Source organism: Cannabis sativa, chromosome 2 (genome assembly GCF_029168945.1).
Source record: "Cannabis sativa cultivar Pink pepper isolate KNU-18-1 chromosome 2, ASM2916894v1, whole genome shotgun sequence".
NCBI lineage: Eukaryota > Viridiplantae > Streptophyta > Magnoliopsida > Rosales > Cannabaceae > Cannabis > Cannabis sativa.
The window spans coordinates 25,768,039-25,912,217 of NC_083602.1; the positions used below are offsets into that span (position 1 = coordinate 25,768,039).

Genomic DNA, 144,179 nt, shown 5'->3' on the forward strand with positions numbered 1-144,179 from the left:
TACCACTTAATAAACACATCAAAGGCTTGAGGTTTTAGAGTTAGTGGAAAGATCCATGTATACCTGCTATAATCATCAAGAAAATAAACATAGTATTTGTACCCTTGTTTGGCATCAACATGTGATGGTCCCCATAAATCAGTATGGATTAAGGCCAAAGGTTGGTTTGCCCTGGTGTCAGAAACAGAGAATGAAAGAGTATGGCTTTTTCCCAATTGACAAGCATGGCAAAAGGTAAGGTCTTTTATGGAGCCAATGTGGGGAAGATGGGGTAAGAGTTTGATGAGAGTGTTTATTGCAGGACGACCGAGTTCGCAATGCCAAGCATTAACATCTTTAGTAGTAAATGAATGATACAATTCAAGGGACAAAAGAGAGTAATCATGAGAAGTAGATGTTTTATTGATTGAAGAATGAGTACAATTGGTTATTTCAGGTACAGCCTGATCATTTTGCATGTAATTACAAACACATTCAGGTGTAGAAAAAGGACTAGACACAAGATTAGATTGTAGTGTAGCTGAAGTAGAGAATGAAGAGTCATCTCCCAATTGATATAAACCATCCTTAACCTTCCCTTTGATCAGCACCTGTCCAGTTTCCTTGTACTTGACAAAGCAACAGTGTTTATGAAATTCAAGAAACACATTGTTATCTTCTGTTAGTTTAGAAACACTAACCAGATTCTTTTTAATTGAAGGAATTTGTAGGACAAAATTTAATTTTTGGGGGACAGTTATTTAAGGAAGGTAAAATAGCAAAACTAATGTGAGAGATACAGATTTTCTTACCATCAGCTACAACAAGAGTTTCTGGACCATTGTAGGCTATGGATGTGTCGAGAGTTTCAAGATTGTTGGTGATGTGATTGGTTGCCCCAGTATCTGCAAACCATGAGAGATCATCACCAAAATCAGGTAACACAACAGGTTGATGAGGTGAGGAGTCAGGACATCACACTCAGTCAGATATGCACGAGGTGCAGATACATTTGGTTTGGGAGTAACCCAGTTTTTATCAAATTTGTAGTGACACACAGCAGCTGTGTACCCATATTTCATGCAAACTTGACAAATCAATCGAGAACTTGAATAAAATCCACGACCAAAGCCTCTTGCTTGAGTTCTTGATTGACTTTCATTGGGGAGATCTTTCCCATGAGTTTGGAAAGGTCTGAAATTGTCATTTCTTGAATTTTTCAGGGCAAGATTGGCTTGCATTTTCAGAGTAAGATCTGAGACTGAGTTGTGGTGATCAAGACGACTCTCGTGTGCCATTAGCAAGGCTTGGACTTCTCTAAGGGTGAGTTCATCACTTCTAGATGTGATCCCTGAACCACATGATCGTACTCAGGGCCTAACCCATTTAACAATTGCAGAATGAGATCTTGAATTCCAACAGCGGAGCCAGCAATGGTGATGGAATTAGAAAGCATCTGAATCTTTTCTACATAGTCTGAAATTGATAGTGATCCTTTCTTGATGTGAGAAAATTGACCTTTAAGTTGAAGAAGTCATGCACGAGACTGACTGGTGAACCTCTGTTCCAGAGCTCTCCAAACATAATAGGAACTTGTATAATTTGCCACAGAGGCCAGAACACCTTCGGTCATGGATGAGCGTAGCCATGAAAGAAGCAACTGATCACGTTTCTTCCATTGCTGATACTGAACATTTGGTTCACCAGTGACAAGATGTTGAGGAGAGGGAACTCCAATGAAAAGAATGTCGTCAAGATCATGTCTGATGACGGTGGGAACAACATGAGATTTCCAGGCAAGGAAATTTGTTCGATCAAGCTTGACAGTAAGGGAGGCAGAGAGAGAGAGAGAGAGTTTGAGAAAAGATTCTAATTTGTTGGAGCAAGACGTGGAGGGGGAGCAGCGGTAGCCATGGTCTGTGTAGGATCGAACTGAACGCCGGAGGTGTTTCTAGTGCAAGCCATTAGTGATAGTCGTCAATGGCGATTGATGTTGGGTTTTATGCCCTAAATAAAACTCATTACAATCTGATTAGTTATCAATTTAGAAGTGAATTATGATTACATGTATGTTACATGTTTATGGTTTAATATATATACTTGATATATGCACAAAATCAGTTAAATCCAGAACATATAGTTATTCACAATTACAGTATCGTCAATACAGTGGAATGTGATTGTGATTATATGATTCAAAAGATTTGGTCCCTGTTCATCAGTGTTTTGGATTTACACTGATGTGATAATCAGCGATGAAGTATACTTACACTTGGAGTAAGTGTTATGTTCTTTCCAGAACATTGGCAAAGTATACTGGTTTCGAATGTATGGAGTATGCATTGGACTGGACCGATATTGAACTTGGTTAAAGATATTGTAAACTTACCGTTGTATCTTTCCAAGTCAATGTCAGAAGTTGATCTTAGATTAAGAGAATCTAAATCCTGATATGCTTAGGCTCAATCTCAGGAGTGCTATTATTGTTCTTTGATTTATTAGTTAAAGCCTACCTTTGGGTCAGGATAATACATATATTTTGGGAACATGATAGCATAACTGAATGGGAGTGCTAAACATAAATATGGAAATCTATAGCTTCTACTGGTGTATAGAAGTAAAGTGATGATTCCTTTTGAGCTTAGTTAAATAGAAGTAAATGGATGAGCTCTTGTTTCAGTGACTATATATTAGATCACTAAAACATCATTTACAGGTAACTAAGTGTTCAAATGGGCAAAATACATTGAGGGGTGTAAACGGTAAATTGGTCCCATCTCGATGTAAATCATCTATATAGAGGATCTCTAAATCACATTAAGATTATAACAATGGTTAAATGAGATAGCATATTGATATCGTGAAACATATGATATGCTCTATATAAGTCTGAGAGTGCAGTTCCGAGTTCTAAGAGTGGATTCAACGAGGAATTAATAAGTTAGGGATTTACTTGGTAAATCGGTTCAACTTATTGGAAGCTCAGTATATAGATCCATGGTCCCCATTCTAGTTGAGACTATACTGTTTGTAAGACTCTATAATTGATTTATGATTAATCAATTATAATTCTAAAAGTTAGACTATGTCTAATTTGTGAATTCTCACAGTTTAGGGATGAAATTGTAAATAAAAGGGTTTCTAGGTTTAATTATTAATTATGAGACTTTCCATGTCTAAATTAATAATTATTTTAAATGGCAATATTATTTAATAATCTATTTTAGTTATTAAATAATTAGTTTTGGCATTTAAATGATTAGAATTGGAAAAATGACATCTTTGGAGAAATAGAAATAAAATTGAGGAAAGTGCAAAATCCATGTGAGGCCCATACACACCATGGCCGGCCACATGATTGCATGTTTCCCAATTATTATTTTCAATTTAATTTGCCATATAATTGCTAATCAAAGCCTAGCCTAAATAGGAAAGTGGTGAATCACACTAAATAAGGCAGTTATTCAATTAGACAGTAAAAGAGGAAACTGTTTATTTGGAAAGTTGTGCTCTTCCCTTTTCCTATTTATAGCCGCCCCTCTCTACTCTTCTTGTGCATGAGAAAACTTTGCTTTGCATTGTGTGTCACACGAAATCAAGAGAGAAAACAAGAGAGAAATTTCGAAATTCCTAGTGAGAGAGAAGTGCCCACACACATCACTCAGTACCTCATTATAGTTAAGAAGACTGTGAAGGATCACATCCAACTGAAGAACTTTCGGGCTCAGATCTTGATTATACTCTGCTACAGACAGGAATCAAGGGTTAGAGATCTGAGTGGAAGGAGACATTAATTCTGCTGCAATCACTGTAAGTTATTCTTAACTTTTATGTGTTTAGTTCATCGTTTTAGAAGTTCAATATTAGGTTGTTAAATCAACATACTTGTAAGTAGATCTAAGATCCTGGATAAATATAATACCAACAATTGATACCATGTAGAAACTCATCTAGGCAAAAACCACAACAGAAAGAAACAGAAAGAATTGCAGAGCAAAGAAAACGATTGCCAAGAAAAGCTTAATGATAACTCTATGGTATAGAGTTATTTTTTATGCTTTTAAACTAAAAGTATTATGAGAAGAGTAGTGAAAATGTGTTTCTTTGCTTAATTTTAGTTAGTTTTAGTTTCATTTTCTAGTTAGTAAGCTAACTTTTAAGTCTTTTAAAGATTGATATTGTTAGGTGTGATTTTCCAATTAATTATGCTTGTTTGTTGTTGAAAAAGGAAGCAAGGAAGAGTGGAACATAAGCTGAAATTGGGGCAGATTGCTGAAGCAATGCTGAAGCAATTTCAGCATCTTGGCAGTGACGTGGAAACACGAGCTTCACTTATCCACCTCAGATTCGATCCAGTCACTCAAAATACACTAGCTGGCTGTTGTGGAAGGAGAGGGACTAAACCTAGTGGGCCAAAGTGGAAAAAGATTGGGCTTCTACTTTGGGGTATGAATTTTGTACCCTATAAACCCAACACCTAAAAGAAGAGAAAAGAGGAAGTACACCACCATCATCTTCCATTACGTAATGAAGGAGGGTAGCTGCCATTTTTGAGAGAATTAATTGCAAGTACAGAGGAGGAGGAAGAAAAAAGGGGGACCAAAGTGCAAGGGAGAAAGACACAAGTTTTTGTGTTTGAATTTCTCTTACCTTCTCTTTATTTCTTTGCTTATTTCTTGTCTTTAGATATCTCAAACTTGTTGAACTGTAAAAAACGAGCAGCAGCCATGGATGAATGTTTCTTACTTTGGATTTTATTTTTTAACTTGAATATGAGCTAGACTTTTGAGGCTTGAATGGCTATGATCTTCTAAGTTGGGTATGATTAATTTTTAAGCTTACTTTAGCATTTTTTTTGCCTTTGTTCATTCAAGTGAGTTTCATTGTATTTGATTGTTGTTCCTTGGCCATGAATAACAATTTGCTAAGCTAGATCTTGTACCGGAAGGGCTAGATCTAGTAGTAACTTGAATGGAGCAAGTAAAAACCTTGATTTAGGCTTTTCTTTGTAAGTGGAATAGGAATATTTCATTTACCTTGCATAACTTATAAAATTAATGCTTAAATACGGTTCTGTTTGCTGGTTTGATATAGGAATATATTGAGCTAAATAGTAGAAGTAAATTTGTGAGTGTTGGAAAATTCTCACAACCCTAGAGGAATTTTTGTTATCTCTGTGCAGAATGCTGGAGTAATGCTGAACTGATGCTATAACACCTGGGAAAAAACCTCATTAGAAGGAATTAGCTATTCAAGCCATTTTTACCATATTACAATTTTTATCTTGCAGCCAATTTTTCTAGCAGCAGTAATTTTAATTCTAGCAAGTTTAATTCATGTCATTTTTTAGTTTTGAATCGTTACTCAACCATTTGCATGTTAATTCCTCTTACTTTAAGATGTAATTAGTTGGTTTTACATCAAACTTTGTTTGCAATCCCTGTGGAGACGATCTTACTTATCATTTTATTACTTGTTTGACTGCGTATACTTGCGTATATAATTTTCACAACATTTAACCAGAATGGTTAGCTTAAGTCTTTATTTATAATACTGAGAAAACAAGTACAAGCTGAGGAAATAGAAAAATAACTAACTAACTGTTGGAAATTATTTTACCAGGATCATAGATCTACTCACAAGTATGTTTATTAACACCCTAAATATGAACTTTCTAAAACGATGAAATAAACACATATAAAGTTTAGGAAACCTTACATTGGGTGCAGCAGAATATAATGACTCCTTCCGTTCAGATATCTAGCCCTTGATTCCTTTCTGTAGCAGAGCATTATCAATATCTGAACCTGGATCTCTTTCTCTGAATCTTTGATGCTGAAACCTCCTTCTTGCTGAAAGTCTTTCTTCACGATCTTCCTCACTATGATTGAGGTATCACTTGCTGTGTGTGGGCACTACTCATACACTAAGGATTTCGAAATTCAAGAGGGAAGAGAAAGAAGAAGTGGTAGCTAAAGATAGGGAGAGAGAAAGGCTCAGGTTTTTCTCTGAAGGAAAAAATAGAAAATTTAAGTGTAAATTTCCTGAAGCCTTCACTATTTATTTATAGCATTCCACTAGGGTTAGGTTTGAATTATTTGGCATTAAAATAATGAAAATATCAGAGGGAAAACCCTACAAAAGTGGCCGGCCCTACATAGTGGATTTGGGCCTCACTTTTTGCAATTTTGCAGTTTTATCTTTTCTGCATCTGATTTTCTCAAAAACGCCAATTTCCAAATTCAACCATTTAAATGTCAATTCTAACTATTTAATAACTATAAATAATTATTAAATAATATTGTCATTTATCATATTTATTAATTGAACCATACAAAGTATCATAATTAACAAATATGCCCCAATAAACTCTTTCTTTACAATTTTGCCCTTACTTAGTGAAAATTTCACAAATAGGCATAGTCTAATTTGAGAATTATAATTGATTAATCAAAACCAATTACATGAGTCTTACAAGCAATATTATCTCAACTAGTGCGGGGACCATGGGTCTATATAACCGAGCTTCCAATAAGTAGATCAAGAATTTATCACTAAAATTCACTAACTTATTAATTCTTCGTTGAATCCACGCATAGAACTTAGAATTGCACTCTCAGTATATAGAATGCTCTATATGTTCCACCATATAGACACATCATTAGTTATCCATTGTTATAATCCTAATTTGATCACTGATCCTCTATATGAATGATCTACACTGTAAAGGGATTAAATTACCGTTACACCCTACAATGTATTTATTCCTTAAAACACTTGACCCCGTATAAATGATATTTCAGCTTATGTGAAATGAGTACTCCACCATTTATGTTCGTTTGGTCAAGCTCGAAGGAGATCATCCTTTGCTTACTATTCGCCAGATAGAAGCTATAGATTCCATGTTTATGATAGCGCTCCCACTCAATTGCACTACCGTGTTCCCAAAATGTACGTATCACCCTGACCTAAAAGTAGGCTTAACTAACAAATCAAAGAACACGAATAGCCTCTCGAGATTGAGCCTAATCATATCAGGATTAAGATCACTTGATCTAGGATCAACTAGGCGATATTGACTTGAATAGATATTACGGTAAGTTTAATAAATCTAAGTCAAAGTTCAATATCGGTCCCTTCCGATGCATACTCCATGCATCCAACCTGAGCTTTACTTTAACCAATGCTCTGGAAAGAACATAGCACTTCTCCAAATGCAAGTAAACTCTGTTGTAGATTATCATATCAGTAAAACCCTATGTCTGATAAATCTAGGAAACTTTATTCACATAGTCATGTTTACTTTCCAATGTGTTGACGACACAATAAACAGGATCAAGTATGTGAAAAGGGTTTCAGATGAATTTATACATTATGTACATATAATCATGAAATAAATCATGTGAACCATGGAACATTAAATGTTATTTCTGATCTATATTAATAAGTAAATCTGATTATATTGAAATGAGTTTTATTTAGGGCATAAAACCCAACAAACTCCCACTTGCACTAATATAAAACAAAAAGTGCGTTTCAAATAATCTCAACACCTTGATATACAAATCAAGTGTAGTAGTAGTAAACTCCTCGTAATAGAATCTGAAAGGTTGAATTTGTTGGGAATTATTTTACCAGGATCTTAGATCTACTCACAAGTATGTTTATTAACATCCTAAATATGAACTTTCTAAAACGATAAAATAAACACATATAAAGTTAAGAAAACCTTACATTGATGCAGCGGAATAAATGTCTCCTTCCACTCAGATCTCTAACCCTTGATTCCTTTCTGTAGCAGAGTATAATCAAGATCTGAGCCCGAATCTCCTTCTTCTTCAAGCTTTGATCCTTCACAGTCTTCCAATCTATGATTGAGTTACTGCTTACTGTGTGTGGGCACTTACTCTTTCACTAGGGTCACGAAAAAGATGAAGGAAAAGAGGGAGAGAGGTTTCGGCCAAGGTAGAGAGTGAGGGAAGGCTCAGTTTTTCTGAAGAGAGAAATTTCTGTCAGAAAGCTAATGAAAGCATGTATTGTGAATGAGCCATCACTTTCTATTTATAGGCAACTTACTAGGTTTAGGTTTAGAATTATTTGGCATTAAAATAATGAAAATATTAATTTGAAAAAGCCTTATAAGTGGCCGGCCATAGGTGTTGTAATGGGCCCCACTTAATTTTGCAATTTTATCAAATTTTATCTCTATTTTCTCAAAAATGCCAATTTTCCAATTCTAACCTTTTAAATGCCAAAACTAATTATTTAATAATTAAAATACATTATTAAATAATATTGTCATTTAATTTAATTATTAATTAGACATATAAAGTCTATTAATAAATAAATAAACCTAGAAAACTCTTTTCCTTACAATTTCACCCCTGAATAGTGAAAATTCATAAAATCAGACATAGTCTAACTTTAGAATTATAATTGATCAATCACGAATCAATTAATGAGTCTTATAAGCAGAATGTTCTCAACTAGAATGGGGACCATGGATCTATATGCTGAGCTTCCAATAAGTGAACCAAATTTACCAAGTAAACTCCTACTTATTAATTCTTCGTTGAATCCACTCTTAGAACTTAGAATTGCACTCTCAGACTTATATAGAGCATATTGTATGTTTCACGATACCAATATACTATCTCATTTAACCATTGTTATAATCTTATTGTGATTTAAAGATCCTCTATATAGATGATTTACATCGAGATGGGATTTCTTTACCGTTCTCACCCCTCAATGTATTTTGCCCCTTAAAACACTTAGCTACCTGTAAATGGTGTTTAATGATCTAATAATTAGTCAGTTAAACAAGAGCTCATCCATTTACTTCTATTTGCTAAGCTCGAAGGGAATCATCACTTAACTTCTATACACCAGTAGAAGCTATAGATTCCATATTTATGTTCAGCACTCCCACTCAATCATACTATCATGTTCCCAAAATATACGTATCACCCTGACCCAAAAGTAGGCTTAACTAATAAATCAAAGAACATGAATAGCACTCCTGAGTTGAGCCCAAGCATATCAGGATTTAGATTCTTTTCAATCTTAAGATCAACTACTGATATTGACTTGGAAAGATATGTATAACGGTAAGTTTGTAATATCTTAACTTAGTTGCAATATCGGTCCAGTCCAATGTATACTCCATACATTCGAAACTAGTATACTTTACTAATGTCCTGGAAAGAACATAACACTTACTCCAAGTGTAAGTACACATCATCGCTGATTATCACATTAGTGTAAATCCAATAACACTGATGAAACAGGGACCAAAACTTTTGATTCATATGATCACAATCACATTCTGTTGGAAATTATTTTACCAGGATCTTAGATCTACTCACAAGTATGTTTATTAACATCCTAAATATGAACTTTCTAAAACGATGAAATAAACACATATAAAGTTTAAGAAACCTTACATCGGGTGCAGCGGAATATAATGACTCCTTCCGTTCAGATATCTAGCCCTTGATTCCTTTCTGTAGCAGAGCATTATCAATATCTGAACCTGGATCTCTTTCTCTGAATCTTTGATGCTGAAACTCCTTTGCTGATGATCTTTCTTCACGATCTTCCTCACTATGATTGAGGTATTGCTTGATGTGTGTGGGCACTACTCTAATCACTAAGGATTTCGAAATTCAAGAGGGAAGAGAAAGAAGAAGTGGCAGCTAAAGATAGGGAGAGAGAAGGCTCAGGTTTTTCTCTGAAGGAAAAATAGAAAATTTAAGTGTAAATTTCCTGAAGCCTTCACTATCTATTTATAGCATTCCACTAGGGTTAGGTTTGAATTATTTGACATTAAAATAATGAAAAAATCAGTTTAAATTTCCTACAAAAGTGGCTGGCCCTACACTTAGTGGATTGGGCCTTGCTTTTTGCAATTTTGCAATTTTAACACCTTTTGTATCTGATTTTCTCAAAAATACCAATTTCCTAATTCAACCATTTAAATGCCAATTCTAACTATTTAATAACTATAAATAATTATTAAATAATATTGTCATTTATCATATTTATTAATTGACCCATACAAAGTATCATAATTAACAAATATGCCCCTATAAACTCTTTCTTTACAATTTCGCCCTTACTTAGTGAAAATTCACAAATAGACATAGTCTAATTTGAGAATTATAATTGATTAATCAAAACCAATTACATGAGTCTTACAAGCAATATTATCTCAACTAGTGGGGGGACCATGGGTCTATATAACCGAGCTTCCAATAAGTAGATCAAGAATTTAGCACTAAAATTCACTAACTTATTAATTCTTCGTTGAATCCACGCATAGAACTTAGAATTGCACTCTCAGTATATAGAATGCTCTATATGTTCCACCATATAGACACATCATTAGTTATCCATTGTTATAATCCTAATGTGATCAATGATCCTCTATATGAATGATCTACACTGTAAAGGGATTAAATTACCGTTACACCCTACAATGTATTTATTCCTTAAAACACTTGACCCCGTATAAATGATATTTCAGCTAATGTGAAATGAGTACTCCACCATTTATGTTCGTTTGGTCAAGCTCGAAGGAGATCATCCTTTGCTTACTATTCGCCAGATAGAAGCTATAGATTCCATGTTTATGCTAGCGCTCCCACTCAATTGCACTACCGTGTTCCCAAAATGTACGTATCACCCTGACCTAAAAGTAGGCTTAACTAACAAATCAAAGAACACGAATAGCCTTTCAAGATTGAGCCTAATCATATCAGGATTAAGATCATTTGATCTAGGATCAACTAGGCGATATTGACTTGAATAGATATTACGGTAAGTTTAATAAATCTAAGTCAAAGTTCAATATCGGTCCCTTCCGATGCATACTCCATGCATCCAACCTGAGCTTTACTTTAACCAATGCTCGGAAAGAACATAGTATTTCTCCAAATACAAGTAAACTCTTGTTGTAGATTATCATATCAGTAAAACCCTATGTCTGATAAATCTAGGAAACTTTATTCACATAGTCATGTTTACTTTCCAATGTGTTGACGACACAATAAACAGGATCAAGTATGTGAAAAGGGTTTCAGATGAATTTATACATTATGTACATATAATCATGAAATAAATCATGTGAACCATGCAACATTAAATGTTATTTATGATCTATATTAATAAGTAAATCTGATTATATTGAAATGAGTTTTATTTAGGGCATAAAACCCAACAAACTCCCACTTGCACTAATATAAAACAAAAAGTGCGTTTCAAATAATCTCAACACCTTGATATGCAAATCAAGTGTAGTAGTAGTAAACTCCTCGTAATAGGATCTGAAAGGTTGAATTAACCACAACCTTTTCTCCACCATTACTCTTCCTTTAATCACAAAATCATTGATAATGTGAAATTCCTCTCTATATGTCTACTCTCTTGGGATACTGGATTCTATACCTTTGGCAACTACTTTTGGTTAATCAGGAAATTAACACTAGTAGTTTAAGGCAATTTGGAATGGTGCCAAAGATGTATAGAACTTTCCTTAGACTGAATAAGTAACTTTCCCGCAGCTTTAACATTCGGTCTCTCTGGTAGACTTAGAGAATTCGGATAGGTTTTTACACTTCTCCAAAATCACTATTCCACCCCCGAGTAACCACCATCTTATCGTAAAGATTTACTAGCACATAGGCAAATTTCGAAATACGATATGGTGTAGTCTAAGAGTTTTAAACACACCCTTATAGACTAACATATAGTTCCTCTTCTTAATCTTAAAATTTACTTGATTGTCTTCCAATGTTCTTCTCCCGGATTAATCCGATACCTACTCATTACTCCCACTCAACAGCAGATGTCTGGTCTAAGGCATACAAAAGCATATCTAAGACCTCTCACTGTTGATATAAGAAATTCTTTCATGGCTTTATCTTTTCTGGAATAGTTAAGACTTTTCCTTAGATAAATAAAATCTATACCTAAGAAGTTGTGAAGCTTCTATAGATTGCCATTAGAAAGAAAATGCTTCAGCATTTTACTAAAGTAAGTTGCTTGCATTAGAGTAAGTAATTACCGGGTATACCACAAGCCATAGGTTTAGATAAACTCAAACCCGTAATACTAGGAACAGGAAGTTTTGTTAAGTCCATAGAATAGACTTATTAACTAAAATTTCCTTTTATGTCCTTGTAATAGAAAACTTTAGGTTATTCCATGTGAATGGATTAAACCATAGTTCTATTGGCTTTCTTCTTAGTTTCTTATCTTGACAATCCATTACTTGTTTAAACTCACAATGGATTTTAATCACTTGTGTCTCCCAAGTCATAAGAAGGTGAGTTCCTAGAAACTCTCCCACTACGACAAGGTACCGTGAATTATGTCGAAGAAAACTAAATGATATTGATCTCTTCGGTTGTGACAAGACAACGAGGGCAAGGTGGGATCATCATATGTTATATAAGATGATAGAACACTTTTGGAATCAAGAATAAATATCTCCTTTATTTGCTACTTGTTTTTCAGACTTAGTCATTTTCTTAGAAAAGTAGTATTTGTTTGAACAAACACTTTCTTATCTATTGACAATGGGATGGTCCACCCCTAATCACTTAGAAAAGCTAACAAACCATGGTTAACAGTTCTAGCCTTTCTTAAGATTTTGATTAGGTCATCCATGAATCTAGTAATGATTTACATTAAGTATACAACCATTACATCATTCGAAATTGTATTACCATAGAAGGACTTAGGCAACGACTAGTAACTAATCATCAATATGCAAATCGAAATTTATGGGGAGGTAAGTTTGGATATAATTCAAAAATCAATGTAATGATCTTTGAACTGCATATCTACTAACTATTTCTCCACCCCTATCGATTCGCAAGATCTTTAACCACATACCTTAATGGTGTTTAACCATTGCTAGAAATTGATGAAATTTTTCAAACATTTCAAATTTCTTTGCATAAGGTATAATCTAGAGTTATCGTTTTAAGAATACAACGAAAAACTCATATCCACCCCTGAATGTACATCCATCTGCGAATGAGATGAACTACTTTCAGTGATATAGGCATATTAACTCTTTGCAGAGATTGATCTTGTCAAAACCACTATGAACAAGATACAAATGCCATAGATTAAAAAAAATGGTAGTGTCTTTGGATGATATAGGTTTAGTTACATCAAAGAGTTCTTAGAATACTTCAAGTGGATCCTGGTCACAGAATACCTAACTCACATTCCATACAGTTTTAATCCATTAATAAAAGATGGATATTAAACACTTGAGAAAGTGTAACTGTATTGTATTCTGGAATTAGAAATTTAAGAAAATTTCTATTTGGAATCTAAAATTAAAGTCAAAGACTTAAATTTATACCAAATATAATGAGTAATTCTATCTTGGACCAGCACTACTAATACAAACTCTAAGTCAGATTTGCCCATACAAGTAGGAGATTTCTAAGATTGAGGATTTATATCAATTGGGAATAGAATTTCGGGATTATAATCATATGCGTCATATAAAATGACATGAAATGATTTATAGACCATTCATCCAATGATATGTTTTGAAAGCTAATTCGAAATGAATAAGCTAAGAGGAATTAGGATAATTTCGTTTAAAATAAGAATCCAACGATGCTTCGATTAGCGAAAGTCAAAGTAATCTTATTTATATAATCTTCTTGTTTCATATCGTAAAAAACTAGTCTAAGGTGTCATCAATTGATGAACAGCTAGATGTCGCATGTAAAATATTTATCTTTCGAAATCTAACACTATTATGTATGTCTAATGGTGAAAATCCACTAGGGATTTATCTCATTAGATAAACAAGCCAAGTTAGACCAACAATGAAGATTCGAAATTAAACTACAACTTAATAACAGAAAATAACATGGTTCAATATAAATTCATACACAATTCGTAAATTATAAGCATATAGCAAGTAGGAATGACAAGTGAAAATACTAAAACTTACAATCCTAAATAATTTCCAAGGTTTTCAACAAACCGATACAAAGGTCCCTAAGAGGGCGAGAGTCAAAGCATCATTTATTGAATAGAGTTGTCGGCTCATCTAAAATAGAAACCATTCTAGCAACCTTTTATTCGATCAAAATAAGAATCCAACGTTGTCCCGTAGGCGAGAGTCAAGGTTATTCTCATTTTATGAGCTTCTACCATTGTTTCATGTTTCATAAGTTTATCTCTAAGTAGTCACCGTAGGGGAGAGTCTAATAGAGACGAAAACTTACAAAACACTTATCAAATGAAATCTTACGGTGTTAAATGCGTTCAACGAATAACCATCCATAGGGGGACGAAGTCTAGCGTCTCGAGGTTATATTGAAAACATTTAACTTTTGTAAGACCAACAATGGAGATCGAATATCTTAATAATAATCAAGCTCATTATTTAAAGTGAGTTGTATTTTCTTTGATTCTCTTTATTTATTCTATTTATTTTAAATATATATTTATTTAATTAAAATTTCCAATTTAGAATGAAAAATTCTAAATATAAATTTTAATTTAATATTTATAAATTTTACTTAGATGGATATGAAATAATATGAATTATTTCCATCTTAGTAATAATTTCCAATAAATATTTAGAAAAATATTCAATTTAAGTTGTTACAAAATTAATTTAAATTAATTTACAACTCAAATTTAATTTTCTATAAATATATATTGCATTTCGAAAAATTAAAGTATATAAGAATACAATTTTCGAAAAATGCATATTAAAATAAAAAAAATAAATCCCGGAAAAATTATTCTAATTTAATGTTGGCCCAAAATTAATTAATAAAATTAATTTACAACAAAAAATATAATTTTCCTATTTAATTAAATATATAAGAAAAATTACAAATATTTAAGTATGATGATGAAAATCAACTTAAATATTAATTTTCTATTTAATTAAATACACTAGAAAAATACTTCAAGCAAAAATATCACCTATCTAGATTTTCCTTTGACTAATTAATTCTATTTCTAATAATATACTTTAATTCAATTTATTTTAAATTAATCAATAAATGAAAAAATCATTGATTTAAGTTGATCCAAGAATTAATTAAAATAATTAATTTACAACTTAATCTATTTTTCAAGATAAAATTCGAAATTCTAGCATTTAAGAAATGCAATTTCGAAAATTGATTAATAAAATAAAGAAAAAATATATTTTGAAAATTATTTAAATTTAGTTGAAAAAATAAATTTCAACTAAAAATAATTTTCTATTTAATTAAATGTCATGAAAAAGAAATATTTAAGTATGATGATAAAAATTAACTTAGATATTTAATTTTCAAATTAATTAAATGTATTAAATTCAAGAAATAAATAATTAAGTGTAGAGAAGGCTTAATTATTAATCTCTAGTTTAATACTAGGAAAAAATATACTTAAAATAAATTGTACCAAAATTAATTATTTAAATAATTAATTTCACAATGTATAATATTTTCCTATTTAATATTAGAAATAATAAGTAGTCTAGAAATAACTATCTAGAAAATATCTTATTTGACTAAGTATCTTTTCCACAAAATTTGAAAAAATATCTAATTTAAGTTGTATTAGAAAAAATCTAGAACTTAAATATTTTTCAAATTTAAATTTAATTAAATATCAAAAATTAAGTTGTAACACCACTTAATTTGAAAATATTCCATTTTAAGTTAATATTCGAAAAGATATTAACTTAAAAATATCTAAAGAATCTTAATAACCAATGCCTAAAATTCCTCAACTTAATTTTGAAATTTTGAATTCAAAAGATATTCGCATTTAAGTTGGTTAGTTGAAGATAACTAAATATCAACTTAAATAGGAATATTTAATGAAAAATTTAAATTAAGTTCCAGAAAGAATCTAGATGGTTATAATTCTATATTTAATTAAATACAAGAAAATACACATAGTTTAGCTTAGAATAAAAAAAATTCTTTAAACTATGTTTTTCTTAAATTAATTTCAAAATAAATGAAATTAATTATGTTGCTAATCAATTTTATTAGGTTAAACTAGTGTAATTAACCTAGTACAGTCATTCAAATCAGGCAAATGGGCCTTCACAATTGGGGTGGTTTGTGTGAGGGGGTGCTGGGTTCAGTATGTCGTACCCACTTCTATGGCTCCCAACTCTCACACAAGGCCCAAAAGAGAGGAATTTAACCTTAATAAGAACAACTGTTATTAATTGAATAAGCCCAATAACTAAATGGGCCTAAATAAATTCTATCAAGAACTATGATAATTTATTTTAGCAACAACAACCTATATGTATCTATAATCAAATTAAACACATAGGCTCACACAGGCACACTTTGGATAGGTCCTATCATGTTGCTAGGTCATACACAGATGAAAGAAGATTGTAAATATACCTGTTACAAATTATTATCTTGACCAAGGGAGCCATCAGATCATTAGATCTGGCAAAAAGTAACCATGGCTATTTGCAATCAAGTAATAATAGGTTTTAAAAAACTTACAAACAAGCTAAAACACATACTCCTGCAACAGGGTTAGCTGGATAGTTGGATGTAGGATTTATTTAATTTTAAATAAATATTTAATTTCGAAATTAATTAATTAAATAAATAAAAAAAAATTAAAAATAATTTCGAAAATTTTTAAAAAATTTAAAAAAAATTCGAAATTTTTAAAAAAAATTAAAATTAAACCTACAATTTTTGAAAAATTAGGTTTCAACCAACCTAAATATCATTTCAAAAATTTGCTAACTACTTTTAAATTTTAAATGTTATTTTATAAATAAAAATTAAATAAAAATTAGAAAAGATAAATAAATATCTTTTTCAAATTTTTAAATATAATTTAAATAAATAAAATAACAAAATTTAAAAAAAATTAGCAAAATATCTTATATCTATTTAAAATTACATGATTATAAATATCTTATTTTAAATTTAAATATGGTCAAAATATCTAAAAAGATTTAATTAAAAAAATCTTAAAAGATATTATAAATATCTTTAAAAGATAAGATATTTTTAAATATCTTAAAAGATATTATAAATATCTTAAAAGATATTATAAATATCTTAAAATATCTGACCTTAAATTTAAAAAAAATATAATCAAATTTAAAAATAAGATAGATTTTTAAGCAAAAAGATAAATACTAATTCTATTCAAATTCAAATTACACTAATATCTTGAATTAAATTAAAAAAAATTTAAATTAATTCAAAATGATAATTAGAATTGAATTAGGAATAGTAATAGTATATATACAAAACCATACAAAAAATTGGAAGTTAATTCCATGAAAAAGTATGAAAAATTGAAGAAAATTGAAAAAATTCGAAACTGTACGGACAGTTCTGCGATCGCAGGAAATTATCAGCACAGCCCCGATTTTGTCAAATCTTCAAAAAATCATAACTAATTCAAATAAAATCCAAATTGAGTTCTGTAAAAGGCTAACTTGCTTAATTTTTTCCATACTATCCAATAAAAATAATTCCAGAAACGAAATCACAATTATTTTTCACGAAAATTTCACAAACATCAATCAATCATCAAATAACACTCAATACAACATGATACCATCCAAAGAACATACAAACAATCGTTTTAAAGTCCAAATTTCTTGCAAGTAAATCAATTACCATGGCTCTGAGAGGAATTTCACATTATGTACATATAATCATGAAATAAATCATGTGAACCATGCAACATTAAATGTTATTTCTGATCTATATTAATAAGTAAATCTGATTATATTGAAATGAGTTTTATTTAGGGCATAAAACCCAACACATTCCACTGTGTTGACGATACTGTAATTGTGAATAAACATATGATCTGGATTTAACTGATTTTGTGTGTATGAATGTAATAAACATATTAAACATATTAAACCATTAGCATGTAAAATTCATGCAAACATCAATCACTTCAAATTTCTTATATTGATAACTAATCAGATTGTAAAGAGTTTTATTTAGGGCATAAAACCTAACAAACTCCCACTTGCACTAATATAAAACAAACTGTGCAAATAGGTCAATCTGATGTCTTGATCTTTAGATCAAGTGTAGTATATTTGAATCCACCCAAACTTCTGGAAACTAGTTCATAAATACTCTTATGAAACATCCTTTACTATATGCTTTACTCATCAAGGGATACTGAAATCTTTACTGTTTTAAAAGTACATCTGAATTAACAGAGGACATATCTCTCATATTTTAAAATATGTAATTGAGATAATACAGTGTAGACTTTTCTTCAGTGATATAACTTTCTGGTATTTTCGAATAGACCAAGTTATAGTTCTTCTCTGGTAGAGCTTGAATTATTATACAATAATTCCTCCACCCCCAAAGTAAACACCATCTTAAGAATTTCGAAATTAGATGGTGTGATACAAAGACAACTGATACACAGTTCCTTAATATCTGACATATAGATCACTTTCATAAATCTTTCTTGAATATCTTCTAATGTTCCCTATTTGATTACATCTCAGATAGCTCCCACTCAATAGCAGATGTCTGGTTAAATAATACTTTTAACCTCTGATTGTTTAGAGAGTTACATAGTTGTGACTTTTGTATTAGTCTGAAACTTTAAGTTAAGACTAAGTCATCAACATAGCAGACTAGTATTTGAAGTGAAAAATACATGCCAGAGATAAAGTAATCAAAATTAAGATACCATCAAATTTTATGAGGATTAAGAATTCTATGTTCAAGTCATTTGAATGGACTGAACTAGAGTTCTTTATCTTATTCTCATAATTCTGATAAGCTATACCTATCCATGTGAATGGTTAGATTTGCTTTTCAGTAGTGTTCTTAAGTACCTATCACAATTATCAACCTAATGAAGATGGGTATAGAACTTTAAAATTCTCCCACTCAATTAAGGTAGTGTGAAACTTTAACAAAGAACTTTCAAAGGTATCATGCTTTTACTTACAACAGTAAAAACGAAATGGAACACACAATCAAGATCAAGAATTTATATTGACAATAGCTGACTCATTATATTACTTCTATGTTTAAACAAGATATGTGTTTCATAGGGAATTTTGGAATAGACTCCACCCCTAAGAATATACATATAGGGTACTATGGATAACCTCCACCCCTAAGTATATAGAGATTATGATCCACCCCTAAAGGTTGTAAAGATCATGATTCTCTAAGTGTGATAGAGTTTATGTGGAGTTGAATACTATCCAGAGTTCATTAGATATAAAAGATCGTTGAACTGCATAGTTTTCTTAACTTTTCTCCACCCCTATCAGATCATAAGATCCTTTTATTAAACAAATTCTTAATAATTGTATGAGAATGAACAATTATTGATAAACATAGAAATAATTTCTAGTGTTTATATAATATAACTCTATGAAGAGTTGTAAATATTATAGAATTTGTATCAATAATAAAAACACTTACACATACAAACATATAAATATAATGTGGTAGTAATTGATGAAGATAGAATTAAATGAAGCTCAATCTCATAAATTGCAATAGGGAATTTCGAAAAAAAAATAAAACTTTATTAAAAATAAAAAAATATTGCAACAATATGAGAGAAACAGGGATAAATATCCCTAACTAAAATTTGAAATCCAAATTGTCTTTAAACTAAAACAATTAATTCAAAAAATAAATTGAAGAGCTTCATCTTCATCTGGACGATTTCACCCTTGGTCCAAATTTTGCCGATCCAACTCAATTGAGTTCAAGTAGCTTGGCCTATAAGAAGAAGAAAACAAATAAACAAAGTTAGTCCAGAATTATAAATCCAATTGGATAATAATTCACTAAAACTCTTAAAGTTTATGAAAGGAAATACCTTGTTTCTTTGCAAGAAGTTTAGGACATTGGGGTTTCCAATGGCCTTTTTCATTGCAGTGGAAACACTTTCCTTTAAGTGTAGCATCACCAGAAGGAGCAGTCTTTTTCATGACTTTTGTTCGCTTCTTGGTGTTCTTCCACTTCTTCTTCGATTTGGGCTTTGAAGCAGAGGCGACATTTGCTTCAGGTTTCATCGTCCCATTACCATTACCAGGATGAGGTTTACTCCCTTTCTTCTTGGGTCCTCCAATCAAATTTTCATAAGTTTGAAGGTCATTGACTAATTCATGAAAGTCAATTTCCTTCTTATTCATGACATAATTTGATGTGTATGGTAGAAATGCTGGAGTCAGGCTGTTCAAGATAAGACTTACTTGAGTAGCACTGTCCATTTCAGCACCATGATCCTGGGCTTCTTGGAAATAACTGGACATGAGGAGAACATGATCACGCACGTTTTGATGAGGTTCCATCCGTGCGTTAATGTACTTCTTAGTCGCGTCAAAGCGTGACTGAAGTGATGCCTTACCGAATAGCTCATTTAACTTCGTCATAACTTCAGCAGCCTTCTCAGTTTTAGAAAACCGAGTTTTGAGGGTGTCAACCATGCTAGAAAGCATAAAGTATAGAGCTTTGTCATTTGCCTTCTGCCAACGCTCATACTTTTCTTTCACAGCTTTGGATGCATTATCCCTGTGCACTTCGAGTGACGGCTCAGTTAAAACAAACAAGGCACTTTCTCCTATGAGAGCAATATTAATGTTCTCATTCCATTTATTAAAGTTAGATCCATTCAGTTTATTTTCAGTCAACAGTGATAACATGGGATTCATTTTGACAAACAGGATACTACAAAATAATAGAAATCAACAAATAGAAATTAATAATGGTTTAACACACAAAATCAATTCAGAAATTATAAGCACATAGCAAGTAGGAATGATATGAGAAAATACTTAAAAATTCAATCCTAAATAATTTCCAAGGTTTTCAACAAACTGATATCAGTGTCCCGTTTAGGCGAGAGTCAAAGCTACCATCCATTGAATAGAGTTGTCAGCTCATCTAAAATGTTAAACATTCTAGCAACCTTTTATTCGATCAAGATCAGAATCCAGCGTTGTCCCGTTTAGGCGAGAGTCAAGGCTATTCTATCTCATGAGCTTCTACCATTGTTTCGCAATTTGCAAGTCAAATATGGTCGCCACCATTAGGGTGATCTATACCATATAAAACACTTGCAAACCACTTATCATGCGAGATTAAACGGTGCGAAATTGCTAATGAACGTTCCTCCATTAGGGAGGATTACTCACTAAAACAAACGCGGTGTAAAACCCACAATGGAGATCGAATATCTTAATAATAATAAAGCTCATTGTTTAAAATGTATTTTCTTATTATTCTAATAAATAAATCTCATTAAATTCTATTTAAGAATTAAAATTCAAAAATAAGAATTTAATATAATATTTATAAAATTATACTAGATGGTGATTGAAATAAAATTAATTATTTCCATCTTAGTAATAATCTTAAATATAAATATTAAGGAAATTAATTTAAGATGAATTAAATAAATAATTAACAACTTAAAAATTTCCTTTGAGAATATATTTATTGGGTTCGAAAATTAAGTATAAAAAAAAATACAATTTTCGAAAATAATAAAAATAGAAAAGAAATACTTCAAGCAAAAATATCATCTATCTAGATATTCTTTTGACTAGTTAATTCAATTTCTAATAATATATATATTTTAAATTCACTTATTTTAAATTAATCAATTAAATGAAAAAATCATTGACTTGAGTTGGTCCAAGAATTAATTAAAATAAATAATTAATTTACAACTCAATCTATTTTTCAAAATAAAATTCGAAAATATTGCATAATTAAAATGCAATTTTCGAAATTGATTAATAAAATAAAGAAAAATATATATTTTGAAAATTATTTAAATTTAAGTTGAAAAATTAAATTTCAACCTAAAATTAATTTTCTATTTAATTAAGTGTCATGAAAAATCAATAAATATTTAAGTATCATGATGAAAATCAACTTAGATATTTAGATTTTTCAACTTAATTAATTGTATTAAATTCAAGAAATAAATAATTAAGTGTAGAGAAGCCTTAATTATTAATTTCTATTTAATACTAGGAAAAATATACTTAATAAAATTGTACCAAAATTAATTATTTAAATAATTAATTTCACAAAAGTATAATATTTTCCTATTTAAATATTAGAAATAATAAGTAGTCTAGAAATTACTATCTAGAAAATATCTTATTTGACTAAGTATTTTTTTTTAAAAATTTGAAAAATATCTAATTTAAGTTATATAGAAAAAATCTAAAACTTAAATAATTTCAAATCTAGATTTAATTAAATATCACAAATTAAGTTGTAACCACTTAATTTGAAGATATCTTTTGAAGTTAATATTTAAAAAAATATCAACCAAAAAATATCTAAAATATTCCATTTTAAGTTAATATTTGAAAAGATATTAACTTAAAAAAATATCTTAAGAATCTTTAATAACTAATGCCTAAGATTCCTCAACTTGATTTAAAATTTAAATCAAATATTCAAATTTAAGTTAGTTAAGAAAAATCAGTTGATACAACTAATTTATAACTTAAATAGGAATATTTAATTAAATAAGCTCCAGAAAGAATCTTAGTTAGTTAAAATTCTATATTTAATTAAATACAAGAAAAATACAAATAGTTTATCTAGAAATAATATCTAAACTAAAAGTGTTTTTCTTAAAATTAACTTTAAAATATTAAAATGAAAATAAATTTTCATATATTTTAAAAGTTAATTATGTTGCTAATTCAATTTTATTAGGTCAAACTATTATAATTAACCTAGTACAGTTATTCAAATCAGGCAAATGGGCCTTCACAATTGGGGTAGTTCATGTGAGGGGGTGCTGGGTTCAGTATGTCGTACCCACTTCTATGGCACCCAACTCTCACACAAGGCCCAAAAGAGAGGAATTTAACCTTAAAATGAATAACTGTTATTAATTGAATAGGTCCAATAACTAAATGGACCTAAATAAAATCTATCATGGTGTGACATTTTATTTAGCAACAACCTATATGCATCTATATAATAAAATAAACATATAGGCTCACACAGGCACACTTTGGATGGATCCTATCATGTTGCTAGGTCATACACAGATGAAAGAAGATTGTAAAATTTACCTGTTACAAATTATTTACTTGACCAAGGGAGCCATCAGATCATTAGATGCAGCAAAAAGTAACCATGGCTATTTGCAATCAAGTAATAATAGGTTTTTAAAACTTACATACAAGCTAAAAACACATACTCCTGCAACAAGGTTAGCTGGATAGTTGGAAGTAGGATTTATTTAATTTTAAATAAATAATTTCGAAAAATAAATAATTAAATAAAATATTTTAATTAATTTCGAAAAAATAAAAAAATTTAATTAATTTCGAAAAAATAAAAAAAAATATTTAAAATTTCGAAATTATTTTTTAAAAAAAATTTAAAATTAAACCTACTATTTGAAAAATTAGGTTTCAACCAACCTAAATATCATTTCAAAATTTGCTAACTACTTTTAAAAAATTAAATGTTATTTTAAAAATAAAAAATTAAATAAAAATTAGAAAAGATAAATAAAATATCTTTTCAGATTTTTAAATTTAATTTAAATAAATAAAATAACAAAATTTAAAAGTTAGCAAAATATCTTATATCTATTTAAAATTACATGATTATAAATATCTTATTTTAAATTTAAATAAGGTCAAAATATCTAAAAAGATTTAAAAAATCTTAATAGATAAGATATTTTTAAAATATCTTAAAAGATAGGATATTTTTAAATATCTTAAAAGATATTATAAATATCTTTAAAAGATATTATAAATATCTTAAAAGATAAGATATTTTTAAATATCTTAAAAGATATTATAAATATCTTAAAAGATATTTTAAATATCAAAAAAAATATCTGACCTTAAATTTAAAAAAAATATAATCAAATTTAAAATAAGATAGATTTTTAAGCAAAAAGATAAATACTAGTTCTATTCAAATTCAAATTACACTAATATTTTGAATTAAATAAAAAAAATTAAATTAATTCAAAATGATAATTAGAATTGAATTAGGAATAGAAATAGTATATATATAAAACCATACAAAAAATTGGAAGTTAATTCCATGAAAAGGTATGAAAAATTGAAGAAAATTGAAAAAAATCGAAACTGTACGGACAGCTGCGATCGCGTGAAACTATCAAGACAAATTTCGATTTTGTCAAATCTTCAAAAAATCATAACTAATTCAAATAAAATCCAAATTGAGTTCTGTAAAAGGCTAACTTGCTTAATTTTTTCCATACTATCCAATAAAAATAATTCCAGAACCGAAATAACAATTATTTTTCACGAAAATTTCATAATCATCAATCAATCATCAAATAACACTCAATACAACATAATACCATCCAAAGAACATACAAACAATCGTTTTAAAGTCCAAATTACATGTAAGTAAATCAATTACCATGGCTCTGAGGCCAGTTGTTGGGAATTATTTTACCAGGATCTTAGATCTACTCACAAGTATGTTTATTAACATCCTAAATATGAACTTTCTAAAACGATAAAATAAACACATATAAAGTTAAGAAAACCTTACATTGATGCAGCGGAATAAATGTCTCCTTCCACTCAGATCTCTAACCCTTGATTCCTTTCTGTAGCAGAGTATAATCAAGATCTGAGCCCGAATCTCCTTCTTCTTCAAGCTTTGATCCTTCACAGTCTTCCAATCTATGATTGAGTTATCGCTAACGTGTGTGGGCACTTACTCTTTCACTAGGGTCACGAAAAAGATGAAGGAAAAGAGGGAGAGAGGTTTCGGCCAAGGTAGAGAGTGAGGGAAGGCTCAGTTTTTCTGAAGAGAGAAATTTCTGTCAGAAAGCTAATGAAAGCATGTATTGTGAATGAGCCATCACTTTCTATTTATAGGCAACTTACTAGGTTTAGGTTTAGAATTATTTGGCATTAAAATAATGAAAATATTAATTTGAAAAAGCCTTATAAGTGGCCGGCCATAGGTGTTGTAATGGGCCCCACTTAATTTTGCAATTTTATCAAATTTTATCTCTATTTTCTCAAAAATGCCAATTTTCCAATTCTAACCTTTTAAATGCCAAAACTAATTATTTAATAATTAAAATACATTATTAAATAATATTGTCATTTAATTTAATTATTAATTAGACATATAAAGTCTATTAATAAATAAATAAACCTAGAAAACTCTTTTCCTTACAATTTCACCCCTGAATAGTGAAAATTCATAAAATCATACATAGTCTAACTTTAGAATTATAATTGATCAATCACGAATCAATTAATGAGTCTTATAAGCAGAATGTTCTCAACTAGAATGGGGACCATGGATCTATATGCTGAGCTTCCAATAAGTGAACCAAATTTACCAAGTAAACTCCTACTTATTAATTCTTCGTTGAATCCACTCTTAGAACTTAGAATTGCACTCTCAGACTTATATAGAGCATATTGTATGTTTCACGATACCAATATACTATCTCATTTAACCATTGTTATAATCTTATTGTGATTTAAAGATCCTCTATATAGATGATTTACATCGAGATGGGATTTCTTTACCGTTCTCACCCCTCAATGTATTTTGCCCCTTAAAACACTTAGCTACCTGTAAATGGTGTTTAATGATCTAATAATTAGTCAGTTAAACAAGAGCTCATCCATTTACTTCTATTTGCTAAGCTCGAAGGGACTCATCACTTAACTTCTATACACCAGTAGAAGCTATAGATTCCATATTTATGTTCAGCACTCCCACTCAATCATACTATCATGTTCCCAAAATATACGTATCACCCTGACCCAAAAGTAGGCTTAACTAATAAATCAAAGAACATGAATAGCACTCCTGAGTTGAGCCCAAGCATATCAGGATTTAGATTCTTTTCAATCTTAAGATCAACTACTGATATTGACTTGGAAAGATATGTATAACGGTAAGTTTGTAATATCTTAACTTAGTTGCAATATCGGTCCAGTCCAATGTATACTCCATACATTCGAAACTAGTATACTTTACTAATGTCCTGGAAAGAACATAACACTTACTCCAAGTGTAAGTACACATCATCGCTGATTATCACATTAGTGTAAATCCAATAACACTGATGAAACAGGGACCAAAACTTTTGATTCATATGATCACAATCACATTCCACTGTGTTGACGATACTGTAATTGTGAATAAACATATGATCTGGATTTAGCGATTTTTGTGTGTATGAATGTAATAAACATATTAAACATATTAAACCATTAGCATGTAAAATTCATGCAAACATCAATCACTTCAAATTTCTTATATTGATAACTAATCAGATTGTAAAGAGTTTTATTTAGGGCATAAAACCTAACAGAATTAACCACAACCTTTCCTCCACTATTACTCTTCCTTAATCACAAAATCATTGATAATGTGAAATTCCTCTCTATATGTCTACTCTCTTGGGATACTGGATTCTATATCTTTGGCAACTACTTTTGGTTAATCAGGAAATTAACACTATTAGTTTAAGGCAATTTGGAATAATGCCAAAAATGTATAGAACTTTCCTTAGACTGAATAAGTACCTTTCCTGCAACTTTAACATTCAGTCTCTCTCTGGTAGACCTAGAGACTTCTCATAGGTTTTTACACTTCTCCAAAATCACTATTCCACCCCCAGAGTAACCACCATCTTATCAGAAAGATTTACTAGCACAGGCAAATTTCAAAATCTGATATGGTGTAGTCTAAGAGTTTTAAACACACCCTTATAGACTAACATATAGTTCCTCTTCTTTATCTTAAGATTTACTTGATTGTCTTCCAATGTTCTTCTCCTGGATTAATCTGATACCTACTCATTACTCCCACTCAACAGCAGGTGTCTGGTCTAAGGCATACAAAAGCATAGCTAAGACCTCTCACTGTTGATATAAGAAATTATTTCATGGCTTTATCTTTTCTGGAATAGTTGAGACTTTTCCTTAGATAAATAAAATCTATGTCTAAGAAGTTGTGAAGCTTCTATAGATTGCCATTAGAAAGAAAATGCTTCAGCATCTTACTAAAGTAAGTTGCTTGCATTGGAGTAAGTAATTACCAGGTATAACACAAGCCATAGGTTTAGATAAACTCAAACCTATAATACTAGGAACAGGAAGTTTGTTAAGTCCATTGAATGGACTTATAAACGAAAATTTCCTTTTATGTCCTTGTAATAGAAAACTTTAGGTTACTCCATGTGAATGGATTAAACCATAGTTCTTATTGGCTTTCTTCTTATTTTCTTATCTTGACAATCCATTACTTGTTTAAACTCACAATGGATTTTAATCACTAGTGTCTCCCAAGTCATAAGAAGGTGAGTTCCTAGGAACTCTCCCACTACGACAAGGTACCGTGAATTATGTCGAAGAAAACTAAATGGTATTGATCTCTTCGGTTGTGACAAGACAACAGAGGCAGTGGGATCATCATATGTTATATAAGATGATAGAACACTTTTGGAATCAAGAAAAATATCTCCTTTATTTGCTACTTGTTTTCAGACTTAGTCATTATCTTAGAAAAGTAGTATTTGTTTGAACAAACACTTTCTTATCTATTGACTATGGGATGGCCCACCCCTAATCACTTAGAATAGCTAACAAACCATGGTTAACAGTTCTAGCTTTTCTTAAGATTTTGATTAGGTCATCCATGAATCTAGTAATGATTTACATTAAGTGTAAAACCATTACATCATTCTGAAATTGTATTACCATAGAAGGATTTAGGCAACGACTAGTAACTAATCATCAACATGCAGCTCGAAATTTTTGGGGAGGTAAGTTTGGATATAATTCAAAAATCAAATTAATGATCTTTGAACTGCATATCTACTAACTATTTCTCCACCCCTATCAGTTCGCAAGATCTTTAACCACTTACCTTAATGGTTTTAACCATTGCTAGAAATTAATGAAATTTTTCAAACATTTCAAATTTCTTGCTAAAAGGTATAATCTAGAGTTATCGTTTTAAGAATACAACGAAAAACTCATATCCACCCCTGAATGTACATCCATCTGCGAATGAGATGAACTACTTTCAGTGGATATAGGCATATTAACTCTTTGCAGAGATTGATCTTGTCAAATCCACTATGAACAAGATAAAATGCCATAGATTAAAAAAAATGTGGTAGTGTCTTTTGATGATTTAGGTATAGTTACATCAATGAGTTCATAGAATACTGCAAGTGGATCCTGGTCACAGAATACCTAACTCATATTCCATACAGTTTCAATCCATTAATAGAAGATGGATATTAAACACTTGAGAAAGTGTAACTGTATTGTATTCTGGAATTAGAAATATAAGAAAATTTCTATTTGGAATCTAAAATTAAAGTCAAAGACTTAAATTTATACCAAATATAATGAGTAATTCTATCTTGGACCAGCACTACTAATACAAACTCTAAGTCAGATTTGCCCATACAAGTAGGAGATTTCTAATCAATGCTCTGGAAAGAACATAGCACTTCTCCAAATGCAAGTAAACTCTGTTGTAGATTATCATATCAGTAAAACCCTATGTCTGATAAATCTAGGAAACTTTATTCACATAGTCATGTTTACTTTCCAATGTGTTGAAGGCACAATAAACAGGAAATAAAACCCAACACTAACAACTTGCAGAACAAAATTAACTAACAGAATCTGGGTTAATATTCTCTAACAAACCCAATTACTAAAATGTGTGAATATTTAGTTATATTTTTAATTTTTAGTTTTGTTATGTATATTTTTAAAATTTTATTAATTAAAGAAACTACTTATTAATTTTTTATTTTTTAAAAAAATAATATTTAAAGTTTTAAAAATTTGACAAAAATAAATATAAAAGTTAAGAATATTAAAATTAAACATACTCTCGATATTAAAAATAACAATAAAAAAAATAATAATGTTACAAAGAATATATCAATATTAATATATATTTAAATTAATCTAAAAATTGATATAAGTTGAATTAACCTAAAACAAATAATATTAATAATTATATATATTTAAATTAATTTTAAAAAAAATAATATTAATATTTTTATATATTTATAAAATAAATCATATTAATATCGTTAAATGTAATAGAATATTTGTTGGAAATATTTTACCAGGATCTAGATTTACTACCATGTATGTTTTATTAACATTCTAATATGAGTTCTAAAACAATGAAATAAACACATAAGAGTTTAGAAAACCTTACATTAGGTGCAGTGGAATATAATGACTCCTTCCGTTTAGATCTCTAGCCCTCATTCCTTTCTGTAGCAGAGCATCACCAAGATCTGAACCTGGATCTCTTTCTCTCCTTCCTTTGATGTTGATTCTCCTTCTTGCTTATTGGATTCTTCACAATCTTCCACACTATGATTGAGATACCACTTGATGTGTGTGGGCACTCACTCATTCACTCAAGGTTTGAAAATTTAGAGAAGAAAAGAGAAAAAGAGGGTGGCGGCTATAGTATAGAATAGGAGGCTCAACTTTCATCTGACAAAGTTTAGTGTGAATGTGAGCCATCACTATCTATTTATAGGTAACCACCTAGGTTTAAGTTAGAATTATTTGGCATTAAAATAATGAAAAAATAAATAATAAAAGCCATTAAGTGTGGCCGGCCATGGGCTTTGGATATTGGGCCTCACTTATGCAATTTTGTTGTTTTATCATTTCTGCATCTCATTTTCTCAAAAATGCCAATTTTCCAATTCAACCATTTAAATGCCAATTCTAATTATTTAACAGCTAAAAAATAATTATTAAATAATATTGTCATTTAATATATTTATTAATTAGACAAATAAAGTCTCTTAATTAACAAATAAAACCTAGAATCTCTTTTCTTCACAATTTTGCCCTTGCTTAGTGAAAATTCATAAACTACGCATAGTCTAACTTTAGAATTATAATTGATTAATCAAAATCAATTAACTGAGTCTTACAGGCAGTATGGTCTCAACTAGTATGGGCACCATGGGCCTATATAACTGAGCTTCCAATAAGCCGAACCGAATTTACCAAGTAAATTTCCTAACATTTCACTCTCAGTCATATAGAACGCTCTATATGTTCTACGATATAGATACGCTATTAATTATCTATTGTTATAATCCTAATTTGATCAATGACCCTCTAATAGATGATCTACATTGAATAGTGAGTACATTACCGTTACACCTTCAATGCATTTTATCCTTAAAACACTTAGCTCCGTATAAATGATATTTCAGCGAAATGAAATGAGATCTCAACCATTTATCTCTGTTTAGCCAAGCTCGAAGGATATCATCGTCTCACTTCTAAATTCCTATAGAAGTTATAGATTCCATATTTATGTTAGCGCTCCCACTCAATTATACTATCATGTTCCCAAAATGTACTTATCACCCTGACCAGAAAGTAGGCTTAACTAACAAATCAAAGAACATGTATAATACTCTTGAGATCGAACCTAACCATATCAGGATTAAGATCAATTGATCTAGGATCAACAGGAAACATTGAATTGAATAGATATTACGGTAAATTTTAACATATCTAATCAAAGTTCAATATCGGTCCCTTCCGATGTATACTCCATACATCCGATACTGGTAAACTTTGCCAATGTCCTGGAAAGGACATAACACTTATCCAAGGTGTAAGAATACCTATCGCTGATTATCATGCCAGTCTAAATCCAGTAATTGACAAATCAAGGAATAAACTTTCGAACATATAATCAAGATTATATTCCACTGTGCTGACAACACTATAATCATTAACAAATTCATATGTTCTGGACTTAAATAGAATTTATACATTATATATATAATCATGAAATAAATCATGTGAACCATGCAACATAAAATGTTATTTGTGATCTTTATTAGCAAATCTGATTATATTGAAATGGGTTTTATTTAGGGCACAAAACCCAACAAACTCCCACTTGCACTAATATAACACAAAAAGATCATTTTAGATAAGCTCAACACCTCGATGTACAAATCAAGTGTAGTAGTAGTATACTCCTCGTAATAGGATCTGACAGGTTTAATCACAAAATCCTTGATATTGTGAAATTCCTCTCTATATGTCTACTCTCTTGGGATACTGGATTCTATACTTTCGGTAACTACTTTTTGGTTAATCAGAAAGTAACACTAGTAGTTAAGAAATGTTGGAACGGTGCCAAAAATGTATAGAACTTTCCTTAGACTGAATAAGTATCTTTCTTGAAACTTTAACATTCAGTCTCTCTCTAGTTGACTTAGAGACTTCAGATAGGTCTTTACACTTCTCCAAAATCACTACTCCACCCCCAGAGTAATCACCATCTCATCAGGAGACTTTCTATCACAAAGGCAAGTCTAGAAATCTGATTTGGTGTAGTCTAAGAGTATTAAATACACCTTTATCGACTAACATATAGTTCCTCTTTTTATTCTTAAGATTTACTTGATTGTCTTCCAATGTTACTTTCTTGGATTAATCTGATACCTACTCATTACTCCCACTCAACAGCAGGTGTCTGGTCTAAGGCATACTAAAGCATATATGAGACCTCTCACTGTTGATTGAAGGAATTCTTTCATGGCTTTATCTTTTCTGGAATAGTTGAGACTTTTCCTTATATAAATAAAATCTATGCCTAGAAGTCGAGAAGCTTCTATAGATTGCCATTAAAAAGAAAATGCTTCAGCATCTTACTAAAGTAAGCTGCTTGCACTAGAGTAAGTAATTAACTAGGTATACTGTTAAATGCTAAAATACTACATATTTTATAGTGTAAAAATACAAAATAAAATTAATTCTCTATAATATTTTCATGAAATTAATACAATATATTTTTATATTGAAAATAATTTATTAAAGATTAATTTTATCTTTGTTTATAAATAATAATTAGTATTTATGGCATAATAGAGAAAAAGAAATAAAAAGTTAAGAAAATGCATCGTTTTTATTTAAAGAAATACAAATTAATTAGATTTTAAATAAATATTTTCATTAAAATTATTATGATATATTTCATGTTGAAAATATTTTGTTTGGATTTAATGTTGTTTGTGTTTGATTGAAAAAAAAAATAGCATTATTAAAAGAAAAGAAAAGAAATAAAAAAATGACAAAAATAAAGGCCAAAGCTATAAAATTGGTATTTTTGAAGCCCAAAAGAGAGCACAAAAGGACAAAAGCCCTATTGGCCCTCTTCTTCTTCCCCTGCCGACATCAGCGCCACGTGGCGATTGCCCATTGGCTCGGCAAAAGCAACAGGAGCAGCAGCTCCATTTGGCCCTCTCTCCCTCTTCACGCGCGCGTGAGGCACACGGCCTCACCCTAGCCGTGCGTGCGCCTCACGCCATGCCCCGCGAATGGGCATCATTCAGTCCGTTTCCTTCAGCCACAAAATGCAATTTTTCTCCTTTATTCTGCAGCCGACACGTGGCACCGACTCATCAAAGGCAGCCAATCCGACAGTGCCACGTGTCACTCTGAATTAACTTTTTTGTATTTATATTTTTATCCACATGCAATTTGTAATAAGTTTAATTGCGCATTAGTCCTTTTACCCTTCTATAAATAGAAGCTTAGGTTTTTAGAATTCAGTTACAGTTTCAGAGTTTCACACATAAAAATCCAGAGAAAACGCTCAGTTAGTTTACCGCTTTTCTTAATTAATTTTCTTATGGGTTTCTAAGTTCCCTTATTATTAAGGTGGACGATGAAACCTAGTGTATTTAATTAAGTATTTATTTTTATTTTGATTCTGAGTACAATATATGCTTATGATTTTCGCTTCTTAAAATAATTTTCTTTCATCTTTAATATCACGTATTTTTGATAGTTAGAAATTATTAATGCTTGGTTCTACATTTTATTAAAAATAATATTCTTTGATTTTTTGTATTTACATTAAATTGTTTCACATTTAATGCTTAGAAGTTATAATTTTAAAGCGAATGAAAATCTATTTTTTTATTAGAAAATAATTGGTTTGATTACTGGTTAAATTATGAGAATCAATATAAACATAAATATTTTTATATACACTTAAGTGGATTCTGAACCCTTAATAATATCCCAATATTACTGAAAATATCTGTTACTGTCATTTTACTGTCATTTTTACTGTTTAAATACTTTATTTTATTTTGTTACCAAAAATCTCACCATTTTCGGGACTAGGTTAGAGTTTTATTAGCTTAGATTAAATTAGTATTTTCTTCGATTTCTCGCAATTCCCATGGGTTCGACCTCGTTCTTCACAATCTCCATACTACAATAAAGATTCGTGCGCTTGCGAGTTGATAAATGTAAAACGTACTATTTCGGTACACAACAAGTTTTTGGCGTCGTTGCCGGGGAACTGCAAGATGAAAAACTACTTTAATTCAAGTTGGTATAATTCTTCTACTAATTATTATATTATACATATTATATTACGTTTCTTAATAACAAAATAAACTTATATATATAAAATTATTATTATTATAATAAACTTACGTTTACGTAAGTTTTTTTAAAAAAATTATATGTGTATTATTATTATATATAATATTAATATATTATATTATTATATACAGTTAAGAAAAGCATATTATTATTATAGGGATATATAATAACGTATATATTATTAATTATAATTAATATTAATATTTATACTTCAGTCAAATATATGCATATTATTTATTTTCCGTTATATTTTAAATTCAGTTTTTATTTCCTGTTATATACATATTATTTATTTCCCGCTATATTTTAAATTCAGTCTTTATTTTACACACTTATATGGTAGGCACCGCCTCCTAATTTTTTCTATTATTTTAATTTTTGTGATACTTGGTATATGATTTGTTAAGAACGAAATTCTAAAAATTATTTAGTCAAAAATAAATTATTGTGGGTTGAAATTAAAAGTGAAAATTTTACATCATGGAACCAAATCAAGTAAATGTGGAAAAAAAAACTCTCATTGATCATTTTTCTCCTATTTATGCTAATTCTTCATCATGCATTATTTTTCCTGAAATAAATACTACACATTTTGTGTTAAAACCTTCTGTAATTCAATTTTTGCCATCTTTTTATGGGTTAGATAGAGAGGATCCATACATGCATGTAAAATATTTTTTAGAAATTTGTTCTACTTTTAGATTTCAAAATTTTTCTGATGAATCTGTTAGGCTTAGACTTTTTTCATTCTCATTAAAAGATAAGTCTAAAGCCTGGTTTAATTCACTCCCAGCCCGATCTATTTCTACTTGAAATGAATTAGTTAATAAATTTTTGTCCAAATTTTTTCCAATGTCTAAAACAGATAATATTAGGAGAGAAATCTCCAAATTTTATCAAAAAGATCGCGAAAAATTTTATGAATGTTGGGAAAGATTTAAAGATTTATTGCTAAAATGTCCACACCATGGTTTTGAGAAATGGAGATTGGTAAAATACTTTTATGATGGATTATCTCCTTCAAACCGACAAATGGTACAATCAATGCACACTGGAAAATTTGTGCAATTTAGAGGGGATGAGGCTTGGGAGTCTCTTGAGAATCTTTCTGTAAATTCTCAACAGTGGAATTGCCAAGATCGTAGATCGAAAGCTTCCAACACACCTAAGAGAGGTGGAATTTACGATGTCAAAGATGACGTAGATTTAAAAACATCATTAGCAAATCTAACTAAGAGAGTTGAAGCTATTTCAATAAGTCAATCCACGAATACTCCTATCCATAGGAATGAATTTTGTTCTCTATGCTATAGTACAAGTCATACTATTCAGTCGTGTCCATCATTGCCTATATACCAAGAGGCATTTTCTGAAGATGCGAATGCTCTTCAAACTTATGGGAATTCATTTGATAGCCCATTTGCTCAATCCTACAATCCAAATTGGAGAAATCATCCAAATTTTTCTTGGAGACAGAATCAACCTCCAATGAACCAGGGGCACCAATACAACTCACCCAATCAGAGTCATGCCCAACCTAATATGCCATATCCTCAACAACAAAGAAAACCATCTTTAGAGGATACCATACAACAGTTCATACAAACCACCCAACAAGATTTACACACAAGTTCTCAATCTATGCTAAGGCTTGAGACACAAATTGGTCAGCTTGCTACTGTTGTAGTCGAAAGGGAAAAGGAAAAACTTCCCAGTCAACCCATTCCCAATCCAAAGAGCCAGTATGAGATAAGTACATCTAGACCTATTGAAGAAGCTAATTCAATTTCTATCCTTAAGTCTGGAAAAATTATTGAAAAACTTGATTACATATCTCAACCTGATGCTAAAATGAACACTGACTCGTTAAGAAAAATGAAAAGAGTCAGCCTGAAAGCTCACATTCCAAAGACTCGGTTGAAAAAATGAGTCAAACTTTGTCGTTCATTTCAAAAGCTCCATTCCCACAGAGATTGATCCCAATCAAAAGAGGTAGTCAGTATGACATCTTAGAGGTATTCAAGCAAGTAAATATAAATATCCCTTTCTTAGATGTCATTAAGCAAATACCTGCCTACTCAAATTTTTTAAAAGATCTGTGTACTGCAAAAAGAAACACCAATGTTCCGAAAAAGTTAGCAGATCGATCTATGAAAATTCCTAGAGAATCACAATCACTCCCTAGACCACAAAAGTTATTTCGACCTCCTGATTGGGACATTCCTTTTGATCCCGGTAAGTTACGTTCTAAATGGACTGGTCCATTTTCTGTTCGTACTGTTTTACGGAGCTGTTGAAATTGAAAATTATAAATTTGGTAATGTATTCAAAGTCAATGGTCAAAGGTTGAAACCATTTTTAGAATTAACACCACCTGAAGTGGAGGAAACGCTCTTTCATGACCCGATTTACCAACGTTAGTGAATTCTTTCACTACTGGTCCTATCTTTAATTGCTCTCTTTATTTTCCGTATTTTAGTTTATTTTCCGTCATTTGTTTTTGTTAGAACATCAACATCTATCACTGTGCATATTCTCTGTTTTTTCGGTTCTCATCTCATGTTCTTATCATATACATATTTAGACATTCAGGACACTGTCTCATTTTAGTTGGGGGTACTGAATATATTCTTGCGTTAAGTTCGATAAATTTCTTACCTTATTGAAAATTTTGATGCTAATTATGTGAATAAATAAATATTGTGTTAGACTAGTTTATACTATATTTAGTTACTTAGATAGTAATTCCAGTAAAAATTGCACAAACCAAACATATGATTTGATTGTTTTTAACACATTTAATTGAGAAAAATCTTAAGTTAAAAGCTTTCATTTTTTGTGAGAAGTGAGAATTGAGAAAACGACTTTTTGAACATATATTGATCTTCTGAATTGGTAAAATTGAAATTTTTTGAAATTTGAAAATATGACAATTACTAGAGGGATATTTTTTTTAGAATTGAGCCTAATTGTAAATTTATTATCTTTATATTTTCTTATCACATGTTGCCTCTTGTAAAAAAAAAAAAAAAGAGTAAAGATGTATATTGTGGATATTGCCCTTAAAAAAATACATATATATCATATAAAGAGCAATATCTTACATACTATATATATATAAAAAAAAATCAAACAAGAGCAACATTTCTCTATCAGCGTAGCTTGGTCAAAATTTAAAATATACCAAAGAAAATTTTTCTACGGTAAATAATTATTGTGGATATTGCTCTTAAAAAAAATACATTTATATCATATAAAGAGCAATATCTTAGTTTTAATCATTTAGCAAAGTAAAAAATATATATATATATATGGAGGAGGTTCCAATGGTTACATTTTTATTGTAACCATCATGGTTACATTTTTTGTAGCCATTGGATTACTATTAAATGGTTGTGATTAATTTGGAAATTAAATAAAAATAAATAATAAATAACTTGTAACCTGAAAGTAACCTAATCATTTATTTCCTTATAAAACTTTAATTAAGATTAATTATATTTTAAAATTAAATTAATTATAATTATTAATTAATTTTTTTCAATTTATTACTATATGAGGACTTTTAGCAATTTATTTTTTTATACTTAAATTATTTAAACTTTTATAGCAAAACTTTTTATAATTTAAAATTATACACATATAATTTCATAATTTAAATTTTATTATACATGTAATCTTAATTTTAAATTATTACACTTAATTATTTAATTTTTCTTATTTAAATATTTAAAAATTAAAAAATGAAATAAGTTGAAGGATTTTTTAGAAAAAAAATGACTGCACTTGTTATCGATTGATTAGCTTGAGACCTCATACTTAGTTCATATAATTGTAACAAAATAATTAAATATCATTTAAAAATAATTAATTATTTGAAAATTTATTATAAAAAGAGAATTTTAATTTGTGTCAAAAGAAGTTTAATTTTTGTAAAAAAAAATAATTTTATTGTAAATACTATAATTAAATGGCTTAATTATTAAAATAATTCAAGTAAGGATTTATATATAAATATTAATTGCTAAAAGAGGTCTTGTTAAATATTTAATTAATTATTTCAAGAAAATAATTAATTATAATTAAATAATTCTAAAAAAGGAATGTCTATTTAATTAATTATTTTAAGAAAATAGTTAATTATAATTAATTAAATTTAAAAAGGGAAAGTCTACCTATTAGTAACCTACTATTACAGGTTAAAAAAAAATGTAACCATATGGTTACAATAAAAATGTAACCATTGAATAGTCACCCATCTATATATATATATATCGGTAAAAATATATATGCATATATAATATATATATATAAAAAAAAATAATATATCATCATCAATCAAAAGAGACTTTGCTACAGTTTATTTTTCGTAAATTTTAGTCACCAAATATATAAAAAAAAAAAAAAAATCGTTGTTTATTTCTTTATTTTGGCTCTAGGTATTGTAATGAAATCCCGAAAGTTAACTTGTTATTTGAATTTCAAAATATTTTTGGTTAGCCTATCTATTGGTCAATAATTGTTTACATTGTTCGTCCTAAAAATCTTTATCCATTTGAGCGTAAATTAATATACCTTTCCAACTCCAAGAGTGACAACCCTTCCTCTTTCAAATATTTCAATACCTGTGAGGATTTGGAGTTGAGACTTTTTACTTTAAAGATTTTTTTTGATATTATCTGTGTTATGAATTAAAGCAAATAATATGATTTGAAGCACACACACAAAATCTGGAATTATATCTATTGTAATTTTTTATATAGTATTTTCTAGAGTTACACCAATATTTTATTTTGTTTCGATTAGTCAGAGTTTGTTTTGATTTGTTCATCTTGGTAATATTTTGTTATCCGCTTGAATTGCTAGGGACTAGCAATAAGCTAGTTGGGGGTTGTGTTAAATGCTAAAATACTACATATTTTATAGTGTAAAAATACAAAATAAAATTAATTCTTTATAATATTTTCATGAAATTAATACAATATATTTTTATTTTGAAAATAATTTATTAAAGATTAATTTTATCTTTGTTTATAAATAATAATTAGTATTTATGGCATAATAGAGAAAAAGAAATAAAAAGTTAAGAAAATGTATTGTTTTTATTTAAAGAAATACAAATTAATTAGATTTTAAATAAATATTTTCATTAAAATTATTATGATATATTTCATGTTGAAAATATTTTGTTTGGATTTAATGTTGTTTGTGTTTGATTGAAAAAAAAATAGCATTATTAAAAGAAAAGAAAAGAAATAAAAAAATGACAAAAATAAAGGCCAAAGCTATAAAATTGGTATTTTTGAAGCCCAAAAGAGAGCACAAAAGGACAAAAGCCCTATTGGCCCTCTTCTTCTTCCCCTGCCGACATCAGCGCCACGTGGCGATTGCCCATTGGCTCGGCAAAAGCAACAGGAGCAGCAGCTCCATTTGGCCTTCTCTCCCTCTTCACGCGCGCGAGAGGCACACGGCCTCACCCTAGCCGTGCGTGCGCCTCACGCCATGCCCCGCGAATGGGCATCGTTCGGTCCGTTTCCTTCAGCCACAAAATGCAATTTTTCTCCTTTATTCTGCAGCCGACACGTGGCACCGACTCATCAAAGGCAGCCAATCCGACAGTGCCACGTGTCACTCTGAATTAACTTTTTTGTATTTATATTTTTATCCACATGCAATTTGTAATAAGTTTAATTGCGCATTAGTCCTTTTACCCTTCTATAAATAGAAGCTTAGGTTTTTAGAATTCAGTTACAGTTTCAGAGTTTCACACATAAAAATCCAGAGAAAACGCTCAGTTAGTTTACCGCTTTTCTTAATTAATTTTCTTATGGGTTTCTAAGTTCCCTTATTATTAAGGTGGACGATGAAACCTAGTGTATTTAATTAAGTATTTATTTTTATTTTGATTCTGAGTACAATATATGCTTATGATTTTCGCTTCTTAAAATAATTTTCTTTCATCTTTAATATCACGTATTTTTGATAGTTAGAAATTATTAATGCTTGGTTCTACATTTTATTAAAAATAATATTCTTTGATTTTTTGTATTTACATTAAATTGTTTCACATTTAATGCTTAGAAGTTATAATTTTAAAGCGAAGGAAAATCTATTTTTTTATTAGAAAATAATTGGTTTGATTACTGGTTAAATTATGAGAATCAATATAAACATAAATATTTTTATATACACTTAAGTGGATTCTGAACCCTTAATAATATCCCAAATATTACTGAAAATATCTGTTACTGTCATTTTACTGTCATTTTTACTGTTTAAATACTTTATTTTATTTTGTTACCAAAAATCTCACCATTTTCGGGACTAGGTTAGAGTTTTATTAGCTTAGATTAAATTATTATTTTCTTCGATTTCTCGCAATTCCCATGGGTTCGACCTCGTTCTTCACAATCTTCATACTACAATAAAGATTCGTGCGCTTGCGAATTGATAAATATAAAACGTACCATTTCGGTACACAACATATACCATAAGCCATAGGTTTAGATAAACTCAAACCTATAATACTAGGAACAAGAAGTTTTGTTAAGTCCATTGAATAGACTTATTAACGAAAATTTCCTTTCATGTCCTTGTAATAGAAACTTTAGGTTACTCCATGTGAATGGATTAAACCATAGTTTTCTTGGCTTTTCTTATTAGTTTCTTATTTTGACAATCCATTACTTGTTTAAACTCACAATGGATTTTAATCACTAGTGTCTTCCAAGTCATAAGAAGGTGAGTTCCTAGAAACCCTCCCACTACGACAAGGTACCGTGAATTATGTCAAAGAAAACTAAATGGTATTGACCTCTTCGGTTGTGTCAAGACAACAGAGGCAGTGGGATCATCATATGTAGAATAAGATGATAAAACACTTTTGGAATCAAGAAATAAATATCTCCTTTATTTGCTACTTTATTTTCAGACTTAGTCATTTTCTTAGAAAAGTAGTATTTGTTTAAGCAAACACATTCTTATCTAATGACTATGGGATGGTCCACCCCTAATCACTTAGAATAGCTAACAAACATGCAAACCATGGTTAACAGTTCTAGCTTTTCTTAAGATTTCGATTAGGTCATCCATGAGTATAGTAATGGTTTACACTAAGTACACAACCATTCCATCATTCTGAAAGGGTATTACCTTAGAAGGACTTAGGCAACGACTAGTAACTAATCATCAATATGCAAATCGAATTTCTGGGGAGGTAAGTTTGGATATAATTCAAAAAATCAATTTAATGATCTTTGAACTGCATATCTACTAACTATTTGTAACACCCTAACTATCTTAGGCGTATTACGTGATTTTTAAACGTACTGTGCAGCTCGTTGCTAATCAACGAGGTTTATGGAAAAACGTGATTAATTAAAATTTTGCTTTTTCATTAAACTTATAAACCATTTTATAAAAGTCTCGGGATCCCGATTTATAAAAATGTTTACAAAAGTTTCACTGTTGAACTATTACATCAAAATATAAGTCGTCTAACGACAGTTACAAAAAATCCCAGCCTTGCTGTCCCGAGGATCGTACGCTCCAGGCCTAACCGCCCCGACATGTACAATCTCATAAGCTCGCTCACGGTCCATCAGCTACAGCCTTGCCTTTACCTACACATGAACATAAACTGTGAGTCGACAGACTCAGTAAGAAAAGCATAATAATATCATACATAAAACTGACTGCCGTGTCCAACACGATACTGAGTCCCGCTACTGCCATGTCCAACATGGTATTGAGCACTACTGCCATGTCCAACATGGTACTGAGTTTTGAACGTTCAGGGGACGGTACTATTGACAAGTATCCTCCTGATCGGTCGAACCGGTCATACTCCGGCTGCTGGTCATACTCCAGCCTGTACCGACGGGATAGGTCAATAGCACTGAACCACCAACCAAGTGTCAGCCTGATCGGTCGAACCGGTCATACTCCGCCGCCGGTCATACTCCGGCTGTCTGCAGAGCGTGACAGGGTCGGATGGTTCGAAGCCTAAATACATATCTAATGTAATCTAGCAGGCTTCCTACATGCACGCTAAACATGTAATCTACATATGCATACTGTTATACTAATCTTACCTGGATTCCGATTTCAGGTGTGCCGGTCAACCTGAACCGAAGCCGACGGCGGATTGCGGCTCCTAAACCATAAAAATCACAACGCTATAAGTGACACGCTAAATCACTTCCCGGGGACTAAAACTTGAAACTAAAAGTTTCCCTATCGATAAAAAGCATGGCAATACCCCTAAAAACCTAAAAACGAGGAAAACTAGGGTTCGGAAAAATTCCCCAACCGGCAGACCGGTTGCCCAACCGGAATTCCGGTTCTGGGAATTACTGAACCCCCATCCGGAATTCCGGATGCACAACCGGAATTCCGGTTCCTCGCAGGCAGCAACCATAAAATTTCATAACTCGACCAATTTAACCCCAATTGGTCCCAAACTTTCCAGACCTGCTCTATATATCCCAAATAACATTTCTAAAGCATCAAACCTACCCAGAATGCACAGAAATGAAAAACACCATTGGAGCTCAAGCTTTGAGTTCCAAACTCAAGCTTGAGCAAATCCACCTAACATGCATCCAAACCTATTTAAACCTACTCAAATAAGCATAATATCACCTCTGAAAACATACAAGAACACCCAGCAATTCACAGAAACAAAATGAACCATTTCTTTCCAAAATTCCTAACTTTTTCACATAAAAACTAAAAGCTTGAACAACCTAACTAATCATGCTTCAAACAACCCAAATTAACTTCAATTAGCATGCTTTGAACCTTAGAAAAATAACAAAATCACAGCAGCAACAAATACTAAAATCATCATGCATTTCACTCAATAATCATCATTTTTTTCATAGTTTCAAGGAGAAATCAAGAGAGCTAACCTAGCTTGGGAAAATGCTTAACCTTGGATGAGAATCCACTTGAAAAATTGAGCAAAACCCAGCTCCAAACACACACATGCACAGCCGAAATTGAGAGGAAAAAGAGAGAGAGTTTTCTTGAAAATTTCTATTTTTTTCTCTAAGTGAAGAAAAATGAAAGAACTTAAAGAATAATGCCATTTAACTAAACTCATTTCAGCCAACTAAAAAATAACCAAATAATATTTAATTTCCATTTAAAAGTCACTAAAGGACAAAAAGTCATTGGGGCAAAAAGACCATTTTGCCCCTCCACCATAAAATCACATAAAACACACTAAAGGGGTATTTTGGGAAATTCTAAATTCCCGGCCATTCCCGACATTCCCAATGTCTAAAACCCGTCCCCAAAATACTAACATACTAAGTTGTGATTTCTACTGAGCCAACCGCCGAGTTCCAAAATACCGGACACCGGAAATACGAAATATAAAGACTACTGATGACATAATCATGCATTTCTGAATTCCGTAAATAACAGTAATAAATTATTTAAATGGCTATAAATAATTTCATAATTAAACATAAACAGCTGCTAATTTCCAAATTAACTAAGCGGGCTTTACAACTATTCCCCCCTTAAAAGGATTTCGTCCCCGAAATCTAACCTGAATAACTCTGGATAATGAGCTCGCATATCTGATTCTAGCTCCCAGGTGGCTTCCTCCACCTTGCTGTTTCTCCAGAGAACCTTGACCAATGCTATGGTCTTATTCCGAAGGACTTTATCCTTTCTATCCAGGATCTGCACTGGCTGTTCCTCATATGACATGTCTGGCTGAAGCTGAAGACTCTCATAACTGAGTATATGAGAGGGGTCTGAAACGTATTTTCTCAACATTGAGACATGGAATACGTTGTGCACTGCTGATAAGGCTGGAGGCAATGCTAACCGATATGCCACTTGACCTATCTTCTCGAGAATCTCGAAAGGTCCAGTAAATCTAGGGCATAACTTGCCTCTTTTCCCGAAACGTTTAATCCCCTTCATCGGAGATACTCGCAAAAACACATGGTCCCCTACTCGGAACTCAACATCTCTACGTTTCGGATCTGCGTAACTCTTCTGTCTGCTCTGTGAGGCAAGCATTCTAGCTTTTATTTTCTCTATTGCCTCATTGGTCCGCTGAACTGACTCTGGACCTAAATACTTCCTCTCCCCTGTCTCATCCCAGTGGATAGGGGATCTGCACTTCCTACCGTACAACAGTTCATAGGGAGCCATCCCTATCGTACTCTGATAACTGTTGTTGTAAGAGAATTCTATCAACGGCAGATATTTACTCCATGAACCCTCAAAGTCCATAACACAGGCTCTCAGCATATCCTCCAATATCTGAATTGTCCTTTCGGACTGACCATCTGTCTGAGGATGAAATGCTGTACTGAATTTCAGCTTCGTACCCATTGCCCGTTGCAAACTTTGCCAAAATTTGGAGGTGAATTTCGGATCCCTGTCCGAAACTATAGACTTCGGTACCCTGTGAAGTCTCACTATTTCCCTGACGTACAGTTCTGCCAACTGATCCACTGAAAATGTTGTTCTGACCGGCAGAAAATGAGCAGATTTCGTAAATCGGTCCACCACTACCCAGATGGAATCATACATACCCGTGGTCCTAGGTAACCCGACCACAAAATCCATAGTAATATCCTCCCATTTCCATTCTGGTAGGGTTAGAGGCTGCAACAACCCTGCTGGTCTCTGATGTTCAGCCTTGATCTGCTGACAAGTGAGGCATCTCGATACGAATTCTACCAAATTCTTCTTCATACCGTTCCACCAGAAGTATGGTTTCAAATCTTGGTACATCTTGGTGGTGCCGGGATGCAGAGAATATGGAGTAGAATGAGCCTCCTCAAAGATCTCGTTTCTCAATTCCACACTGTTCGGAACACAAACCCTGGCTTTATACAAAAGCATCCCACTATCTGACACTGAAAAGTCTTTGGCTTGACCAGCCAATACCTCATCTCGGATTTTCACTAACTCCGGATCTGTCATCTGAGCGACTTTTATTCTTTCTAATAGATCAGATTGCAGCGTCAAGTTGTGAAGCTGACCTACCACAAACTCAATGCTGGATCTAACCATATCCTCTGCTAGCTGAGATGAGATCTGAACCATGCTAGCTACTTGCCCGGGACCCTTTCTGCTCAGGGCATCGGCCACTACATTGGCTTTTCCGGGATGATAGAGGATCTCGCAATCATAGTCCTTCACTAATTCTAACCAACGCCTTTGTCTCATGTTCAAATCTTTCTGAGTAAAGAAATACTTGAGACTCTTATGGTCGGTATAGATCTCACACTTCTCTCCATACAGGTAATGCCGCCAAATCTTCAGTGCAAAAACCACTGCGGCTAATTCTAAATCATGAGTCGGGTATCGCTGTTCATAATCCTTTAACTGACGGGAGGCATAAGCGATGACCCGATCGGCTTGCATCAATACGCACCCCAAACCCTGTTTGGATGCGTCACAGTAGACTACGAACTTCTCCTTGTCCGAAGGTAAAGCTAGTACTGGAGCAGTAATCAATCTCTGCTTCAGCTCCTGGAAGCTAGCTTCACATTTATCTGACCAGATAAATCGCTGATTCTTCTTTGTAAGCTCGGTTAGGGGCATTGAAATTTTGGAGAACCCCTCCACGAACCTACGGTAGTACCCAGCTAATCCCAAGAAGCTTCTGATCTCTGTCACTGTCTTCGGTCTCGGCCAATCCCTGACGGATTCGATCTTCCCGGGATCCACCTTGATCCCGTCTTTACTCACAATGTGCCCTAGGAAGGACACCTGAGACAACCAGAACTCACATTTCTTGAACTTGGCGTAAAGTCTATGTTCTCGAAGTCGTTGCAGTACCATCTGAAGATGTAACTCATGCTCCTCTTCTGATTGAGAGTACACGAGGATGTCGTCGATAAACACAATCACACAGATATCGAGGAAATCCTTGAATACTCTATTCATCAGGTCCATGAATGCTGCAGGAGCATTGGTTAGTCCGAATGACATAACCAGAAACTCGTAGTGTCCATACCTAGTGCGGAAAGCCGTCTTTGGAATGTCCTCCTCTCGGATTCTCAACTGATGATAACCCGAACGGAGATCAATCTTAGAAAAGACCGTCTTCCCCTGAAGCTGATCGAACAAGTCATCGATCCTAGGTAATGGATATTTATTCTTCACCGTCAGCTTGTTCAACTCTCTGTAGTCGATGCACATCCTCATAGATCCATCCTTCTTCTTCACGAACAAAACCGGGGCTCCCCAAGGTGACACACTGGGCCGAATGAACCCTATGTCAAGCAACCCTTGGAGCTGAATCTTTAATTCCTTAAGTTCAGCTGGAGCCATCCTATACGGGGCTTTAGAAACCGGATCCACCCCTGGTGCCAAGTCAATCACGAAGTCAATCTCCCGCTGAGGTGGTAACCCTGGAAGTTCTTCGGGAAAAACGTCCAAAAATTCCCGAACCACTCTGATGTCCTCTGGCCGAATGGTGTCTGGCCGAGTGGTGTCCACCACCACGGCCAGAAACCCTAAGCACCCACCGTGCAATAATTCTCTCGCTGACATAGCCGAGATCACCGGGATCCGAGATCCCTGAACCGAACCCACAAACACGAACGGTTCTTCACTTTCCGGTTGGAAGACCACCATCTTCCTCTTACAGTCAATGCTCGCCGAATATTTAGATAGGAAATCCATTCCTAAAATAATATCGAATTCGACTAAGCTCATCTCTATCAGATCAGCGCTTAACTCTCTACCATCTATCCTGATCGGCATAGACCTAATCCACCTATTGGAGATAACCAATTCTCCGCCAGGTAACAGGGTTCCAAACCCTGATTCATATCTATCATAGGGTCTACCCAACTTACTAAAGACTCTGGCCGCCACATAAGAGTGTGTAGCCCCCGAATCAAACAGCACTGAATAAAACGAGTTGTTAATAAAAAGCTGACCTGTAACAACTGATGGGCTGGCATCTGCATCAGCCTGCGTGATAGCGAACACCCTGGCTGGAGTGGGTATCGCTGGAGCTCGCGGTACCTCTGGCCGGAGCTGGGGACATTCCCTCTTGAAGTGTCCGGGCATGCCACAATGAAAGCATCCCTGCCCCTTGCACTCACCCCGATGATGCCTCTTGCAGCTAGGGCACTCGGGATAGGAGAATCGGGTCTCATTACCACCAGGACGACTCCCTCTGTTCTGGTTCCCCCGGAACCTCTTGTTCTGACTCGAGCCGCCGGAAACAGTGGGTGCCCTCTTCCTCTGATCAATGGCCGAACCACTACTCCCCCTGCTAAAGCCTGATGCAGGAGGGGTAGGAGCCCCGCCACCAACCGGAGTACTGACTGAATCTGACATGCACCCCACTGCGCCCTCAGCTCGCAGTGCCTTCTCCACCATCTGAGCATAGGTGGTGCTGTCGTCGGTGGTAATCATCAGGTCATGCCTGATCTTGGGATTCAACCCGTCCAGATACTTCTCCTTTCTGCTGAAGTCGGTCGGCACAATTCCCGAGGCTAACCTCGCCAACCGATCAAACTGAGTAGTATACTCAGTGACACTCATGTTCTCCCGCTGGGTCAGGTGAACGAACTCTTTCCTCTTGGCGCTTCTGACCGCCTCATTATAGTATTTCGCGTTGAAGAGTTCCTGAAACCTTTCCCAGGTCATGGTGGTGACATCGTGAATCTGAGACACCATGTCCCACCATACCAGGGCGTCCTCCTGGAACTGAAATGTGGCGCACACCACTCTGTCATTACCGGTGACACCCATGAAATTCAGAATTCTGGTAATCACCGTCAGCCACTGCTCGGCTTTCGATACATCTGGACCTCCCAGGAATACCGGAGGTGCTTGCTTCCGGAACCGCTCATATAAAGGTTCCAATCTGTGGGCCGCCACCACTAACTCGGCACAGGCGGCGGGGCGGTGCCACTGGAACTATAGGCACTGGAACTGCAGGAGCACCCTGCTGTCTCAACCTCTGAATCTCGAGGTCTTGTTCTTCGATCCGGGCTTGCATCTCCGCAAACCGTAACTCCCAATTCGGGGCTCCCTGATCGGCTGGGGAGCACAGGCGGCTGTGGCGGGTTCTCATCACCCCGGCCACGAGCCCTGCCTCGGGGACCTCTGCCTCGGCCCCTAGCAGGTGGGGGAAACTGAGCTCCCTGTCCCTGATTCGACCCTACGGAGTTGCCCTGACTCCTGGTAGTCCGCCTGGCGTCCATCTAGTTAGAACCGCCTGCGAAACCAAAAGTTGGCATATCAGGGCGTATTCAAGGCGAGCTTACTAATGCCGCTTAATTTGGAACTTAGAAATGAAACATGCGCCTATTCTACTATCAGGCTACTAACATGCTTCCTAACAGGCTTTTCTTTTTCATAACTGAATAAAATAAACTACTAAAGCAATAAAGGCTTACTGAACCGTGAACCGAGCTAACTGCTGATGATGATTGTACATGTCGTGACGATCTTCGGAAGACAACACAGCGGCTACGATACCAAATTGTAACACCCTAACTATCTTAGGCGTATTACGTGATTTTTAAACGTACTGTGCAGCTCGTTGCTAATCAACGAGGTTTATGGAAAAACGTGATTAATTAAAATTTTGCTTTTTCATTAAACTTATAAACCATTTTATAAAAGTCTCGGGATCCCGATTTATAAAAATGTTTACAAAAGTTTCACTGTTGAACTATTACATCAAAATATAAGTCGTCTAACGACAGTTACAAAAAATCCCAGCCTTGCTGTCCCGAGGATCGTACGCTCCAGGCCTAACCGCCCCGACATGTACAATCTCATAAGCTCGCTCACGGTCCATCAGCTACAGCCTTGCCTTTACCTACACATGAACATAAACTGTGAGTCGACGGACTCAGTAAGAAAAGCATAATAATATCATACATAAAACCGACCGCCGTGTCCAACACGATGCGAGTCCCGCCATTGCCATGTCCAACATGGTGCGAGCACTACCGCCATGTCCAACATGGTGCGAGTTTTGAACGTTCGGGGGACGGTACTATTGACAAGTATCCTCCCGATCGGTCGAACCGGTCATACTCCGCCGCCGGGTCATACTCGGCTGTACCGACGGGATAGGTCAATAGCACCGAACCACCAACCAAGTGTCGGCTGATCGGTCGAGCCGGTCATACTCCGCCGTCGGGTCATACTCCGGCCTGTACCGAGCGTGACGGGGTCGGATGGTTCGAAGCCTAAATACATATCTAATGTAATCTAGCAGGCTTCCTACATGCACGCTAAACATGTAATCTCCATATGCATACTGTTATACTAATCTTACACGGATTCCGATTTCGGGTGTGCCGTCAACCCGACCGGAATCGAAGCCGAGCGGCGGACATCGGCTCCTAAACCATAAAAATCACAACGCTATAAGTGACACGCTAAATCACTTCCCGGGGACTAAAACTTGAAACTAAAAGTTTCCCTATCGATAAAAAGCATGGCAATACCCCTAAAAACCTAAAAACGAGGAAAACTAGGGTTCGGAAAAATTCCCCAGCCGTACAGGCGGGTTGCCCAACCGGAATTCGGTTACGGGAATTACTGAACCCCCATCCGGAATTCCGGATGCACAACCGGAATTCCGGTTCCTCGCAGGCAGCAACCATAAAATTTCATAACTCGACCAATTTAACCCCAATTGGTCCCAAACTTTCCAGACCTGCTCTATATATCCCAAATAACATTTCTAAAGCATCAAACCTACCCAGAATGCACAGAAATGAAAAACACCATTGGAGCTCAAGCTTTGAGTTCCAAACTCAAGCTTGAGCAAATCCACCTAACATGCATCCAAACCTATTTAAACCTACTCAAATAAGCATAATATCACCTCTGAAAACATACAAGAACACCCAGCAATTCACAGAAACAAAATGAACCATTTCTTTCCAAAATTCCTAACTTTTTCACATAAAAACTAAAAGCTTGAACAACCTAACTAATCATGCTTCAAACAACCCAAATTAACTTCAATTAGCATGCTTTGAACCTTAGAAAAATAACAAAATCACAGCAGCAACAAATACTAAAATCATCATGCATTTCACTCAATAATCATCATTTTTTTCATAGTTTCAAGGAGAAATCAAGAGAGCTAACCTAGCTTGGGAAAATGCTTAACCTTGGATGAGAATCCACTTGAAAAATTGAGCAAAACCCAGCTCCAAACACACACATGCACAGCCGAAATTGAGAGGAAAAAGAGAGAGAGTTTTCTTGAAAATTTCTATTTTTTTCTCTAAGTGAAGAAAAATGAAAGAACTTAAAGAATAATGCCATTTAACTAAACTCATTTCAGCCAACTAAAAAATAACCAAATAATATTTAATTTCCATTTAAAAGTCACTAAAGGACAAAAAGTCATTGGGGCAAAAAGACCATTTTGCCCCTCCACCATAAAATCACATAAAACACACTAAAGGGGTATTTTGGGAAATTCTAAATTCCCGGCCATTCCCGACATTCCCAATGTCTAAAACCCGTCCCCAAAATACTAACATACTAAGTTGTGATTTCTACTGAGCCAACCGCCGAGTTCCAAAATACCGGACACCGGAAATACGAAATATAAAGACTACTGATGACATAATCATGCATTTCTGAATTCCGTAAATAACAGTAATAAATTATTTAAATGGCTATAAATAATTTCATAATTAAACATAAACAGCTGCTAATTTCCAAATTAACTAAGCGGGCTTTACACTATTTCTCCACCCCTTTCAGTTCGCAAGATCTTTAACCACTTACCTTAATGGTTTTTCACCATTGCTAGAAATTCATGAAATTTTTCAAACATTTCAAATTTCTTTTGCATAAGGTAAAATCTAAAGTGATCGTTTTTAAGAATATAACAAAAAACACATATCCACCCCTGAATGTACATCCATCTACGAATGAGATGATTATACTTTCAGTGGATATAGGCATATTGACTCTTTGCAGAGATTGATCTTGTCAAAACCACTATGAACAAGATACAAATGCCATAGATTTATATGATTGTGGTTGTAGTCTTTTTATGACTTAGGTTTAGTTACATCAAAGAGTTCTTAGAATAGTGCAAATAGATCCTGGTCACAGAATACTAAACTCATATTCCATACTAACATACAGTTTGAATCCATTGATAGAAGATGGATATTAATCACTTGTGAAAGTGTAACTGTTTTGTATTTGGAAATAGAAATATAAAATCTTTATTTGGAATCTAAACTTTAAAGTCAAAGACTTAAATTTATACCAAATATAATGAGTAATTCTTTCTTGGACCACCACTACTAATTTAACTCTAAGTCTGATTTGCCCATACAAGTAGGAGATTTCTAAGAATGAGGATTTATATCAATTCGGGATAGATTTTGGAAATATAATCAAATGCGTCATTCAATTTCTTAAGAGAAAAAAATAGAATGACATTATATGATTTATAAACCATTCATGCAATGATATGTTATGTAAGCTAATTCGAAAAAGAATAAGCTAAGAGGAATTAGGATAATTTCGTATTTAAATAAGAATCCAACGATGCTCCGATTAGCGAGAGTCAAAGTTATTTTTATTTATATAATCTTCTTGTTTCATATTGTAAATACTAGTCTAAGGTGTCATCAATTGATGAACAGCTAGATGTTGCATTTACAATATTTTTCTTTCGAGATCTAACACTATTATGTTTGTCTAATGGTTGACAATCCATTAGGGATTTGTCCCATTAGAACAACAAACCAAGTTAGACTAACAATGAAGATTCGAAATTAAACTACAATTTAATAACAGAAAATAACATGGTTCAATATAAATTCATACACAATTCAAAAATTATTAAACCTATAGCAAGTAGGAATGACAAGTGAAAATACTAAAACATACAATCCTAAATAATTTCCAAGGTCTTCAACAAACTGATATCAGTGTCCCGTTTAGGCGAGAGTCAAAGATACCATCCATTGAATAGAGTTATCACCTCATCTAAAATGATAAACATTTTAGCAACCTTTTATTCGATCAAGATTGAAATCCAGCATTGTTTTAATCGTGCTTGGAGCATTTTTACGCTTGTTATCTTTTATTTGTGCAGATTTAAAATAGAAGAAGATTAGAAAAATATCAGAGAAAAAGATGGGAAAAAGATAAAAATATCATGATATTTAAAATAGAAAAAATTGTGCAAGAAAATAAAGCTGAAACTTCAAGCCTGAATTAGACTATCTTCTGATTAGATTTTAGAAAAAGTCAAAACATAAAAGTTTTATATCTCTCTTTTATCTTTCCGAAACATCTTGAATTGTCCAATTCCGAGCAATATTAAGAGAGTTATGGCCAAAATACTATTAGTCGATGCAGGAGAAAAATATCTCGTTTGAGGTTTCCCAAAAATTTAAATCCGAATGGGAATTTAAACATGTGCGTTTTTTCCATCTTTTTAGGCCTTCAATGCCTATATAAAGGGAAGAAGGGAGTTGATTTCAGCAAGCAATTTCAGAGAAAAAAAAAGAGAGAATTCAGATACAGAGTGGAGAGATCAACTGCAATATTGGAGGCATACTTCTTAGGGTTTTCAGCATTCTTCTCTTCTTCTCTTCTCTATCTTCTTCTTTTTCTTAAAGTTAATATGTGTGATTGTGCTTCCATAAACATGAGTAGCTAAACACTTTAATTAGGGTTAGATGGATATTGTTTAACAATTGTTTTATGGTTTTAATATGATTAATTTTCCTCCTAATTTCTGTGTATTCTATTTTATTTGTGCTTAATTACTTTTAATTGTCTGGCCACCAATTAACTGTCTATGATTTTGATGCGAGATCTGAGAAGTGAGTGTCAATTATGCTATAGTAGAATAAAACTGAATTTCGATATACGACGAGAGTACCTATATGGTTTAGATAGCTTATAGGGTTTCTGTGTTTAATGCCTGTTGCATGTTAAATTTATCACGAGAGTAGAAAGTTTGCATGTAATTGAGATTTATATATCTGAGAAGACTATAAATTACCTTAGTAAACCTGCTATTGCATAGAAATTAATATTAGGAAAATAATCATAGTAGGCCATAATCAATAGAAACGATTGAAATCGAAGCCCTAGTTTTTATTAACTGTCAATTTTCTTAAATAATTGCTTCTTACTAGTTCCTTATTTTTAATTCTTTCTTAATTTTCATTCAACAAAATAGAAGTAAAGGTTTAATTTTAACGTACTTAACTGCACTCCCTGTGGGATCGACCTCACTCCTGGTGAGTTTACTACTTTAAACGATATGTACACTTACGTGTGCAAAATATCACAACAGCTGTGTGTGGGCACTACTCTCTCACTAGGATTTCGAAATTGTATCTCTCTTGTGTTGTGTTGTGTAGTCTAGAAGAAGAAGAAGAGATGGGCGGCTATATATAGAGAAAAGGGAAGCTCAACTTTCTGAAAGAGGCAGTTTCCTGAATTACTGAGTAATTGCTTAATTGCCTTATTTGGTGTGAGCCACCAATTTCCATTTATAGATAACTGCTAGGTTTAGGTTAGTAATTATTTGGCATTAAAAAATTAAAAATAATAATTGGAAATTGCACATACAAGTGGCCGGCCATGGTGTGATTAGGTCTCACTTGGATTTTGCAGTTTCCACAATTTTATTTTTATTTTCTCAAAAATGCCAATTTTCCAATTCTAACCATTTAAATGCCAAAACTAATTATTTAATAACTAAAATAGATTATTAAATAATATTGTCATTTAATATAATTATTAATTAGACATATAGAGTCTCTTAATTAATAAATAAACCTAGAATCTTTCTTCTTTACAATTTCAACCCTGCTTGGTGAAAATTCACAAATTAGACATAGTCTAACTTTTAGAACTATAATTGATTAAACATAAATCAATTATTGAGTCTTACAAACAGTATGGTCTCAACTAGAATGGGGACCATGGATCTATATACTGAGCTTCCAATAAGTCGAACCGAATTTACCAAATAAATTCCCTAACTTATTAATTCCTTGTTGAATCCACTCTTAGAACTTGGAATTGAACTCTCAGACTTATATATAGTATTCTATATGTTCCACGATATAGATATGCTATCTCATTTAACCATTGTTATAATCTTAATGTGATCAAAGATCCTCTATATAGATATATAAAAACAAGAGAGAAGGGATTGGTATGTACGTCGACCAAATAAATTCACAAACATTTGCTAATAAAACCATTATTGTTATAGAAGTTACTCATAGTAATAAGTAAATCCTCTAAGAAAAGCTTTCCTACTACCGCAGCAGTCACCTGCGGCGGAGGCTCGAGCATTTTGCCGACGGTCCGTTCTTTGATAGTCACAGGCGGAGCCAAAGTTTTGATTTATTTTGGGTTTGTTCTTAAGATTTTTTTGGATCAAATGAGAATTTGTGAATTTGAGTTTGTATTTTCTGATTAGTTTTAGGATTTCAATTTTCCTTTTATTTTATTTTAATGTTGGAATCTGCCAAAAATTTCTTCATTTTTATATTTATTTTTTTTTACTGCTTTGAAACTAATCTTGCTGTTGAAATATAATATTGATATTTGTATTTTTCTTGCTATTGAAATATAATGGGCGGAGTGGCGGTGGAAGACATTTGGGCGGAGTTTCCGCTGCCGGCTTCGGGATCGATGTTGTTTGTGGGAGCTTTGAGATCGATGCAGTTGGTGAAGTTTTGTCATTAAGTGGTCCATTTTTGGAAACTATTTTTCCATTTGGAGAATATGAGATTGGGCTTAGCGTTTTTAAATATGGATGAATGAGATTATGAAGAAGAAGAGATCCAGTTTGAGGTTGTAGGTGGTCTCCATTGAGGTTTTTTTTGGTAATTAAAGTGTACTACGATAGCATCAAAGCTCCAGGTTTTTTCATTCCTACCTTTATATTCTTAAATTCTTATATTCATAAATCCATTAAAAAATTTATTCTCTTTATGATTATAGTATGTATTTACAAAGTTCTTGTTTCAATAAGTTGAGGTTTTTTTATGTGATTTGGTCTCAAAGATCTTTCAGTGCACTGCATATCTCTATCAAAAATTATATTCATATTTAAAAATTTTATTTTTATATTGTTGTTTTTTATTGATGCGTGACCAAATATGGGATTGTCAATTTTTTGGTGGTTCTTGTTAGTCACTAATGGGCAGGACGCATGCAGCAGTTACTAGTGGCTGGTTTGGTGGTTTGTTGAAAGTGGTGGAGATTTTCTTGGTTCCATCTTTACGTGCCTTACTAATTTTTAAAATTTTATTTTTTACATATAATTAATATATATTAAAATATATATATAACTTTTAATTATTTTGCTTACCGTTTAAAAGAATATTTTTGTTTGATTATTCTCTTTCTCTCAATTATTTGTAGTCAATTATTACTATTTAAAAAAAAAAATCTATTAGTTAATTTTTTTCTAGATTTTCATAGTAAAACCTTTTAATTTAATTTATTATTTAGTAGTTTTTTTAAACTTTTTATAATTTCTTAAAAATAAATAAGAAATTAAATTGTAATTACAATAACTATTATTTTTATTGATTTTATTTTTCTTTTTCCTTCTTACTTTTTTTGATTTTTGAGAATCTTTTTTCAAATCTTATAGTTGGTTATTTTTATAGGGTGTTATTACGAATTTTAAATTTTGTAAAGGCTATTATTACTGTTAAATTAATTAATTATAGTATATGTTGGTTAATTTTTAAATTTATTAATTAATTGTAATTTAAGTTTATTTGGTTTTTATGTTTTTGTATGTTATGTTATAGTATGGTACTTTTTGTTTTGTTTTATTTGGTGACTATTTATGGAGCATTTCATCGTCACTTTTGGAGTTACTTACATAAGATAAGTTTTTTATTTTTTATTTTTCTTTGCTTATTTTATGATTGTTTCCTATAATTAGTATATTTGATGTTACAAGATATCTCCTAAGAACTCATTCTTCGTTTTGTTATTATTGTAGGGGGATTTTCTATCATTCAAGCAGAGAACAATTAACTTGATGGGAGTGCTAGACTGGTCTCTCTTGTTTGTTGGAGCTTTCGATTCATTTATAGTGTTTGATTGTTTAGCTTTGATCTCAGCTTATTCTAAGCGTGTTGTAATGATTTGGACGCTTTTTTAGCTGTTTTTGCTAGTTTACTATCCAGTTTTCCTGAGGCATCCCTAGTTCATGTCTCTGTTCATGAATTAGTTGTGCATGCACTTAGGGTGGATTGTGAACGAGCTTGGATTGATAGTTTTCTATCATTTTTTTATTGATGTATTAAACTCTAATTATTGTTAATAAGAGTTTAATTTCAAAAAAAAAAGATCCTCTATATAGATGATTTACATCGAGATGGGATAAAATTTACCGTTTTCACCCCTCAATGTATTTGGCCCCTTAAAACACTTAGCTACCTGTAAATGATGTTTTAGTGATCTAAGATATAGTCATTGAAACAAGAGCTCATCCATTTACTTCTATTTAGCTAAGCTCGAAGGGAATCATCACTTGACTTCTATACACCAGTAGAAGCTATAGATTCCATATTTATGTTCAGCGCTCCCACTCAGTCATACTATCATGTTCCCAAAATATACGTATCACCCTGACCCAAAAAGTAGGCTTAACTAATAAATCAAAGAACATGAATAACACTCCTGAGATTGAGCCTAAGCATATCAGAATTTAGATTCTTTTAATCTAAGATCAACTAGTGATATTGTCTTGGAAAGATACAACGGTAAGTTTATAATATCTTGACCAAGTTCAATATCGGTCCAGTCCAATGTATACTCCATACATTCGAAACTAGTATACTTTACCAATGTCCTGGAAAGAACATAACACTTACTCCAAGTGTAAGTATACTTCATCGCTAATTATCACATCAGTGTAAATCCAAAACACTGATGAAACAGGGACTTAGTCTTTTGAATCATATAATCACAATCACATTCCAATGTGTTGACAATATTGTAATTGTGAATAAATATATGTTCTGGACTTAACTGATTTTGTGCATATATATTAAACCATAAACATGAAAAGTACATGTTAACATAAACCACTTCAAATCTCTTAAATTGATAACTAATCAGATTGTAATGGGTTTTATTTAGGGCACAAAACCCAATAGAGTGATCTAAGACCAATTGCTTTGTGTAATGTGGCTTATGAGATTGTTTATAAGGTGCTGGTCAATCGGTTAAAAGTTGTTCATACTAGTGTTATTTCTAAAACTCAAAGCGCCTTCTTACCCGGAAGACTGATAACTGATAATATCTTAATCTCTTTCGAGGTGATGCATTATTTGAAAAGGAAGCAAATGGGGAGGGAGGGGTTTATGGCACTTAAGTTGGACATGAGCAAGGCTTATGATCGGGTGGAGTGGGGCTTTTTACAGGCTATGTTGAGGAGATTGGGATTTGATGAGCATGTGGTGAAGTTGTTAATGCAGTGTGTTAGTTTTGTCTCCTACACAATCACATCGGGGGGTCATGAAATTGGGCCTATAATTCCTACAAGAGTGTTGGGTTTTGTGCCCTAAATAAAACCCATTTCAATATAATCAGATTTACTTATTAATAAAGATCAGAAATAACATTTTATGTTGCATGGTTCACATGATTTATTTCATGATTATATGCATATAATGTATGAATTCTATTTAAGTCCAGAACATATGAATTAGTTAATGATTATAGTGTTGTCAGCACAGTGGAATATAATCTTAATTATATGTTCGAAAGTTTATTCCCTGATTTGTCAGTTCACTGGATTTAGACTGGCATGATATAATCAGCGATATGTATTCTTACACCTTGGATAAGTGTTATGTCCTTTCCAGGGCATTGGCAAAGTTTACCATTATCGGATGTATGGAGTATACATCGGAAGGGACCGATATTGAACTTTGATTAGATTTGTTAAAATTTACCGTAATATCTATTCAATTCAATATCACCTGTTGATCCTAGATCAAATGATCTTAATTTTGATAAGATTAGGTTCGATCTCAAGAGTATTATACATGTTCTTTGATTTGTTAGTTAAGCCTACTTTTGGGTCAGCGTGATACGTACATTTTGGGAACATGATAGTATAATTGAGTGGGAGCACTAACATAAATATGGAGTCTATAACTTCTATAGGAATTTAGAAGTAAAACGATGATATCCTTCGAGCTTGGCTAAACAGAGATAAATGGTGGAGATCTCATTTCACTTCGCTGAAATATCATTTATACGGAGCTAAGTGTTTTAAGGATAAAATACATTGAAGGTGTAACGGTAATTTAGTTCCTATTCAATGTAGATCATCTATTAGAGGGTCAATGATCAAATTATGATTATAACAATGGATAACTAATAGCGTATCTATATCGCGGAACATATAGAGCGTTCTATATAACTGAGAGTGCAATTCCAAGTTCTAAGTGTGGATTCAATAAGGAATTAATAAGTTAGGGAATTTACTTGGTAAATTCGGTTCGACTTATTGGAAGCTCGGTTATATAGGCCCATGGTCCCCATACTAGTTGAGACCATACTGCTTGTAAGACTCAGTTAATTGATTTTGATTAATCAATTATAATTCTAAAGTTAGACTATGTCTAGTTTATGAATTTTCACTAAGCAATGGCGAAATTGTAAAGAAAAGAGATTCTTGGTTTATTTATTAATTAAGAGACTTTATATGTCTAAATTAATAAATATATTAAATGACAATATTATTTAATAATTAATTATTAAATAATTAGAATTGGCATTTAAATGGTTAAATTGGAAAATTGGCATTTTTGAGAAAATGGGATTGAAAAATGACAAAATGGGAAAGTTGCAAAGTGAGGCCCGTTATCCTTTTGATGGCCGACCACTATGCAAAGGGTTTACCATTTATATTTTTCATTATTTTAATGCCATACAATTCTAACCTAAACCTAGATGGCATTCTATAAATAAAAAGTGTTGGCTTCAGGAAACTATGACTTGCATATTGTTCCTTTCAGAGAAAAGCCGTAGCCGCCCCTCTCTTCTTCTTCTTCTCTTGAATTTCGAAATACCTTGAGTGATAGAGTAGTGCCCACACACATCAAGTGGTATCTCAATCATAGTGTGTAAGACTGTGAAGAATCCAAATAACAAGAAGGAAAATCAACATCAAAGGAAGGAGAGAAAAAGATCCAGGTTCAGATTTTGATTATGTTCTGCTACAGAAAGGAATCAAGGGCTAGATATCTGAACGGAATGAGTCATTATATTCCGCTGCACCCAATGTAAGGTTTTCCTAAACTTTATATGTGTTTATTTCATTGTTTTAGAATTCATATTAGGATGTTAATGAAACATACATGGTAGTAAATCTAGATCCTGGTAAAATATTTCCAACAAAGAGGTCTTCGACAGGGTGATCCCCTTTCACCCTATCTTTTCCTTCTGTGTACAGAAGGATTCTCGGCTTTGATAAGAGACTATGAACGGTTGGGGAAGATTCGGGGGTGCAAGGTTGCTCGAGGGGCTCCTATGTTATCTCACATGTTCTTTGCTGATGACTGTTATGTGTTCTGTAAAGCCTCTGAGGATAGTGCTATTAACATGATAGAAATGTTAAATATCTTTCGAAAGGCCTAAGGACAACAAATCAATCTACAGAATTCCTCTATATTCTTCAGCGCTAATATTGTCAACGAGGTGAGGCAACATCTGTGTTCTATGTTGGGAGTGAATGAGGCAGGTGATGATAGCACATATTTAGGTTTGCCAAATATTGTGGGTCGTAATAAAACGGCCTTACTTGGGTTCTTGAAGGATAAAATGCGTAAAAGGATTCAAGGTTGGGAAGGAAGATTGCTTTCTAGAGCAAGGAAGGAGTTGCTAATAAAAACTGTGGCTCAATCTCTTCCTAGTTATGCAATGAATGTGTTTTTGCTACTTGTGGAAACTTGCAATGAGATGGAGCAATTGATGTGTAAGTTTTGGTGGCGATCGTCGAAGAACAACAAAGGAATCCATTGGAAAAAGTGGGATAGATTGACGGTACATAAGTCTAAAGGTGGTATGGGATTACGCAACTTGCATGACTTTAACTTGAGTTTGCTTTGTAAACAAGGATGGAGATTGTTTACTCATCTGGACTCACTTGTCAGCAAGATTTTTAAAGCTAGGTACTACTGTAATGGTACCTTCTTAAATGCTGAGTTGGGGAGTAATCCAAGTTTCGTGTGGTGAAGTATTCATGAAACTCAAGAGATCGTTTGAAAAGGGGCGAGATGCAGTGTTGGTGATGGTTCTTGAATTAATATAGTGTTGGATTCGTGGCTGCCGAATGAAGATAATCCAAGGGTAACTTCGAATAATCCTGCTCTTATTGATCAAAATGTTAAAGCACTTATGGAAACTGATATGTTGGCTTGGGATGTTGACTTGGTGCATGATATGTTTAATGAAAGGGATGCTAACTTAATTCTTAGTATTTCCTTGTCTTCAAGTCGTTTATGTGATGTTTTGGTATTGGAGTTGGGAGAGCTCGGGCCATTTCTTAGTAAAATCGATTTATAAGTTCTTACAATTGAGGAAAAAGTTGGGTGCACATGATGATAATTCCGTCTTTTGGAATACTCTTTGGGAGCTAAGTGTTCCTCTGAAAGTGAAAGACTTGTCATGGCGTGCTGCTACTAACTGTCTGCCTACGAAGTCCAAACTTCGTTCTAAACATGTGCCTATTGATACATCTGCCCTGTGTGCAAAGTAACTGATGAAACCATCTACCATTGCTTGGTGGATTGCTCTTTTGCCAAAGCGTGTTGGCAACAGTTGGCTGCTGGTGTTAATTTGACGGCAGTTGGTTCTTTTTCCAACTGGTTTGCTACGGTTTTACAGCAGGCAAATGGGGAGAAAAGGAGGTTGATCGCAATGACATGTTGGGCAATTTGGAAACATCGAAATGAGGTAATATGGTCTGATAAGTCCCCTACTGTTGCGAGTGTTGGTCACTTAGCTCAAGCTTTACTCCCAGATTGGACTCGAACTCAAGATTCAACATTTAATCCTACGGCTGCATTCCTTACTGATGTCGATGGTGCTGAAACTTGGGCCAAACTAGCAGAAAACACCTTGAAGATTAATGTAGATGCTGCCATTTTTCGGGAACTGCAACTTATAGCTTTGTAGGGGTGATTAGGGATGAAACTGGTGCATTGGTGGAAGCTTTTACCTGCTGTCGGTCAGGGGTGTTGCAACCCGAAATGGTGGAAGCTTTGGGTGTTAAGGAGGCATTGAGTTGGGTTAAAAAGAAAGATTGGAGGAAGGTTGTCATTGAAACTGATAGTCTTACTGTGGTGCAATCGTTACGTAGCTCTATTCCTATGGTTTCATACTTTGGGAGTATTATTTTAGATTGTAAGATGTTGTTAAATGACTTGCGAGATGTTTATGTCAATTTTATTAGACGTTCTGCAAATAGTGTTGCTCATTTCTATGCTCGAGCATCCTACTTAGTTGTTGATCCGATCGTGTTATCAGGAGTAGTGATGTTACTCCATATTTTAATCATGTAATCAATATGGATTGCAATTAATAAAGATGATGAATTTTTTCAAAAAAAAATTAAAAATTGAGAGAATTAAAGAGAAAAAAGAAAAATAGCTTTGGAGAGATTTTAGACCGCCACGTCACCGCCTCATACTTCTCCTTTATATAGATAGATAGATAGATAGATTATATTTGATTTAAGTTTTAATTTTTTTTTGAATTTATTTTTTATTTTTAACTTCTTTTAAAATATTTTATATTTTTATAGAAAAATTATTAAAATAATAGTAAAATATCAATTTATAGATTTATATTTTTTAATAGAAAAATTATTAAATTAATAGTAAAATATCAATTTGTAGATTTATGTTTTAATCAAATATTAAAATTGAGATAATTAAGGAGAGAAGAGAAAAATAATTTTGAAATGATTTTAGAATGCCATGTCACCGTCTCATACTTCTCATTTATATATTGATATATTGATACTTCTCATTTATATATATTAATTAGGAAAATTCTACAATGCACTCCTTTAAAATAGATACACTGATGCATCCATATCTGTTTTAGCATTTGAAATAATTTTTAAGTCAATTTTTTCTCATGGTCATGTACGTTATAGCTATTTAAGATATCTTGCAAAATTTTAAGAAATTTGGAAAAATTTAACACGTCGAAGATAAGATTCAAAAAGTGTGTTGTACACGTAACTATTTTATTTTATACGAGTGTGAAATAGATTGTTTTGAACACGACTTTCTATATTGTAAATTATTTCGATTTTTTTCAAAATTTTGTAGGATAACTTAAATAACTATAACGTAAATGAATATAAAAAAAAAACTAAAAAATTCTTCTGGATGCCGAAATAGGTAAAGGTGCATCAGTACATTCATTTTAAGGGGGTGCATTATAGAATCACCTTATTTTTTTTTTTGAATGCAAATTGGAATTTTATTAATTTGCTAAATCAGCCAAAAGACAAGACTGTAATTCAGTAGGAACATCCCTCCCACTGAAAACTCAATCTGGAAAAGAATATGACGCTCTAGCAAAGCTGTGCGCAGTCATATGAGCAGATCGTTTAATAAAAAAACAAAGAAATATTGTTTAAAATAGATAGAAGCTTTCGACAGTCCATCATCACTACCCCAAGAGGCGAAACCATGGTGATGTTACTTCGAATAGCTTGGACAATTGAGAGACAATCACACTCGAGTTCAACATTATGTCATTCATGATCATTGATCCAACTTAACGCCTCTTTAATGGCTAAAGCTTCAGCCATGTCTGGTGCTATTGTACCACTGCCAAAGAACCAAAAGAAGAAAAAACAGAGCACTAAAACCTGAAAATATGGGCTAGCAGATCACTCAAAACCAATACGAACTTTGCATGTCAAAAGACAAGACACCATGACTTACAATTTATACTTTTGGTCATTCAATCACAATAGGAATAATCTCACTATTTTATTAATAATACCCAAACGACAAACCTTAAAACCTTTTTCTGAGTTTAATACTTCTCTGAATCCAATCATTAACTTACAAATTTTTTGTTGTTATAAGAATCTTAGATTTCAGCAGCAAGTGAAAAGAAGAGAAAAGAGGAAAAACCCATAGAACCCATTATTAACTAGAATCACCTTATTAATTATATTTGATTTAAGTTTTGATATTTTTTTTTGGAATTTATTTTTTATTTTCAAACTTTTTTTTAAAATATTTTATATTTTTATAGAAAAATTATTAAAATAATAGTAAAATATTAATTTGTAGATTTATATCTGTGAGAACGAAAGGCCTACATTCATTGGTTGCCTAATGCCTGACTTGAGAGATTACAGTAACCAGACTCGAGAATCTTTAGCATGTTGGAATCTTGATTGTATTGGTTTCAATTTTATTGAGTATCTTTTGTGCTATATCAAAAGACTATATGCAAACATGCAAGATTGAAACGAAAAATTTACACTATACAGAATAAGTATAAATATGATTTAGACGAGAAAATTAACCTGATCCTTGGAGTTGTTAAATCTTTCAATGATTTTCTAAAGTTAAGCTACAATAGAAGTTATGATAAAAAAAGACGTCTTAGTCTCACAGGTACATTTTACATTTGCTGAATTTTATTACTTATTGTTGATGCTTCTAATATTCTAAATTAATAATTTATTTTTTGGTCTTTTAACTATAAATTATGTAAATGAACATGGACCAGTAAAAAAAAATTCTACTCTTTTGATGAAAACATACATGAGTCTACATTCTCTTCAGTAAATGGTGCAACCCCGAATAATGGTACCTCTTAAAATTAAACTACATGTGCAATTAATAATAATAATATAATATATATTTATATACTTTTGCATCGTTTACCAATATAAGATATCATTCACCACAATGACGAAGATGCAAATAAAGAAATTGAAATTTCCAGACAACAAACAACTACTCATAGAATTAAAACTGTACAGTTTGAGAATGAAAAATATATTATAATATTCTTTTCTTTCTAATTGAATAAACTCACATACAACACCTTAGAATTTTGAGCCTCCTTCATACACATGCCAATATTGCGGTGCCATTTTATGGTATGAGGAACGAACTACAAAAACAATAAAGGTCAAGCATCCCAATTCTTATTTTGTTGTATGGAAGGACGCGTACAAATACCAATATTGAAAGAAGAACCTCCATTACTCAATTTTCTCCTCGGAGCAGAATTTGGACAAAAGGGCTTTAAATTTCAAAAAAAATATAAGGGCTTATAACTCTATGTTTGCATTCACATTAATGGGAGGCTAAGTTGATACAACAATCAACCAATCAAAAGGACCTTATATTTTTCAAATGAGTGGTCAGAATTATCATCTTATTGGTTCTTTGTTGCCAGAAATTGGGAAAAATCACAATTTGCTCAACTATACATCTATAATACTGAAAATGAAACAGGGAACAGAGTTGTCACATTGCAAAAATATGAGAGGAAGAAAGATTTAGATGGATACAAAATCACCAAGAAAAACTCAGGACAAACATTTACTCTGGTTTAATGGATGCTGCTCACCGAGGTGATTCAAATTGCTCAAAAGTGGGAAAAATAATTATTTTGCCTTCGTCACACACTGGGTGTAATACCCTAAGATTATAAAATAGATTAGCAAAACCCTAACTAGTTAATTGAGTATTATTGTGAAATTATATTATTATATAAATTATTATATGTGAATTAATATGAGATATGACATGTTAAGACCCCGTTGGTGAGCCAGGGGCATTTTAGTAATTTTGACCCGAGAAGGATAAAACTATTAATTTAATTTAATACGTGCTTATAGACTATATTATTATATAGTATGCTTGTTTTGTCCTTCTTCAGGTGTGTTCTGACAAGTCGGCGTGGTATAGTCACAACCGGGTATTTCGGACCGAACCGGGTTCGGGGCCGAAAAAATAATTTTGGGATTATTTATTGGTATTTTAATAAAGTGTGATTAATCTGAAATTTAATTGGGTATATTTATGTTGGAAATGACTATGTTATCCTTTGAATGCTTTTATGTGTTATTTGGCCCTAAGGGGCATTTTGGTAAATTTGGCCTTTTGGATTAATTGCAACAAAAAGGAATTATTTTGCATTTTAGAAAGAAAATTCTGGTTATTTTCTCAGCTCTTGGCTGAACCCTATTCTCCCTCTCCCTTCAATCTTTTCACTTCAAATCTTTCTCTCTTGTGTGTTGTTGAGCTTGTTGGAGCTTAGGGGATTTTGGTGTGCTTTGATTGTGAGAACTTTGAGGTATTTTCCAGCTCCTATTTCTGAATTTTATTGCTTTGATTCTGAAATGAAATAGGTATGAACTCATGGGTTATATTCTTGAATTGCATGCTTATGGGTTTTAGATTGTTTATGGAGTTGTAGCCATGGTTGTGTTGTGAATTATAGGATTTGCTTTGTGTATGCTTTGAATGGTAAATTTGGGGATTTCTAGTTGCTGAATTTGGGTTAGAAAAATATGCTGAATTTTGATTCATTTTGGTGACTTCCTTGTGTAGCTTCTTTATGAGTTCTTGGTAATTTTGCTCAAGTTGGAGCTTTGAATTTTATGTTGTTTAATCTAAAATTTTGATGTGTTTTGCTGGTGTTTAAGCATAAAAATTATGTATGTTAATGCCTATTTAGGTATTTTTTATTTGGTGAATGATTAGTTTGAGTTGTGTTTGGGTTTGTGTTGAATTGGATGAGTTTAGGGGCTGAAATTCATTGCTGAATGCAAATTTTTAGTTGCTGGTTTTTGGTGTTGTTGGAAGTGAATTAGGTGTAATTCCTCTCTAATTACTTGGTTTATGCTAAGTGAAAGTTTGGTATGATTGTGGGTTGATATAGCATGAAAATTGGTATTTTTAGATGCATTTTCGTGGTCGGAAACTGGGTTACCTGGGTTTTTAAAACCCAGTAGCCACGACCATTTTATGGCAACATATTGTGTTTTTTTCAGATTTTTATTTTGGTCATAACTTTTGACTTGGGACTCCGTTTGGGATGTTCTTTATATCGTTGGAAAGCTCTTTCCGAGCTCTATGTTAATGCCAGTTTATAATTTGTGGAAATGGATTTAGGGATTAACCCTATACTTGTGTATCCCGAAATTGTGACTAGGATTACCGGCACTTGGTCAGGAGCACCCGGGGATTTGGAATCTCCATATTTGCGGGACATCAGGTAAGACAGTAGTTAGCATGTAGAGATATGCGCAATGACACTTATATGGAATATGATAAATATGAGAAACTAGCAACCGAGATTAGAGTTATTACTCTAAAGTGAGCAGTTTATTGGCTTAGGATTATTACCCTAGTAAATTTTTAATATGTAATTGTTATGCCATGATGTATATAGATGTATATTGAAATTAAGGGTTATGTGTTCAAGGCATAATCGGGTTGGACTCGGTAACTAGAACTGAGATGAACCGTTCTAAGGCCTTATTGTAATTAGACGTGTGAGTGTAACACGTAGGTCTATGCCACATAGACATAAATAGGCGTGTGAGTGTAACACACAGGTCTGTGTTATACAGACCAATATGAAATGACATTATTATTTATGTGATGAGTTATATATGATTAACGATATGTTTTACTGTCTTGCTGGACTTGGCTCACGGGTGCTCTACTGTGCAGGAAAGGGTAAATCTGTCTCTGATCAGCCATGAGTATGGGAGTTGGGCGATGTATGTACATGTTTGGGCCACGCTAGACCAAATGGGTTGGGGCCTACTAGTGTTGAAACTTTTGTAACTCTATTTTGCCGCTTAGGTCGGCTAAGGGGAAAAGACTTGTAATATTTTGTAAAATGATTTTTGGGATCCCGAAACATGTAACTTTTATTTGTAAGGTTAAAATTATTACAGGTTTATTTTCATTCCGTTTTCGTTTAAAGTTTAATTTCTGCGCTTATTTTATTAGTATTCCCATTTTAGGGGATTAGGGCTTCTTAATCATCTTGGGTAGCGTGCCTAAATGTTAGGGCGTTACACCGGGGGGACCCCGATATAGAGTACAAAATTATTAAGATACTATGGCCATTTGTAAATGGGCTGGATATCCTGATTTATTTCTTACTTTCACTTGCAACCCGAAGTGCCCAGAAATAAATGACATGATTAATTTAATTGATCAAAAAGACGATGAGAATAAGGTTGATATCATATGCAGAGTTTTTGAAATAAAGTTGAACCAACTAATGCATGATCTGAAAAAAGAACAACTATTTGGAAAAATATCGCATGTAAGTTCTTATATTATTGAATTCATAACAAAATTAAATTATTTTAAAATGATATTTAATGAAAATATTTCACAATTTTTCTAACAATTCTAAATGTAAATTTTAACATTTTCTCAATGTTATTGCAGGTTTATACACAATTGAGTTCCAAAAAAGAGGATTGCCTCATGCACGCATACTACTTTTCTTCCATTCGACATTGAAAAATCCTTCGATGGAACATATAGACAAAATAATAAGTGCGAAAATCCCAGACTCAAATATTGATCCTGATGGTTATAATGCCGTTAACAAATTTATGATTCATGGACCTTGTGGAAAACTCAATTGAAACTCTCCATGTATGATGCAAGGTAGGTGCAGAAAACATTTCCCAAAAAAATTTAATGATCGGACGACAATAGACGCAGATGGCTTTCCAGTCTACAAAAGAAGAAATAAAGGTATTTACATTGAAAAGAAATGTGTCATTTTAGATAATCGATATGTCGTCCCTTATAATAGAAATTTGATTGTCAAGTTTGATGCACATATTAATATCGAGATTTGTAATTACTCTAGATCAGTCAAATATCTATTCAAATATGTTCATAAAGGTTCTGATAGAGCAACTGCAAGAATAGAATCTATTGATACTTCCGAAAAAATAGATGAAATCAAAACATATTTAGAATGTAGGTATATATCAGCAACTGAAGCTTGTTGGAAAATCTTTCAATTTGACATACATTATAGACAACCATCAGTTGAAAGACTACCATTCCATTTGCTTGAAGAGCATACAATAATATTCGGAGAAAAAGATTATGTTAACGATGTTCTTTCCAAGCCTGGAATAAGACAAACAAAGTTCACTGAATGGTTGGAAAAAAATAAGAAAAATGATGATGCACGAGAACTAACTTATTTGGATTTTCTTTCATACTGGGTTTGGAATTCAAAAGAAAAAATATGGACTAGGAGAAAAAATGGTGTGGCTATTGGAAGAATTTACTTCGCACATCCTTCAACTGGCGAACGCTTCTATATGAGAATGTTGCTTAATTTTGTCAAATGATGCACTTCGTATAGAAATATTAGAACAGTAAATGGGATCAAATATCCTACTTTTAAAGCCGCGTGCTATGCTTTAGGATTATTAGATGATGATAAGGAATGGATTTACTGCTTGACTGAAGCTGCACTATGGGCAACAGGAAAGGAATTAAGACACCTTTTTGTCACAATACTCATTCATTGTCAAGTTTCAGATGCGTTACAAGTTTGAAAATCTAACTATACTACATTGTCAGATGATATAATTTCATTGCAAAGGAAAAGATTTAGAAACAAAGATCTTCAATTAACTGAACAACAAGTTGAATCATACACTCTATACAAAATTGAAATGATTATGTTGAAGATGGGAAAAAGTTTAAAAGACATAGATGGAATGCCCCTTCCTAATTCTTCATTAATAAGAGATTTAGGTAATAGACTAATCAACGAAGAACTTGATTATGACAGAGAACAATTAAATATATTGCATGAGAAATCATTTGTTTCTCTAAATCCTTACCAAAAGTCAGCTTATGAAGCAATAATGCATTCTGTAGAAAATGAACAAGGAAATTTATTTTTCATCAATGGACATGGTGGCACTGGTAAAACATTTTTATGGAATACAATTATTGCAAAGCTTAGGTCTCAATCCAGAATAGTCTTACCTGTAGCAACTTCAGGAATAGCTGCTTTGTTATTGCCTAATGGTAGGACAACACATTCAAGATTTCATATTCCTTTAGATGTTACAGCATAATCAACTTGTGAAATTCGTCAAGGTACCCTATTAGTTGGACTTCTTATGAAAACTTCATTGATCATTTGGGATGAAGCGCCTATGGCAAATAAATTATGTTTTGAAGCTTTGGATAGACCTTAAGAGATATTCTACGAACAAGGTTTGAAAGTAGCTCTAAAAAACCTTTTGGAGGACTTACAATAGTATGCGGTGGTGATTTTCGACAAATATAACTAGTTGTTCCAAAAGGTACAAGAGCTGACATCGTTGGTGCTTCTCTCAACTCATCATACTTGTGGCCTTTTTTTTAAAATATATGAGCTCAACCAAAATATGAGGCTATATAATGGAAGTTTAAGTGGATCTGAGGCTGCTCTACTTTTGATAAATGGATGTTACAGATAGGAGATGCTTCATTATATGATGACATTGACAGAGAATTAATTAAACTTTCTTCTGATATATGCAAAAATTCATCTCAAGATCCAGTGAAATCCATAGTTGAAGCTATCTACCCATCGCTTTTACAAAACTACAACGATCCTGCATATTTGAAAGAAAGAGCAATATTAACACCAAAAAATGAAATGGTCCATGAATTGAATGAAATGATTGTTAATGTTATACCAGGTGAAGGGAGAATATATTGTAGCTCAGACACTGTATGTAAAGCAAGTGTAAGGACAAGTGATGATGATCTTTTGTATCCACCTGAATTTTTGCATAGTTTGAAATTTAATGGCATACCAAATTACGATATTCGACTTAAGGAAGGTGTTCCAGGAATGCTCCTTAGAAATCTAAATCAAACAGAAGGCTTATGCAATGGCACAAGATTGATTGTTACACATCTTGGGAAATGGTCCATTAGAGCTGACATTATTTCTGGAGCAAATATCGGTCAAAACGTCACAATCCAAGAATTATTATGTCTCCCAACGAATCAAAATGGCCATTCAAGCTTAATAGACAACAACTTTATTTAGCACTATGTTTTGCTATGACAATAAATAAAAGTCAAGGACAATCTCTTAAACATGTTAGATTATATCTCCCTAAGCAAGTATTTACCCATAGTCAATTATATATTGCTGTCTCTCAAATCACTACTAAAAAAGAATTGATCATACTAAACGATGATGATGAGATGGAAGATAGAACTTTCATAAAAAATATTTTTACAAAGAAGTATTTCAAAATTTATTTAAATTATATTTTATCATAATATTCTTTCATAAAATTAATAATAATTGTCTATAATTAAACTATTTAATTTTAAATTAATTATTATAACGTGCCCTTAGTAATAGTAAAATATTAATTTGTAAATTTATATTTTTTTATTAAAAAATTATTAAAATAATAGTAAAATATCAATTTATTGGGAGAATAGAAAGAGAAAAATAATTTTGAAGTTAAAATATCATACTTCACCTTTATATTGATACTAAATGTGAGCACCTATATATACCATTACTTATGCCCTAATAAATTGAGTAAGCACACGCGGCTGATCACAACTAACGACAGTAATTGTGGATTTAGAATTTGGGAAAAAACAGTAGATGCCCAAGCCCATTCAAATACCAGCCACAGTATTTCTCTGCTTCAGAAAAAAAATAAATAAAACGAAAATGGAGGGAGAACTCACAAGAGGGAAACCAGAAAGACCACAGACGAGGGCTTTTGCTTTTCTTCACTCCGCGTATCTGATGCATTAGCTATTTTGCTCATACTATAAGTCACTCAATTCTCTCCTTCTACTTCGTCTCTAAACCCTAGAATTTCCTTTTGTGACATTGACGTTCTGTCACGCAACGCTAAGCCTTGTTTTTCATTGGATTCTCAATTTGGTTTGGGGATGGTCTTCGTTTTGGCTATCTCGGATTGAGTTAAACTGGTAATGTGGATCATTTTAGGACCTGAAATCATTCTAGTATGTTGAAAATGTATATTGAATTTATTCTTTGTTGGTTCTCTCATCTTGAAAATTCATTTCTTTAGCTCTAGTCAACGGTTGATTGGTTGTGGCCTTATTTTAAATATATATATTTTTAAAAAAAAGTTTGATAATTTCATTGCTTTACCTTGGCTACTAACTGTTATTTCAATTTGATGTGAGTTGTTTCGATTAGTTTTCGCCTATAGATAATATTGAAATGACATGCTTTTAGTGATCTTTTCTTGCACGTGGATTGTTAGGTATCGAATTCGTGGCTTGAGTTTAATGTTAGAATACAAAGATGGAAGAAAATCATGAGGAGGTAGAAGATGTTGAGTCTTCGGCTAGTGATTCTTTCATTGACGACTCGGAAGATGATGGGCCCTCTACGTCTGGGAGAAATGATGATGAATTGCATCCCGAGGCAAGTGTCTCGTATATGTTTATCACTAATTTGTTTCATTTGCAATGAGGCATGTTTGGTATTATAATTAAAGCATTTTTTTTCCCTTGAATAGAGAAGTGAAAACAAAATCAGTCCATTTTACTGTATCTGTTTATGCTTTTAAAAGATTGATTAAATTATAATTAGAATGTCTCTCACTAACTGGTTTGAATTTAGAGAAAAATTAAAACAGCTGTTTTTGGTTTTCAGTTTTAGAGGAGAAACTTGTTTTTGGTTAAACTATTCATTCTTTTTATAGAGTTCGATTAAGATATGTGCGCGTGTATTATTTTTTCTTGCAATGCCACTACAGGAACCATTAGCTGAGGAAGAAATAGAGGATCTTTTTGCTGAGTTTTTGGAGGTTGAGAGTAAGGTATGGTATATTCTTGTGGGTTTAGTTTTGCGCTTGTATGTATGCTTAGATGTATAATATACTGTTATTTTTTTAATATATACTGATATTTATGAATGTTCTAACTCCATTATTTTAATACTTAAAATAGGCTGCAGAGGCTCAAGAAACACTTGAGAAGGAGTCTCTTGCCAAAGTAGAGAGTGAAGTCAGGGATGAACTAGCACAGACTCTTCATGGTGATGATGTTAGTTTCTGTGTTTGAATTCTTGCCTGCTCATTCAATGACCATTATGCGCCACTTATATATTTTTACTTGTATATAGTTGGAAACGGCTGTTGCAGATGAAATGGCTACTTTTATAGAAGAGTGGGAAGCTGTGCTAGACGAGCTGGAGACAGAGAGTTCTCATTTGTTGGTATGGCTTCTTCAATTTTGAGTAAATTTTTTGTTTTTGATTAATGTTACAGGCTTTGCATATTTTTATGTGAATTTCATTTCAATCGTCGCTTTGTAGAATAAAAAGATAGGAAATATTATTCCTTTATATGATGCATAATTTTTTACAATATCTTTGTGTTAGTGTGGATGATTTCTCTCTCTCTCTCTCTCTCTCTCTCTCTCTCTCTTTTAATGTTTATGCTGGTTAGTTTTTGCATTTCCTTTTTTGATAACGTATATCGATAACCTGTTAACGTCTTTGCATAAATATCTTATTTTGCAGATTTAAATGGAATTCTTTTTTTACCAAATTCTGTGTGCTAAAAACTTTTGAATTTTCATCATAATGTCTCTTGTTTCCTGATTCAAAAAATGGCCGATACAATTTAATTTTGCACTTTAGTGATGTACATTGATATTCAAGATGGATGTACAAGTACAACATTTGTTCTGTCTGTTGTTTTTAAGAGTTTATGATGTAGGATGGCGCAAGCCTAGGTTAGATCAGCATTCATAACTGTAGCTGACGTAATATTAGCCGAATTTTTCATTACCCGTTTGCCTACATTCATTGGTTGCCTAATGCCTAGAATTAATTTACAATTCTTTTATTTATCTATTTTAGTTTTGGCAACTATTATAAGTATCTCATTTTAGAATTATAGATAGACATTTTTTTTTTCCGAAACAGGTAATAAGCTGATTATTTTTCTACTGTTAAAGAAGCTTTCCCCTGAACCAGTTGAATTTCTATTTTTGTTATCTTTTAAATACTGTATTTTACTTTTGCTTCATTCCTCTAATAGGAACAACTTGATGGGGCTGGCATTGAACTACCAAGCATTTTTAAGTGGATTGAAAGTCAGGCTCCTAATAATTGCGGCAACGAGGCTTGGAGAAGACGAATACATTGGACAGGATCTCAGGCGACTGGTGATTTCACCGAGTCAAAAGCTCACGCTGAGGAGTTCTTGCAAACCCACAGACCTGTAAGAAGGTATCTTTCTATCCTTCAGGATTGTGGATCAACAAGGTACCAAATTGATTAACATAAACGTAATTTCTATGCTGGTTCAGACGACATGGTAAACTATTGGAGGAGGGTGCTAGTGGATTTTTGCAAAAGAAACTAGCTGAGATGGAAGTAAGGAAACCGTAACGAGAAAATTCGAAGTCGATTGGTGTTACGTGAACAAATTATTTTCGGATGGGGTCTCGGAAGATTGTGGTTCATTTGGCGATAAGCATTGGGCTTCTGTTTACTTGGCCAGTACGCCGCAGCAGGCTGCAGAAATGGGTCTCAAATTTCCTGGTGTCGACGAGGTTACATATTTATTTTTATATTTATTCTTGCTGAGGCTATTTATAAGCTGGCTACTAATCTAATAGAAAGAAAGTTCTAACTTTATGGTGTGTATCTGCATATTGAAATTCTGGTTAAAAATTATACATACAGTTTTTTTGCTTTTATTTTTCTTTCAAGTTTGTTCTCGCCTATCTCTTTTTCTGTTGTTAACTTGACTGGTATATGTTTATGCTAACTTAGTTTTTCTTTTTTCTTTTTAATGTGTTTTCTAGGTGGAGGAAATTGATGACATTGATGGCAATTCAACTGATCCATTTGTTGCTGCTGCTGTTGCAAATGAAAAAGATCTTGCTCTTTCTGAAGAACAAAAGAAAAATTTTAGGAAGGTATGCCCTCGTATTTTTTTTTCTCCCTAGTTGGAATTTTCGATGTTTTGACAGAGTTTAGGTTGGATAGAAGGAACCTCCCTACATTTTGGTACATGTATTTTGAGTGTTCTAGTTTATTGTTGATGTTTTTTGAGGGGATTGACTAGAAAAGTGGTGTTTATATTTCATGTTTAACTTTTTATCATGCTGTATGGTGAGAATTTATTGAGAGCTCGTTTGGTACGTCGTATTGTATTGTATTATATTGTGTTGTATAGTATTATGTTGGATTGTATTGTATTGTATTAATATTATTTAATACAATACTATGTTTGGTATTGACTTGTATTCATAGCTTGTATAGAATTATATTATCTTTACCATAAACTCGACCTCAACTTCGACCCCCATCTGGGGTTCAGGTTTGCATCCGTGTCCAGGGTTGGGACTGGGTCCAGCGTCCCCAACCCTGGACCCTTTGTAAATATTATAATACAAGCTAATAGGGATCATTTGTTGTGTATTAAATAATACAATTCACATTATATTTAAGTTTATGGTCGTAATAATTAATACAATACAATGTTTTATTCAAATATAGTATTACTTGTTATATAATACAATACGACCTTTATTCGGCCTACTAAACAAGCTCTGAGTGTGTTTTTTAATGTAAGTTTTTGTTCTTGTTATTTGTAAGTCTATCTACTGTATAACAAGTTAGTAAACATATTTTCTTATCTTCCGAGATTCAGTTGCTTGGGTTTTTTTTCATATTGTTGTTAGTAGAACCTGGTAAAATCCTGCCGTGGAACCTATATTTTATAATAAAGCAAAACAATATCAATCACCATTCACTTTAAATGTAGGAATGAGCTATATATTTAAGTTGTTAAAACTATTTTAAATGTTTGGGGACAGGTTAAAGAAGAAGATGATGCAGATATTGATCGGAAGCTTCAAAATCATTTGAAACGGAGGAGATATCAAAAGAGATCTAAACAGGTTTTTCCTTCAATTTCTTATTTGAAAACATCCGGGAATTGTGGCCATAACTTATAGTGTAGAGTGCTCTTCAAATTCCTTTCATCATTTACTGTTGTATCTCTTATTTTCTTGGAAAGAGTCATCTAGTGCAGTATGAAAGAGCAAGCAGGTTTGATGGTGCTGCACTTACTACTCTTGAAGCAGGGGACATTATTTTTATCTTCTTGGGATTAGTGATCCAATCCTCGAGTTGTAACAAACATGGGATTACGATAGTTTATCCTTATCTCATTCCTTATCCTACCTGCCAAACATGGCCATGATATTCTTCATTTATCTTACTATTTGAAATATGATATTCTTCATTTTTCTTACTATTTGAATTTGGGGTTTGGTCAGATTTTTTTTTTTCTGATTTAGCTGATTGATTTGTGGAAAATGACATGGGTACTGTGATCATTCTGCTTGTCTTAAATCAGAAAACTACAGAAGATTGTGAAACTCTGCATAGCAATGAGAGTGGAACTGCATGCCAGAGTTTGAAGAATGATTTTCCAGAAGGTTTTGAAACTTCAGATGGTGACAGGGGATGCTCAACAAGTAATGGCCTGTCTGCAATACCTTCCGAGTACGTGCTACGTGATTCTGCGAAGGTAGAGGGTCCAAACATTTTATTGAGACCGAGGAACTGGATATTGAGAATAAGAGAAGGCGAACTGTTGTATTAGACGGTGATGATGAATTTCGGGTGAAGGGTTCGGTTTTCGGTACGGTTGAGGTAGAGGATCAATCGATTTAAAGGATACTTCTTGGGAGAATCTGCTGTGATGCTCTTTCTTCCCAGAATCTGAATGACAAGTTCCACTGTACAGCTTGTAATGAGATTGCTATTGAGGTGCATCCACATCCACTTCTGAAAGTGATTATTTGTGCTGATTGCAGATCCATAATGGAAGAGAAGATGAAATCAAAGGTAAATACAAACTTTATGCCTATCAGTAAAATTGTTGTACAGCATTTTCATGATGCAACACTTGATGGCTTCGTCAGTTAATATATCTATACCTTGCTCATTTTGTTTTATATGTATTATTTAAGTACACGAGGATTAGGTCTGCAGAGGCAAAGACATTAAATATAAACAATAACAATAAAGCTATGTTTGTTAAGGAGGGGGAGTAGGATGGATGGAGAGTTTTGAAAGGATGGGGAGTAGGAGGGATGGAGAGGATAGTTTTGTTCGTGTTGTTTGGTATTAGAAGTAAAGTTGGAAGGATGGAGAGTAAAATAAATATTAAAATTACTATTTTATCATTTTTAAAATAATTATATATTTATTTTGAAGGTTAGAAATGTCATTTTATATAGTTTTTTTTTTGTCTTTTTCTTCAATTCCCCCATTTTTGGAGGGATTAGAAATTATGTATTTGAAGGGAATGGGTCTCCCTTCATCACTCTCTCCCTTCCCTTCTCCCTCTTGCCAAACAAGGGAATTCCTCTATCCCTCTCCCTCCTTTCTCTTCTCCTCTCTACCAAACATAGTGTAACTGAAGGACAAAACTAAATAAACATGGCAGCTGATTATTTGTACTCTCTTCATGAGTATTTAGTAGCTAGTTGTAGAACTTAGTGTAAGTACAAGAACTTTTGTATTTTGTCTATTTATCTAGTTTGTATAAGAAGAAGGGAACCCAATTTTATTCTATCTTCTGTTTATCTATGATAAAAAGTCTGTATTCTTTTTGTGTGTCCTTGTTGTGGTGTCTTGTCTAGGGTAGATTGGCAGCATGCCTGCGGGGATGTATCTGCTCTGCATTATCTAAATATTTCATTTCATAGGTTTCTTTAATCTGTTAACAATACCTTTGTTAGTTTACGATGAAAGTTTTATATTTTTTTTGGTATCTAATATGAGCCATCTTCAAAAGGCTTTACATAAACCAAAGTATATTTTCCGTAGGTTTTCTACCAACTTACTTGAGCTTCCACCATTGATTGGTTGGATTTTAACATTTACTTGTTAGATTTGTCTACAGGCTGAGGTCATTATAATATGTTCATCACAAAGAAAAAAACATGAGATGTTACTTTGCAAGTTGTGGAAGTTCTGCATTGTTTTCTTGTATTAATTTGCAACCATACTGCGTTATTGGGCTTTAACTTTTTTATGGATTGGTTAATTTGCTATAGTTCTTAGTTTGTTTCATGTTGGAACTTTTATTAAGTGTAGTTGTGGCACTTGGCAGGATCCTGATTGCTCTGAGTGTTATTGTGGATGGTGTGGAAAGAGCATTGACTTGGTAAATTGTAAATCATGTAAGAATTTATTCTGCACGACTTGTATAAAAAGGAATATTGGTGCTGAGTGCTTGTCTGAGGTCCAGATGTCCAGTTGGCAATGTTGCTGTTGTCGTCCAGGTCTTCTTCGAAGTTAACATTGGAATTAGACGAGCATTGGGAAATGGAAAAATTGTTGATTCTAGCTGCGAAAGTGATTCTGATAATTCTGATGCAGATCATTTAAATGTTTCTGTCAGGTGTAAATTGCTCATAATCCTTCATTATTATTATTATTATTGTTATTTGGGAGAATTCATATTTCTAGTTGGAACAAGGACGGTTGCTTATATATTTCATTCTAATGCTTGAGATTTTTCCTGCCAGTACCAAGAGGAAGCGGAAAAAGAAAATTCGGAGGATCCTTGATGATGCTGAATTGGGAGAAGAGACCAAAAGAAAAATAGCAATTGAAAAGGTATTCCTGCATTAATTTGACTCCATACGCACATAACAACTCCAAAATATATATTGTCCGAACATGTTTTGACTAATGATGTATCTGAGATGTATCCTGTCAAATATGGACGTTAATACCGAAAGTTAATGTTCATGTCCCGCTTTTGTAGGAACGTCAAGAGCGTCCGAAGTCTTTCCATGAACGGTTTTTCGGCAAATCTAATGTTATGAGCTCGGTAGGATTTAATGGAAATTTGTCGAAGATGCTAGCACCGGTGTGCTTGGTGATGCATCAACGGGTTATATTGTGAATGTTGTGAGGGAGAAAGGTGAAGAAGCCGTCGAGTTCCCCCAAGCATTTCGGGAAATTGAAAGTTCATCGGGTTTTCCTTATGTGCTCTCTTTTTTTTTTTTTTTTTTTTTTATAAAGATCCTTTAATGCTCTTTTGATCTTGCAATGTGATGACATGGACTTATCTAACTATTTCAGATAACCGGGATCAGATTTTTGTGGGAAAATATCATACAGTCTGTCACAAGAGTGAAATCAGGTGATAAAGGTCTTGGTTGCATTCTAGCTCATACGATGGGTCTGGGTAAAACTCTTCAGGTGAGGCTCTAATTCTGCATGAAACTTGTCCATTGCTCTATTTAATTTTGTACTGTATGTTGATTTTATCGTATTGATTTGTGTATATTTTATTTATTTTATATTTATTTACTTACGTAGAATGTAGATGGTGCTTCTTTTTTCACTCCAGTCTTTGCACATATATTTAGTTCGTTAGTTTTCTATACTGTAGAAAATAGTGAATCGAATTATGTGTATATTTCATAGAATAGTACATATTTATATACAAAGCTAGGAGACTAGGAAATAGGAAACTACCAACAAAATAGGAAACTGCTAAATACAAGTTACCCTAATTCTTTTACACCTAATATACAGCTAATTCTCTAACACTCCCCTCGAAATTTGGAGCATAGATGTTAATCATGCCCAGCTTGTTACAAAGATAGTCAATCCGCACCCCATTCAAAGCTTTTGTAAAAATATCTCCTAGTTGTTCTCCGGTTTTCACATATCCTGTGGAGATCAGACCTTGTTGAATTTTCTCACGAACAAAATGACAATCGATCTCAATGTGCTTAGTTCGCTCGTGGAATACGGGATTCGAGGCAATATGAAGAGCAGCTTGATTATCACACCATAATTTTGCTGGAATAGAAGTCTTAAACCCGAATTCAGTCAAAAGCTGATAAATCCATATTACCTCACACACGGATTGGGACATAGCTCTATATTCTGATTCAGCACTGGATCTAGATACAACATTTTGTTTCTTACTCTTCCAAGAGACCAGATTGCCACCAACAAATACACAATATCCTGAAGTGGATCGTCTATCTACCTTGGAGCCTGCCCAATCTGCATCAGAAAAACACTCAATCTGGGTATGTCCGTGATCCTTGTAAACTATACCTCGTCCTGGTGCTCCTTTTAAGTAACATAAAATTTGTTCTAATGCTGCCCAATGATGAATTGTTGGGGAAGACATGAACTGACTGATAACACTAACTGGAAATGCAATATCTGGACGAGTCACAGTTAAATAATTCAACTTTCCAACTAACCTGCGATATTTCTCAGGATCTTCAAATGGTTTCCCATCACGTGTAAGATGCACAGCTGGATTCATTGGAGCATTGCAAGGTTTTGATCCCAATTTCCCTGTCTCAGTTAGCAAATCAAGTACATACTTTCTTTGAGACAGAAAAATACCTTGTTTACTCCGAGTAACTTCAATCCCCAAGAAATACTTGAGTTCCCCTAAATCTTTCGTGTTAAACTGGGTGTGAATGAAAGACTTAAGGGATGAGATGCCTTCAGTATCATTTCCAGTAATAACGATGTCATCAACATACACCACTAACAAAATGATACCAACAGTTGATCTTTTATAAAACACAGAATGATCTGACTTACTTTTCAACAAACCAAACTTCTCAACAGCCTGACTAAATTTACCAAACCAAGCACGAGGGCTTTGTTTCAATCCATATAAAGATTTGCGAAGATGACAAACTCGCCCTAACTCCCCCGAGCAACAAACCCGGAGGTTGCTCCATATATACTTCTTCCTCAAGATCTCCATGAAGAAAAGCATTTTTAATATCAAGGCGATGCAAAGGCCAATGATGAGTAGCCGCCATGGAAATGAACGATCGAACGGATGTGAGTTTAGCAACGGAGAAAAAGTATCACAATAGTCCACTCCATAGGTTTGAGCATAACCCTTGGCAACAAGACGGGCCTTTAAGCGAGCAACTGTGCCGTCTGGATTGAATTTAACCGTGAACACCCATTTACACCCGATGGCCTGTTTTCCGGAAGGTAAATCAACCAAGACCCAAGTACCATTCGCAACCAAAGCATTCATCTCTTCTATCATTGCAGCAAGCCAACCAGGATGAGACATCGCTTCTCGAACAGTTTTAGGAATAGGGATAGAATCAAGAGAAGCAATAAAAGAACAAGAAGAAGAGGAGAGATGATTATAAGACACAAAAGAAGTAATAGGAAAAGTACATTGACGTTTACCTTTACGTAGTGCAATGGGAAGATCATCTGAGATGTCCAGATCTGATGACGAAGATGCGAGGGCGAGGACATGAAACGGGGAGGTGGAGGAGGGGGCGCACGGTGTATACTATAGGAGGCCGAGGGAGTGGTGGAGGTGGTAGAGGTGGTGGAGGTGGTGGAGGTGTAGACATTGTGGGGGTGACGACCGAGGTAGGTGAAGGAACAAAAGACCCGCCAGAACATGGAGCGGCGCATAGGATGTGACGAATAAACCAACAAATCATCATCCTCCCCCTGACTAGTAGAAGTAGTGGAAGATGAAAAATAAGGTGTATTTTCTACAAAAGTAACATCAATAGAAACAAGATATTTGTTGAGATCAGGACAGTAACACCTATACCCTTTCTGAAGACGAGAATAACCAAGAAAGACACACTTTAGTGCCTTAGGGTCTAATTTGGTGACAGATGGACGGACATCGCGAGCAAAACAAACACTACCAAATACTCGCGGAGCAACTGGAAATAATGACTTATTAGGAAAAAGAATTTTAAATGGAATTTCACCATTAAGAACAGAAGAGGGCATGCGAGTAATAAGAAAGCATGCCGTGGAAACTGCATCGGCCCAAAAAGGTTTAGTGGACTTTCATTTGAAACAAGAGAGCACGTGCGGTTTCAAGAAGATGTCCGTTTTTACGTTCCGCAACACCATTCTGAGGTGCCGTATCAACACAAGAAGTTTCATGAAGCATGCCATTAGAGGTCATATAAGATTGAAATTGAGCAGACATGTACTCTTTGGCATTATCACTTCTCAAAGTACGAATAGATACATTAAATTGAGTTTGAATCTCGGACAAAAAGCACGAATATAGAAAACAACTCGAACGATTTTTCATTAAATATAACCAAGTTAAACGAGAATAATCATCCACAAAAGTAACAAAATACCTGAATCCAGGTTGAGACAAAATAGGAGAAGGACCCCAAACATCAGAATGAACTAACTCAAAAGGAACACTAGCACGTTTATTGACACGTGGACTCAAACTAACACGATGATGTTTGGCAAACTGACATGACTCACATTCTAACGAAGATAAACTACTATATTGGGGACACAGTTTCTTGAGCAAAGGAAGGGATGGATGACCTAAACGACAATGAGCCTCAAAAGCGGAAGCAACACTCGAACAAGCAATAGAGGTTGGCGGAAGTGGGTCAAGAACATACAAGCCACCAGATTCATGTCCTTTACCAATAATCTTCTTCGTCATAAGATCCTGAAACAAACAATGATCGGGAAAGAATGAGATGCAACAATTTAGATTACGAGTGAGTTGACTAACGTAAAGCAAATTAAAGGACAAATCAGGTAAATGTAAGACTGATGATAAAGATAGCAGAGGTGTAGGAATAATAGTGCCAGATCCAAGAACAGACGCTGTTGACCCATCAGCTAAGGTGACAACAGAAGTGGGACTGTGAGACTGAAAAGTGGAAAAGAGACGGGAATTACCTGTCATATGATCTGTGGCACCAGAATCAATGACCCATTTCGAGGATTTGGAAAGAAGGCATGCATTAGAGTTACCTGAATCAGCAATCGCGATGATGGAAGAAGATGAAGACTTAAGTGTTTCACGATACCTTGAGAACTTGGCAAATTCATCGGCGAAATAAGGACCGATTTGTCGGATGCATCACTAGTGCTTGCAATATTGGCGAGTGTTGTTGTCGATTCTTAAATTGTAACTTCCTACACTCAAACTTGGTGTGGCACGGTTTCTTACAATAATTGCACATGATGCTCCCGAATTTGGTGTGCGGTTATCAGGTCCTTGTGAATTACCTCCTTTAAATCCACTTGGAGTAGAGTTTCTTTCTGGTGCGTAATTATTACGACTCACCAAGGCGGCTATTAAGAGGAGTTGAAGAGGTAGTCTACGTGCGAAGAACACGAGTAAACACATCTTGTAAAGAGGAGACATCGGAACCGGAGAGAACTTGTGACTTTGCGAGTCAAATTCGGATGAGAGTCCTGCAAGAAAACTCATAATAGCCATACTGTTCTCGTTGGCGGCTGTTGAACTTTTACATCAGGACTAAAGGGTAATAGCACATTAAGTTCTTCATATGTTTTCTTGAAAGCCATAAAATAATTCATAAGAGACTTATCTTGTTTTTCCGCGCGATAAAAAGCTTTGCAAACATCATATATGCGAGAGATGTTGTCTTTGCCAGAATACAAAAACTCCAAGTAACCCATTAGTTCTTTAACCAATTCACAATGATTAATCAAACTAATTACCTCATTATCGATAGAATTTCGAATTTGAAGGAACAAGCGAGCATCCTCACGGAGCCATATTTTCCTTGAATCGTTTGTTTCTTCAGGAGGATCGTCAGTCAAGTGATCATCTTTGTCAATACTCCTCAAATACAGTCGAATCGTCTTACTCCATTCCAAATAATTCGAACCAATCAACTTATGGTCCGTGATTTTAGACATCACGGGAACCACATCAGAAACAACGATTGACTTCGAATCTGATTTTATCTCTGCCATAATCTCGAAACCAAAAAAAAATTGACAGAAAAAGGAAGAGAACAAACTCAAAGGAATAGATACCCAAACACAAAGAAGACAAAAGTATCAAACCACAAAATGCGAAGAACCGCCGAAAACCGAAGCAAGGAGGACGAGAAAGGAGCAGGAGTGGGACGGGCGTCGACCGACACCGGAGAAGACGCCGGACGCGCCCTCACGCGCCGGCGCGTGGGACGGTTGGCAGCGGCGGACGACGGCGCGTGGGCCCCACGCGCGGTGAATCTGGACGCCAGGACTTTTGGGTTTTGCGGTCCGGCGGGCGGGCGGTCTTCCTATGTGGGCGGTGAGAAAAAAATGGTCACTCCAAATAGGGTTTTCGAAAAAACAACCCTAAACTCAAACCCTAATTTTTTTTTTTTTTTTTTTTTTTTTTTTTTTTTTTCAGAACCCTAATTTCGAATTTCGAATTTTGAATCACAGTGCTCTGATACCATGTAGAAAATAGTGAATCGAATTATGTGTATATTTCATAGAATAGTACATATTTATATACAAAGCTAGGAGACTAGGAAATAGGAGACTACCAACAAAATAGGAAACTGCTAAATACAAGTTACCCTAATTCTTTTACACCTAATATACAGCTAATTCTCTAACATATACCTTGGAATGAGAATGCTGGATTGTGCAGGGGCAGAAGTTATAAAGAAACACTTATCTTTAACATTATTTATGATTAGTTAGTGTGCCCTTATACCTCATGAGCATTTTATGATAAATATGGTGTTTCTAACTCTTGAGAATCTGTCATGTCTGTATCTTTTGTTCATGCAGGTCATAGCTTTTTTGTACACGGCAATGAGAAGTGTTGATTTGGGATTAAGAACTGCACTTATAGTTGTGCCTGTCAATGTCTTGCATAATTGGCGGCAAGAGTTCTTGAAGTGGAGGCCTTCTGAAGTGAAGCCATTGCGTGTCTTCATGCTAGAAGATGTATCGAGGTTTGTATGAAGTATTCATTCTCAGCTATATATTTTAATTTAAACTTGAAAGTGGTTGTCATTACATTAGTTGGACCAAAGAAATTTTAGCAAGGTGCTAGGTGGCTCTTCAGTATTTCATAGTAATATAACTTGAGAATTTTTAATTGCATTTCTTGTTGTGGTTTAACTTACATCAGTACACTCTAGTTTAAATTTGGTTATTTCCACTCTTATGGTTTGATTTCTCAAATTCTGATACGATCTGACCTAGGACATGATATCTTTTTGCCAGGGAGAGAAGAGGAGAATTGCTTGCTAAGTGGAGAGCCAAAGGTGGTGTCTTCCTCATAGGCTATTCTGCTTTTCGGAACTTATCATTTGGAAAGAATGTGAAGGACCGGAACATGGCTAGGGAAATTTGTTATGCCTTGCAGGTTCTTACTTTTTATTTTTTAATGTCTGTAGTTTGCAATAGTTTGCTCTATTTGATTGATTTCTTTTCATGTTTTAGGCTCTATTGTTTTTTTTTTAATATAATAAAGAAAACAAAAAAATGAGATCAAAAGTGATCTCAGAATAGCCAAATACAGTTACGTGATACACTATAGTCCAATCTGATTCTTGAAAGAATTATGGAATAGGCTCTTTATTGATATCTCAAAAGAATTACAAAGTTTCCAAGTTATTCAATAAACTTGGCAAAACTCCCTGAGTAATCTTTTACTCTAAATAATCACACAAAACTCATCATAACCTCATAAGACTCAATCTGAGAATTTATAGGCTAGATTAACGAAGACTCTAACTAGCCAACCAATAGCAATTTAACTATTTGACAACTCACAAACATTTCATCTCAGCAACTAACTACATGATAACTCAGCTATCATAATCCCATTCAATTATATTTTTTAGACTAATAACAGAGTCCTAATATTATGCACAAAATAAAACAACAAAGCATTGAACAAAGAGTTTTTAATTAAGAAAACTTCCCCAATCTCTACTGTGATCTAGGAAAGCTAATACTCAAGTTGAAGTTAAATTCTCTCTAGTTAGTTGAAGTGCTGCTACTTACCACATTTTTAGTTTAATGTAGAATGCATAAAGTTTTTTTAAGTGCTAGAAATTGTTAAGAGGCATTAAAACTTATATATTTGTAATATCTTGCTGGCAAAACCCACATGCTCTGATGCTGAGATTTCAACATATAGTTAGGAAGTGATGATACATTTTCTTTCTTTATATGATTTATGTTCAACATATTGGGCTTTTGAGCTGATCTTATAACATTGCTAAGGGATTTTTACACAAAATGCTTAAAATAACATTTTGTTTTTTTTTTATTTACATTTTTATGATTTTTTTTTCTTTCTAATTACATTTTTACGGAGCCTTGTGAAAGCAACATGAAAACATGTAAACAACATAATACAAATATAAGGCAACATAGTATAATTTTGAAAATAACATAAAAAAAGTGTAAAAAAAAGTTTAAATCCGTAAAATTGCTGAACAAACGGAAAGATCCATATTTTTGTGATCTGTCATTTTTGGGTAATTATGAAAATATCCCTATTGTTAAATGTGTCATAACTTGTCATATATCCTCTCAAAGCTGGTTGGTTAGATTTCTCCATAAGCATAAGTTTTTCTACTTCAAGCTCAAACTCTTTATTTTAATATATTCATTAAAGTTGCTACAACAAAAAAATATTCATTAAAGTTTTCTCTTCCCCATGTTGTGTTCCCCATCATGTCTTGATGTAGTCTTTTGTAGTTTAACATCTCCTATTCTATTTTATGTATCGTCCACAAATTTGCATTATTCGTATATATATTTTAGTATCTCATTAGCCTATCTCCCTCTCTTGGAAAAACATGTTTCTCATGCTTACTTCTAATATAAATATATGTTTCAACTTTCAGGATGGACCTGATATACTCGTTTGCGATGAGGCCCATGTAATAAAAAATACTAAAGCTGATGTAACCCAAGCTTTGAAACAAGTAAAATGTCAACGAAGGATAGCATTAACTGGATCACCTCTACAGAACAATCTCATGGAATATTATTGTGTGAGTTTATTTAAGGGCAATAATTATGGTTTGCTATGTATGTAATTTTAATATCTATAATGTGTATTGATGCTGTGGTTATTTTTATCTGTAACAGATGGTTGATTTTGTGAGAGAGGGTTTTCTTGGAAGCAGTCACGAGTTTCGGAATCGGCAAGAATTCTCTACTTGAACAGTTTTGGGTGCTTTGTTAGTTTGTATCTCATCTCTAACTCAATCCCTGTGTATGCAGCTTCCAAAATCCTATAGAAAATGGTCAACATACTAATTCAACTCTGGATGACGTGAAAATCATGAATCAGAGGTCTCATATCCTCTATCAGCAGTTAAAAGGCTTTGTCCAAAGAATGGACATGAACGTGGCTGCAAAGGACTTACCACCTAAAACTGTTTTTGTCATAGCTGTCAAGCTTTCTCCCTTGCAGAGACAATTATACAAGAGATTCCTGGATGTGCATGGATTTGCCAGTGACAGGGTCTCTACTGAAAAGATTAGGAAGAGGAGTTTTTTTGCAGGGTACCAGGCCTTAGCACAGGTTGCTATCTAGCATTTTATATTATTACTTATGTTTTCAGTGAACTCGCACACATAAATCAACAGAAAATTACACATGAAGTGTTTATATATGTACTTATGTATATATATTTTCCTTATCTTTTCTGAAAAGGACATGTGAGTAACAAATGGGAAACAAGACGTTTAATTAATATTTTTGAATGCCTCTGATCTTTTACTTATATGAATTTTGAACCTTTTTGGGATGGAATTACAAAAACTTTAAGGTGCTGCTGCTTTCTCATTTGTAGTAGTGGTGTGCTTTAATGACTTGATCCCTTGTAAAGTTGACCTGGCAGAGAAGCAATCTATAATTTTTAGTATTGCTTTGTGTGAGTATTTATTCTTATGAAATGCTATGTTTTCTGTAGTAGATATGGAACCACCCTGGAATCTTGCAGTTGAAAAAGGATGACAAAGATTCAGTTAGACGTGAAGATGCAGTTAGACGTGAAGATGCAGTTGATAATTTTCTTGCAGATGAGAGCTCTAGTGATGAAAACATTGACTATAATATGGTTTTTGAAGGTATGGAACTATCTACAGGCTCTTCTCTTATAGAAGTCAAATTCCAGCTTTTTTTTTTTTAAAAAAAAAAGTTCGTGTATTTATTATATTTTATGCTTTACAGAAAAGCAGAAGAATTCAAATGTGGTAACACCTGGAAAAAATGATGATGGTTTTTTCTTAAAGGTAAGTTTGTATGACTTTTCTTCTTGGATTATTTTTCATTATGGTGTGCCTTCTTCAATTACATCATTTCTACTTCTGATATTTTGCTTTAGGTATAATATATGGCCTTTTCTTTTTCAGGATTGGTGGAAAGATTTTCTCCATGAAACTAGCTATAAAGAGCTTAATTACAGTGGAAAAATGGTAATTCTGCTAGACATTATATCCATGTGTTCTGATGTGGGTGATAAGGCATTGGTTTTCAGCCAAAGCATACCAACACTTGACTTGATAGAACGTTATTTGTCAAAACTACCTCGGCAAGGGAAGAAAGGGAAATTTTGGAAGAAGGGAAAAGACTGGTATAGGTGGGTCTTTGTTAGAAATATTGTTAATTGATTGGTGTACGTATTTTTTATGTGTGTTTGAAGATGCTGCTTACTTTTAGAACTTATATATATGGAGCGACTACAATTTACCGGCAAAAAATAGCCATCTAATTGAAGCACTTCTAATATTTTTTATGATGATGTCTATTGTAGTCATAGCAAACTCTGCAAATTTTTGAAAAATTCTGTACAATTTACAGTTTGAGCAGTCATTCCCATGCGTATGAAAAATGCAGACACAAACTATTTGAACTTTATTTGAGCATGGTTAATTATCTAGAATTTCTTGAAAATTTGTAGCTATGGCTACAATGAATACCGTCATAAAAAGGTTGGAAAAAGGGCATTTTAAGTGCCTCAGTTAGACTGTACCCTAGTGTAGTTGCTTCCTGTATATATGCTCAACTGGCTTTATAAGTTTTTTCAATATCATTTATTTCCTATTTTTTTCTTTACTTCTCTTACATATTCATAAGATTGGAATGTGATGTTTCATTTATGGGGAAACTGAATTGTGTGCTGCAGCTTTGTAGAATTACCACTTTAACGTATTATTTCCCTTGTTCTGCAGGCTAGATGGAAGAACAGAGAGCTCGGACAGACAGAAGCTGGTTGAGAGTTTTAATGATCCCGTTAACAAGCGGGTGAAATGCACTTTGATTTCAACCAGAGCAGGATCTTTAGGGATTAATCTTCATGCTGCTAACCGTGTAATCATAGTCGATGGTTCTTGGAATCCGACATATGACCTTCAGGCCATATATCGAGCTTGGAGGTAAGTGTGCCCCTTCAATTTATTAAATTTATAAATCAACTTCATAATGACAATGGATACATTTACACTGCATCGGTATTGTGTCATTTAAGAATTGGTACCACAAGAGACTTGGCTGTGGGTTACATCTAATCTCCGAGTAAGCGCGATGTGATGATTGATTACTTGCTGGGAAATTTCAAGTGCAAGTAATTTTAACAAGTTTTGCAATACTTTTGTTTATGGTTTAGGACGATCTTCATTCTGGATTAGGGTTTAGACTTTAGATTCAACGTGAAGGCCTAATAGGGGCTGCAGCCCTTATGAAGAGAACCCTTCGCTGTGCAGTGCATATAGATTATAGCATCATTTTTAACCTTTGGAGCTATGTGACAGATCAATTTTGTTTCAGAAAATGTAACATAATTCACTACATGGAATCCCACATTCCAAATCTATGGCATGGCATTTTATGATTTTTAATTAGTGATAGTCAGAAACCTCAATAGACACAGAACTCGACTCATCCAAGGAGGGTATGCTGAAATTGTCAGTCATGTGGTTTGCTTCTACAAGGTCTGAGATTTGAGTATTTTAGGCATGTAAGCACTCAAGAGGGTGACCTACATAGCAATAGATATAGTTTCTTTGTCCCCAAATATTTTACGAACAACTTAAAAAGAAAAGAAAAACCATAAAATGCAAGGTTTATTTTTTATTTTTTCATATCGCTTGAAAGACTACATAAACAAACATTTGTGCTACAATTTTAGGTATGGCCAAACAAAGCCAGTGTTTGCTTACAGATTGATGGCACATGGAACTATGGAGGAAAAAATTTACAAGCGTCAGGTAATAGCAGCACAAAATTCCACCTTTATGTGATGCCTGTATATCAGTTAAATTTTTATTAAGGACTTTCAATTTCAAATAGGTAACAAAGGAGGGTCTGGCTGCAAGGGTGGTAGATAGACAACAAGTGCATAGAACAATTTCAAAGGAAGAGATGTTACATCTTTTTGACTTTGGAGATGATGACAATCTTGACAACTTGACTAATCTCGATGAAGAGAATGAGCAAGTAAATAAAGATACTACGGGTGCACAGGCTTCCAAGTTTCCCAAACAGAAAGTGACTGCTTCTCATGGAAGTTGCTCTTCTGACAAGCTAATGGAAAGACTACTTGGCAAGCATAGTCCACGGTACATGTTTATATTTGATTTTACTTTGATATCTAGATGGATCCTTCATTCTGTGTCATTTTTCGTTCTGCTGTAAGAGAACTAGGGCATGTGATTTCCCATGATCAGTTGATCACTTCATTGCACTTTTCTCTGAAGCTAGTGCTTTTGATTGTTGCTTGGCTGCCACTCAATCTTTAGTCAATCTTGTTTTTTTTAAACGTGAATGAATTTCCTTGGTGGAAGTTCCGCATACACCTCTATCAATCATATTTTTTTTAATATATTTTTTTCAGCTGGATTGCGAATTACCATGAACACGAAACACTTTTACAAGAGAACGAGGATGAGAGACTTTCAAAGGAAGAGCAAGACATGGCTTGGGAAGTATTCCAGAGAACATTAGAATGGGAGGAAGTACAACGAGTTCCTCTCAATGACACTACACCAGCAGAGCAAAGGCCAGCCGCACCAAATGATGTTCAGGATGAACGGGAGCCTGATTTGGGTAGCAGCCTCACACAATCAAACATGAGGAAGCGTAGTGTGCCACGGAAATGCACTAAACTTGCTCATTTGCTTACACTAAGAAGTCAGGGAACCAAAGTTGGTTGCAGTACTGTTTGTGGGGAGTGTGCCCAGGAGATCAGTTGGGAGATTTTGAATCGCGATTCCAAACCAGCAAAGTGAAGAAATTGTCATTGTGTTCTGCCAAAGTATATAGGGCTACTGCTGCCTTGAGTTCAATGTCCCTTTGAACAAATTATTCATTAGATTATACATTCTTTTCCCTCAATTCTCTATTTGTTTTTTCGGTTTAAAAAGGTTTTCTATTGGAGAAAAGGGGTTGGTAAAAAGGTTTTTGTAATTGATGATGATATGAAACTGATAAGCAGAGCATGATACCCTGTCCCTCCCTCTTGTATATAAATTTTTATTAATTGTGCAAGTACTTTTGATCTTCTGATATTGCTAACATTCTTACAATTTACTAAATTTCAATTACCCAGTTGCTGACATGTTGATTTGTGATGTGAACTAATCTTCTGTTGTGCTTACGTCTTTATAATTACTAATTTCAAAATGGATTGTTTTTTTTTTGTTCAATTGTATATTACGAAACTAAAAAAATTATATTGCATGCGTTTGTATTTTTAATTTAAAACAATGATAACTTCATTGATGAGAATCAAAATGTCATACATTCTTTAAGCTAAACTAGATAGATGTTACGTGTCAAGTCACGTATCTTAATTTTATTTTAGTTTTTATTTTTTTTTAATATCATAATCTTAATTTTATTTTAGTTTTTACTTTTTTTTTATATCATAATTTTAAAATTAATAACATTCAATGTAGTGATAATCATTGAAATTTGAAAACATAATAGTGATTTAAATAAAAATAAAATAAACCAAAAATTTCTCATAATTTCTCATAAACCAAAAATTCTTATATAGCCATATTTTATATAAAATAAATGTGGAGCCAAATAATTATAACCTGATCGAGCTAGAAAAAACAAATGAAAAATTCTTTAGCAATATATATATAATATATAAATAGTAGTAAATTCTTATTTAGAATAAAATCCAACTAAATAACATAAGTATATTTAGAAAACCTAATCGTAGATGTATAACAACGAAAACCTAATCGTATTTTTTTTTTTTTTTGGATGTAATGAGATTTATTTTATTATATATAAATAAAAAGTGACCCATAAATTTCTCATAAACCATTTTATTTTTAATAATAAACTATTTTATTTTTAATATAAATAAAAAGTCACCCATGAATTTCTCATAAACTAATATAGGCACACTTTATATAGAATAGATATCTCAAAAAAAAAAAAAAACGAGAGATATTATGGAAGCAAGTTATTCGTCAACCAATAAAGTATGCTTACCCAACCCATGTACAACTACAATGACAGACTAACAAATATGGATTAAGGACACCCTTAAAAATTGGACAATAAGTTTATGAGGAATTTTTATTTTTATAGTTTTTAAAGTATAAGTTTGCAAAATTATATATATTTTTAAAAAGATATTTGGGTTTTTTTTTTTTTTCTAGTTTTAATAAAAAAAAGTAACAATATTATAAAAATACTTTCAGCTGGCCAAATAAATAAATATACAACCTAAATAAAAAAAATTATACAAATACCACTTACACACACCTTTAACCCAGGATCTATGCTTTCAGGGCAACTATCACGCAACCATAGTGCAACTATGCAACAACCCAACACAACCAAAACGAAAATTCAACCAGAAAGAGAACCACCATTAATTCTGGCGACTTCACTTGAGACGATGACCAGAATCAATCAAAACAGGGACTGTTTCAAATTCATAAAAAAAAGTGTAGAAAAACTACTACGAAACTAAAATTCAACTGGAAATCTAGTTTAATTTGCATAAAACTAATGTCTTGACTTCAATTTTTAGATCCATGAAAGGTAGATCTCAAAAGGTTGAATTGGAGTTCCCAAATAATCCAACTCAAGTATAATCCAAAAAAATACATCAATACTATCGTAAAATATTTATTATGGTGTATTTTGTTGTTTTCTAAATTTCTAATGGTGAATTTGTTCATATTAAATCATAAAGAGACATGTAGTTAGAGTTACGTACGTGGAAACACTATTCTGATTTTTAATGTTTCACAACAGTTGCATAAACATTTTGCTAACAGTTATTTTGTCTGATTGAAACCTTCGTCTGATGCAACCTTCGGCCAACCATCTAGCAACCACCCAGAAACTTTCGTCTGATGTAACTTTCAGCCAACCACCCAGCAACCACCCAGAAACTTTCGTCTGATTGAAACCTTCGTCTGATGCAACCTTCGGCCAACCACCTAGCAACCACCCTGCAACCATCGTCTAATTGAAACCTTCGTCTGATGCAACCACCGTGCAACCACGCAGCCATGCAACAACCACTCTGCAGGATAAATATTAGAAATTCACCATTAGAAATTCAGAAAACAACAAAAATACATCAGGATAAACATTTTACTATAGTATTGATGTAATTTTTTTTGAATTATACTTGAGTTGGATTGTTTGGGAACTCCAGTTCAAATTTTTGAGATCTGCCTTTGATGGATCTAAAAATTGAAGTCAGGACATTAGTTTTATGCAAATTAAACTAGATTTATGGTTGAATTTTAGTTTCGTATTAGTTTTTCTACACTTTTTTTATGAATTCTAAACAACCTCTATTTTGATTTATTCTGGTCGTCTTCTTAGGTGAAGTCGCCAGAATTAATGGTCATTCTCTTTTTGGTTGAACTTTCGTTTTGGTTGCGTTGGGTTGTTGTATGGTTGTGCGATAGTTGCCCAGGAAGCATGGATCCTAGGTTGAAAGTGTGTGTAAGTGGTATTTGTGTAATTTTTTTTTATTTGGGTTGTATATTTATTTATTTAGGCAGCTGAAAGTATTTTTGTAATATTATTACTTTTTTTGGTTAAAACTAAAAAAACTGTTACGAAAATTATGAACAATACGCAAGTGCACGTAATCAAGTAGTAAACTCACGCAGGTGAGGTCGAAGTACAGGGAATTGAACTGAATACCACTAAATTAGACTTATGATTCTATTTGGTAGATAAATAATTTTGATAGATTTTGAAATAAAGAAAAACAAGAAAATTAAAGAAAGCAGTAAAGGTGTTTAATCAAGGATGAGAAATTAGGGAAAAGAATCCTGTTGATTTAATTACCTAATTGTTAATGCTAATTACTATTCTCTTTCTTAATGTGAATGACAGATTATAAAAATTAACCTAACTCTTTTCAGATCTTTTAGGTCCTAAATCACATGTTATCTAATCATCTCTGAGATAGATTAACATATAATCAGCTTTAAGCAATAATCTAAATGTCACAAAGGCTATGCAAATATATTCGTTTCACATCAAAACCTAGTTTATCCAATTTTAGCATTCTCAATTCTCACTTTTCAGATTTTGAATTGGGATCATAGAACATGTAAAAGGTGATCAATCTTAAACATGTAATTAAACACAAATATGGATAAATTCACAATCAAGAAAGGAGAAATAGCAATTATCATTAACCAAAAGTAATTTCAATCAACATTCATCATCTCCCCAAATAGGAGTTTATTTCATAAAATCCATAATAACATCCATAATCAGTTTGTTGAAGACCTTGGAAATTATTTAGGACTGTATGTTTTAGTATTTTCACTTGTCATTCCTACTTGCTATACGTTTAATAATTTCTGAATTGTGTACGAATTTATATTGAACCATGTTATTTTCTGTTATTAAATTGTAGTTTAATTTCGAATCTTCATTGTTGGTCTAACTTAGTTTGTTGTTCTAATGAGATAAATCCCTAATGGATTTTCATCATTAGACAAACATAATAGTGTTAGATCTCAAAAGATAAATTTTGCAAATGCGACGTCTAGCTGTTCATCAATTGATGACACCTTAGACTAGTATTTACAATATGAAACAAGAAGATTGTATAAATAAGATTACTTTGACTCTCGCTAATCGGAGTATCGTTGGATTCTTATTTAAAACAAAATTATCCTAATTACTCTTAGCTTATTCATTTCGAATTAGCTCAATAATATATCATTGGATGAATGGTCTATAAATCATTTCATGTCATTTTATATTTTCTCTTAAGATATTAAATGACGCATATGATTATATTTCTGAAATTCTATCCCAAATTGATATAAATCATCAATCTTAGAAATCTCCTACTTGTATGGGCAAATCAAACTTAGAGTTAGATTAGTAGTGGTGGTCCAAGAAAGAATTACTCATTATATAGTTACACTTTCACAAGTGTTTAATAACCATTTTTTTTCAATGGATTCAAACTGTATGAGTTTAGTATTCTGTGACCAGAATCCACTTGCATTATTCTAAAAACTCTTTAATGTAACTAAACCTAAGTCATCAAAAGATACAACCACATATTTTAAACCTATGGCATTTGTATCTTGTTCATAGTGGTTTTGACAAGATCAATCTCTGCAAAGAGTTAATATGCCTATATCCAATGAAAGTATAATCATCTCATTCGTAGATGGATGTACATTCAGGGGTGGATATGAGTTTTCATTGTATTCTTAAAACGATCACTCTAGATTTTACCTTATGCAAAATAAATTTGAAATGTTTGAAAAATTTCATGAATTTCTAGCAATGGTGAAAAACCATTAAGGTAAGTGGTTAAAGATCTTGCGAACTGATAGGGGTGGAGAAAAAGTTAGTAGATATGCAGTTCAAAGATCATTAATTTGATTTTTGAATTATATCCAAACTTACCTCCCCAGAAATTCAATTTGCATATTGATAATTAGTTACTAGTCGTTGCCTAAATCCTTCTATGGTAATATAATTTCAGAATGATGCAATGGTTGATTCATGGATGACCTAATCAAAATCTTTAGAAAAGCTAGAACTGCTAACCCTGGTTTGCATGTTTGTTAGCTATTCTAAGTGATTAGGGGTGGACCATCCCATAGTCATTAGATAAGAAAGTGTTTGTTTAAACAAATACTACTTTTCTAAGAAAATGACTAAGTCTGAAAATAAAGTAGCAAATAAAAGAGATATTTTTTTTCTTGATTCCATAAGTGTTCTATCATCTTATTCGTTACAAGATGATCCCACTGCCTCTGTTGTCTTGTCACAACCGAAGAGATCAATACCATTTAGTTTTCTTCGACATAATTCACGGTACCTTGTCGTAGTGGGAGAGTTCCTTGGAACTCACCTTCTTATGACTTGGGAGACACTAGTGATTAAAATCCATTGTGAGTTTAAGCAAGTAATGGATTGTCAAGATAAGAAAATAAGAAGAAAGCCAATAAGAACTATGGTTTAATCCATTCACATGGAGTAACCTAAAGTTTTCTATTACAAGGACATAAAAGGAAATTTTTGTTTATAAGTCCATTCAATGGACTTAACAAACTTCCTGTTCCTAGTATTATAGGTTTGAGTTTATCTAAACCTATGGCTTGTGGTATACCTGGTAATTACTTACTCCAATGCAAGCAACTTACTTTAGTAAGATGCTGAAGCATTTTCTTTCTAATGGCAATCTATAGAAGCTTCACAACTTCTTAGACATAGATTTTATTTATCTAAGGAAAAGTCTCAACTATTCCAGAAAAGATAAAGCCATGAAATAATTTCTTATATCAACAGTGAGAGGTCTTAGATATGCTTTTGTATGCCTTAGACCAGACACCTGCTGTTGAGTGGGAGTAATGAGTAGGTATCAGATTAATCCAGGAGAAGAACATTGGAAGACAATCAAGTAAATCTTAATATTAAGAAGAGGAACTATATGTTAGTCGATAAGGGTGTATTTAATACTCTTAGACTACACCACATCAGATTTCTAGACTTGCCTTTTGTGCTAGAAAGTCTGCTGATAAGATGGTGATTACTCTGGGGGTGGAGTAGTGATTTTGGAGAAGTGTAAAAACCTATCTGAAGTCTCTAAATCTACCAGAGAGAGACAGAATGCTAAAGTTGCAGGAAAGGTATTTATTCAATCTAAGGAAAGTTCTATACATTTATGGCACCGTTCCAACCTGTCTTAACTACTAGTGTTATTTCCTGATTAACCAAAAGTAGTTGCCAAAAGTATAGAATCCAGTATCCCAAGAGAGTAGACATATAGAGAGGAATTTCACATTATCAAGGATTTTGTGATTAAGGAAGAGTAATGGTGGAGAAGAGGTTGTGTTTAATTCAACCTGTCAGATCCTATTACGAGGAGTTTACTACTACTACACTTGATTTTTATATCAAGGTGTTGAGATTATTTGAAATGCACATTTTGTTTTATATTAGTGCAAGTGGGAGTTTGTTGGGTTTTGTGCCCTAAATAAAACTCATTTCAATATAATCAGATTTACTTATTAATAAAGATCAGAAATAACATTTTATGTTGCATGGTTCACATGATTTATTTCATGATTATATATACATAATGTATGAAATCTATTTAAGTCCAAAACATATGAATTTGTTAAAGATTATAGTGTTGTCAGTACAGTGGAATATAATCTTAATTATATGTTCGAAAGTTTATTCCCTGATTTGTCAGTTCACTGGATTTAAACTGACATGATAATCAGCGATAGGTATTCTTACACCTTGGAAAAGTGTTATGTCCTTTCTAGGACATTGGCAAAGTTTACCAGTATCGGATGTATGGAGTATACATCGGAAGGGACCGATATTGAACTTTGATTAGATATATTAAAATTTATCGTAATATCTATTCAATTCAATATCACCCGTTGATCCTAGATCAAATGATCTTAATCCTGATATAGTTAGGTTCGATCTCAAGAGTACTATACATGTTCTTTGATTTGTTAGTTAAGCCTACTTTTGGGTCAGGGTGATACGTACATTTTGGGAACATGATAGTATAATTGAGTGGGAGCGCTACCATAAATATGAGTCTATAACTTCTATAGGAATTTAGAAGTGAAACGATGATATCCTTCGAGCTTGGCTAAATAGAGATATGTAATGACCGCTCTAGTAATGTGGATTAGTAAAGGCAATTAGCACTAATTTATATTATTTTATTATTATTTATTAATTTATTTAATTGTGGACCCCAATATTTAGAAATAAATATTAGAGTTATAATTTCTCAATTTCGGAGATTTTATTAAACTCTAGGGGTATTATTTAGCTTATATGTGAAATATGTTAATTTTGTAATTTTTGCTCGGCGACAACGGAAAATGCGATGGATGGCTAGATTGATCACATGAGTAAGTTTAGAACCCTATTTCATAGTGGGGAATATTTTAGAGAAAATAAATTATCGGGATTGATCGGGGTTATGGGATTTGACCATTTTACCCCTAGTTTTAGAAATACCCTAGTTTTAAGTTAAGGGGCATTTTAGTCATTTTATTTGATTAAGAGATAGGTGGCTGCCCTAGGTGAATGACACCTAGCATGTTTATTTCAGCCATGAATTAACCTTATCCCTCATTTATCTCATTTTGTAAAAAAACAAAGAAAAGTCAAATAAGAAGAACTCTCTCTTCTTTCTCCTTTCCCTCTTCGAAACCAGCAAGGTTAAGGGAATTTTCTGCTGAATTTTGGAGTTTTCAGCTAAGGATTCAAGCTAGGTTCAAGTGGAGGTAAGCCCTATTGAAACCCTTCTTAGTTTTCAAGTTTTAAAGTTAGGTTGAATTGGTGATATTGTTAATTATGGGCTGTTAAGGTTTGAAGTACCTAGGGTTCGAATTCTAGGGTTGGTTTAAGTTGATTGAAGTCCCTAGTAGCTGATTTTATTGCTTGATGTTGGTTTTAAGCAAGCTTGAGTTTTGAAACTCAAGCTTTGAGCTTTAATGGCATAAACTGAATTATTGGTTTGTTCTGTGATTTGTTGGTTGGAAATGGATGTTTATGCATTGTATAGGTATACTGGAGAGTTTGGTAAAGTTTGGGATTGAATTGAATCAAGGGGGATGATTTTTGGTTCCCAGCAGTAGAACCGGAATTCCGGTTCTGGGTGGCCTGTACCAACCGGTCGACCGGTTGGTGACCCAGAACCGGGATGCCGGTTGGGAACCGGTCTGCCTGTTGGGGGATTTTCCAGAACCCTAGTTTTGGCCAATTTTGAGATATTTAGGGTATTTCCATGAGGTTTATCAATAGGGAAACTTTTAGTTTCAAGTTTTAAGTCCCGGAAAGTGATTTACCGAGTCACTCATCTGTATTACTATTATTGTGATTAGGGCATCCATCTAGCACGAGATTTCCGTTCAGGTTGGCCAGCATACTTGAATTCGGAAAACAGGTAAGAACTGTGTATAATGTGTGATATGAATATTCGAATGTGTGTATGTGTTAATATATATACATGCTTATTTGTTGTGATTCATACACTACCAACACTTGTACGGTTGCGGTACAGAGTGCATTGGTAAAGTGTATGATGTTTGGAAGTACATCATGGTGTTACCAGCACTTGTACGGAAAGGTACGAGGTGTCTGTGGTACAACACTTAACGGTACTCGAGGTGCGGTCCATACCCTACCTACACTAGTACGATGGTATACTGAGTGCATGTGGTACATGGTACATGGTCGTATCCTAGTTAGAACGTTCATACTCATCTGTTAAGCTCTGTAAATAGGTGTATGGGCGCCTATTTACAGGTCGGAAATTATATGATGTGTTATATGCATTTCTTACTGAGTCTGTTGACTCACAGTTTCTACTTTCATGTGTAGGTAAAGGAAAGGCTATGACTGAACAGGAGTGAACCCGAGCTCAGATGGGATTGTACATGTCAAGCGGCGCGACCTGGAGTGTTCGGTCTCGGGACATCTGGGAGTTGTATTTTGAAAGTCGTTGTGCGACCTAGAACTTGTGTATTTTGAAATGTATAATTTGAAAAGTAAATTTTACAAAGTTTGAAAACGGGATCCCGGGATTTGTAAATATTATATTATATTACATAGTTTAATATTTAAAGCAAAAGTTTTAATTTGACACGTTTTTCGAGAAATTTCTTTGATTAGCAAAGATTGCACAATAATTGAAAAAGCACTGTAGCGTGCCTTAGCATTAGGGCGTTACAAGATAAATGGTGGAGATCTCATTTCACTTCACTGAAATATCATTTATACGGAGCTAAGTGTTTTAAGGATAAAATACATTGAAGGTTTAACGGTAACTTAGTGCCTATTCAATGTAGATCATCTATTAGAGGGTCATTGGTCAAATTAGGATTATAACAATGGATAACTAATGACGTGTCTATATCATGGAACATATAGAGCATTCTATATGATTGAGAGTGCAATTTCAAGTTCTAAGTGTGGATTCAATGAGGAATTCATAAGTTAGGAAATTTACTTGGTAAATTTGGTTCGACTTATTGGAAGCTCGGTTATATAGACCCATGGTACCCGTACTAGTTGAGACCATACTGCTTGTAAGACTCAGTTAATTGATTTTGATTAATCAATTATAATTCTAAAGTTAGATTATGTCTACTTTATGAATTTTCACTAAGCAAGGGCGAAATTGTAAAGAAAAGATATTCTAGGTTTATTTATTAATTAAGATACTTTATATGTCTAAATTAATAAATATATTAAATAGAAATATTATTTAATAATTATTTTTAAGTTATTAAATAATTAGAATTGGCATTTAAAAGGTTAAATTGGAAAATTGGCATTTTTGAGAAAATAGGAATGAGAAATAACAAAATGGGAAAGTTGCAAAGTGAGACCCGATTTCTTTAATTGGCCGCCCACTATGCAAAGCCTTTTACCATTTTTATTTTTCCATTATTTTAATGCCATACAATTCTAACCTAAACCTAGAGGGCATTCTATAAATAGAAAGTGTTGACTTCAGGGAACTCATGAATTTGCACATTATTTCTTTCAGAAAAAGCCTAGCGGCCCCTCTCTCTCTCTCTCTCTCTCTCTCTCTCTCTCTCTCTCTCTCTCTCTCTCTCTCTCTCTCTCTCTCTCTCTCTTTTCCTCTCTTAAATTTCGAAAATCCTTGAGTGATAGAGTAGTGGCCACACACATCAAGTGGTACCTCAATCTGTTGGGTTTTATGCCCTAAATAAAACTCATTTCAATATAATCAGATTTACTTATTAATATAGATCAGAAATAACATTTAATGTTGCATGGTTCACATGATTTATTTCATGATTATATGTACATAATGTATAAATTCATCTGAAACCCTTTTCACATACTTGATCCTGTTTATTGTGTCGTCAACACATTGGAAAGTAAACATGACTATGTGAATAAAGTTTCCTAGATTTATCAGACACAGGGTTTTACTGATATGATAATCTACAACAGAGTTTACTTGCATTTGGATAAGTGCTATGTTCTTTCCAGAGCATTGGTTAAAGTAAAGCTCAGGTTGGATGCATGGAGTATGCATCGGAAGGGACCGATATTGAACTTTGACTTAGATTTATTAAACTTACCGTAATATCTATTCAAGTCAATATCGCCTAGTTGATCCTAGATCAAATGATCTTAATCCTGTTATGATTAGGCTCAATCTCTAGAGGCTATTCGTGTTCTTTGATTTGTTAGTTAAGCCTACTTTTAGGTCAGGGTGATACGTACATTTTGGGAACACGGTAGTGCAATTGAGTGGGAGCGCTAGCATAAACATGGAATTTATAGCTTCTATCTGGCGAATAGTAAGCAAAGGATGATCTCCTTTGAGCTTGACCAAACGAACATAAATGGTGGAGTACTCATTTCACATAAGCTGAAATATCATTTATACGGGGTCAAGTGTTTTAAGGATAAAATACATAGTAGCGTGTTACGTTAATCTAATCCCTTTACAGTGTAGATCATTCATATAGAGGATCATTGATCACATAAGGATTATAACAATGGATAACTAATGATGCGCCTATATGGTGGAACATATAGAGCATTCTATATACTGAGAGTGCAATTCTAAGTTCTATGCGTGGATTCAACAAAGAATTAATAAGTTAGTGAATTTTAGTGCTAAATTCTTGATCTACTTATTGGAAGCTCGGTTATATAGACCCATGGTCCCCGCACTAGTTGAGATAATATTGCTTGTAAGACTCATATAATTGGTTTTGATTAATCAATTGTAATTCTCAAATTAGACTATGTCTATTTGTGAAATTTTCACTAAGTAAGGGCGAAATTGTAAAGAAAGATTTTATAGGGGCATATTTGTTAATTATGATACTTTGTATGGTTCAATTAATAAATATGATAAATGACACTATTATTTATAGTTATTAAATAGTTAGAATTGGCATTTAAATGGTTGAATTTGAAAATTGGCGTTTTTGAGAAAATCAGATGCAGAAAAGATAAAACTGCAAAATTGCAAAAAGTGAGGCCCAAATCCACTTGTATAGGGCCGGCCACTTTTGTAGGGAATTTAAACTGATATTTTCATTATTTTAATGCCAAATAATTCAAACCTAACCCTAGTGGAATGCTATAAATAGATAGTGAAGGCTTCAGGAAAATTACACTTCTAATTCAGAAAAAACTGAGCCTTCTCTCTCCCTATCTTTGGCCGACCCTTCTCTTTCTCCTTCCCTCTTCAATTTCGAAAATCTTAGTGTGAGAATAGTGCCCACACACAGCAAGTGATACCTCAATCATAGTGAGGAAGATCGTGAAGAAAGACTTTCAGCAAGAAGGAGTTTCAGCATTAAAGATTTAGAGAAAGAGATCCAGGTTCAGATATTGATAATGCTCTGCTACAGAAAGGAATCAAGGGCTAGATATCTGAACGGAAGGAGTCATTATGTTCCGCTGCACCCAATGTAAGGTTTCCTAAACTTTATATGTGTTTATTTCATCGTTTTAGAAAGTTCATATTTAGGGTGTTAATAAACATACTTGTGAGTAGATCTAAGATCTTGGTAAAATAAATTCCAACACAATCATAGTGTGTAAAACTATGGAAAATCAGCATCAAAGAAGGAGAGAAAGAGATCCAGATTCAGATCTTGATAATGCTCTGCTACAGAAAGGAATCAAGGGCTAGAGATTTGAATGGAAGGAGTCATTATATTCCGCTGCACCCAATGTAAAGTTTCTTGAACTTTATATGTGTTTATTTCATTATTTTAGAATTTATATTAGGATGTTAATGAAACATACTTGGTAGTAAATCTAGATCCTGGTAAAATATTTCCAATAACTGATGCCTTAAGCAGAAAGGGGCAGAGTCAGATAAATACTGTGAATCAAATCTCCCAACTGCTAGAAAATGAGATGACTCGAGTTAAGATTGAGTTGGTTGTACGGCAATTAACTAATATTACCCTGCAATCTACTCTTTTGGAGCGAATCAAAGAAGCACAGTTGCAAGATCCATAGTTAGTGAAATCTAGAGATAAGGTTTTGGCTGGGAAACCTAGTGACTTTACAGTGGATGAAATGGGAATGTTGCGATTTAGGAATCGTGTTTGTGTGCCTATGGATGATGTTATCAAAAGGGAGACTATGGATGAGTCTCATACGACTCCTTACTCAGTTCATCCAGAGTCAACAAAGATGTATCAAGACCTGAAAGCCATGTTCTGGTGGCCAGGCATGAAGAATGACATCGCTGAGTATGTTGCAAAGTGTCTTACCTGTTAGCAAGTTAAGGTGGAACACCAGAGGCCTGCAGGGTTGTTGCAGCCATTGAACATACCAGAGTGGAAATGGGAAGATATTGCTATGGACTTCGTGGTAGGTTTGCCTAGAACCATGGGACAGTTTGACTCTGTGTGGGTCATAGTAGACAGGTTTACAAAGTCAGCACACTTCTTACCTGTTCGAACGAATTTCTCCAATGATCAGTATGCTGAGTTATATGTTAGAGAAATTGTTCGTCTTCATGGTGTCCCAAAGTCCATTGTTTCGGATAGGGATCCGAAGTTTACATCAAGATTTTGGGAAAGTCTACATCGAGCTATGGGTACTCAGTTAAAGTTCAGCACAACATTTCATCCTCAGACGGATGGGCAATTCAAGAGGACTATTCAGATTTTAGAAGACATGCTACGGGCATGTGTGCTTGACTTTGAAGGATCATGGGTAAAGTACCTTCCCCTAATCGAGTTCTCTTTTAATAACAGCTATCAGGCAACAATCGGGATGGCCCCTTATGAGCTTTTATATGGAAGAAAATGTAGATCACCTATTCACTAGGATGAAGTGGGTGAAAGAAAGTTCTTTGGTCCCGAGGCTGTTCAGAGAACGAGTGAGGCAGTTAACAAAATTAGAGCGTGAATACTCGCGGCTCAGAGTAGACAGAAAAGTTATGCTGATCCAAAGCGTCGAGATATAGATTTTCAGATCGGGGACATGGTATTTCTCCGAATATCTCCGATGAAAGGCATTAAACGCTTTGGTAAGAAAGGGAAGCTTAGCCCGAGGTTCATTGGACCATTTGAAATCCTTGAGAGGATAGGGCAAGTAGCGTACAGGTTGGCTATGCCCCCAGCGCTGGCAGTTGTACATGATGTGTTCCATGTTTCAATGCTTCTGAAATATGTCTGAGACTCGTCCCATACCATGAGTTATGAGGCATTGGAACTTCAGCCAGATTTGTCATATGAGGAACAACCGGTGCAGATACTTGATAGAAGAGAGAAAGTCTTGAGAAGCAAGACGGTTGCACTAGTAAAAGTATTATGGAGGAACAGTAAAGTGGAAGAGGCAACCTTGGAACTTGAGACGGATATGCAGTATAAATATCCGGAGTTGTTCAGGTAAATTTCGGGACGAAATTTCTATAAGGAGGGGGTAATTGTAATACCCTAGAATTATGAGATTGGATTAGCAAAACCCTAATTAGATAATTATGTATTATTGAGAAATTATATTATTATATAATTTATTATATGTGAATTTATATGATTTATGCTATGTTAAGACCCCGTTGGTGAGCCAGGGGCCTTTTAGTAATTTTGACCCGGGAAGGGTAAAACAGTGAAATTAATTATTTAACGTGCTCATGGGACTATATTATTATATAGTATGCCTATGTTGTCTTTTTCAGTTGTGTTCTGACAGGTTGGCGCGGTATAGTCACAATTAGGTATTTCGGGCCGAACTGGGTTCGAGCCCGAAAATGCAATATTGGAATTGATTTAGTGGCATTTTATATATTGATGTATAATCTGAAAATATATTTGAGTTTAAATGGATGTGAAAGGACATTTTTGCCCTTAGTTTATGCATAGGCTTTATTTGGCCCTTGGGGGCGAAATGTTCATTTTGACCTTTGATTTGTATTTAATAAAATAATGAAATTATGAGAAAATGAAGTGGATTTTCTTGCTGCTTCTTCCCCTTACCTTCTCACTCTCTCAAATCCTCTTGAATTTCAAATTTGACTTTGGTGAAAGCTAGCTTGATTTAAAGCTTGATTGTTGGGGAAATTGTTTAAAAGCTTGGAGCTTGTTTGTGCAAGGAATTGATGTAGTTTTCTACTGATTTTTATTTGGGTTCTTGCTGATTTCTAGTTGTTGTAAAAGCATGAAAAAGTGAGTTGTTCTTGAGATTTGCATGTTAAGAGAATTAATGTTTAATCTTGATGGATTTGAGTATGAATTGCTTAATATTGTTGTGGTCTTCATTGTTGAGCTCTAGATGGAATGATTAGTGTGTTTTCTTATTAGAATTTAGGTCTTTATTTGATGTTTGTTGTTGGAAATAAATGGAGGTTTCATGAGTTGAAACTCAAGTTCTTGAGCTTGAGTTTTTGTTGGTTTAGGCATGATTTTGATTATTGTACAATCTGAAATTTTGAGAGTTTGTTGTTGATGTTTAATGCATGAAATGGTGTTTTAAACTCTCTGTTTAATTATTGAAAGCCTATGTGATGGTTCTAGGTTTTGGTTTGGGTTTGGATGTGTTTTGGGCATAATTTTCGTAGCTGAAAACTGAGTTTTTTGGGTTTTTAAACCTAGTGGTCGCGACTATCATAGGTCTGGTCGCGACCATGATACTGGCAGTTTATTAATTTTTTTTGAGTTTTTGTTTTTGCCATAACTTTTGACTCGAGACTCCGTTTGGGACGTTCTTTATACCGTTGAAAAGCTCGTTTTGAGCTCTATGTAATTATCTAAATTTTAAATGCCATGTGAATATTTTATGAATGTGAAATCAGGGGTTAATCCTTGTTGTGTAAAATCCTGGTATTGTGACTAGGATTACCTGCACCTGGTCAGGAGCACCCAGGGATTTGGAATCTCTGCTATTGCGGGACATCAAGTAAGACAGTTGTTAGCACGTAGAGTTATGCGCGGTGGCACTTATATTGGAAATGGTATATGTGAGTAATCAGTATCTGGGATTAGGGTTATTACCCTAACATGAGCAGTTTAATTGCCTAGAATTATTACCCTAGTGATATATGTTATATGAATGCTATGCCATGATATATATGAGTACATGAGTATGTTAAAAGTTAGGGTTATGTGTTCAAGGCATAATCAGGTTGGACTCAGTAACTAGAACTGAGATGAACCATTCTAAGACCTTATTTGTAACGTCCCCGCTTCAAGCCTCCATTAGGTCCTTACACCCACGGAATAATGGCTCTTATACACGAGTATGCTAGTCTGGCTGCTTCCTGGATTGACGAATGACCCTACAGACCAACACGAGTGTTTCTAGCGTGCTTTATCCTCACTCACACGCTTCCTGGGACAACTTCCCAGGAGGTCACCCATCCTGAAATTGCCCCAGGTCAAGCACGCATAACTGTGGAGTTCTTTCGTGATGGGCTACCGAAAAACAAGATGCACCTTCCCCAGGCGGCGTGGTATTGCACAACTTACTCGGTATTTCCCCTTACGGATCACGGGACTACTGACTGTCACAATCACCCCCCTTACGGGGTCCGACGTCGTCGTCGACCTCACTTCTGGCTGGGTCAAGGCTTTGATACCATTTGTAATGTCCCCGCTTCAAGCCTCCATTAGGTCCTTACACCCACGGAATAATGACTCTTATACACGAGTATGCCACTCTGGCTGCTTCCTGGATTGACGACTGACCCTACAGACCAACACGAGTGTTTCTAGCGTGCTTTGTCCTCACTCACACGCTTCATGGGAAAACTTCCCAGGAGGTCACCCATACTGAAATTTCCCCAAGTTAAGCACGCTTAATTGTGGAGTTCTTTCGTGATGGGCTACCGAAAAACAAGATGCACCTTGTTGACATAGGTAGTACCAATCAATCCATTTAAGCTCTCTTCAAATGTGTAGTCCCATACCTACACAATCTCAGAATCATCCCACTTGACCTTCCCCGGGCGGCGTGGTATTGCACATCTTACCCAGTATTTCCCTTTACGGATCACGGGACTAATGACTGTCACATTATTGTAATTAGACGTGTGAGCGCAACACGTGGGTCTACGCTACGTAGACATAAATAGGCATGTGAGCGTAACATGCAGGTCTGTGTCATACAAACATATGTGAATGACATTACTGATTATATAGTGTGATAAATATGTTTATCATTATTTTATACTGTCTTGCTGGGCTTGGCTCACGGGTGCTGTACTGTGAAGGAAAGGGTAAAGCTGTTTCTGATCAGCCATGAGTATGGGAGCTGAACGACGAATGTACATGTTCGAGCCACACTAGACCAAGCGGGTTGGGGTCTACCAGTGATGTATTTTGAGACTCTGTTTTGCCGCTTAGGTCGGCTAGAGGAAACAAACTTGTAATACTGTTTTGTAATTACTTTTGGGATCCCAACTTTTGTAACTTTTAAATTATAAGATTTAAATTATTACAAGTTATTTTCATTCTATTTATTAATAAAGTTTAATTTCCGCGCTTATTTTACTAGTAATCCCAATTAGGGGATTAGGATTTCATAAGTTTATTGGGTAGCATACCTAATTATTTAGGGCGTTACAAAATGAGTCCCTAGTTGTTAGTTTGGAAAATTTTCCTACAACATAGTAGTAATACACCTCTTGCTACAAAAAGGGACTCAAGTTCTAGTTACTCCTTCCCGCATTTTAATAAAAAATAATAATAAATAAGAAAGTTAGAATCTCAACCCAATGATTGCAAACTAGAAAGAAATAAAGTCATATTTATACTTGAAAAATAATCACCATTGCGATAGTTGTGTGCTCTACAAAATTAAATGAAGGTAAAGCAAGTATAGAAGACTATAATGAAACACAATATTAAAGAAAATGAAAAAGGCAGCGTGTTGAAATAGTGTTCAAAAAGAGATAAGAAAAATGTGAGATTTGTTTACTGGTACTTAGTACCACTTAAAGGTAGCGTCTTGCAATTAATAGCAATATTTCTATAAAGATTATTACATTAAATATATGATATTCAATGCTTAATGACATCAATAATGATATGATACTTAGGTGCTAATCACTAATAGTGTTAAGAATTGCTAAAAGGCATTCATGGTGCTTAACACCCTTGTAAGATGTAACATCGCTATTAGTGCAATTTAATATTAGATTCCACTTATTTTACTTTAATAAAAATTATAGAAAATCGATAACCAATTATAGAATGTGATATGGTGACATCAGTGGATAGCATTGGATAACATGACTTACCGGCCTCATTTGGTGTAAAAAGTTGGTGTATTAATGTAATTTACAAAACACACATGAACTATTGTATTATATGTTCTAAAGCTCCAAAGTGATCTTACAGTGTAAATCAATCGTATTGAATTTTAAAATGAACTCCACAATTATCTGGAATGATACACAAATAGTAAGTATATAACATACAACAAGCCAATCTAACAATACCCAATTAATTTTGAGAGAGAGAGGGTAGAGAAGTTCAGTGTCTTTCTATGGCTCTGCATGTATAGATGCAAAGCCAAGCAATCTTACTAAGAATGGGGCTTAAAGCGATGGTGGCACAGAAAGACCAACTCCAGTTTTCTTCTCTGCTGTTGAAGCACAACCTGGCTAGCTGTTATTTTCAAGCTTCAACACAGTTTAAGACTTGGTAAATGAGAAGACATTTTTTTGTAATAAATATATTCATGTCCTTTATATCCTAAAACTACTTTGGGATTGGATGCACTTCTATGCTGTCAAAAGCTTTTTGCTGCAGCATGAACTGAGTATCATCTCCAAAATGGTTTATATACAATTTTCAATCTTGCATTTAGGAACCAAGCTCTTCAAAATATGATTTAAGTGGCATTTAACATGGCACAGCTAGCATCTTTCATCACCATCCCAATTATCCTTCTCCTTTGGTCCAGTTGGTCCTTCCTCACCATAAATCTCAGTTGGAAACAAATCAAAGATGTTCTCAACCGAAAATCGAAAATAAAATGGAAGAATGTCAAGTAGTTTGTCTAGTTCTGATCGCGAATCATACACTATGGTTGGACCCCATTCCCTCATATACTGCAACCAACAGGGTTCTGTAACAACTCCCTCACCGAGATACTCAGCTGCAATGATCTGATACCTTGTACTCGAATCAATGAAAAACTTGCTACGAGCAACATCATTTCTGGCCCCTATTCCAAGCTTTGTTGAGCCTTGAATGTATGTACCGGGATGTGGGAAGCTAGCATGACCGTGTTTTGATGCATAAACTACTGCTTTGTTCCCTTGGATGAACTCCAACTCAGAAGCATCCACCCATCTACCACCACTGTGTTCCGAGAAGTATATTTGCCACAGTTCTCCGGTGAAGTTGCTCACACGAAGGGTGTAGTGCTCCCAATCACCCACATGTTCTCCTATCTTGTTCATTGCAAATGTCAACAAACCAACTTTAAGGGTGGCTGGTCCATTAAAGGGGCAAAAAACCCACATAGCTATATCAGTAAAAGTCCCTCCGAGTGCTGGTTTAACATGAACATAAAGCTCCGAACTTTCCATATTTCCTCGCTTTAGATGTTCTTTTGCCTCATCATCACCGGGCAAATCTATCCAAAACTTACCATCATTCACTCCTCCAGCAGGCAAGTTTGATCCTCCAAACTTGATAGGTTCAGCCTTATTAGAGCCATCTCTGCAGAGAAGTGCCCCATTTTTGAAAAACCATTTAACTGAAGAAGCCAAATATTCCTCGTCAGGATGGAAGAACAATGTAGGCCCATAATGCTGAATGAGAGCATGAACTTGGTCAAGATTTGGCATTCCTTCTAGAGTAGAGTTCACGTTCTTTAAGCACCCAATATATAAATCTTTCTCAGAATTCCAATAGCTACTACAGAAAAATGTACCAACAGACACTCCTTGGCACCACATCCCTCTCTTGCAAGGCATCGTGCTCCAAATTTGAAATGCATCCTTGGAAAACTTTGAATCCATGGCAAATACCGCATCACTTGTTCGACAAGTCTCAGTAAGATCTTCTCTCACACACCTAACTTCATCAACTTCAGGCTCCTCGGGGTTATTAGTGACAACAAAACCCACCGCTCTGTAACCCATTGGCGGATTTGGCAACCAAAAAAAACCACAACCATCATTATGGGAATCTGCATTCCAGATTAAGGAATAGTTAACAGGCTTTTTCAGTGCAGGTAAGCTTGATTCCGAGTGTTGTGGCTTAGGAGTAAAAGCAGCTTCACGAGCCACAAGAACGTAGCCTCTCAATGGCTTGTTGCTGGGCTGGCAGTAGTGACCAAGACAGAAAAATCCTTCAGGAATGTTCACAGGCTTGTAAAATGAAACCCCATTTGGTTTCCCATTTAGACTAGTAACGCTCTCAAACTTGGTGACTTTTGCAACTTCAATTTCTCCAAGAGATACTCTTCCGGTTCCAAAGCCTTGGCCTAAGCACAAATCAGTATAGACATTCTTAGAAAACTGATTACCAGTATAAACTTAATGACATCTGAATAATTTTCTACTATGTTTTATTTTTATTTTTTTTGTTGTGGACTATAACACTTTACTTAAATATCCTATTATCCAAATCAATAAAGAAACACAAAATAACTTGATGATATCTTCTTTTATTTTAAGAAAAAAAAAAGTTGGAAATATCAGATCATAAAAGTCTTTTCTTTTTCATTTGCTGAAATCTTTCAAAATCCGTGCAAAATTTCGAAATCCAATGATTACCATGTGCATAAAATTCGATTAAAGTGTATGCCTTCAGTCCAACTTTGAGTCTTTGACTAGTAGTACAAAGATGACAACTAAATAATTATTATTATTTTCTAAAAGTATATAATACAAAGTTTTGTGCTTAAAACTTGGAATACCTCAAAAATCTCTTATCACATTCTTAATCAACGATGCCAATTAGTTCTTACCCACTTTTTTAGTTTTTTGGGAAATTTGCGGCATAAATACTCATTTTGTCTATTTTGTTGCTAATAAATACTCAAATTCAAAAAATTGCGGCTTTAATACTCAAATCTCACTTTCTCTTATTCTGTTAGGTACCCATTCCGTTTATGTTAGTTTAAGTAAAAATGTGTGTTGTATATCTTGATTAATAACCATTTCTTTTCATATTAATTAACAAACTTTTAATAAAAAAAAATTAACCAAAATAGAAAAACTAAAATTTAAATCAACCCAAATCTAAATCCCCATTTTCCCATAACCACAATGTCTTCCCCCTCTCTAAATCTAGAAACCGAACTAGAAAGAAACCATTCATTCATAAAAATAGCACCCTAATCGAGCCCAAACCCAGAAACTGAATCCCCTACCCCCGACAACATTGATGAGCAGCTTAAAAGTGGATTTATCATTTACATCGAGGGCAAAAAATGAAATCGCTGCTCAAAGTCTTTCATAGAAAAAGATATAGGATTCAGAGTGAAGAACCTCATCTAAAGATGCAAAAAGAAACATGTGTCAAAACAATTGTTAATGCTATATGAAAATAAAATAAAATAAATCACAAAGAACAAGGCCTGATATTAGTGGATATGAATCAAAAGAAATTGAACAACTATTAAAATCAAAAGCCCATATTGCTTAGAAAATTGATCAGGAAAAAGAAAAGTAAAGATAATATGTTTCAATTTTTTTGGGGTTTGGGGTTCGATTTCAGGGCATCCTCATTGCTGTTTATGGGTAGATGGGATTGATTTATGGGATGGTGGGGTTAGATTCATGGGGTGAGTAGATTGGAGGGGGGAGACGATATCGTAATTTTTCGGATTCAGATTTTGGCTTATTTAATTTTAGAATTATTTTACTCTTTACTGAATAAAAGTTTAGGTTTATTTAGTTTTGTTTTGATTATTTTTTATAAATTAAATTTGATTGAAAATAGGTTTTCATAATTAATACATGAAAAAATAGTAATTAATCTAGATGCTTCATGTGTTTACTAAAACTAACAGAAACGGAATGAGTACTTACGGAATAATAAAAAAGTGAGATTTGAGTATTAATGCCGCAATTTTTAGAATTTGAGTATTTATTTGCAACAAAGTAAATAAAATAAGTATTTTTGCCACAAATTTCCCTAGTTTTTTTAATACAAATAGATGCGCTATTAATATTATCTTTGTCTTTGGTCGCCAAACGTATGAAGAGAATTAGTGATCAAACATAATCTTTTAATGATAATTCATATAAAGGATATGTATATATATTTAATTTCCAAACCGACTTCTAAAATAGGAAACTTGATGATGAAAATTATGAAATAAGGAACCACCGAACCATAAACCGAAATTAAAATATATGACATGAAAAAAAGGCTCATCAAAATCATATAAACAAAATCAGGACCACCAAGATTAATGTCAAGGAAGAAAGAGAAGGGCGTAATGTAATAGTAGTAGGGCATACAATATAGAACGCATATTATTTTGAAGCAAAATTACAGGCTTTCTGGAGAAAAATAGAGAAATTTAAGAATCAAAAATGGAAAATTTTGTTTTTCAAAACACTGTACCAGAAAAATCAAGAACTGGGTTTGTTCTATTGTCATTTATTTTTGAATTTTATTCATAAAAGACATACCTTTAGGCCATGCCGGAAGTGGTGAAGGTAAAGAGAAGGGTTTAGGCTCAGAGTAATTGAACTCCAGCTCACTGTCCCAACACCAACACTCACACCCAAACATTTTAATGATCAAAACTCCTTCAAATTCAAAAACCCGAAAACTTTTTTCCCTCTAGATTATGATCCTCAACACTCTATACTCTTATTTATTTGAACGGTTTTAACGAAAGAGAATAAAGCGAGAGAAACTCTCTTTCTCTCTGTATAATTCAAGAGAGAGAGAGAGAATAGTCACACAATCATAAAGTTTTGATTTTCAAAGTTAGAAAACAGAGATGAAGCTCGAGAAAGGTCTCTGCTTTAAGACTTGTTCAGCTAGAAGAGGAGAGAGAGAGAGAGAGAGAGGAAAGTAGCTTGGCTTAGAAATAAATAGAAAAGGTTAAAAATAATAAAAATTAAAAGAGGAAGGTGTTTAGTTGGTGTGGCATAGTATTGTATGGTACTTTGTTTTCTTTCTTTTTCTTCTGAAATTTTATTATTTGGAAACTTCATGCCACTGCCTTCCCTTTATTCTCTCTAATGATATTTTAAGTTTGGTGGGAAAGAGAAAGAGTAACATGGATGAAAAGTTTTGAAGTGATATTATTAAATAAAATCAAGTGTTTAAATAGATTTGTAATTATCTTTATGTAGTTACTTAAATTATTTCCTTATTAGTTTAGTATTATATATATATATTTGTTTAGTTGTGTTAAGTAGTCAGAATTTGTGCCATTATTTATTATTAAATTTGTATCTGTAGCTATCCCAGGGTCCTATGTTAATTTAGGTTTACACAAAAATAAAAATTGGGGCAAGTAAAAAAATGAGATTTGAACCCTCAATCTCTTAGGTGGTGTTTAGTTAGAGGTAATAAAATAGAATGGAAAAAAAATAATTTTTATTCCATTTTTTTGTTTGGTTGCATTTAAAACTATGGGAATATCATTTCAATAGAAGGGTCTTTCCATTATTTTGGTAGAATGACCATTCTATTTTAAAATGGAAGGAAAGACTATTCCAATGCAAGATTCAAACAAATTTAATAATTTTTTTTATACATTAAATTTTATTCCATTCCATTTCTATTTCAATTTCCATTTCCATTCCTATTTCTATATTTTCATTCATCCCAACGAAATGCCACTTTAGTTGTTATGCTAATCAAATTACCATTAGGCTACAACATATATTCAACATTAAAAGTATTATTATTTATTTTATTACTAACTATAATTTAATTTTTTTTTCAAAATGGGCCCTGAGCGGTGGGGGCTTAAGGCGGCCGCCTGCTTCGTCTCACCTCAGGGCCGGTCTTGAGTTATCATTTCAAAAAAAAAAAAAAAACCTTACGAATTGATTAGGATTTAAATGTTTTTTGTAATGGAGATTAGAATTTAAATGTTAAAATTACCGTTCTTTATGTATAGCAATATACATGTTTAATAATTTTTTTAAGGAATTATGACATTTTTTTAAACAGGAATTATGACATTTAATATATATATATAGGGATATGATTTTGTTCCGTGATGTACTTTCACGGAATGTATTCCGTGGTACATTAAATGGGTCTCAGGGTACATTAAATGAGTGTCAGGGTACGTTTCTACTTTTTAACCCTAATTACCCCTAGATCAATCTCAGCCGTCAGATCAAATAACTCCCTCATCTGACGGCTGCCGTACATCACGGATTACAATCCGTGAAAGTACAATAACGGGACAAAATCATATCCCTATATATATATACTAGATGAAAGTTACGTGGCGAGCCACGTAAATATTAGTTTTATTTAAGTTCTAGTAGTTTTTATTTAAAAATTCGATAATTAATTGTAAATTATTTTGTTAAACGATTTGTTTTGTAAAGGTAAATTTGTTAAGAATGCCATAATTTTGTATATAAACCTATGATTGAAATTGGTCTCATGTTCTACGATTAGGATGTTACGATTGAGCATTTGATTTTTGAATCAAAATTGTTTGGGTGGCTAGTTAAGAAACCTATAAGTGCAAAAGTGCCAGAACAGTCTCAGACATAATAGGAAATTCATATTTGCAGGTCTATGATTCATATAGTTTTCCTGGAAACAAATAAGCTATTATATTATATCAGCAACTGATGCCTCTGAAATGTGATCATGGCAATAAATCCAGCTTATTATCAGCAAATACAAATTCAACTTCATTTTTTGCTAGCTGAAACAATTCCTTCTTTCCAAGACTTAAATGGAAAAAACAAAACAAGGTTGACATGCTTTTTCAATCACGTTCTTATTATAATAAGCAGCAGTAAACATTAGACGTACCAAATGCAGAAGCAGCTAGCTTATACTCGCCAGAAAGACTTGTAGAGAAAACTCCAACATCATCAGTGCAGAGGGATAAGGGATGTTTTTCTTCATACAGTTCAGCTGCATCAACATACAGGATTAGCTATGAATTTTGGAGTATATGACTTGCAAAATATAGACATAAATGGAAGAAACATTACTAACTGCAACAAAAAGGGAATAAACAAAACATTTTAGAGTTTATTAGGAAATTTAGTTATGAAAAAGTAATAGTTTTATTCCTAAATTAGATTTTGTAAGATAAAAAGAAGCAAAAGACCCTACCAAAATGGTGAACGTCCAGTGAAGAAATTGTATTATGTTGGATGTCAAACAAATCTCAACCTGAAAAATTTGTGAATACAAAAGGAAACAGCAAGTCAAATATACTAAAGACAAGGTAACGATCTCTGAATGCATTTTGCAATAGCAGAAAACAACGTAAGAGCTGCAAAGATAAGTTTTAATTCCTCTTGATGCAAATATGCAAAGATAAGTTTTCCAGAGATTTCTCTTACTATTCTGTAAATGCAAATGAAAGCGAAAATTATAGGAAAAGGCTTGATCACAAATATTTTTCAAACAGAGTGTTCGGGATTAATTATAGGAAAAGGCTTGATCACAGATATTTAATAATATAAATTTTTATTAAAAAAAATAATATAAATTAATTAGGAATATTCTAGACATTTTATCTATATTTTTCTTTTTTAAAAAATAAATAAAAAAATTATTAATATTCTCCCAAGATAGGTTTGTTAGAGAGATATGTGGCTAAGATGATTTTTTTAATTTAAAAAGAGATTATTAAGGAAAAGGCTTGATCACAGATATTTTTCAAACAGAGTGTTCGGGATTAATTATAGGAAAAGGCTTGATCACAGATATTCAATAATATAAATTTTTATTTAAAAAATAATATAAATTAATTAAGAATAATCTAGACATTTTATCTATATTTTTCTTTTTTAAAAAATAAATAAAAAATTATTAATATTCTCCCAAGACAGATTTGTTAGAGAGATATGTGGCTAAGATGATTTTTTTTTAATTTAAAAAGAGATTATTAATATTTAAAAGATTGTTTAATTTTTTGGGTTTAACTATTGAGTTTATTTGTTAACGGGAGATCAAACCTAATCGTTAAATTTAACAGAATATTCTTTTATTTTTAAGTATATTCTGTTAAACCAAGAAATACCGTTAGATAGACACTTTTAATATATAAAAATATATATATATATAAATCATCCTTTTGAGAATAAATAGAATGAGTTTTATACGTTCATTATTAGCCTATTATTTCTTCCATTCCCTCTCGCCAAATAATTCATCCATTCCTCTGTTTAACCGCCAAAAAATTAATCCCTACTCTCTTTAGAAATGTTGTAGACATTAGATTTGTTTCCTGCACCAAAATTTGAATAGTCAGGAAATAGCTAAGGTTAAGAATACTTTTATGGACAGCGGATCTCATCCAACAACAAGAACACGAAACAATAAATTAATAGTCTCAAAAAATGCTCTCTAACTGAGCTTTCTTCCTAGAAGGAGTATAGAGAATTGTTTCAATTGCTCTAATTCGTTTTTGTTCCCATTCAACTACCCTCTTGCCATGGATCCAACGGGAATCAATGGCATCTTTGAAGACACAATACAGCTATCTTCGGAGGATATAATATTCAGTCTAAATCCAGGCGAAGTTGATGAACCTCAAGAGTCGAACAAAGTCCTTCTGGGCAAGATAATCAGCAGGTATAAACTGGGCAAGGCTGCCATCCAAGGCTCTTTAAAACTGTCGTGGAATGCTATCAGAGGTTGGAAATGGAAAGAAATAGAAGGTGGAATCATTCAATTCACTTTCGCCAAACGTGAAGATGCAATGAACTTACTAGCACGACGTCCCTGGTTTGTTTGTGAAGCTCTTCTGGTTTTAATGCCGTAGCCTGCTTGGCTTACTTCGGCCGAGATTAGATTTGATAAAACCCCTATTTGGGTTCACGTAGAAAGTATTCCACCTTTCTACTGGAACCTATCCAATCTGAAGGAGATTGCTGCGAAAGCTGTTGGGTTTTATGCCCTAAATAAAATTCATTTCAATATAATCAGATTTACTTATTAATATAGATCAGAAATGACATTTAATGTTGCATGGTTCACATGATTTATTTCATGATTATATGTATATAATGTATGAATTCATCTGAAACCCTTTTGACATACTTGATCCTGTTTATTATGTTGTCAACACATTGGAAAATAAACATGACTATGTGAATAAAGTTTCCCAGATTTATCAGACATAGGGTTTTACTGATATGATAATCTACAACAGAGTCTACTTGCATTTGGAGAAGTGCTATGTTCTTTCCAGAGCATTGGTTAAAGTAAAGCTCAGGTTGGATGCATGGAGTATGCATCGGAAGGGACCGATATTGAACTTTGAGTTAGATTTATTAAACTTACCGTAATATCTATTCAAGTCAATATCGCCTAGTTGATCCTAGATCAAATGATCTTAATCCTGTTATGATTAGGCTCAATCTCTAGAGGCTATTCGTGTTCTTTGATTTGTTAGTTAAGCCTACTTTTAGGTCAGGGTGATACGTACATTTTGGGAACACGGTAGTGCAATTGAGTGGGAGCGCTAACATAAACATGGAATCTATAGCTTCTATCTGGCGAATAGTAAGTAAAGGATGATCTCCTTCGAGCTTGACCAAACGAAAATAAATGGTGGAGATCTCATTTCACATAAGCTGAAATATCATTTATACGGGGTTAAGTGTTTTAAGGATTAAATACATTGTAGGGTGTAACGGTAATCTAATCCCTTCACAGTGTAGATCATTCATATAGAGGATCATTGATCAAATTAGGATTATAACAATGGATAACTAATGATGTGTCTATATGGTGGAACATATAGAGCATTCTATATACTGAGAGTGCAATTCTAAGTTCTATGCGTGGATTCAACGAAGAATTAATAAGTTAGTGAATTTTAGTAATAAATTCTTGATCTACTTATTGGAAGCTCGGTTATATAGACCCATGGTCCCCGCACTAGTTGAGATAATATTGCTTGTAAGACTCATATAATTGGTTTTGATTAATCAATTATAATTCTCAAATTAGACTATGTCTATTTGTGAATTTTTCACTAAGTAAGGGCGAAATTGTAAAGAAAGAGTTTTAGGGGCATATTTGTTAATTATGATACTTTGTATGGTTCAATTAATAAATATGATAAATGACAATATTATTTAATAATTATTTATAGTTATTAAATAGTTAGAATTGGCATTTAAATGGTTGAATTTGAAAATTGGCGTTTTTGAAAAAATCAGATGCAGAAAAGATAAAACTGCAAAATTGCAAAAAGTGAGGCCCAAATCCACTATGCATGGCCGGCCACTTTTGTAGGGAATTTAAACTGATATTTTCATTATTTTAATGACAAATAATTCAAACCTAACCCTAGTAGAATGCTATAAATAGATAGTGAAGGCTTCAGGAAATTTACACTTAAATTTTCTATTTTTCCTTCAGAGAAAAACCTGAGCCTTCTCTCTCCCTATCTGGCCGACCACTCCCTCTCTCTTTCTTCCCTCTTGAATTTCGAAATTCTTAGTGTGAGAATAGTGCCCACACACAGCAAGTGATACCTCAACCATAGTGAGGAAGATCGTGAAGAAAGACTTTCAGCAAGAAGGAGTTTCAGCATCAAAGATTCAGAGAAAGAGATCCAGGTTCAGATATTGATAATGCTCTGCTACAGAAAGGAATCAAGGGCTAGATATCTGAACAGAAGGAGTCATATTATTCCGCTGCACCCAATGTAAGGTTTACTAAACTTTATATGTGTTTATTTCATCGTTTTAGAAAGTTCATATTTAGGGTGTTAATCAACATACTTGTGAGTAGATCTAAGATCCTAGTAAAATAATTTCCAACAAAAGCATCCTCTGTCTATGAACTCCCACATGGAATTGAGGATGCTGTTGGAATGAGCACTTTGAGATTTAGAACAACCATTGATCTAAATAAGCCTCTATTCTCAGGTTTTTTCCTCAGAAGGCAAAAACTGAAGGACTTATGGCTACAATATAGATATGAAAAACTCCCCAAGCTTTGTTTTAAATGCGGCATTCTAACTCATGATCAAAGCACATGCTTCAAACCGCCAACCGTAGTCAAAGACACTGTGGGCAACTACTATCCTTTATATGGGACATGGCTCAAGAATGATGCTCAGGAAAAGTCTACGTTTTCCTCCCCTTTACCAAAATGGTTCCAAGACTGGGTGCTTCAAAAGCAGCTTGGAAAAGACCCGGTACTCTGTAACCAATTCAAGATTCAGAAAGCGATTAGAAATGGTGAATCTAATGAGATGAGGGAAAGCAGACTTCAACTCCCCTCTAAACGCAGAATCGTCTCCGATGACGATAGAGAAGACCAGGACGGAAGGGAACCGGCGCAGGTCATTACCCAGTTACCATTGGTTTACCTGCCGGGCATTGGAGAAATTGCCCCTTATGGGAATAAGAACAAAAGGGTAGTAATTCAGGACCTAATTGATGCAGCACAACCCTCTAATTCCACTAAGGACATCATGCAAGGCAACACGACAGGCTGTAAAACCCAGCAAACACAGACTAACGGCTCCAAAATTCGAAATGCTCAAACAAATATTACCTCTTCAGGAGGAACAACGTCGTACGCTGGGAAAGAGACTCTACAAACTACTCCCCAAGTGGATCAGCCTACTAGCGAGAAAGAATTAAACAACACTACCACAGACATGAAGAGTCAGAGTAGCTCCAGTAAAGACAAAAAACAAAGAGACTCGGAGTACTTCAACCCTTCGTATAGTGCCTCCCCTTTGGGCTCCCAAACCCAATTCATAAGCTGGCCTTCCAACGAATGTTGGGCCCAACCGAAGGCCCGTGAACTTTTAATGGGCTCCCTCACAGTGGATAAGTTCCATAGAGAACCCACATTATTCAATCCACTTCTTAGCATTGATGACTTTCGAGTAGACGAACATCTAAAAGGCCCACGTAAAAGGAAGGCCTCTGATGGCTTTCTATTTAGCCCATCATCAAAGTCGACGACTCAAACTTATCGTGACTGCGTGAAGGAAGAAGCCACTTCGAATAGAATATCCTGTAAGAACCTCATCCCTGAAGATCATTCTCCTGCCATTGAAGAACAGCCCCCACCCACCCCTGCCCCATTTGTCACGGGCCATGACATTGATGGAGACACACCTAAGCGAAGAGGAAGACCCAGGAAGAAAGTGCCAGGCAGTACGAGTAGTGGGCAATCTCTGAAAAAGAGGGGAAGACCACCCAAAAATCATCAAGGCCTAGCGGCTAAGGCAAAATAATTGAAATGGACAAATACCTCCAAATCGAAAAAAGGCTACAACTCTACAATCAAACATCACTGGGAGGGCAAAACTATAGACCTGAAGATAGATCTTGACAATCACTTTGTGGTGATTGAGAAAACCAATCCACCACCATCTGCCTGCCACATCCAAGAACTGGAAGAAGATGACTATGAGACAACTGCACAACCATCTGCTAGCAATCATGTGGATTTTTGCTTTGGGGCCCCGGAGACTTGCCCGAAAAGGTCTCCACAGTCGTCATGAAAATTCTAGCCTGGAACTGTCGTGGTCTCGGGAGCTCCACGACAGTTCGCCAGCTGACGGCTTTAATCCGTTATCACAAACCTGAGATGTTACTAATAGCCGAGGCAAGAATACCATTGGAGAAATTTAACGTGATCTGTAAAAGACTTCACTTTGAGGAAGTCTTGTATGTTCCCCCAGTTGGGCTTTCGGGTGGACTGGGGCTCTGCTGGATGAAAGGAGTCAAGTGCAAGATCACCTCGAATCACAAGTATGGAATCATGGGAGAGATTTCGTCGGACCCGCCAGGTGTGACATGGAATCTTTTTGGACTGTATGGTCCTCCCCATGAGAAGGACAAAGAGACTTTCTGGAATGAAGTAGGAGACTTGGCACTATCCACCTCCACCCTCTTCTGTTGATTGGTGATATGAATGGTACCCTGTGTGACACGGAATGCATTAACTACTCAAAAAAAAAGCAATTCAGCTAGATATGCTTTCGACTTCCGTCGTACGGTGGATCGTGCAGGATTAATTGACTTGGGATTTATTGGCCCACCTTTCACATGGGTGAAGAGTAGCAAACAACCCTCTGCTGGAAAGTCTTTGAAAAGAGCCAGACTAGATCGTGGGCTTGCGTCCACAGACTGGAGAATTTTATTTCCTGATGCTGTGCTGAATCATCTATCGGCATCCACTTCTGACCATAGGCCAATTCTTCTTGATACCAATGGAGGATACAAAGGAAAGCGCCACCCTTTCAGATATGAGAATATGTGGGCAAGAGATCCGAGATGCTACTGGGTGGTTAAGGAAGCTTGGGCGAAGAGGCTCCACAGTAATCCAATGGTGAATTTCCACAGGAAAGCTAAGAACACACGTCGAAAGCTTAGCCAATGGAACAAAGATCAATTTCGAAAACTTAGTTTTCAAGTTAAGGAGGCTAATTCCTACCTTCAACATACTGAGCAATCCAATCCTGATGATCTCAATGCCATTGAGGCGGCCAGGCAACAACTAAAGGAAGCTTTGCTCTGGGAAGAAATTCATTGGAAGCAAAAGTCTAGAATTCAATGGTTGCAAGAGGGCGACAGATGCTCAAAATTTTTCATGACATCCACAATAGTTCGTCGAAGGAAAAGTTTCATTCAGTGCATAAAGGATTCGGAAGGAGGGCAGTGGATTCGAGACCAAAAGGAAATCGCCGACTGTTTCCTAAAAAACTTTCAAGATCTCTTTAGGCAAGATCAGAACTGCCCTACTCCCCAACTCAGTAATCTATTCGATCAGGTCATTACCAATGAGGAAAACCTGATGCTAAATGCCATTCCCAACACGGAGGAGGTGACTGCAGCCATCAACGAAATGGGGAATGATAAAGCTCCTGGGCCAGACGGGTTTCCAGTAAGCTTCTACTCTCATCATTGGGGCACAATCGGAAGTGATCTTCATGAAATGGTAACTCATTTTTTTTGCCCAAACTGATCTCCCTCCTTTCATAAATGATACCTCTATTGCCCTCATTCCAAAAAAAGACAATCCCGTTTACACTAGAGATTATCGGCTCATTGCATTATGTAATGTCACATATAAAATAATCTCTAAGATCATTGCTACAAGACTTCGGGGCATCCTCACAAAGATTATCTCGCCAACTCAAGCCGCTTTTGTTAAAGGTCGATGCATAGCGGAGAACACAATGATCGCGCAGGAAGTGGTCCATTTTATGAAGAAGAGAAGAGGGAAGAGGGGATTCATTATGATCAAGATTGACATGGAAAAGGCATATGAAAAACTTAGCTGGGAGTTTATCATTGCGGTTTTAAACCAGATAGGCTTGTCCCAGCCTTTAACAAACTGGATAAGGGCCTGTATTTCGACTAAGGAAATCAAGTTGCTACTTAATGGCTCAATAGAAGGGAGGATCAAACCAGGGAGGGGATTAAGGCAAGGCGATCCTTTGTCCCCAATGTTGTTTATTACAGCAGCAGAGACTCTGTCAAGACTCATCTTTCTAAAGGAGAAGTCTGGTGAGATTAAAGGGTTCAAGATGGGGAGAAACGACACTACTGTAAACCACTTAATGTTTGCAGATGATATTATCTTGTTTGGGTAAGCAACGCTAAAGGAGGCAAAAGCTTTCAAGGAATGTCTTTCTACCTATTGCCTTTGGTCAGGACAATCCATAAACTTTCAGAAGTCATCAATCCACTTCTCTAGAGGAGTTTGCCGTGGGAAAGTTAGAGCGATCACTAAGTATTTTGGTATGAAAGAAATGACAGCCAATGCAATCTACCTAGGTCTTCCTTTATTCAAAGCGACAAAAAGAACGGAAGACTATATTCAACTCATTGATAAAGTCTTGGGTCGAGTTAAAGGTTGGAAATCAAAACTCCTTTCAAGTGCAGGTAGAGCTTGCTTACGGTTGGTGCTTCAATGGCAAATGTTGGGTTTTATGCCCTAAATAAAACTCATTTCATATAATCATATTTACTTATTAATAAAGATCAGAAATAACATTTTATGTTGCATGGTTCACATGATTTATTTCATGATTATATGTATATAATGTATGAATTCTTTTTAAGTCCAAAACATATGAATTTGATAAGATTATAGTGTTGTCAGCACAGTGGAATATAATCTTAATTATATGTTCAAAAGTTTATTCCCTGATTTGTCAGAACACTAGATTTAGACTGACATGGTATAATCAGCGATAGGTATTCTTACACCTTGGAAAAGTGTTATGTCCTTTCCAGGACATTGGCAAAGTTTACCAGTATCGGATGTATGGAGTATACATCGGAAGGGACCGATATTGAACTTTGATTAGAGATGTTAAAACTTACCGTAATATCTATTCAATTTCAATATCACCTGTTGATCCTAGATCACATGATCGAAATCCTGATATGGTTAGGCTCAGTCTCAAGAGTGTTATTCGTGTTCTTTGATTTGTTAGTTAAGCCCTCTTCTGAGTCAGGGCAATACATACATTTTGGGAACACGGTAGTGCAATTGAGTGGGAGCGCTAACATAAATATGGAATCTATAGCTTCTATTTGGCAAATAGAAGTAAAGGATGATTTCCTTCGACCTTAACCAAACGAAGATAAATGGTGGAGATCTCATTTCACTTAGCTGAAATATCATTTATACAGGGTTAAGTGTTTTAAGGATAAAATACATTGTAGGGTGTTACGGTAATTTGATCCCTTTACAGTGTAAATCATCTATATAGAGGATCATTGATCACATTAGGGTTATAACAATGGATAACTAATGACGTGTGTATATCGTGGAACATATAGAGCGTTCTATATGACTGAGAGTGCAATTCCAAGTTCTAAGTGTGGATTCAATGAGGAATTAATAAGTTAGGGAATTTACTTGGTAAATTCGGTTCGACTTATTGGAAGCTCGGTTATATAGACCCATGGTCCCCATACTAGTTGAGACCATACTGCTTGTAAGACTCAGTTAATTGATTTTAATTAATCAATTATAATTCTAAAAGTTAGACTATGTCTACTTTATGAATTCTCACAGTTTAAGGATGAAATTGTAAAGAAAAGGGTTTCTAGGTTTAATTATTAATTAAGAGACTTTGTATGTCTAATTAATAATTATTTTAAATGACAATATTATTTAATAATCTATTTTAGTTATTAAATAATTAGTTTTGGCATTTAAATGATTAGAATTGGAAAAATGGCATTTTTGGAGAAATTGAAATAAAATTGAGGAAACTGCAAAATCCAAGTGAGGCCCATATCACCCTATGGCTAGCACCTCTTTGTGTGTTTCCCAATTATTATTTTCAATTTTAATTGCCATGTAATTGCTAATCAAAGCCTATCAAAAATAAGAAAGTTGTTGATCACACTAAATAAGGCAGTTAAGTGATTACACAGTAATTAAGGAAACTGTTTTATTTGAAAAGTTGTGCTCTCCCTTCTCCCTATATAAAGCAACCTTTGTTGTCTTCTCGTGTAAGCCATAAGCCACGAAATTCAAGAGAGAAAAAGAGAGAAAAATTCGAAATCCTTGTGAGATGAGTAGTGCCCACACACATCAAGTGGTATCTCAATCATAGTATGTAAGACTATGGAATTTCTGCATCAAAGAAGGAGAAAAGAAGATCCAGGTTCAGATCTTGGTGATGCTCTGCTACAGAAAGGAATCAAGGGCTAGAGATTTGAACGGAAGGAGTCATATTATTCCGCTGCACCCACTGTAAGGTTTTCTAACTTTATATGTGTTTATTTTCATTATTTTGGAATTCATATTAGGTTGTTAATCCAACATACTTGTTAGTAAATCTAGATCCTGGTAAAATAATTTCCAACAACTGGCACCAGAGCCATGGTAATGATTTACTTTCATGTAATATGAATTAAAACGATGATTGCATGTTTCTGTGTTGATTTGGATGGTTTCATGTTGGTTTATGTGCTTATGTGATGAATGTATGTGTTGTACGAAATTTCTCCATGAAATATATTTTTTCAATTTTTGAAAATATTTTATTTGGATTCCTTGTGAAAAATTGAGCAATTTTCGTTTTTACGGAATTCGATTCCGATAAAAATTGAGAAAGATATGAATTTTGGAAGATTGGAAATCATGGATGCTGCATGCAGCCTATCCTGGCAGTTCCCCACAAATTGCGAATTTTTGAGGTTTTTTCCCCATAAATCCAATTTTTTCATGGGATTGTTTCCCAAAGTTCATTTTTCCTTTTTTTTTTTTTTAAATATTTCTAAATTGAAATGTTTCCAGTTTTAAATATTTTCAATTTGGAATTTTTCCAATTTTTTAAATATTTCTATTTTGGAATGTTTCCAATTTTAAATATTTCCTATTATGGTCAGATTTAAAAATTTGTTAACTTCTTTAATATTTATTTATTATTTAATTATAAGATTAGATATTTTGATATTTAAGATATTTTAAATTAAAAGATAACTTTGTCTTTTTTATTTAAAATATTATATTGAAATTATCTTATATGACAAATTAAATAATTAATAAATTTGAAATTAACATAGATATTTTTATAGATATACTTACCATAATATTTTCAAATTCAAAAATTTGTTATTTTGTTAAATATTTAATTATTTATAAATTATAAATATAAAAATGATATTTTTTCTATATATATATCATTTTTTCCTTATTAGAAATTTATAAATCATATCTTAAATATTTAAATAACATAGATATTTTTGTAGACATTTGAATATTGCTTAATTTGAGATATTTTGACATATAATTATGGTAATTATTATTCATTTATTACTTTATTCCAAAAATAATAATTATTTAACTAAATCTATTTTAAAATTAGTTTATTAAATTATAAGATCTGAAAGTGATATTGAAAATTCTTTCCTTTCAAATCATTGATCTTATTAGATATTTAATTGAGTAATTTGCGGCATAAATACCTAAGTTTTATGTCGTGTAGCAGATAAATACCTAAGTCGTATTTTTGGCGGTAAAAATACCTTCCGTTACACTCTTGGAACTTCCGTAGGTACCTCTCTGTTAATTGCCAAATCAGTACCTATGTGGCCGTCTCTAATAGGTCCATGTCATTTAATTTTTAATATTTTTTCTAACAATTTAAAAAATTAAAAAAAAAATAAATCATTAAAACATAAACATATATTTTCCCATTTCTCTTCTAGTATCTCTCTCTTTCCTCTCGACAAAAGTAAAGTTCAAAATTCTAATCAAGAGACAACCCATTACAACATTAAAGGTTAAGAAAAGTTAGCTCTTAACATTTTCCCAAAAAAAATAAGAAGGGAAAAAATTGAGTTAGACCAATATATAATAAATATATGTATATATATAATTGTTTATAAAATAAATACCAATGGTGGGAGCTAGATTATCTGATGTGTTGGAGATGAAGCTAACAAGAAGGCTGCTTTTCCCAACCCAAGAATCTCCGATCAACAAGATCTTAAACGACAGATCGTAGCTATGGCTCTGACCTGAAGAAGAGCCCATAATTTATTTTATTTTCGAATTGGTAAATTAAAAATGTTTTCTTTCTCCCTTAGCATATCTCTGACTCTTGTGATGAGTAATCCTTTTCTGTAGTTGGGCTTCTCTCTATCTCTGTTTCTAAAAAGTACATAAGCGTGGATGAGAGAGAGGAAGTAGAAGACGAAGAGAGAGAGATAATATTACCACTGCTACCAATAAGGACAAGGTATTTAATCTATATTTCAGATGGTATGATGGAGATGAAGATGAACATGATTCTGGGTTTGCTTTTTTCTTTTTCCTTCCTTCTCTCTTTGTTGGGATCTGGTGTGGTATTATAGGGATGAAGATGCACATGATTCTAGGTTTGCATTTCGTGCGGTTCCACAGCTGATCTGGTTCACTACGACAAAATTCTCAAGCTCTTCTTCGTTCCCACATGGCGCTGGCCTGGAAAAGACCTTCTTATGCACTGTAACAACTACAATCTCTTTTATCCCCAATCATTCTCTCTGCCACCTCTCTCTTCCTCCGATGATTCCTCCGTCTCTCCGCGTTGCTGCTCCTGTGATTGGATTGTTGAGTCCGACTTTAGATTCTGCCCCTTCTACGGTTCCTCTCTGAACTTTCTTTCTATCATTTGGGTTTATATTACGAATGGGATCTTCTAGGGTTTTTCTATGATCACTTTTGAATAATTTGTTCATGTATTTTGAGTGGGGTTTTTGACAATTCTCAATTTCTCTTGCTTAAATTTCACTCAATTGACAGTTACTAGCATTATACATATAATTGTTCATTCCAATTTTTTGAATTTGTTTTATGGTTGTGTTCAATGTTCATACCTATTTTCTGGGTTTTTGTTGACTGTTCAAGAGAGAGTAAAAGAAAAAGAGAGAAAAAAAAAACAGGTTGGTAGGATGAGGATTTGATTTGTTTAATGACTTTGGATTCCTTGTATTATGATTTGGTTATTAATGGAAAAATGAGATGGAGATTGAAGGAGATGAAGTCGAGAGGAAAGAGAGAGATAGCAGAAGAGAAAAGGGAAAATATATATTTATTTTTGAATGATTTAATTTTTTAAAATTTTAAATAATTTTTTTTTTAATTTTTTAAATTGTTAGAACAAAATTAAAAGTTAAATGACATGGACCTATTAGGGACTGCCACATAGGTACTGATTTGGCAGTTAACGGAGAGGTATCTACGGAAGTTCCAAGAGTGTAACGGAAGGTATTTTTACCGCCAAAAATACGACTTAGGTATTTATCTGCTACACGACATAAAACTTAGGTATTTATGCCGCAAATTACTCTATTTAATTTGATTCAAATAAACCTAGATATTTTAAAATTAGTTTCCTTTATTTGGTTAGTTTAAGAATAATAATTTAATTATATTAATATCTTGATTCACATCTGTTACATGGACAATGTTTGTTTATTTATATTGATTATTCAAAATTTTTTTAACAAACCTATTATTTATCTGATCTAAATTGCTATGATTAACTTGTTGACGGATCATGATCCAATGATCTGATTTTAATCATAGTCCAATTGACGATAGATCTTATAAATAATTTGTAACAAGTAAATTTTGTACTTCTTTCATCTGAGTAAACCTAGTAACATGATAGGGCCCATCCAAATCATTTGACCTGTGTGAGCCTATATGTTTGCTTTTGGGCTTAGATGCATATAGGAAGCCCATTTAAGTTTTTACTAAGTAAATGGACTAGGTTGCTAAAATAAATTTTGACATAAGGAAATTTATTTAGGTCCAATTAGATTTGGGCTTATTCAATGAATAACAATTATTTATTTTAAGGTTAAATTCCTCTCTTTTGGGCCTTGTGTGAGAGTTGGGGGCCATAGAAGTGGGTACGACATACTGAACCCAGCTCCCCCTCACATGAACTACCCCAATTGTGAAGGCCCATTTGCCTTATTTAAATAATTGTATTAGGTTAATTATATTAGTCTAACCTAATTAAAATTGAATTAGCAACATAATTAACTTTTAAAATATATGAAATTTATTTTTCATGTAATATTTTAAAGTTAATTTTAGAAAAACACTTAGTCAATGATATATTATAGATAGTTATTTATAGTACTAGTTATTATTTCTAATATTAAATAAGAAAATATCATTGATTGTGAAATTAATTGTCTCATAATTAATTTTGGTACAATCTAAGTTTAGAATATTTTCCTAGTATTAAACTAGAATTAATAATTAAGTTTCCTCTTTACTTAATTATTTGTTTCTTGAATTTAATACATTTAATTAAATTGAAAATTTCAATATCTAAGTTGATTTTTTCATCATGATACTTTAATATTGTTATTTTCATGTTATTTAATTAAAGTTGAAAATTATTTTAAGTTTGGAATCTTATTTCAGAATAACTTAAGTTTGAATAATTTTGAGAATATATTTTATTTTATTTTATTAATCATTTCCCAAAATTTCTAAATTACATTTCTTTAATGTAGAAATTTCGAATTTTATTTGAAAAATAGATTAAAGTTGAAAATTATTTATTTAATTTTGGACCAACTTAAATCAGTGACTTTTTCATTTGATGGTTAATTAAAATAAATGAACTAAAATATATAATAATTAGAAATTGAATTAATTAGTCTATGAAAAGTCTAGATAGTTATTATCTGTTTTGCTTGAAGTATTTTTCTAGTGTATTTAATTAAATAGAAAATTAATATTTAAGTTGATTTTTTAATCATGATACTTAAATATTTGAAATTTTTCTTAGATATTTAATTAAATAGGAAAATTATATTTTTTTGTTGAAAATTAATTTTTATTAATTAATTTTGGGCCAACATAAAATTAGAGTAATTTTCTAGGATTTATTTTATTTTATTTTAAAGCATTTTCGAAAATGCAATATATATTTATAGAAAATTAAATTTGAGTTGTAAATTAATTCAAATTAATTTTGAAACAACTTAAATTGAATAATTTTCTAAATATTTATGGAAATTATTACTAAGATGGAAATAATTCACGTTATTTATCTATCTAAGTATAATTTATAAGTATTAAATTAAAATTTATATTTGGAATTTTTCATTCTAAATTGGAAATTTTAATTAAATAAATATATATTTAAAATAAATGGATTAAAATAAATATTAGAAGAAAATACAACCCTTCATTAAATAATGAGCTTTATTATTATAAGGATATTCGATCTCCATTGTTGGTTTTACATAACTATTGTTTTAGTGAGTAGTCCTCCCTAATGGAGGAACGTTCATTAGCAAGTTAGCACCGTTTAATCTCGAAAGATAAGTAATCTGTAAGTTTTTTATATAGTTTATGCTCACCCTAATGGTGGCGACTGTATAAGACTTGCAAGAATATGAAACAATGGTAGAAGCTCATAAGATAGAATAGCCTTGACTCTCGCCTAAACGGGACAACGCGGATTCACATCTTGATCGAATAAAAGGTTGCTAGAATGTTGATCATTTTAGATGAGCTGACAACTCTATTCAATGAATGGTAGCTTTGACTCTCGCCTAAACGGGACACTGATATCAGTTTGTTGAAAACCTTGGAAATTATTTAGGATTGTATGTTTTAGTATTTTCACTTGTCATTCCTACTTGCTATGTGCTTCATAATTTCTAAATTGTGTATGAATTTGTATTGAACCATGTTATGATCTGTTATTAAATTGTAGTTTAATTTCGAATCTTCATTGTTGGTCTAACTTGATTTGTTTTTCTAATGAGATAAATCCCTAATGGATTTTCACAATTAGACTAACATAATAGTGTTAGATCTCGAAAGATAAATATTGTATATGCAACATCTAGCTGTTCATCAATTGATGACACCTTAGACTAGTGTTTTACAATATGAAACAAGAAGATTGTATAAATAAGATTACTTTGACTCTCGCTGATCGGAGCATCGTTGGATTCTTGTTTAAAACGAAATTATCCTAATTCCTCTTAGCTTATTCGTTTCGAATTAGCTTAATGACATATCATTGGATGAATGGTCTATAAATCATATAAAGTCTTATTTTCTCTTAAAAAATTAGATGACGCATATGATTATATTCCCGGAATTCTATCCCAAAATGATATAAATCCTCAATCTTAGATATCTCCTACTTGTATAGGCAAATCATAGAGTTAGATTAGTAGTGGTGGTCCAAGAAAGAATTACTAATTATACAGTTACACTTTCACAAGTGTTTCATAACCATTTTCTTTCAATGGATTTAAACTGTATAAGTTTAGTATTCTGTGACCAGAATCCACTTGCACTATTCTAAGAACTCTTTGATGTAACTAAAGTAAGTCATCAAAAGATACAACCACATATTTTATAAATCTATGGCATTTGTATCTTGTTCATAGTGGTTTTGACAAGATCATTCTCTGCAAAGAGTTAATATGCCTATATCCACTGAAATTAAGTTCATCTCATTCGCAGATGGATGTACATTCAGGGGTGGATATGAGTTTTCGTTGTATTCTTAAAACGATCACACTAGATTTTACCTTACGCAAAAGAAATTTGAAATGTTTGAAAAATTTCATGAATTTCTAGCAATGGTGAAGGTAAGTGGTCAAAGATCTTGCGAACTGATAGGGGTGGAGAAAAAGTTAGTAGATATGCAGTTCAAAGATCATTAATTTGATTTTGAATAATATCCAAACTTACCTCCCCAGAAATTCGAGTTGCATATTGATGATTAGTTACTAGTCGTTGCCTAAATCCTTCTATGGAAATAAAATTTCAGAATGATGCAATGGTTGTATACTTAATGTAAATCATTACTAGATTCATGGATGACCTAATCGAAATCTTAAGAAAAGCTAGAACTGCTAACCCTAGTTTGCATGTTTGTTAGCTATTCTAAGTGATTAGGGGTGGAGCATCCCATAGTCATTAGATAAGAAAGTGTTTGTTTAAACAAATACTACTTTTCTAAGAAAATGACTAAGTCTGAAAGTAAAGTAGCAAATAAAGGAGAAATTTTTTCTTGATTCCAAAAGTGTTCTATCATCTTATTTTACATATGATGATCCCACTGCCTCTGTTGTCTTGTCACAACCGAAGAGGTCAATACCATTTATTTTTCTTAGACATAGTTCACGGTACCTTGTTGTAGTGGGAGAGTTTCTAGGAACTCACCTTCTTATGACTTGGAAGACACTAGTGATTAAAATCCATTGTGAGTTTAAACAAGTAATGGATTGTCAAGATAAGAAACTAAGAAGAAAGCCAAGAGAACTATGGTTTGATCCATTCACGTGGAGTAACCTAAAGTTTTCTATTACAATGACATGAAAGGAAATTTTCGTTCATAAGTCTATTCAATGGACTTAACAAAATTTCCTGTTCCTAGTATTGTACGTTTGAGTTTATCTAAACCTATGGCTTATGGTATACCTGGTAATTACTTACTCTAATGCAAGCATGAGATGCTGAAGCATTTTCTTTCCAATGGAAATCTATAGAAGCTTCACAACTTCTTAGATATAGATTTTATTTATCTAAGGAAAAGTCTCAACTATTTCAGAGAAGATAAAGCCATGAAAGAATTTCTTGAATCAACAGTGAGAGGTCTCAGATATGCTTTAGTATGCCTTAGACCAGACACCTGCTGTTGAGTGGGAGTAATGAGTAAGTATCAGATTAATCCAGGAGAGGAACATTGGAAGACAATCAAGTAAATTTTAAGATTATGAAGAGGAACTATATGTTAGTCAATAAGGGTGGTTTTGAAACTCTTAGACTACACCACATAAGATTTAGAGACTTGCCTGTGTGCTAGAAAGTCTGCTGATGAGATGGTGATTACTTTGGGGGTGGAGTAGTGATTTTGGAGAAGTGTAAAAACCTATCTGAAATCTCTTGGTCTACCAGAAAGAGACTGAATGTTAAAAGTTGCAGGAAAGATACTTATTCAGTCTAAGGAAAGTTCTATACATTTGTGGCACTGTTCCAACTTGCCTTAACTACTAGGGTTACTTCCTGAATAACCAAAGAGTAGTTGCCCAAAAGTATAGAATCCAGTATCCCAAGAGAGTAGACATATAGAGAGGAATTTCACATTATCAAGGATTTTGTGATTAAGGAAGAGTAATGGTGGATAAGAGGTTGTGTTTAATTCAACCTGTCAGATCCTATTACGAGGAGTTTACTACTGTTACACTTGATTGGTATATCAAGGTGTTAATGATTATTTGAAATGCACTTTTTGTTTTATATTAGTGCAAGTGGGAGTTTGTTGGATTTTATGCCCTAAATAAAACTCATTTCATATAATCAGATTTACTTATTAATAAAGATCAGAAATAACATTTTATGTTGCATGGTTCACATGATTTATTTCATGATTATATGTATATAATGTATGAATCTTTTTAAGTCCAGAACATATGAATTTGATAAGATTATAGTGTTGTCAGCACAGTGGAATATAATCTTAATGATATGTTCAAAAGTTTATTCCCTGATTTGTCAGAACACTGGATTTAGACTGACATGGTATAATCAGCGATAGGTATTCTTACACCTTGGAAAAGTGTTATGTCCTTTCCAGGACATTGGCAAAGTTTACCAGTATCGGATGTATGGAGTATACATTGGAAGGGACCGATATTGAACTTTGATTAGAGATGTTAAAACTTACCGTAATATCTATTCAATTTTAATATCACCTGTTGATCCTAGATCACATGATCAAAATCTTGATATGGTTAGGCTCAGTCTCAAGAGTGTTATTCGTGTTCTTTGATTTGTTAGTTAAGCCCTCTTCTGAGTCAGGGCAATACATACATTTTGGAAACACGGTAGTGCAATTGAGTGGGAGCGCTAACATAAATATGGAATCTATAGCTTCTATTTGGCAAATAGAAGTAAAGGATGATTTCCTTCGAGCTTAACCAAACGAAGATAAATGGTGGAGATCTCATTTCACTTAGCTGAAATATCATTTATACAGGGTTAAGTGTTTTAAGGATAAAATACATTGTAGGGTGTTACGGTAATTTGATCCCTTTACAGTGTAAATCATCTATATAGAGGATCATTGATCACATTAGGGTTATAACAATGGATAACTAATGACGTGTGTATATCGTGGAACATATAGAGCGTTCTATATGACTGAGAGTGCAATTCCAAGTTCTAAGTGTGGATTCAATGAGGAATTAATAAGTTAGGGAATTTACTTGGTAAATTCGGTTCGACTTATTGGAAGCTCGGTTATATAGACCCATGGTCCCCATACTAGTTGAGACCATACTGCTTGTAAGACTCAGTTAATTGATTTTAATTAATCAATTATAATTCTAAAAGTTAGACTATGTCTACTTTATGAATTCTCACAGTTTAAGGATGAAATTGTAAAGAAAAGGGTTTCTAGGTTTAATTATTAATTAAGGGACTTTGTATGTCTAATTAATAATTATTTTAAATGACAATATTATTTAATAATCTATTTTAGTTATTAAATAATTAGTTTTGGCATTTAAATGATTAGAATTGGAAAAATGGCATTTTTGGAGAAATTGAAATAAAATTGAGGAAACTGCAAAATCCAAGTGAGGCCCATATCACCCTATGGCTGGCACCTCTTTGTGTGTTTCTCAATTATTATTTTCAATTTTAATTGCCATGTAATTGCTAATCAAAGCCTAGCAAAAATAGAAAAGTGGTTGATCACACTAAATAAGGCAGTTAATTGATTACACAGTAATTAAGGAAACTGTTTTATTTGGAAAGTTGTGCTCTCCCTTCTCCCTCTATAAAGCTACCTTTGTTCTCTTCTCGTGTAAGCCATAAGCCACGAAATTCAAGAGAGAAAAAGAGAGAAAAATTCGAAATCCTTGTGAGATGAGTAGTGCCCACACACATCAAGTGGTATCTCAATCATAGTATGTAAGACTATGGAATTTCTGCATCAAAGAAGGAGAAAAGAAGATCCAGATTCAGATCTTGGTGATGCTCTGCTACAGAAAGGAATCAAGGGCTAGAGATCTGAACGGAAGGAGTCATATTATTCCGCTGCACCCACTGTAAGGTTTTCTAACTTTATATGTGTTTATTTTCATTGTTTTAGAATTCATATTAGGTTGTTAATCCAACATACTTGTTAGTAAATGTAGATCCTGGTAAAATAATTTCCAACAGCAAACTACTTAGCCTCATCTGACACAATCCCGGCCTCTACTGCTAATAAAATAGACAAAACATTAAGGGATTTCTGGTGGGTCGATACGGAGGAGAAGAGAGTTATGCATACAGTCGCATGGGAAAGACTTTGCAAACCTAAGATTCATGGAGGTTTGGGTTTCAAGACAACAAAAGACATAAACACGGCTTTCTTAATGAAATGGGCTTGGAAACTTCTTGTCGAGGACAATATTTTATGGGCTCAGGTTTTGCATGCGAAGTACATGAGGAATCACGACTTCCTTGACATTGAAGCGCAACCTTCGGATTCAATCATGTGGAAAGCCATTCTTAATGCTAGACAATTTATTCATAATGGAATTTGAAGAAAGATAGGAAATGGGAATGGTACATCTATTTGGTTCCACCCTTGGGTTCCAGGCGAAGAACTTCAGCACCAGCGTTTGAGAGATGCCACAGAGGGGATTAGCTTGGTTAGCAACTTTATTGAAAATAATGAGTGGAAAGATGTTCTGATTCGGCATTGGTTCCATCAGGATGATGCCAAACGCATACTGAATATAACCTTACCATCCAATCCTGTCAAGGACTCGTGGCTTTGGCTCCCGGAAGCAAATGGTCAATTCAGCATCAAATCCGCTTATAGAATTACCAAGAATCTTGAGCCAAACTCCAATGAAAATGTGAAATGGCGTTTGGTGTGGGGCGCTAAAATCCATTCCAGATCAAAGATGATGTGGTGGAGAATTTTATCTGATGGCCTGCTCACTAGAAGTAGACTCCTCAAAATCTGTAACTTGCAGGATCCACTCTGCCCCCTCTGTTCAATGGCAATAGAGGATTCTCTCCATCTCTTTTGGGATTGTCATGTTGCCAGGGCTGTATGGTTTGGATGCAACTGGCATATCAAGACAACTGAGAACCAGGTCAGAGATTGAAGTCATTGGATAAATTGGTTTAGAGGAAAGGATAAAAGACCCCCACATCTCACTTTTGATACTCTACTCGAAGGAGCGGCTATAGTTATGGAGAAAATATGGCAGCTGAGGAATTTTGTAATTCATAAAAACAATTTGACTCCGCTTAATGTTGTTGTAAACAACATCAATTACAGGTTAATTGAGCTGGATGGAAAGCAGCACTCCCACCACCCTCTCCAAACTGAATGGCTTCCCCCTCCTAACAATTGGAGAATGTGTAGTACAAACGTAGCTATTGGCAAGAGGGTCTCAACCAGTGCTGCTATTTTCCGAAATGACCAAAGCACTATAACAAATGTGTTCACTAAGAAACTTCATTATAGTGATCCGCTGGCTGGAGAGATTGCCTCCTTGTGTCTTGGGGCAGAAGCTGCGATTCAACTTGGTCTTAAGTTAGTGATCTTCCAAAGTGACTCTGCTGGGGCGGTGGAAGCTGTGAAGTCTTCAAGTCTTAGCAATTCTAATCTACACCATAATATCCAGGACCTAGTTGCAAAATTCAAAACTTTCATGGTGCAGATGGACCTTTGGGAAGTCAATTGGATTCCTCAGAATCTCAACGGTGTGGCCCATGATGTGGCGCAATGGGCAGTTTGTTCTAACATCTTCGACAGAATTAGACTACCCAATTTTGACAGTTCCCTGCCGAGTGACACGGCGGATGGCTGATATTTATTTGTTTCCTTTCGTTTTCTTACTGTCTTTTAGTTTGACCCTATTCTTAGGTGTTATCTTTTCGAACTCTGTTTGTTTCGAACTCTGTTTGTTTCGTTTGGGTGCTTTTGGGCACGTATTAATAAAAAAAAACACCAAAACATTATATACCATCACCACCTAAAAAAATCTTTTGGCGTAATTCAACACACTAATCCTCACCCAAAATTAACTCAAATGAAATATTAATCAATTGTGTCGGTTATAAAACAATGCTAAATTTGTATGATTTGCATTGCATTCCTTTATATTTGACACAATTGATAAAATCCAATTACCTTATTTATAAGAGGAGTGCTAATTATAACTTTTTACTACAACCTCTTAATCAACTTTCATGCTTATAATTAATGTTAGAATATATATATTTTTTAATTTTGTTTCATAACGGTATTCATTATAGTTATAATATCATTTCTGTAAAATTTTAAAAAATTCTGAATAGTTTACAGAGTTTATGATATTTCAATTTACCATGCGTGTTCAAAAAACTTCAAATGTATTTTTGGTAATGTAAGCTATTCAAAATTTTTTTAAAAATTTACAGGAATGATGTTCTTAGCATAACGAATACCACCATGAAAAAAAAATATTCCAACATGTATTTTCAAGTACAGAGGTTGACTAAGAGATTGTAATAGAATGTTGATGGTAGCACTCCTCTATTTATAAAGGGATGCAATAAGTTATCTTTTTTTTTCTTAAAAAAACATAATAATAATATTTTTAAATGTGCCAAAGCCAATTAAATTGTACTAATCTTTGCTAATCAAAGGACTTTACGATAAAAGTATAATTAAGTATCGTAATAATTAAAATTTTAATTACAAAATACATATATACTATATTATTCTGAAAGAATCGTCTAACAACAAAATACAAGTCACGCCAGTTGATCTCCCATAAATCTCAACCCTCAAGGTCTAGACAACCAAATTTATACAATCTTTATCAGAGCCCTCAAATCACCGCTAATCAGTTTTGCTTTCTCATAACCCACACATTGTGAAGCGATTGTGAGTCGACTGGCTTACTAAGAAAAACATGCATTATACAACATAACATCTGACCCATAACTGAGCGCCCATACACTCAGTTACCATAAATCACTAACCCCATCTTACGCGTAAACTAATCTAAATATTCGTACCTATATCATGATTAACCATAATACCAACCTAATTCCAGCACTCTAGTTGCATTGATGTTGGTATCCATACTATTCAATATTTCCTAATATACTAGATATCAATATCTTGGTACCACTCTATGTACACACAAACTGTTATCTCTAATATGGTAGCTATAAAGCAATATAATATGCGTATACTGAACATGTGCATATGTGCATCTAGATACTTTTGTTACCTAAAATCTAAATTTAGGTGTATCGACCAACTTGAGTGGAATGTCGTTCAGCGATCGGTGGCCCTAAGTCACATTAACAGTAAATTGATAAGTGTCCATCTAAAACACTTTTGCTACTTAGGTACATAATCTAGGGTGCTGATCGAGATTTTTGGCCACAATTAATTGAAGATGTGTTGAATAATTAATGTGAATTAAAGAAAAGAATTTTTACGTGGTTGGGGCATTTATGAACCTTAGTCCACGAGTCACTTTTAGTTCTAGATTTATCTTACCGAGAATAATTGTTCCATCCCCATCTTAATACATTCTCGACATATTTATAGGCTCATATTGATGGGGAAAAGCCACCATTGTTGTGCTCTGTTTGAATTTTCCTTTGCACAAATTCCTAAAATTTCAGGAATAGGGCATCATCCCCTATATGGTAAGGATGTGTCTATATTTAATATAATTGTTTGGTGAGACAAGACCTTTCTCTTATTGTCGACTTGACAGTTTGTAATGTAGCCGTCAAATGATGCATGTGGTATTGTGAAGTAAGAGAATTATGGGTTTAAACTCTTAAGCACGTTTCCATAGTAAGGAATAGGCTGTCCTTCCCCATGATGTATTAAATTCACGCACAATAACTTAGCCTCGAGTTGTACGCCATGTTTTAGGGCTGGCTACTTTTTCTTCAGGTCGCGTTTCTTTATGGAGAGGAAGAGAAAAACCAACTATCCTCCTGGAGGGTCCTTTCGGAGATGACTAATCTCTTGAAGCTTCTACTGATTATCAAGCTCCGGATGTGGCTAATCATAACACGTCTTGTAATGAGGGTTCCGTTTTCACATGGCTCCTTCCTGAAGTGCCACGTATTTTGAAAAATCCTAGGCAGTATTTACCCCCCAAAGTCCCAATTTAAAATTTTGTGAAATGGGACTTGTAGATTTATGGATTATTGCTCCCGAAGTGTTGACGTCATGCCTTCGTGAGCAACACACATGTCAAGTTTTTTAATGTCATTTAATATTCCTCCTCGATTCTGGTAAAGCCAATTCACTTTCCTTCTCATTTGATTTTAATACTGTTGAAAATATTTTACCATGATCTAGATTTACTACCATGTATGTTTTATTAACATCCTAATATGAATTCTAAAACAATGAAATAAACACATATAAAGTTTAGGAAACCTTACATTGGGTGCATCGGAATATAATGACTCCTTTCGTTCAGATCTCTAGCCCTTGATTCCTTTCTGTAGCAGAACATAATCAAGATCTGAACCTGGATCTCTTTCTCTCCTTCCTTTGATGCTGATTCTCCTTCTTGTTGACTGGATTCTACACAATCTTCCACACTATGATTGAGATACCATTTGATGTGTGTGGGCACTTACTCATTCACTCAAGGTTCGAAATTGAAGAGGAAAAGAGAAGGGAAGTGGCGGCTATAGAGAAAGAATAGGAGGCTCAAATTTCATCTGACAAAGTTAACAAAAGTTAAGTTTGAATGAGAGCCATCACTATCTATTTATAGGTAACCACCTAGGTTTAGGTTAGAATTATTTGGCATTAAAATAATGAAAAAATAAATGATAAAATCCATTTAAGTGTGGCCGGCCATGGGCCTTGGATAATGGGCCTCACTTAGGGGTAAGTTGAAAAATGCCTCTTTTATTCATCAATTAATCAAATTTACCTCTAATTTTATATTTATTTGAAACATACCTCTTTTTATATGTATTGTACCCAAAATACCCTTACATAAGAGAATCACATGGAGAGTATCTTGAAGTGACAGGGGTAAAATTGGTACAATGTTTAAAAAAAGAGGTAAAAATGATATATTTTAAAAAAGAAGGTAAAAATAAAAGAGGACAATATAAAAAGGATATAGAGTGTAATTTCCTCCCTCACTTATGCAATTTTACTGTTTTATCATTTCTGCATCTCATTTTCTCAAAAACGTCAATTTTCCAATTTAACCATTTAAATATCAATTCTAATTATTTAATAACTAAAAATTGATTATTAAATATTATTGTCATTTAATATATATATATTAATTAGACATATAAAGTCTCTTAATTAATAAATAAAACCTAGAATCTCTTTTCTTACAATTTCGCCCTTGCTTAGTGAAAATTCATAAAGTAGACATAGTCTAACTTTAGAATTATAATTGAATAATTAAGATCAATTAACTGAGTCTTACAAGCAGTATGATCTCAACTAGTATGGGGACCACGGGCCTATATAACCGAGCTTCCAATAAGCCGAACCGAATTTACCAAGTAAATTCCCTAAGTTATTAATTCCTTATTGAATCCACACTTAGAACTTGGAATTGCACTCTCAGTCATATAGAACGCTCTATATGTTCCACGATATAGATACGCTATTAATTATCCATTGTTATAATCCTAATTTGATCAATGACCCTCTAATAGATGATCTACATTGAATAGGAACTAAATTACCGTTACACCTTCAATGTATTTTATCCTTAAATGTATAAATGATATTTCAGCGAAGTGAAATGAGATCTCAACCATTTATCTCTGTTTAGCCAAGCTCGAAGGATATCATCGTTTCACTTCTAAATTCCTATAGAAGTTATAGACTCCATATTTATGTTAGCGCTCCCACTCAATTATACTATCATGTTCCCAAAATGTACGTATCACCCTGACCCAAAAGTAGGCTTAACTAACAAATCAAAGAACATGTATAATACTCTTGAGATTGAACCTAACCATATCAGGATTAAGATCATTTGATCTAGGATCAACGGGTGATATTGAATTGAATAGATATTACGGTAAATTTTAATATATCTAATCAAAGTTCAATATCGGTCCCTTCCGATGTATACTCCATACATCCGATACTAGTAAACTTTGCCAATGCCTTGGAAAAGACATACCACTTATCCAAGGTGTAAGAATACCAATCGCTGATTATACCATGCCAGTCTAAATCCAGTGTTCTGACAAATTAGGGAATAAACTTTCAAACATATAATTAAGATTACATTCCACTATGTTGACAACACTATAATCATTAACAAATTCATATGTTCTGGACTTAAATAGAATTCATACATTATATATATAATCATGAAATAAATCATGTGAACCATGCAACATAAAATGTTATTTCTGATCTTTATTAATAAGTAAATCTGATTATATTGAAATGGGTTTTATTTAGGGCACAAAACCCAACAGATACCCCATTAATTGCAGGGTGTCAGACTGAGGCTCAAGCAACGTAATCGTTTGTTCATACTCACGCTTCCGAAACCTTTCCCTAGCTATCAAATTATGGTGTTTGTGTGAATTAAATTAAGACCGTAGGATGGGGGACGATCCAAATCGCTTCATGGGTCTATAAGTGTCTTTCATATCCCTCTTTTTCGAACTTTCACTTTCACGCATTCCCTTAGAATTCTTAACCAGCAAAGATTTCAGGCACACCAGATTTTATCCAGCTTTGTCTCCGATGGTGTCAAGCATAGCTTTACCGTCACCACATACTAGTACCTCCAACTACTTAGACTTCTCCCATTTGTAAGTTGTTTACCATAGATATTTTTTCATTTTATTTTCTCTGCTGATATTTTTTGTATAAATGTGATATTCATGTCGCATGATCGTCATTTGAGGGTTTTTTTCGACCACCCTCCGTTTATCTCTTCCTTGAATGTGGCTACCCTGTCTAAGGGTTATAAATCATGCAATTTTCCCTCTTCTCTTTGCCTCTTGTACCATTTCCTTTTGTGTATGGTGCAATTAGCACCCGATGCTTGGCATAGGAATTTTTTTGATTTCTAGACATGTCAGAATCTGGAGGGGGCCTCTTCTCAGCAGTTAGGGGACCCCCATTCCCTTTTGATCTAAGGTTTGACGTGGGGGCTAATTCCTGAGTATATTCTTATTTTTCATATGAATTTTTTTTAAGAGATGTACACGAACACGAATTCTACGTGTTTGACCGAGAAATTTTGGAACTACATTTTGAAAAGAAGATGTCAGATCTCGGAGTCCCTCCAAATATTCTGGCTCAGGAAGTGACCTCACTCCCTCCTGTTGTCCTTCTGTCAGTCAGTGTTTGGTAAATTCAGTACACAAGTATACATAATCGAATCACGTAATATAATGATAAATAGAGTATCGTTCCCACGAGGATTGATTATCAATTACGAATCAATTAATTCTTTAGTTCTATTTGATGAATAAAAATTATTGGAGAAAAAATTAAATAAATTAAGGCAATAATTAAAATTTAAAAAAATAACAATGATAAAGATAAAGATTATTATGATCCCCAGCTATCCTTTATTTTACTTCCTAATGCAATAACCTAAATTTCTCTTCTTCCAATTCAATTGAAAGTTTAGTTAAATAGTTTAGTATCTTGTTAAGACTTATAAACTCAATCTAGGTGAAAACTCTCTATATTCCTATGGTAAAGTTTGATCACAAAGATAGCATTAAGCAAATCAACTAATACAAACAACCTAGGTACTTTCATCCTAAATCAATTTGCATCTATAACAATCAAAGCATATTCAAATCTCACCTTCTAGAATTTTAATTCGAATTCATAAATAACCATTATAGATGGCCAACAAATAATTGCAAAATTAAAATAGATTATATGGAATTATATTAAAAGAAGAAGAAGAAATTGAACAATCTCATTAATCCATAAAATAAATTCAAGTGGTTCACATAATAATCCTTAAAGAAAATTAGCTATTATATAAGAAAATACAAATTCAATCAAAAATATAAAAGATAAAGATAGAGGAGATAGAACACTTTTTGGAGTCATCCAATGGTGCCTTTTGCTCCTAGCCTTCCTTCTATGCTCAGAATTTTTCTAAATTTTGAATAGTATTAGATCTAAGCTCTTAGCCCATTTAAATACACAATTAAGAAGGTTTCCCAAAATCCTCCAAAGCCTAAAATTGGTCTCCAAGTTTGAATGATAAAGGAAACCTAGCTCCAACTCGTTTTATAGACAAAATTTGGGAAGTTTCCCATTTTTTTTTTTTTGCAAGAGTCCTGACTCTCTTGTTTTTTTTATTTTCTTTTGTGACGACCGATAGTATTTGGCCATAACTCTCTCGATATAACTCGGAGTTGAACGATTCAAGATGTTTTGAAAAGTTGAAAGATATATCTAGAACTTTCATTCTTTTTTTTCCCTATAAATGAATGGATCGTGTAAAAAACTAGCTTCAAGATTCAGACTTTATTTTCAATCACAAACGGAGCGTGTTGAACATCCAAAACTTACAAGTTTTCAATGTATTGGAAAGTAATCACTTTTGACTCCAGACCACGAATTTTAGAGATAAAAATGCAAAATATGACCGAATTGAGATAACAAGAAATCCAACTAAGCATTATTGGAGTTTCCTTAATCCCTTATAATTTTCTATTTTTGTCTCAAAAAGGCTTGAAGAACACTAAAATTACTAAAAATAGAGATATCCAAAAATTTATCCTGCAAAACAAATAATAAAAAAAAAAAACCAACCATAAATCCGAACAATAAAGTAATAAAAATACTAAAACACATTAAAATGAACTCTAAAAATGCATAAAAATAAACCTAACAAATTTTCCAAAACATAACTTTTACTCGCCCTTGAGTAAAGACCGAATTAAACTAATGAAAAAAAAACAAAGAACACACAAAGTAAGCCACCATTACTATCTATAATACATTGCTTTTTCTCTAAAATCTTAATTGTAATCTTTTAACTAGTTTTTCAGCTCAACTTCCTCAAAGCTCAACCTTAATTGCAATTTATATCTTGTTTATCTTGTATATTTATTAGGTTGATTAATTGGGGGTTTTAACTTCTGTAATTGGGTTTGGGTTCTTTAGAGTTCATGCTGAATTTATGGTTGTTTTCAAGCTTAAGATTTTGGCTTAGATGATCAAGCTTTTGGTATGAGAAATTACGTTATGTTTATCTCAAGTTGGAGCTTATTTGTGATTGATGATGTTATGATTTTTAATGCATATATATGTGTTGAAGGAGCTTGATATTTGTGTTTATAATTCTCTATCAGTGATAACTAGAATCTTGTGGGAAATAAACTTGTGTTTGTGCTTGTTTTTGGGCAAGTTTTGGTGTATGTTTGAGCTTGGTTTCGTGTTGCAAAAACGGGATTTTCGGGTTTGGAACCCAGGCACCGTGGTCCGCCCCTGTGAAATCATGGGTTTTCAACCCAGGTTCCGCGGCCTGCTTGGGGGAGTGGCGCGGCCCGCCTTGTGGTTCTGGGCAGTTTTGAACGCGTTATTCGAATGATCATAACTTTGTGATTCGGACTCCAATTTGGGTGTTTCGAGTATCGTTGGAAAGCTCGTTTCGAGCTCTATATGTTTATCTGAATTTGAATGCGAAATTTGTAATTATGTGGAAATAGATTCAGGGATTACCCTATTTGTGAATCCTGAAATTGTGACTAGGATTACCGGCACTTGGTCAGGAGTACCCTGGGGATTTGGAATCTCCACATATACGAGACATCTGGTAAGATAGTAGTTAGCACGTAGAGTTAAACGCGGTGGCACTCATGTCTTATATTATGGTTGTGATTATTTGAGAACCGGGATTAGAGTTATTACCCTAAAGTGAGCGGTTATATGGTCTAGAGTTATTACCCTAGTGATTATTGGTTTTTAAATATTATGCCACGCTTAATATATTTATTTAAAGAATTATGCATTCAAGGCATAATTTGGTTGGACTTGGTAATTAGAACCGAGATGAACTGTTCTAGGGCCTTATTGTAAATAGACGTGTGAGCGTAATACGTGGGTCTATGCCACATAGACGTAAATAGGCGTGTGAGTGTAACACCCAGGTCTAATGTCAAATAGACAATATGTGAAATGACATTATTATATATGTGAAATGATAATTATGGTTATTGATATTTATACTTGTTGGAAATATTTTACCAGGATCTAGATTTACTACCATGTATGTTTCATTAACATCCTAATATGAATTCTAAAACAATGAAATAAACACATAAGGGTTCAAGAAAACCTTACATTGGGTGCAGCGGAATCTAATGACTCCTTCCGTTCAGATCTCTAGCCCTTGATTCCTTTCTATAGCAGAACATAATCAAGATCTGAACCTGGATCTCTTTCTCTCCTTCTTTGATGCTGATTCTCTTTCTTGTTGATTGGATTCTACACAATCTTCCATACTATGATTGAGATACCACTTGATGTGTGTGGGCACTACTCTATCACTAGGGTATTTCGAAATTGAAGAGAAGAAAAGAGAAGAGAGGGTGGCGGCTATGAATAGAATAGGAGGCTCATGTTTTTCTCTGAAAGAAATAAGATGCAAGTCCTTAGTTTCCTGAAGCCATCACTTTCTATTTATAGAAAGCCATCTAGGTTTAGGTTAGAATTGTATGGAATTAA

General features: G+C 33.5%; 4 protein-coding genes, 1 long non-coding RNA gene and 1 other non-coding gene across 6 annotated transcripts; 4 read left to right on the top strand and 2 right to left on the bottom strand.

The window, feature by feature from the left end:
- Positions 1–34,330: 34,330 nt before the first annotated feature.
- LOC115721466 (small nucleolar RNA R71) lies at positions 34,331–34,437 on the bottom strand. The gene has a single exon (XR_004012488.2). It is a non-coding gene; the product is annotated as a small nucleolar RNA R71 (small nucleolar RNA).
- A 30,257-nt stretch (positions 34,438–64,694) lies between these two features.
- Positions 64,695–66,486, top strand: LOC133033946 (uncharacterized). The gene is made up of 3 exons (XR_009685955.1): positions 64,695–64,825; positions 65,687–65,749; positions 66,211–66,486. It is a non-coding gene; the product is annotated as an uncharacterized LOC133033946 (long non-coding RNA).
- Positions 66,487–68,989: 2,503 nt separating this feature from the next.
- On the top strand, positions 68,990–69,583 carry LOC133034221 (uncharacterized). The gene has a single exon (XM_061109267.1). It carries the CDS (start codon positions 68,990–68,992, stop codon positions 69,581–69,583), a length of 594 nt encoding a protein of 197 aa, XP_060965250.1.
- A 512-nt stretch (positions 69,584–70,095) lies between these two features.
- LOC115721031 (protein CHROMATIN REMODELING 20) lies at positions 70,096–89,949 on the top strand. The gene is given in 31 exon segments (XM_030650261.2): positions 70,096–70,497; positions 70,800–70,963; positions 71,298–71,360; positions 71,491–71,586; positions 71,666–71,758; positions 72,588–72,778; positions 72,859–72,914; positions 72,917–73,104; positions 73,360–73,473; positions 74,377–74,460; positions 74,922–75,093; positions 75,096–75,415; positions 76,689–76,867; positions 76,869–76,979; positions 77,107–77,197; positions 77,349–77,436; positions 77,439–77,538; positions 77,540–77,561; positions 77,669–77,788; positions 83,150–83,316; positions 83,591–83,732; positions 85,228–85,377; positions 85,475–85,530; positions 85,610–85,913; positions 86,308–86,461; positions 86,565–86,626; positions 86,747–86,973; positions 87,566–87,769; positions 88,522–88,600; positions 88,683–88,951; positions 89,227–89,949. Coding segments are annotated over 30 exon segments (4,419 nt in total). The 5' UTR covers positions 70,096–70,497; positions 70,800–70,840; the 3' UTR covers positions 89,621–89,949.
- Positions 89,950–107,108: 17,159 nt separating this feature from the next.
- Positions 107,109–112,077, bottom strand: LOC115719420 (hypothetical protein At1g04090). The gene is made up of 2 exons (XM_030648465.2): positions 111,463–112,077; positions 107,109–109,301 (listed from the first exon to the last, which is right to left on the bottom strand). The coding sequence occupies exons 1-2, from the start codon at positions 111,563–111,565 to the stop codon at positions 107,722–107,724; spliced, it is 1,683 nt and encodes a 560-aa protein (XP_030504325.2). The 5' UTR covers positions 111,566–112,077; the 3' UTR covers positions 107,109–107,721.
- A 7,816-nt stretch (positions 112,078–119,893) lies between these two features.
- LOC133034222 (uncharacterized) lies at positions 119,894–126,091 on the top strand. The gene is made up of 5 exons (XM_061109268.1): positions 119,894–120,919; positions 121,068–121,573; positions 121,682–121,869; positions 125,582–125,693; positions 125,809–126,091. The coding sequence occupies exons 1-5, from the start codon at positions 119,894–119,896 to the stop codon at positions 126,089–126,091; spliced, it is 2,115 nt and encodes a 704-aa protein (XP_060965251.1).
- The last annotated feature ends 18,088 nt before the right edge of the window (positions 126,092–144,179 follow it).

Excerpts from the sequence above, each read along its gene's own strand:
- LOC133034221 (XM_061109267.1), top strand. The coding sequence starts at position 68,990 with ATGTTACAGATAGGAGATGCTTCATTATATGATGACATTGACAGAGAA.
- LOC115719420 (XM_030648465.2), bottom strand. The coding sequence starts at position 111,565 with ATGTTTGGGTGTGAGTGTTGGTGTTGGGACAGTGAGCTGGAGTTCAAT. Across the intron at positions 109,302-111,462 it reads ACTTCCGGCATGGCCTAAAG|GCCAAGGCTTTGGAACCGGA; the intron begins GTATGTCTTTTA and ends ATTTGTGCTTAG.
- LOC133034222 (XM_061109268.1), top strand. The coding sequence starts at position 119,894 with ATGGTACCCTGTGTGACACGGAATGCATTAACTACTCAAAAAAAAAGC. Across the intron at positions 121,574-121,681 it reads GATGATATTATCTTGTTTGG|AGGAGTTTGCCGTGGGAAAG; the intron begins GTAAGCAACGCT and ends CCACTTCTCTAG. Across the intron at positions 125,694-125,808 it reads CTGCTACCAATAAGGACAAG|GGATGAAGATGCACATGATT; the intron begins GTATTTAATCTA and ends GTGGTATTATAG.